Source organism: Ranitomeya imitator, chromosome 2 (assembly GCF_032444005.1).
Source record: "Ranitomeya imitator isolate aRanImi1 chromosome 2, aRanImi1.pri, whole genome shotgun sequence".
Lineage (NCBI taxonomy): Eukaryota > Metazoa > Chordata > Amphibia > Anura > Dendrobatidae > Ranitomeya > Ranitomeya imitator.
Window position 1 is genome coordinate 279,937,314 of NC_091283.1, and position 144,179 is coordinate 280,081,492.

A 144,179-nucleotide genomic window follows, 5' to 3' on the forward strand; every position below is an offset into this window, starting at 1 on the left:
GGTTATCAAAAGGTTTCACCGCATCAAGCAAGAGATCTGCCCTCCCCCTACATTGTGCGACTGTGCCTGTAGATTAGTAAAGAGACGTCACAAATTTACGCCTCGTACACACGGCTCTGCTCCATAAAACCAGTACACACGGTTCCTCTCCACACACACGTGGCACTGCTCCGTACACATCATACACACACAGCTCCGCTTCACATACGCGGCTCCGCTCCATACACCTCATTACACACAGCTCCACTTTGTACACCTCGTACACTTACTGCTCTGCTTCGTACACCTTCTAAACACGCGGCTCCGCTCCGTACACCTCGTACACACACGGCTCTGCTACATCCACACTGTAGACCCCTCCTGACCCCACACAGAAACTTCCCCTCATCCAGCACCATGACAACCAGCACAGCAGAGTCCTGCATACACTGAGGCCCCTGATCATGTGACCCCTGACTCCTCCCCTCCTGTGACCTCATCACAGGTCCTGTGCACACAAAACAGCCATATATATGCTGTGTGACTCTGCAGGTGGAGGTCGGTGCTGGTGGCTCCATTATTCTCTATGTGGAGTGCGGCTCTGCGGGTGGAGGTCGGTGCTGGAGGCTCCATTATTCTCTATGTGGAGTGCGGCTCTGCGGGTGGAGGTCGGTGCTGGAGGCTCCATTATTCTCTATGTGGAGTGCGGCTCTGCGGGTGGAGGTCGGTGCTGGAGGCTCCATTCTCTATGAGGAGTGCGGCTCTGTGGGTGGAGGTCGGTGCTGGAGGCTCCATTATTCTCTATGTGGAGTGTGGCTCTGCGGGTGGAGGTCGGTGCTGGAGGCTCCATTATTCTCTATGTGGAGTGCGGCTCTGCGGGTGGAGGTCGGTGCTGGAGGCTCCATTATTCTCTATGTGGAGTGTGGCTCTGCGGGTGGAGGTCAGTGCTGGAGGCCCCATTATTCTCTATGTGGAGTGCGGCTCTGCGGGTGGAGGTAGGTGCTGGAGGCTCCATTATTCTCTATGTGGAGTGCGGCTCTGTGGGTTGAGGTCGGTGCTGGAGGCTCCATTATTCTCTATGTGGAGTGTGGCTCTGCGGGTGGAGGTCGGTGCTGGAGGCCCCATTATTCTCTATGTGGAGTGCGGCTCTGCGGGTGGAGGTCGGTGCTGGAGGCTCCATTATTCTCTATGTAGAGTGCGGCTCTGCGGGTGGAGGTCGGTGCTGGAGGCTCCATTATTCTCTATGTGGAGTGCGGCTCTGCGGGTGGAGGTCGGTGCTGGAGGCTCCATTATTCTCTATGTAGAGTGTGGCTCTGCGGGTGGAGGTCGGTGCTGGAGGCTCCATTATTCTCTATGTGGAGTGCGGCTCTGCGGGTGGAGGTCGGTGCTGGAGGCTCCATTATTCTCTATGTGGAGTGCGGCTCTGCGGGTGGAGGTCGGTGCTGGAGGCTCCATTATTCTCTGTGTGGAGTGCGGCTCTGTGGGTGGAGGTAGGTGCTGGAGGTTCCATTTTTCCTATCGCCACGACAGCACCCACTACGAGAGAGGGGATCTGCCCCACCATCAGGACAGGAACCTACAGGTTAAAAAGGGGTGGTCCCCCTCGCCCTCCAGTTTGGGTTCCTGTCCGGACGATGGGAGCCTGCAGGTCAACTTACCCTTTTCCACCAAGCCTCTGCGCGGTTTCCGGAGAGAACGGCAGAATCGGGGGCACTGGAAGCAGCGTCGGGGGTGTACTGATCGCAGACCCATCCCCCCCCTCGTCTGGCCGGAGTGAGATGCATTCCCAGGGGCCGGGGAATGTCGCCCTGGGTCGCAGATGCGCAACGCTGAGTGATGTCGACGCTTGTGACTCGGAAGTGATTATTCTACTTCCGGGGAGGCCGGGAGGATGCGCGCGGCAGGTACAAAATGCAGAGCCGCGGAGGGTGACTGTGTGCGGCAACATGTCCTCGATTGGGGACGCCGAACACTTGCAGCTGACAGAGCAGCAAAGGAAGAGCAGCAGTCGGTCACGCAGCAGTGACATGGTACGCGGGCAGCAGGAGTCTGGCAACCCGACGTCACGTGGCACCTCACCTCCTCAGAGACTGGTACTCCATCATCAGCTGTGGGTGAGTGTTTAATTCCAGCCCAGTAGCTGATTATGCTGTTTTGTGCTATGGTTTGTTATAGGGTAAAAAGGTTACAAAATCAAAGCATAAACAGTGCGCTTTGTGCAAGGAACCATTGCCAGACAGCTATATAAAGAAACTGTGTCAGGCTTGTATCTGCCGTACTTTGGAAGAAGAAGCCCCTCTACGTACATCGAATTTGAGGGAGGTCATTAGGGAAGAAATAAGATGTTCCTTTAAATCAAAGCGGCATGAAAAAATCAGGATGGATGTAATGTCTGATTCAAGCCCTTCCCTACATGAAGGCGAATGTTCAGAAAGCTCCTTGCCATCCTCCTCGGATGAGGAGGGAAGGCCTTGTTTTTCTATGGAAAATATGGAAACCCTAGACAAAGCAGTTCGAGCAACTATGGGTGTCGCAGAAAATGAAGAAGAATTATGTTTGCGGGGCTGTGCCAGAGAAATCGTAAAACTTTCCTGGTGGTGGACACGATTAAAGATCTGGTCAGACGGGAGTGGGATAAGCAGGATAAAGGGTTCTTACCATCTGCTGCAAAGAGAAGATACACCTTTGATGACGACCTCTTATCTCAATGGATAAAGATCCCTAAAGTAGACGCAGCAGTGGCCTCCAACTCAAAATCAGCCTCACTACCACTGGAAGATGTGGGACTCCTTAAGGACCCATCAGATGGAAAGGCGGACATGTTCCTGAAAAAAGTATGGGAATCGAATCGTCTTCGGGAGCCTTTAAACCCGCGATCACTGGTACTTGTACTGCTAGATCAGTTATGGTCTGTGTTATGACCTGGTGGTTAGGAGCACCCGGAATGACCTGATAGTTAAACCTCATACAGGACGAGCTCTGGGATCTGGGAGCTCTGCTGACCGCAAGCCCTAATCCTATCACACATACTAGAAATAGCCGTGGAGCGCTCCTGACCAGACCTAGGCGCCTCGTCACAGCCTAAGAACTATCTAGCCCTAGAGATAGAAAATAAAGCCTACCTTGCCTCAGAGAAATTCCCCAAAGGTAAAGGAAGCCCCCCACATATATTGACTGTGAGAAAAGATGAAAGTCACAAACGCAGAAATGAAACAGGTTTCAGCAAAGGGAGGCCAGACTTACTAAATAGACAGAGGATAGGAAAGGTAACTTTGCGATCAGCACAAAAACCTACAAAAGACCACGCAGAGTGTGCAAAAAGACCTCCGCACCGACTCACAGTGCGGAGGGGCCACTCTGCATCCCAGAGCTTCCAGCTAGCAAGACAAAATCATGAAAACCAGCTGGACAAGAAAACAATGAACAAATAATGACTATCAGGAACTTAGCTTCTGCAGGAGAAGGCAGGTCACCAGAGAGATCCAGGAGCGAACTGAATCAATGCAAAAACATTGACAGCTGGCATGGAGTAACGATCTGAGAGGAGTTAAATAGAGCAGTCAACCAAAGGATAAACCACGTCACCTGTGTAAGGAACCTCAGAAGCAGCAGCTTCACTCACAGCCACCAGAGGGAGCCCATAGACAGAACTCGCCGAAGTACCATTCACGACCACAGGAGGGAGCTCGACAACAGAATTCACAACAGGTCTGGGTGAGCCAGCTAGAAGAGCAACTTAAGGCGAAAGTACCTAGAGACAAGTTGTTGGATTCTCTGTCCCAGATCAGAGAGGGAGTAGCCTATTTAGCGTATGCTTCAATTGACTCTTTGAAATTAGCGGCAAGATCAGCTGGTCTTTCACATGCTGCTCGGCGGGCACTTTGGCTTAAGGCACCATTCCATGTAGGGGTGAGTACCTATTTGGCCCAGTGCTGAATGATATCCTTGCGAAGGCAAAGGATAGGAAGAAGTGGTTTCCTAAAGTGTTTAATCCCACTTTTAGGAACGCCTTCAGAAGACGCATACCATTCGGAAGATTTCAATCAGACCAGCAAGGATATAGTCGCGATTGGGAACCAGCGGAACAAAAGAAAAAAGGTGGATACTATGGAAACCCCTCATCTTCTTCAAGACACAGACGCAACTATAGATAGAGCAAGTCTACCAGTGGGGGGTAGATTGAAATTCTTCCTCAATAAATGGACAAAAATAAGTTCTAGTAACTGGATATTGGGGGTAGTTGCGTCGGGGTTGAAGTTGGAATTTCTGAAGATTCCCCCAGATCATTTTGTATTAACTTCGCTTGATTCTCCGGCTCAACAACAGGCCCTAGAAATAGAGATTCAACAGTTACTTAAAAAGCGGGTTTTTGAAGAGGCTCCAAAACATCAGGGAAGACAGGATTTTATTCTCCACTATTTTTGATTTCTAAACCCAACGAGTCCTTTAGGACTATCATAAATTTGCGTAAATTAAATAAATTTCTTCAATATCACGCTTTTAAGATGGAATCGATTAAATCAACAACTAAACTTTTGTTTCCCAGGTGCTACATGTCGGTACTGGATCTAAAAGATGCACACTACCATCTGCCAGTTCACAAAGATCACCAACAGTTCCTCAGGATGGCAGTACGAGTAAACCAGCAGGTTAGGCATTTTCAATTTCTGCCAATGCCCTTCGGCCTGTCCATGGCACCTAGGATATTTACTAAAATTATTTCAGAAGTAATGGCCCATGTCAGGGAGAAGGATACCCTTGTGATACCCTATTTAGATGATTTTTTGATAGTCGGAAATTCGATTTGTCAATGTAAGGCCCAAGTAAACGCCATAATATCGTCCTTACAGGAACTCGGTTGGATGATCAACCTAGAGAAATCAAGGCTAGAACCTGCCAGGTGTCAGATTTTTCTAGGGATTCTTCTAAGCTCAGAAGATCAGTCATCTTTTCTATCAGAGGACAAAAAGCAGAAGATTGCAAAGTCACGGCTGTAAGAAAGGATCCGAATTTAAAATTTAGAGACGCAATGTCCCTGCTAGGGTCACTGACAGCGTGTATACCAGCCGTGAGATGGGCTCAAGCTCATACTTGTATGCTACAGTTCGAAATCCTTCAGGCAGAAAGAACTTCAGGGTTCTCTAAATGGGAAACTCAGATTATCACCAGCCACTTTTCACGATCTAAAATGGTGGCTCAGCCTGCTTCATCTGTCAAGAGGAGTTCAGTGGAGTATCACACCTGACAGGATAGTTACGACCGATGCCAGTCCATTTGGTTGCGGAACCCTCATGGGGGACGTTCTGACCCAAGGACGGTGGTCGGGTCTAGAATCCCAAAGCTCGTCAAATTTAAAAGAACTCTCAGCAGTCAAACATGCTCTCCTTCACTTGTTACCATCCCTGAAGGGTTCGCATGAATGGGTACAGACCGACAATATGACTGTAGTAGCCTACCTCAATCATCAAGGAGGGACAAGATCGCAATCTCTGATGTCCACTACAGCACAGATACTGTCCTTGGCAGAGAGTCACTTTCGTTCCCTGTCGGCAATTCACATAAAAGGAGAGCTCAATATAGAGGCAGACTATCTCAGTCGCCATTCCCTTCGGCTAGGGGAATGGTCTCTAGCCAATCGGATATTCAAACAGATAGTCAGGCTCTGGGCTGGGGGTTACCAGTCATAGATCTGTTTGCCACAAAAGAAAAAAGAAAGGTCAGGAATTTTGCATCTCTCTAGATAACAGGCCAACCGTTCATAGTAGATTCCCTTCGGGTCCGTTGGGACTTTCCGCTAGCTTATGCATTTCCCCAATGTGCTTGATTCCGATAGTTCTCAGGAAGATCAGAGAAGAGAGAGCGAGAATAATTCTAATTGCCCCCTTCTGGCCCAGGAGGCCTTGGTTCTCTCTCCTCAGAGCAATGTCAGTGACTGATCCTTGGGTGTTGCCAGTGGTTCCGGAGCTCCTTTCTCAAGGTCCATTTCATCATCCCAATTTGGAGACTCTTCTTTTAAACGGCGTGGAACTTGAGAGGGAACTTTTGAGGGAAAGAGGTTTTTCCAAGGCTTTGATATCTACCTTGTTAAAAAGCCGGAAGGTGGTCACTACAAGGATTTATTCTAGGGTTTGGAAGAAATTCCTTACATTCCATCAGCAACCCCTAGCAGACAAAGTTCCCATTCCGGCCATTCTGGAATTCCTACAGAAGGGCTGGGAATTGGGTTTGGCAGTTAACACGCTGAGAGTCCATGTTTCAGCCTTAGGGGCTGTATATAACAGTGATGTAGCTGGGAATAGATGGGTTGCTAGATTTATTAAAGCATGTCAGCATTGTAACCCGGTCCATATTGCAAGATTGCCCACTTGGGATCTAAATTTAGTGCTTGAGGCGTTAACTGAACCTCCTTTTGAACCATTGGATTCTATTCCAATTAAGATTTTGACTTTAAAGACAGCTCTACTTTTTTTTAACATCTGCTAGGAGGGTCAGTGATATTCAAGCGTTATCAGTTGATCCTACCTATCTAATAATCCTCCAGGACAAAATTGTCTTAAAACCAGATCCTGCATATTTGCCAAAGGTAGCATCTAGGTTTCATTAAAGCCAGGAGATATACCTACCATCCTTTTATGAAAATCCAGCTTCAGAACAGGAGAAAAAATGTCATACCCTAGATGTTAAAAGGGCAGTGTTAGAGTATTTGAATAGGACACAAAGCTGGAGGCAGAGTAGGGCTTTGTTTGTTTCTTTCCAGAATCGCTGAAAAGGTTCAAGTGTCACAAAGAGTTCTATCGCTAGATGGATTAGGGATGCGATATGTCTTGCTTATTCCGCCAAAGGGGAGACACCACCAGACTCCCAGTTAAATAGTCTTTGAAAGTCTCTTGTAGTGGATGCTGTCGTGGCAATTGGAAAACCGGTTTTTACTTACCGGTAATAAGATTTTACAGAGTCCACGACAGCACCCGTACATTCCCCCCTGTATTGAATTACTTATTCTTGCACTCTATTGGAAGGTGTGCTGTTAGAGATCACTCTATAGAGGTGATGGTATTTAGTATTGTTTAGGATATTATCATGTACTGATTCATTGGCGGTATCCCTTGATACTCTGGAACACAAACTGGAGGGCGAGGGGGACCCCCCTTTTTAACCTGTAGGTTCCTGTCCTGATGGTGGGTGGATCCCCTCTCTCGTAGTGGGTGCTGTCGTGGACTCTGTAAAATCCTATTACCGGTAAGTAAAAACCGGTATTCTCTATGTGGAGTGCGGCTCTGCAGGTGAAGGTCGGTGCTGGAGGCTCCATTATTCTCTGTGGAGTGCGGCTCTGCGGGTGGAGGTTGGTGCTGGAGGCTCCATTATTCTCTATGTGGAGTGCGGTTCTGTGGGTGGAGGTCAGTGCTGGAGGCCCCATTATTCTCTATGTGGAGTGCGGCTCTGCAGGTGGAGGTCGGTGCTGGAGACTCCATTATTCTCTATGTGGAGTGTGGCTCTGGGTGGAGGTTGGTGCTGGAGGCTCTATTATTCTCTGTGGAGTGCGGCTCTGTGGGTGGAGGTCGGTGCTGGAGGCTTCATTATTCTCTATATGGTGTGCGGCTCTGCCGGTGGAGGTCGGTGCTGGAGGCTCCATTATTCTCTGTCAGGATTAGCCGATATTCACATACATTTTTCCTTGTTTTTTTTCATCTATTTTTTCTATGTCTGATCCCGTGTTATTTTCACCCTTTACTCTCTACTTCCCCCTGTATATAGATGAGTTCTTATCCATAGGATAGGAAAAAAAACTGCTGGATTCATGTGGAACCTCAGGCCATTTCCTGTTCGTAGATCTGTATCCCCGAGGCGCGTCCTCTTCAGTTCTGTCCTTATGTCTTTTGCTCGGCCTTAGCTCTGTTTATTGTCCATCAGACTGTAGTAAATGGCCAATTGCTGCAGAATCCGCTGTGTTTGAATCATTACCGCGATAACAAACATAACTTTTTTAAATATATTTTAGTGGTTAAAAAAAATTATCTTGTTTCTAGCTAGGTTCTCTTTCTGGCACGTCCCCATCTTGTGGAATAACCCATTTTTCGGACCATTAGACACGCCCCAAATTTTCAGGGGGGAAAATGTGTAATGCGTAAAATGAGGGTCCATCTTATAGTCCAAATTTAGGTTACCTGCGTGGGGGGGGGGGGGTGCAGTGGTGGAGGGGTGTCGCAGGATTTGTTTGGAGGTGTGAAACTGTGGGGTGATGCTTTGAGTCCCATCCCAGGCTGGCAGAAGGGGAGTGTTCAGTGGCGCGATGGCTCCGAGATCATTATGTGAAATCCCAGAGCCCCCACACTTCCATGGTTTCAATGCAGTGGACTCTGCAACTTCCCTGATTTATGTCTTGTTCGTTGAGCTGTAGTTTCTGTTGATGAGATTTTGGGTTGAAAATGACTTTTTGTTTGTTTTTTCGTAATGACTTTTTTTCCCATTTGGTTTGACAGTTGATAATATTGTATTATTTTACGTACATCGGAATAAATATTAGTTTCTTTATTTATTACATCTTGCCATTTACATTGATGAGCAACTCTTTTGAAAGTTGAATTTGCCAGCTGTGATGATTTTGCCCCCCAAATTTTAATTTTTGTAAAATCTCAAAACCAGGGCTGTGGTGTCAATTTTGGTGGAGTGGGTATAAAATGGACTGATTCCGACTCCTAAAATACATAATAAATTGGGTTCAGTAGTTCAGTGCAGGATGTGCTGTAAATGTTTTCATAATAATTTGGGGAAGTTATAAAATGTTATACAAATGTCCGTTTTGTTCCTGGTATAAGGATCTCTGCTTTTAGTTGAGATGAATCTGTGCTGCACTTCATGTACCTGCTCAGTAGTGAAGCTCCTCCTCTACAGATCAGAGGAAAATGACACTGGGAAGGAATGCCTGCAGCCCTGCACTAATCTCAGAACTGCTAGAGTGAAGAGGAAATGGCTTGATCATGGGCCATGTATGAGGGAGTCGAAATCAGGGAAATTGAGCAGTCGGAGTGGGAGGTTTGACTTACTGACTCCACAGTCCTGCTCAATACTGTAAACCTCTAACTTTCCAACAATGATGTGTGTACCACTCTGAAGTCTCCTAGGACTGCATTGAAACATTTTTGAGCATTTAAACGTTAACACAGTGGGCACTCCTTTCTGAGGGAAGTAATGGTGACTGGGTGTCTTCCAGCTAGGCTGAGCGCATGTCATCGTTTTTTAAAATGTACCAAGGAGCTAGGGAGCAAAAGAAATGCACAATAGGGTTTTATCCGGTGGTGACAATGTATTAGTGAAGAGTACTTGGTTATCTGATGAGGTTGTGGATACATAACTATCTCTAGGCATCAATACCATCTGCTGCAAGCCCATGGGTCACAAAACCAGAAGAAATGCTGTTGTGGAAAATGAGTGGTTTTTGTGTGCTGATGGTGACATTCCACGGAAAGGACCCAGGACACACAGGATGAAAAATGTTGCTGTTTTAATATCTACGTGTTTCGAAGTTATCCAACTTCTTACTCCGGCTACACAAAGCATTTACAAGTTTGGATTTTAGGACTGCCGTGTGGTTCCTTGATTCTCTACAACCAGGATGCTTCTTCCTGAGGAAGAAGTTGGATAACTTAGAAATGTGTAGATATTAAAACCACAAAATCTTTGATCGTGTGTGTCCTGGGTCCTTTCTGTAGAACGTCACCAGCAGCGCAGAAAAAAACAATAATTTTCCGCATCAGCATCATTTCTTGAAAGGCAGCCAACGCTACAAGTTGGTACATCAGCACCTGCACCACCACACATTAATTTGGCAAGAATTTAATAGGCACAAAAGTGGATGACTGGGAACGTTTGCCAGTTTCCTTTAAAGAAGTAGACCACTACTTGGACAACACCTTCTCATGCTAATAAAATAGAAAAGGTTTTTACTCGCCTCCAGTGCCGGCGCCGTTACCGCAGTGTCAGCACTTGCACTCCCAGGGCTCTTGTTCGGTTGTTGTTACACGTGAGCCTGAAGCCCACTCGGCTCTGGCATCTATGTCCCCACCTTCATATGGTTAAGTAATTAACAAGAAGTGAGAGCTGCGGCTGCCTATTACTTAACCGTGCAAAAGCGGGGACAGTGACACCAGATCTCAACTTGGAAATCAGCAAATCACCGTGGCGCACAGTGCGTGCACTAGGGGGATCCATAAGTCACACAGAGTGACTTCAGACTTATCGACTTAGACTGGATAACCCCTTTAATACCAAACATCTTTTAATCCTCAGAATGCAAATTCGCTCGGTAATTCTATTTTTTTTTTGTCCCACCAGAAATGAGACACTTGATGATTCACACCAGGCTTGCAGGATACAACTGTGCAGGGTTTGTTTTACAGCACTGTAAAATGCAAACTGCAGAACAAAGGTCATTATTGGCCCCAAAAACTCACATATTAACAGAATTTGGGGATTGTAACTCGCTCAATAGACTATCAGAATCACAGTTGATACAAGTTTTAGGATAATGTCCAAGTGTTTTCACTCTCTAGCTTTGTCAGGGGTTAAACGTAAAATCCACATTCTAAAGAATAAGGAAAATTTGGCCTGAATCATGCACCCGTAGCTTATAGCTATCAAGACGGAAAAAAGTTTTTTCTTCCCAGAACTTACTGCGGAGTGATGAGATGTATACAAAGTTAACGTTACGATATGTTATTGACTCTGTGAAGACTCTTGTACTTAGTAGTAATTTACATAGTTAAATATCTCTACAATTATCTGAATTTATATATAACTTGCTTTCTAACCTCTCAACGTATGAAGTGCTCTACGAAATTATTGTATGTTTTACGTTTTTTCTGTGTTTTTACACTGGATTATCTTTTTTCCAATTAGGTTCCTTCAATATCAGATAACTGATCAACATCATTTTTCTGACCCACTGAAGATGGATTGGGACAGAGACAAGATGGTGGAGAGGATATTACATCTCACTCTAGAGATCCTCTTCCGGCTTACTGGAGAGGTGAGAGATTCTGATGACGTCACATTACATCATTCTTATCTATGGGAATAACAGATGGACAGAACTGGAGAGGTGAGGACTGAGAAATGTCTGTAGTGCGATATATTCATGTGTCTCTCCATAACCAGGATTACACAGTAGTGAAGAAGACCTCTAGTGAGCGCTGTCAGGACATGGTGTCAGAGAGATGGGGAAGACCCCTGAGCCCAGTCATGGAGACCCCACCTCACCCCCTGATGTATGAGGACATCAATGACCAGAAGATCCTAGAACTCACCTATAAGATAATTGAGCTGCTGACTGGAGAGGTGACAGTGCTGGGAATGCTGGGATATTATACAGTAACGCTATGAAGGGAACAGGGGGGGTGACTGTATAATTGTATGTGTCAGGTTCCTATAAGGTGTCAGGATATCTCCATCTATTTCTCCATGGAGGAGTGGGAGTATTTAGAAGGACATAAAGATGTGTACAAGGACGTCATGATGGAGGTTACCCAGCCCCTCACATCACCAGGTAATAGACAGGACTAAATCCACTTGGCCTATAATTATCTGTATGTAAAGAATGAATTCAGTCCCTGTATGTGTTTCCTCCAGATCTATCCAGTAAGAGGACAACACCAGAGAGATGTCCTCATCCTCTTCTTCCACAGGACTGTAAACCAGAAGATCTCAATGTTCCTCAGGATCATCAGGTAGATGGAGAGAAGGTGTCATGAGATCTCCCCTATGATGTGTAGACTGCTGTGAAGGTCTTGTGCTCAGTCTTATTTTATCCCCCAGTATTATATGTTTTATACTTGTGTAATGAGAACGGTGGAGATGGCAGGATTAGAGCTGATCATAGATGTGACTTCTACATCTGTCGGTGACATTTACAATATTTGTTTCAGGGTGAAGATCTGACCCATATTAATACTACAGAGACATATGTGAGGGGTGATGAGTGGCGTAAAGAGGAGATTCCTACAGATACCCGCCCAGGTGAGTAGTGACCACTAAATCCCCAGAAGTCACTGATTCTTGTCATGGAAATATATGTACAGTATGTCCTGTGTCTTAACTAATGTTTTAGTAATAAAGAAAAGCTTGGGTGACTCAATACTCTCTAACACAGTGTTCTCCAACTCCAGTCCTCAAGGCGTACCGACAGGTCATGTTTTCAGGATTTCCTTTGTATTGTACAGGTGATGGAATTATTGCCTGTGCAGGTGATGCAATTATCATCTAGGCAATACTAAGGAAATCCTGAAAACATGACTTGTTGGTGGGCCTTGAGGACTGGAGTTGGGAAACACTGGTCTAACGGGTAGATTGGAGCTCCACCTACGATTGGTAGTCTGTCAAATGCGGCTGTCAATCTGTTACAGGGGCATTTACATTTCAACAAAAGGGGGGGTTCTCTTTGTTCTATGCGCTCATTAGGATGGACAGCCAGTGGTTGCTGAAGACACTTTGGCCTGTCAAAATGGTACTCCTGTGAAAGCCAGAAACATGAGTTTTGTATACAGTAGAAGAGATCGGATTAAAGTCTCCTATGGGGACTAACAAATACAGTGGGAAGTGAAATTTTCTTTTATAAGAAAAAAAAATACACATTTGGTATCTCTGCGTTTATAAAAGTCCGATCTATCAAAATATAAAATAAATGAATCCAATATGTAAACAGTGTACAAAGAAAACTATATCAAAATGCCACAATTGCAGGTTTTCAGCTGTCACAGCAACACAAAAAAATGTAATAAGGGATAAGAACAACATATCTACCCCAAATTTATATCAATGAAAACATGAAAACGTTACAACCCTCATAAAATGGTGTCATAAGCAAAAAATTTTTTTTTAAAAATTTCTGTATTTGTTTCGACTACTTAACCCCTTAGTGACAGAGCCAATTTGGTACTTAATGACCAGGCCAATTTTTGCAATTCTGACCACTGTCACTTTATGAGGTTATAACTCTGGAACGCTTCAACGGATCCCAGTGATTCTGAGATTGTTTTTTCGTGACATATTGTACTTCATGTTAGTGGTAACATTTCTTCGATATTACTTGCGATTATTTATGAAAAAACGGAAATATGGCGAAAATTTTTAAAAATTTTGCAATTTTCAAACTTTGTATTTTTATGCCCTTAAATCAGAGAGATATGTCACGAAAAATAGTTAATAAATAACATTTCCCACATGTCTACTTTACATCAGCACAATTTTGGAAACAAATTTTTTTTTTATTAGGGAGTTATAAGGGTTAAAAGTTGACCAGCAATTTCTCATTTTTACAACACCATTTTTTATTAGGGACCACATCACATTTGAAGTCATTTTGAGGGGTCTATATGATAGAAAATAATGAAGTGTGACACCATTCTAAAAACTACACCCCTCAAGGTGCTCAAAACCACATTCAAGAAGTTTATTAACCCTTTACGTGCTTCACAGGAACTGAAACAATGTGGAAGGAAAAAATGAACATTTAACTTTTTTTTTGCAAACATCTTAATTCAGAACCATTTTTTTTATTTTCACAAGTGTAAAAACAGAAATGTAACCATAAATTTTGTTATGCAATTTCTCCTGAATACGCCAATACCCCATATGTGGGGGTAAACCATTTTTTGGGCGCACCGCAGAACTTAGAAGTGAAGGAGCGCCGTTTGACTTTTTCAATGCAGAATTGGCTGGAATTGAAATCGGACGCCATGTCACGTTTAGAGAGCCCTTGATGTGCCTAAACAGTGGAAACTCCCCACAAGTGACACCATTTTGGAAACTAGACCCCTTAAGGAACTTATCTAGATGTGTGGTGAGCACTTTGAACCCCCAAGTGCTTCACAGAAGTTTATAACGTAGAGCCGTGAAAATAAAAAATCGCTTTTGTTTACACAAAAATGATCTTTTCGCCCACAAATTCTTATTTTCACAAGGGTAACAGGAGAAATTAGACCACAAAAGTTGTTGTGCGATTTCTCCTGAATACGTCGATACCCCATATGTGAGGGTAAACCACTGTTAGGGCGCACCGCAGAGCTTGGAAGTGAAGGAGCGCCGTTTTACTTTTTCAATGTAGAATTGGCTGGAATTGAGATTGGACGCCATGTCGCGTTTGGAGAGCCTCTGATGTGCCTAAACAGTGGAAACCTCCCACAATCGACCCCATTTTGGAAACTAGACCCCTTAAGGAACATATCTAGATGTGTGGTGAGCACTTTGAACCCCCATGTGCTTCACAGAAGTTTATAATGTAGAGCCGTGAAAAAAAAAATCACATTTTTTCTACAAAAATGATCTTTTTGCCCACAAATTTTTATTTTCACAAGGGTAACAGGAGAAATTAGACCACAAAAGTTGTTGTGCAATTTCTCCTGAGTACGCTGATACCCAATATGTGGGGGTAAACCACTGTTTGGGTGCACGGCAGAGCTCGGAAGGAAGGAGCGCCGTTTTGGAATGCAGACTTTGATAGAATGGTCTGCGGGTATTATGTTGCGTTTGCAGAGCCCCTGATGTACCTAACCAGTAGAAACCCTCCACAAGTGACCCCATTTTGGAAACTAGACCCCCCAAGGAACTTATCTAGATGTGTGGTGAGAACTTTGAATGCCCAAGTGCTTCACAGAAGTTTAGAATGCAGAGTCGTGAAAATAAAAAATATTATTTTTTTTTCACAAAAAAGATTTTGTAGCCCCCAAGTTTTTATTTTCACAAGGGTAACAAGAGAAATTGGACCCCAGAAGTTGTTGTCCAATTTATCCCGAGTACGCTGATGCCCCATATGTGGGGGTAACCCACTGTTTGGGCGCACGGCAGAGCTCAGAAGGGAGGGAGCACCATTTGACTTTTTGAGCGCAAAATTGGCTGTCGTGTTTGGAGACCCCCTGATGTACCTAAACAGTGGAAACCCCCCAATTCTAGCTCCAACCCTAACCCCAACACACCCCTAACCCTAATCCCAACCTGATCCATAATCCTAATCACTAACCCTAACCATAATCACAACCCTTACCCCAAAACAACCCTAATGTCAACCCTAACCATAACCCTAATCAAAACCCTAAATCCAACACACCCCTAATCCTAATCTCAACCCTAACCTCAAACCTAACCCTAATCTCAATACACCCCTAATCACAACCCTAACCTTAACCCTAATCCCAAACCTAACCCTAATCCCAAGCGTAACCCTAATGCCAACCCTAACCCTAATACCAACCCTAATCCTAACCCTAACCCTAATCCCAGCTCTAACCCTAACTTTAGCCCCAACCCTAGCCCTAACTTTAGCCCCAACCCTAACCCTAGCCCTAAGGCTACTTTCACACTTGCGTCGTTTGGCATTCCGTCGCAATCCGTCGTTTTGGACAAGAAACGGATCCTGCAAATGTGCCCGCAGGATGCGTTTTTTGCCCATAGACTTGTATTGCCGACGGATCGTGACGGATGGCCACACGTCGCGTCCGTCGTGCACTGGATCAGTTGTGTTTTGGCGGACTGTTGTGAATTCTGTGGCTGAGTTCACTTCTGTGGTCACAAGTGGTATTGCAGTCTCTGGGCTTCCTCCCTCAGGTGTTTTGGTGAGCTCGTTGGCTGCCTTGCTATTTAGCTCCACCTGAGTCTGTCTTCCTTGCTCCTTGTCAATGTTCCAGTGTTGGATCTGAGCTACTGCATCTTTCCTTGGGCCTGCTGCTCTGCTAGATAAGTGCTTCTAGTTTGTTTTCTGTTTTTTCTGTCCAGCTTGCTATTAACTTTTGCTGGAAGCTCTGAGAAGCATAGGGGTGCACCGCCGTGCTGTTAGTTCGGCACGGTGGGTCTTTTTGCCCCTTTGCGTGGTTTTCGTTTTAGGGTTTTTTGTAGACTGCATAGTTCTCTTTGCTATCCTCGCTCTGTCTAGAATATCGGGCCTCACTTTGCTGAATCTATTTCATTCCTACGTTTGTCTTTTCATCTTGCTAACAGTCATTATATGTGGGGGGCTGCCTATTCCTTTGGGGTATTTCTCTGAGGTAAGTCAGGCTTGTATTTCTATCTTCAGGCTAGTCAGCTCCTCAGGCAGTGCCGAGTTGCATAGGTAGTGATAGGCGCAATCCACTGCTGCTTATAGTTGTGTGAGGATAGATCAGGTACTGCAGTCTACAGAGATTCCACGTCTCAGAGCTCGTCCTATTGTTTTTGGTTATTGCCAGATCTCTGTATGTGCGCTGATTACTGCACGCTGTGTTGCCTGATTGCCAGCCATAACAGTACAAGGAGCCACACCAATGATTCCCAATAGAGGGAAAAAAGAAATCCTGACATCATTTTTTTTTCTTAGCTCTGTCTTCAGTCTTTTTTTTCCCCTAGACATTAGAGTGCTTCAGGACACAGCTGTGGACATGGATATTCAGGCTCTGTGCTCCTCAATGGATAATCTCGTTGTAAATGTACAAAAGATTCAAGATACTATTGATCAGAAATCGATGCTAGAACCAAGAATTCCGATTCCTGATTTGTTTTTTGGTGACAGAACTAAGTTCCTGAGCTTCAGAAATAATTGTAAGCTATTTTTGGCCTTGAAACCTCATTCTTCTGGTAATCCTATTCAACAGGTTTTGATTATTATTTCTTTTTTGCGCGGCGACCCACAGGACTGGGCGTTTTCTCTTGCACCAGGAGATTCTGCATTGAGTAATGTTGATGCATTTTTCCAGGCGCTGGGATTGCTTTACGATGAGCCTAATTCAGTGGATCAGGCTGAGAAAAATCTGCTGGCTTTATGCCAGGGTCAGGATGATGTAGAAGTATATTGTCAGAAATTTAGGAAGTGGTCAGTACTCACTCTGTGGAATGAATCTGCACTAGCGGCTTTGTTCAGAAAGGGTCTCTCTGAAGCTCTTAAGGATGTAATGGTGGGATTTCCTATGCCTGCTGGTTTGAATGAGTCTATGTCCTTGGCCATTCAGATCGGTCGTCGCTTGCGCGAGCGTAAATCTGTGCACCATCTGGCGGTATTGTCTGAGAGTAAACCTGAGCCTATGCAGTGCGACAGGACTATGACTAAAGTAGAACGGCAAGAACACAGACGTCTGAACAGACTGTGTTTCTATTGTGGTGATTCTACTCATGCTATTTCTAATTGTCCTAAACGCACTAGGCGGTTCGATAGCTCTGCCGTTATTGGTACTGTACAGTCCAAATTCCTTTTGTCCATTACCTTAATGTGCTCTTTGTCATCGTATTCTGTCATGGCGTTTGTGGATTCAGGCGCTGCCCTGAATCTGATGGATTTGGATTATGCTAAACGTTGTGGATTTTTCTTGGAGCCTTTGCGGTGTCCTATTCCGTTGAGAGGAATTGATGCTACACCTTTGGCCAAGAATAAGCCTCAGTACTGGGCCCAGCTGACCATGTGCATGGCTCCTGCACATCAGGAAGTTATTCGCTTTCTGGTACTGCATAATTTGCATGATGTGGTCGTATTGGGGTTGCCATGGCTACAAACCCATAATCCAGTATTGGATTGGAACTCTATGTCGGTGACCAGCTGGGGTTGTCGGGGAGTACATGGTGATGTTCCATTTTTGTCTATTTCGTCATCCATTCCTTCTGACATCCCAGAGTTCTTGTCTGACTTTCAGGATGTATTTGAAGAGTCCAAGTCTGATGCCCTACCTCCGCATAGGAATTGTGATTGTGCTATCGATTTGATTCCTGGTAGTAAATTCCCTAAAGGTCGTTTATTTAATTTGTCCGTACCTGAACACACCGCTATGCGCAGTTATGTGAAGGAGTCCCTGGAGAAGGGACATATTCGCCCATCGTCGTCACCATTGGGAGCAGGGTTCTTTTTTGTAGCCAAGAAGGATGGTTCGCTAAGACCGTGTATTGATTACCGCCTTCTTAATAAGATCACTGTTAAGTTTCAGTATCCCTTGCCATTGATTTCTGACTTGTTTGCTCGGATTAAGGGGGCTAGTTGGTTTACTAAGATTGATCTTCGTGGTGCGTATAATCTGGTGAGAATCAGGCAGGGAGATGAATGGAAAACGGCATTTAATACGCCCGAGGGTCATTTTGAGTATCTGGTGATGCCGTTCGGACTTGCCAATGCTCCATCTGTTTTTCAGTCTTTTATGCATGACATTTTCCGTGAGTATCTGGATAAATTCTTGATTGTTTACTTGGATGACATTTTGATCTTCTCAGATGATTGGGAGTCTCATGTGAAGCAAGTCAGAATGGTTTTCCAGGTACTGCGTGCTAATTCCTTGTTCGTGAAGGGATCAAAGTGTCTCTTTGGTGTGCAGAAAGTTTCATTTTTGGGGTTCATCTTTTCCCCTTCTACTATCGAGATGGATCCGGTTAAGGTTCAGACCATCCAGGATTGGACTCAGCCGACATCTCTAAAAAGTCTGCAGAAATTCCTGGGCTTTGCTAATTTTTATCGTCGCTTCATCTGTAATTTTTCTAGCATTGCCAGACCATTGACCGATTTGACCAAGAAGGGTGCTGATTTGGTTAATTGGTCTTCTGCTGCCGTGGAAGCTTTTCAGGAGTTGAAGCGTCGTTTTTGCTGTGCCCCTGTGTTGTGTCAACCTGATGTTTCTCTTCCGTTCCAGGTCGAGGTTGATGCTTCTGAGATTGGTGCAGGGGCGGTTTTGTCACAGAGAGGTTCTTGTTGCTCAGTGTTCAAACCATGTGCTTTCTTTTCCAGGAAATTTTCTGCTGCTGAGCGTAATTATGATGTGGGCAACCGAGAGTTGCTGGCCATGAAGTGGGCATTCGAGGAGTGGCGTCATTGGCTTGAGGGTGCTAAGCATCGCGTGGTGGTATTGACTGATCATAAGAACCTTACTTATCTTGAGTCTGCCAAGCGCTTGAATCCTAGACAGGCCCGTTGGTCGTTATTTTTTGCTCGTTTTGATTTTGTGATTTCATACCTTCCGGGCTCTAAAAATGTGAAGGCGGATGCTCTGTCTAGGAGTTTTGTGCCCGACTCTCCGGGGTTATCTGAGCCGGCGAGTATCCTCAAGGAAGGAGTCATTGTGTCTGCCATCTCCCCTGATTTGCGGAGAGTGTTGCAGAAATTTCAGGCTAATAAACCTGATCGTTGTCCGGCCGAGAAACTGTTCGTCCCTGATAGGTGGACTAGTAAAGTTATTTCTGAACTTCATTGTTCGGTGCTGGCCGGTCATCCAGGAATCTTTGGTACCAGGGAGTTGGTTGCTAGATCCTTCTGGTGGCCATCTCTGTCACGGGATGTGCGTGCTTTTGTGCAGTCCTGTGGAATTTGTGCTATGGCTAAGCCCTGCTGTTCACGTGCCAGTGGGTTGCTTTTGCCCTTGCCGGTCCCGAAGAGGCCTTGGACACATATTTCGATGGATTTCATTTCTGACCTTCCCGTTTCTCAAAAGATGTCGGTCATTTGGGTGGTCTGTGATCGCTTTTCTAAAATGGTCCATCTGGTGCCCTTGGTTAAATTGCCTTCCTCCTCTGATTTGGTGCCTTTGTTCTTCCAGCATGTGGTTCGTTTACATGGCATTCCTGAGAATATTGTTTCTGACAGAGGTTCCCAGTTTGTCTCGAGGTTCTGGCGAGCCTTTTGTGGTAGGATGGGCATTGACCTATCTTTCTCCTCGGCCTTCCATCCTCAGACTAATGGCCAGACCGAACGAACCAATCAGACCTTGGAAACATATCTGAGATGTTTTGTTTCCGCTGACCAGGATGATTGGGTGTCATTTTTGCCGTTGGCTGAGTTCGCCCTTAATAATCGGGCCAGCTCGGCTACCTTGGTCTCTCCATTTTTCTGCAATTCTGGGTTCCATCCTCGTTTCTCTTCAGGACAGGTTGAGTCTTCGGACTGTCCTGGTGTGGATTCTGTGGTGGACAGGTTGCAGCAGATCTGGACTCAGGTAGTGGACAATTTGACCTTGTCCCAGGAGAAGGCTCAGCTTTTCGCTAATCGCAGACGCCGTGTGGGACCCCGACTTCGTGTTGGGGATCTGGTTTGGTTATCTTCTCGTCATATTCCTATGAAGGTTTCCTCTCCTAAATTTAAACCTCGTTTTATTGGTCCGTATAGGATTTCTGAGATTCTCAATCCGGTGTCTTTTCGTCTGACCCTCCCAGACTCCTTTTCCATACATAATGTATTCCATAGGTCGTTGTTGAGGAGATACGTGGCACCTATGGTTCCATCTGTGGAGCCTCCTGCCCCTGTTTTGGTGGAGGGGGAATTGGAGTATATTGTGGAGAAGATTTTGGATTCTCGTGTCTCTAGACGGAAACTCCAGTATCTGGTCAAATGGAAGGGTTATGCTCAGGAAGATAATTCCTGGGTTTTTGCCTCTGATGTCCATGCCCCAGATCTTGTTCGTGCCTTTCATGTGGCTCATCCTGGTCGGCCTGGGGGTTCTGGTGAGGGTTCGGTGACCCCTCCTCAAGGGGGGGGTACTGTTGTGAATTCTGTGGCTGAGTTCACTTCTGTGGTCACAAGTGGTATTGCAGTCTCTGGGCTTCCTCCCTCAGGTGTTTTGGTGAGCTCGTTGGCTGCCTTGCTATTTAGCTCCACCTGAGTCTGTCTTCCTTGCTCCTTGTCAATGTTCCAGTGTTGGATCTGAGCTACTGCATCTTTCCTGGGGCCTGCTGCTCTGCTAGATAAGTGCTTCTAGTTTGTTTTCTGTTTTTTCTGTCCAGCTTGCTATTAACTTTTGCTGGAAGCTCTGAGAAGCATAGGGGTGCACCGCCGTGCTGTTAGTTCGGCACGGTGGGTCTTTTTGCCCCTTTGCGTGGTTTTCGTTTTAGGGTTTTTTGTAGACTGCATAGTTCTCTTTGCTATCCTCGCTCTGTCTAGAATATCGGGCCTCACTTTGCTGAATCTATTTCATTCCTACGTTTGTCTTTTCATCTTGCTAACAGTCATTATATGTGGGGGGCTGCCTATTCCTTTGGGGTATTTCTCTGAGGTAAGTCAGGCTTGTATTTCTATCTTCAGGCTAGTCAGCTCCTCAGGCAGTGCCGAGTTGCATAGGTAGTGATAGGCGCAATCCACTGCTGCTTATAGTTGTGTGAGGATAGATCAGGTACTGCAGTCTACAGAGATTCCACGTCTCAGAGCTCGTCCTATTGTTTTTGGTTATTGCCAGATCTCTGTATGTGCGCTGATTACTGCACGCTGTGTTGCCTGATTGCCAGCCATAACAGCGGACCGTCGGCACAAAAAAACGTTCAATGAAACGTTTTTTTGTACGTTGCATCCGCCATTTCTGACCGCGCATGCGTGGCCGTAACTCCGCCCCCTCCTCCCCAGGACATAGATTGGGCAGCGGATGCGTTGAAAAACTACAGCTGCTGCCCACGTTGTGCACAATTTTTACAACGTGCGTCGGTATGTCGGGCCGACGCATTGCGACGGCCCCGTACCGACGTAAGTGTGAAAGAAGCCTAACCCTAAATTTAGCCCCAACCCTAACCCTAAATTTAGCCCCAACCCTAACCCTAAATTTAGCCCCAACCCTAGCCCTAACCCTAGCCCTAACCCTAGCCCTAACCCTAGCCCTACCCCTAACCCTAACCCTAATTTTAGCCCCAACTGATGTTCTTCTGCCGGCCGGCAGATGGAGACAGATGGCGTGCGCACTGCGCATGCGCCCGCCATTTTCTTCTGCCGGCGGCCAGGAGGAGCAGCAAGAGGATCCAGGGACACAGGTGAGTATGATAGGGTCCCCGAATCCCCCTATTTCTCTGTCCTCTGATGTGCGATCACATCAGAGGACAGAGAATTACACTTTACTTTTTTTTTTTTTGCGGTCGCTGGTAAACAGTTAATTACCGGCGATCGCAAAACAGGGGTCGGTAAAACCGACCCCGATCATGCTCTTTGGGGTCTCGGCTACCCCCGGCAGCCGAGACCCCAAAGATTCTCGCGGGGCCGGCCGGCGGGCGCACTGCGCATGCGCCCGCCATTTTGAAGATGGCGGCGCCCACCGGGAGACACGAGGAGCATCGGGGGAGATAGGTGAGTATTGGGGGGCTACCTGGGACCCCTTTTCTCTGTCCTCCGATGTGCGATCACATCGGAGGACAGAGAAATTAAAAAGAGATTGCGGTTTTGTTTTTTTTTGCGATCGCCGGTAAACGGTTAATTACCAGCGATCGCAAATGCGGGGTGGGTAAAAAACCCCCCGAATCATGTTCTCTAGGGTCTCGGCTACCCCCGGCAGCCGAGACACCGGAGAAAATCCGACTCTGGGGGGCGCTATTCACTTTTTCCACAGCGCCGTTAATTAACGGCGCTGTGGTTTAAGTACCCTTAGCGGCCGCCGTTAAAAGGCGTATCGGCGGTCGCGAAGGTTTTAAGTAAAACAAAAACTATACATGTTTGGTATCATTGTAATTGTCCTGACATGGAGAATCATATTGCTAGGTCACTTTTACTGTAAAATGAACGGTGTAAATAAACAATTGCAGAATTGTGCTAGTTTGCCACACTTGGAATTTTTTTCCCTGTTTTCTGGTACATCACATGATAAAATGGATGGTGTCAATCATGAGTAAAATTTGTCCCGCAAGATAACAAGCTATGTCGAAGGAAAAATAAAAGTTATTGTTCTTGGAATAACGGGAGGAAATCCCGAAGATGCAAAAATGATAAATTGCCCCGTCCTCAAGGGGTCAAAAAGAGCGGCGGACACAAACAAAAACGCATAGTAAATAGATTAGGACACCGCGCTAACTAGATGAAAAAGCACACAATGAGCATAAAAAGAACAAGTAAATGTCTAGCTAAACAAGACCTATAACACAATGAGAGTATAGCTGATATTAGTGGACAGCTGACCGAGTGTTAAAGCAAAATGAAAGGCAAGTGAAAGTCTGCAGAGAATGCCTGCACTATCACATAAAAAACTAGGAGGTGTGTGGCAAATGTATATATAAATAAAGAACGCACACTTACTACATGTAACTGCTAAGAAGGTGCTGGCGATTGCCCAACACAAGCTGGCGCCGTCCCAGAGGGTATAGGAGCGGGATCACCAGTGGTCCGGGTGTCTCGTAGTGCAGAATCCAAAGCGGCAGCGGGGGGCGGCAAAAAACACCTGGTGGTATGGGGAGCGTCCTCCCTGGTGAGTGTGTGGCCGCCGCGCGCCAGGAGCGCCGCTGGCCGGCACACGTGGGCCAGAAAGATGCCGCTGCAAGGAGCGGTGAGAAAAGAGGGGCGTGGTTTGGGTGACGTCACCAAAACAAAGGAATAAGGAGCAGAGGACGGGTGCCGCACGGGACCACAATTGCCTACGCGTTTTGAAGGTCACCGGACCTTCTTCGTCAGGGCTGAAGGTGCCGGCGGTCTCATGTTCCTTATAAAGCCCCAGAGTGCGCCCGCATTTGGAACACTGCAATACCACTGAGACACTAATAAAGTGAAAAGGGGAAGTAATGGGGTAATAAAAAGTGCAATATGCAGATTATGAACAAGGTGTGCCCCCAACTAAAATGACCTTTTTGTAAAATATAAAACGCATAACAAGCACATGAAGAGCCTGTATTTAAATATATAAAAATGCATCAAATGCAATAAAAAACGAGGAAAGGGACCACCCTACATATTAGGAAAATAGAACAATAAATAATGTAAAGTAATGTAAAGTATAAAATATGTAGAATATAAAATATGCTAATATATAATAGATAATATGATACATGAATATAAATATGCATATATATACATATATATATTACATAAAGCATATAAAAATACAAAAGTGTATATATATATATATATATATATATATATATATATATATATATAAAATGTCCCATATACAACATATGGAACCCAATAAACGGGTGGGGGAGAAGGGGGAAGAGAACAAACAAATATGAAGGAGGGGGCTAATAAAAAACACTATATATCAAGAATTACCTAAAAGCATATAGCTCAACTTCACAATTCAAGCCTCTAGGAGCTAAACTGTCTAACATAAAAATCCACTTAGATTCAGTGCGTGACATTAACTTTAATGTAATCGCCACCCCTCCAATTCTTAAGGACCCTCTGAATACCACAAAAACTTAATCCTCTAGTTGACCTCCCATGGTGTTCATTAAAGTGTCTCGACAGAGGGTGGCCTACAAAGCCTTTCACAATATTGTTAAAATGTTCCTTAAGCCGGTCCATAAGTCTACGTTTAGTCCGGCCTACGTAGATTTTATCGCATGGACATTTAATCAAATAAATCACTCCCGTAGACCAGCATGATATGCTGTCCTTAATAAAAAATTCTCGAGAGCCATCTGAATTAAAAAATTTTAGTTGTTTACCCTTCTTAAAATTTGTGCGCACACAACAAGAGCAGGTGCCACAAGGTGTAAAACACGGATTTTTTAGGGGTGTTTTCCAAGTGGGACCCTTTCTAGTTGTTGGAGCTATAATGTTCCCAATTGTTTGTGATTTCCTAAAAATAAACAAAAAAGCATTTAAAGATGTTCTTTTCTTACCGTTTGACGGTATTGTGCTCTTCTAGTAAAGAAGACTGGGATCGCTCGTCCTCCAGTCCAAGTAATTTATGTCCCGATTAATTATTGCATTTGCTTTTTCTCTAATTGTTCCAGTCCTGGTATTGGCTTACAAGTAGAGATGTGCGAATATGTTTGGAAACAATCTCCGAATCCGATTTTGCCATATTTTTACCATATTCATGCCGAATTTTATGTTTGATGATTGTTTTCGAACACATTCGCTCATCTGTACTTCCATTGACTCCAGTGGCATTCGGCAAATATTGCAAATACGGCGATCATAATTAGAACCAAATATTGGAATATTCTCTCATCTCTACTCATAAGTACTGATGCAAAATACTGAACAAATACTGAATGTGTGAACATGACTTTAGATTGTGATCTGCATTGAATAAATGGTGCTATAATAACAATAATCTACTTTGCATCACTGTGTTATTTAAAAAGAGAATTTTATCACATGCAATGTAATTTGTACGGACACTTTTATAATGGTTATAGAATATCATTGTAAATGTTAGGTGCTAATATTCAAAGATAATCAATCAATCTTTATTCTTGTCAGATGCCTGGATCAGGAGCTCTGAGGAACATTGGATAGCTTTAGATTGTAAAGTAGATAATCGTGGTATCACACAAGAGACAGTTGAAGAACATGTCTTAATTCCAAATATTTCCCTTCATAGAAAAGATGTATCACTTGATCCGTTTGAACAGGTCCTATCTTCTGATTCATCACAGAATATTAAGAAAGATAACCATCATAGAAGAGGTCACATAGGGAAGAAGACATTTTCATGTTCTGAATGTGGAAAATGTTTTAACTGGAAATCAAAACTTACTCAACATAAGAGCATTCACATACGGGAGAAGCCATATTCTTGTCAAGAATGTGGGAAGTGTTGCAGAGATAAATCAGATCTTATTCGACATCAGAGAATTCACACGGGCGCAAAGCCATATTCATGTACAGAATGTGGAAAATGTTTCAAGCAGAAATGGGGCCTTGTGATTCATAAGAGAAGTCACACAGGAGCAAAACCGTATTTGTGTTCAGAATGTGGGAAACATTTTACCACTAAATCATCTCTTGTTAAACATCAAACTATTCACACTGGAGTGAAACCATTTTCATGTTCAGAATGTAAAAAATGTTTTAACCGGAATTCAAGTCTTATTAAACATAGGAAAACTCACAAAGGAGAAAAGCCATTTTGTTGTGAAGAATGTGGGAAAAGTTTTAATGAGAAATCAGATTTTTTTAGACATCAGAGAATTCACACAGGGGAGAAACCGTTTTCATGTTCAGAATGTGGGAAACTTTTTACCGCTAAGTCATCTCTTATTACACATCAAAATATTCACACAGGAGAGAAGCCATTTTTGTGTTCAGAATGTGGAAAATGTTTTAAACAGAAGTGGGGTCTTGTTACACATCAGAGAATTCACACAGGGGTGAAGCCCTTTTCATGTTCGGAATGTGGAAAATGTTTTAGCCAGAATTCAGATCTTGTCAAACATCAAAGAATTCACACAGGGGTGAAACCATTTTTGTGTCCAGTATGTCTGAAATGTTTTATGCACAAATCACAACTTCTTAGACATGAAAGTACTCACACAGGGAGATAGCATCTTTTTTTTCCTACACTTGTACTAACAAAAAGTTCAATGTTATAATCCTCCAAAGCTTTTAAAAGCTCTACCAAATAGCCACTTATCTAAAAACGTGCAATTTCGAGAGGCAAAAAGACACTTTTTAACGATTGAGAATACTTTTATTAACTTGGTTTCTTGTACTTTATACATCAAAAAAATCAGTTATCCTTCCATATAAAGCACCTTCACTCGTACCTACTCAAATACTAACTAAAATCAAATTGATGGAAGATGTAGATCATATTATGGATGGTCACTGGAGCACATTGTTATAATTACCAACCACCAAAATTATCTCTATGCAAAGCGCAGTGACTATTACAACTTTTCCTTTTACATGAAAAACAGAAGACGCCCAACTTTTTTAATTACATATGGATTCGCTCTGCCCCCTGATTGCTCATACACAGTGAAGCAGAACAATGCATATGTGACATGAACTTTTCTGGACTCTTTCTTTTTTTATTATTATTTTATTTTATTTTTTTCTTGATGGGTTGTGAGGGACAAGGGCTTCTTTTGTTTTGTTTCTGTATATTTATGGAAATCTTAATGGTGCAAATGGTTAATAAAAAAAAGTCTGACTTAAGCAAGAACAAAGCGCATGATAACAATATAACTGTCATAGTCACCATAAAGTCATATTTCATTGAAGCGAAATAACAAATAGTTGATTAAAAACTTAAAGTAGAACTGTGCTTTCAGCAAACTATCACAAGTGTGTCATGTACTCCTAGGAGATGTGGGTTTAGGCAAACTTTACGTACTGTGAATCCCAGGACTTTATTTCCTTTGGCGCTGAAGAGGTTGTCGACTTTGTATGCTGGTTAGAGACATGCAGTGCCATCTCACAGCTGCTCCTGACCAACTCATTCTCTCTCTATGTAATATAAAATAGGACAAAATAGGAGTAAGAAACGTCCAAATTGAAACAAGGTAAATTTATTAATACATAAACAAAAACATAATATAACGGACTGGGATCAAATAGTGACGGCTACCAATGTCCGGACACACAGGAAACATAAATGGGCAAGTACATAAAGTGCTTAGTGCATACTGTAAGTAAGGGAATACAGGGCTTAAACCGTATAACACCGCAGCAGCGGTGGAACCAAATGTGCGCACAATCAATGGAGCCCCCGTTCCCTCCTCTCAACCTTGCTTACCCATAATGTGACTGAGGCCGGACATGCGCCACGCCAGCACCGACGCGTGTTTCGCTCAGCTTTTTCAAGGTGCGGTAGTGTGCTATAGAATGGGCCACGTATAAATACCTCCTTTTCAGGTGTCCATGATTGCGGCGCATGTGACCGGAAACCCGCGCCGGGTATTGCATCACTTCCGGCAGGGCCAGATGACGACTGCGTGTCAGCTGGACCGTCGCCCACAAAAGTGCTGACACGCACGCGTCACCGCCCAGCGCCTTCAGCGATGCCCCGGACCACGCAATCCGGAGACATGCGCACACAGGACTACAAAGAAATAAAGCCGGGTACGTGTACCCCGGAAATAAAGTGAATACAGTGCAATAAAGTGCCAATGGATCAGAGAATATACCGATAAATGACATCACAAATATATACAACGGACAATAAGTGCAAAATTATATATGAAACAACAATTACAGTAACGTAACACTGATGATATTACATAACATATTATAATATAAAGTAGTGCACAGTATGTGATTCCCAATCTTGGCCGGGTGATAAAATACATTGGAGGCAGAGATGGTTTCAACATTGGCCCAAGGCAGAATTCAATTGCTTCACACATGATGGTATAATAAACTTGATCACTAAAAAACTAAAAAAACAAAGATACAAGAAAAAATAATAAATAAATAAATAAATAGAAGCAACACAGAAAAAATTATAAAAACACACAAACATGCAAAACGGTAAATCGGGATACATTCTTCACAAAAAAGAACTAAAACTAATTTGCTCATTGAGACCTGCAGGCGTGACCGTGTCTAATATAGCGATCCACATGCATTCCCTCTGAGCAAGCACACGCTTCATGTCACCACCCCTAATGCCAGACTGTACTCGGTCAATCCCCCATGCTTGAAAGCCAGCTGAATTGCATTTATGTTTGAGACGAAAATGCTTAGGAATCGTTTTAAGGGAATTGACATCAGCCACATCACGAGCCGCCTCGATGTCCCTCACGTGCTCGCGAATGCGAACACGCAATTCACGTGACGTTAGGCCCACGTATATGAGTCCACACGGACAAACCGCATAGTAGACCACATACGTGGTACTGCAAGTGATGTGGTCTCTGATGTCGTATTCCCTAAGCCCGTCTGATGACTTAAACAGTCTAGCACGCTTGAGATTCCTGCACGCTAAACAGTCTCCGCATGGAAAGAACCCTGTTCTAATTGTGCCCGTCCCAAATGGTCTAGGGGTTCTTGCCACATAGTGGCTTTTAACAAGCATGTCTTTAAGGTTATTACTTTTCCTGGCAGTCATAAGGGGACGTTGTGGAAGACATCTCCTCAAAATAGGATCGGTGGTAAGAACCGACCAGTGTTTGTTCAGTATTGACCTCATCAGATCCCATTTATGATTATATGTAGAGATAAATCTCAGTTCTCCATCAGTACCATCCCTTCCCATAGTGTCTTTCCTTCTCCTATTCACCAGCAGATCATCCCTCAAAGACCGCTTAGCTCTCATATATCCCCTCTTGATAATACGTTTACTATACCCCCTTTCCACGAATCTCTCCCCAAGGTCCACAGCCTGTCTCTCAAAAAGCGTGTCCGTAGTACAAATCCTCCTAGCTCTGAGGAATTGCCCCACGGGAATGGACCTAAGTGTGGAACGCGGATGTGAGGAGGAGGCATGCAAGAGGGCATTCACAGATGTCTCCTTGCGATATAGGTCCGTATGTATAAGACCATCCTCCTGTACCTTAAGGGTAATGTCCAAGAATGAGATTTCCTTATGATGGTAGACATACGTGAGTCGTATGTTGGAGTCGTTGTGGTTTAGCTCCGCCATAAAATTAAGTAAATCACTAATGGGGCCCTGCCATATAAACAGCACATCATCGATGTATCTATACCACCCCACAATTTGGGGGGCGGCATGTGTATCTATACCACCCCCCAAATTGTGGGGTGGTATAGATACATCGATGATGTGCTGTTTATATGGCAGGGCCCCATTAGTGATTTACGTAATTTTATGGCGGAGCTAAACCACAACGACTCCAACATACGATTCACGTATGTCTACCATCATAAGGAAATCTCATTCTTGGACATTACCCTTAAGGTACAGGAGGATGGTCTTTTACATACGGACCTATATCGCAAGGAGACATCTGTGAATGCCCTCTTGCATGCTTCCTCCTCACATCCGCGTTCCACACTTAGGTCCATTCCCGTGGGGCAATTCCTCAGAGCTAGGAGGATTTGTACTACGGACACGCTTTTTGAGAGACAGGCTGTGGACCTTGGGGAGAGATTCGTGGAAAGGGGGTATAGTAAACGTATTATCAAGAGGGGATATATGAGAGCTAAGCGGTCTTTGAAGGATGATCTGCTGGTGAATAGGAGAAGGAAAGACACTATGGGAAGGGATGGTACTGATGGAGAACTGAGATTTATCTCTACATATAATCATAAATGGGATCTGATGAGGTCAATACTGAACAAACACTGGTCGGTTCTTAACACCGATCCTATTTTGAGGAGATGTCTTCCACAACGTCCCCTTATGACTGCCAGGAAAAGTAATAACCTTAAAGACATGCTTGTTAAAAGCCACTATGTGGCAAGAACCCCTAGACCATTTGGGACGGGCACAATTAGAACAGGGTTCTTTCCATGCGGAGACTGTTTAGCGTGCAGGAATCTCAAGCGTGCTAGACTGTTTAAGTCATCAGACGGGCTTAGGGAATACGACATCAGAGACCACATCACTTGCAGTACCACGTATGTGGTCTACTATGCGGTTTGTCCGTGTGGACTCATATACGTGGGCCTAACGTCACGTGAATTGCGTGTTCGCATTCGCGAGCACGTGAGGGACATCGAGGCGGCTCGTGATGTGGCTGATGTCAATTCCCTTAAAACGATTCCTAAGCATTTTCGTCTCAAACATAAATGCAATTCAGCTGGCTTTCAAGCATGGGGGATTGACCGAGTACAGTCTGGCATTAGGGGTGGTGACATGATGCGTGTGCTTGCTCAGAGGGAATGCAGGTGGATCGCTATATTAGACACGGTCACGCCTGCAGGTCTCAATGAGCAAATTAGTTTTAGTTCTTTTTTGTGAAGAATGTATCCCGATTTACCGTTTTGCATGTTTGTGTGTTTTTATAATTTTTTCTGTGTTGCTTCTATTTATTTATTTATTATTTTTTCTTGTATCTTTGTTTTTTTAGTTTTTTAGTGATCAAGTTTATTATACCATCATGTGTGAAGCAATTGAATTCTGCCTTGGGCCAATGTTGAAACCATCTCTGCCTCCAATGTATTTTATCACCCGGCCAAGATTGGGAATCACATACTGTGCACTACTTTATATTATAAAATGTTATGTAATATCATCAGTGTTACGTTACTGTAATTGTTGTTTCATATATAATTTTGCACTTATTGTCCGTTGTATATATTTGTGATGTCATTTATCGGTATATTCTCTGATCCATTGGCACTTTATTGCACTGTATTCACTTTATTTCCGGGGTACACGTACCCGGCTTTATTACTTTGTAGTCCTGTGTGCGCATGTCTCCGGATTGCGTGGTCCGGGGCATCGCTGAAGGCGCTGGGCGGTGACGCGTGCGTGTCAGCACTTTTGTGGGCGACGGTCCAGCTGACACGCAGTCGTCATCTGGCCCTGCCGGAAGTGATGCAATACCCGGCGCGGGTTTCCGGTCACATGCGCCGCAATCATGGACACCTGAAGAGGAGGTATTTATACGTGGCCCATTCTATAGCACACTACCACACCTTGAAAAAGCTGAGCGAAACGCGCGTCGGTGCTGGCGTGGCGCATGTCCGGCCTCAGTCACATTATGGGTAAGCAAGGTTGAGAGGAGGGAACGGGGGCTCCATTGATTGTGCGCACATTTGGTTCCACCGCTGCTGCGGTGTTATACGGTTTAAGCCCTGTATTCCCTTACTTACAGTATGCACTAAGCACTTTATGTACTTGCCCATTTATGTTTCCTGTGTGTCCGGACATTGGTAGCCGTCACTATTTGATCCCAGTCCGTTATATTATGTTTTTGTTTATGTATTAATAAATTTACCTTGTTTCAATTTGGAGGTTTCTTACTCCTATTTTGTCCTATTTTGTTTATAGTCATTTATTAGGAGTGTCCTTGAGGTACACTTATATTTGGACATCCACATGGGGATTAGTCTTTGTAGTACCTTATTGTATATTTGGCCCTTGGTGGTCTTGTTTTCATCTCTCTATGTAATACCTGGCCAGACTTTCTCATACCTACATGTGAAAGTTTTACTTCTTGGCTTGCTGGAGTTGGTGTGCTGAAGTTGAAGTTCGTAGATGCTGCTGGAGATTGTTGTTCTTTGCTTTGTTTTGGGGTGTATGCTTTCTCTATTATCTCTTTTCCCATTTGGTTTGTACCTTCCTATCCTTCCCTTTAGGCTATGTGCACACGTTGCGGATTAGGCTTAGGAATTTCTGGTGTGGATTCTGCCTCTCCTGGCAGAAAACGCACCTGCGGATTTGTCGCGTTTTTTTGTGCGGTTCTGCAGCATTTTTTGTGCGTTTTTGCTGCGGTTTTCTTGCAATTTTGTTGTGTTTTTTACCCCTGTGGTTTTCGATAATGGAATGAGTACAAAAACGCTGCAGAGTCACAAAAAAGTGACATGCTACTTCTTTTAAACCGCAGCGTTTCCCCAGCAGATTTTCCGCAAAGTGTGCACAGCATTTTTTTTTTCTCATTGATTTACATTGTGCTGAAAATCAATTGCGGATCTGCAGCGTTTCTGCACTGCAAAAAACGCTGCGGATCCGCAGAGAATCCGCAACGTGTGCACATACCCTTATTCCTCTCTACCATTGTGAGTGTTTTTGTATGTAATTTGCTTTTCATTATCCTTTTTTGTCTTGCATGTATATACTCTAACATATCAGTCCTAAGCTTCCTGGGGGAGGGGACAGCTTAGGACATTAACGGGACCTTAGTAAGGTTGGAGACTCGAGCCTCTCTACCACTTTAAGAGTAGTCCCAGGGACAGGAATAGTTAGGGTCTCACTTCCAGGGACAGGAATAGTTAGGGTCTCACTTCCAGGGACAGTTTGAGGCCCCCTCACCTTACCAAAGAGCATCTGTGGAGACACGCTCTCCCTTTTAACGGCTTAACGCTACTCAGATAACAGAGGGTGAGGGTAAAACAGTGTGGCAATGTTTATTGAACCACAAAATAGGCAGATAACAAATAGAACAGTCCCAGCACAGTACCCAAGATGGTGCACATTACAGAGACTCACCCCTCCGCTGACCCACCGGAATAATGGCAGATGTTACGTCAGAGCTCCCAGGGTCACTACTCCACCTGTGGGACACACAGAGAGGAGGTAACAACAAGCGTAGGAAGATGACAGTCCATTGAGTCCATACAAGGTACAAGGCCAGTTGACATGGGAGTCACAAACTGGCTTATCCACACATCTCCGTGGAGCCAGGACACCAGCGGTTTCCAATTCTGGCTTTCTCCAAACGTATCCATGTTCCAGAGCTGGTCAATGGAGCATTCTTCCAACTGGAGCCGAAAACCCCTTGGTTGTTTCCTGTAGAATTATAGATTTGTGTCCCTAGTGATGGTACCATGATATTGGCTGATGTCCAGTCTCTGGTCCTTTGGATGTAAATGTCTTGGCAGAATTTCTGGCTGTCTCTCTCTGTCTCTCAGTCTCTTTATACAGAGGCATGTAACATATTTTTAAATTTACCCTGTCCTTCAATCCACCCTCACAGATAAGGGAAAAAATGGTGACCAAGTCTCCTTGAGTATGTAATCTATTTGCATAGATTTTCCACCTCTCTTTTAAAAATCAACAAAGTATCTGGGTTAGACAATGTATAATTAACATATCAGTAAACCTCACTGTTCATCAAGGATAAGAGCACAATATGTTATATGAAATATCAGCTTACAAGTCAATGTTCCAGGCTTACATAAACAAAAGTCTGTTTTCTTGCCAACCAGAAATCAACACTTAATTCCAAAAGCCAACATACAGATAAAAAGTAAATTCTTCTTGGTTTGCCAAACATAGGCGTCTGAGTAATGAAGATATAATCCAGTTTCTCCCCAGCATCATAGCATTACATTTTCACAGGCCCCGCATTTTATTTTTTTTATAAAACTGTCCTTATTAAACAATAAATAAAGGGTACATAGATTATTCAGCAGCATTAGAAAAGATTTGACAAATAGTTTTATAGTACTTTGAACATTAGACAGTGTATTATAACTATAACCAACTCCTCCCCCCTCCCAGGCACACATACACACCTTCATAGCACAATATCATTCGAGCCAAACAGTAGTTCTGCCGTCCATTTGCTCTCTCATGTACCAGTCTGTAAATTGGAAGGAACCATGAATCACCTGGCGTATAGATAATTTCTGGGTATTAATAAAAGAAGACCATGTAAGGAAAAACCGTTCAGTGTATTTTACTTTATTCAGTATGGATTCTATCCAGTCCATCTTTAAGAGATAGGCTACCTTCAAAGTAATTAAGCTCAAAGAAGGAGTATTATTTTGTGCCCATAAATGAAGAATACTTTTGCGGGTGGCTGCCGCCCAGATGAATAAAATGTGGCGCTGTTGAACAGAAAGCCTCCCCAACTGATCTTGTGGGAGAATGTTGAATATTGTCCACTCCGGAGAAAGATAAATATACACCAAAAGTATTAGTGAGATGGTGCAAGAGTGTATCCCAAACCTCCCGTATTTTTGGAGAGTCCCAGAAGCAATGAAAAATATCAGCTGGAGAATGTAAGCATTTAGGGCAGGGAAAATCACCTGAGGGGAACATTTTAGATTTAACCTCTGGGGAGATATATGCTCTATGGAATATCATGACTCATGGTTGTGTAACTATCATATGGTGAGGCCGCCGTCACACTTGCGAGTTTTACGGACGTAAGAGCGCAGAAAATACGTCCGTAAAACTCGCAAAACAAACGGCACAATTATTCTCTATGCCCCTGCTCCTATCTGCCGTATTTTACTGATCAGTATTATACGGCTTTCTACGGCCGTAGAAAATCGCAGCATGCTGCGTTTGTCACCGTATTGCGCAAAAAAAATCGCCAATGAAAGTCTATGGAAGCCCCAAAAATACGGATTACACACTGACCAGCAGTGTGACTTGCGAGAAATACGCAGCGGTGTTAGAGAGAAAAGCCAGTAATTCATTGCGGTGTACAGTAAAATCACACTGACAGCTTACAGTAGAATAGGTAGAATAAATGTGTACACATAGAATAGGTATATATATATATATATATATATAATCAGTGAGACACATATATGTATACATATTATTACTTCATACAGCGCTAGATAGCTTTAAAGCCGGTAATTCAATTACCGGCTTTTGCTATCTCCTTCCTAAACCCGACATGATATGAGACATGGTTTACATACAGTAAACCATCTCATATCCCCTTTTTTTTGCATATTCCGCACTACTAATGTTAGTAGTGTGTATATGCAAAATTTGGCCGTTCTAGCTATTAAAGGGTTAAATTGCGGAAAAAATTGGCGTGGGCTCCCGCGCAATTTTCTCCGCCAGAGTAGTAAAGCCAGTGACTGAGGGCAGATATTAATAGCCTGGAGAGGGTCCATGGTTATTGGCCCCCCCCCTGGCTAAAAACATCTGCCCCCAGCCACCCCAGAAAAGGCACATCTGGAAGATGCGCCTATTCTGGCACTTGGCCACTCTCTTCCCATTCCCGTATAGCGGTGGGATATGGGGTAATGAAGGGTTAATGCCACCTTGCTATTGTAAGGTGACATTAAGCCAAATTAATAATGGAGAGGCGTCAATTATGACACCTATCCATTATTAATCCAATACTAGTAAAGGGTTAAAAAAACACAAACACATTATTAAAAATTATTTTAATGAAATAAACACAAAGGTTGTTGTAATATTTTATTCAATGCCCAATCCAGTCACTGAAGACCCTCGTTCTGTAACAAAAAAAAAAAAAAACAACAATATCCTTACCTTCCGAAGATCTGTAATGTCCAACGATGTAAATCCATCTGAAGGGGTTAAAATATTTTGCAGCCACGAGCTTTGCTAATGCATTGTTGTTTGTGGCTGCAAAACCCCGGAGAATGAAGGTAAAGTAGGTCAATGACCTATATTTACATTCATTTGCGGTGAGGCGCCCTCTGCTGGTTGTTCCTAGATCGTGGGAACTTTCCTAGAAAGCTCCCAGGCTCGAGTTCATAAGAGGCGCCCTCTGCTGGTTGTCCTCATGCCATACGGATTACATACGGAGGATGCCATGCGCAAAATACGCTGACTGTTATGTTTGCTAATGACAGGTGTTATGAAGGCAATCCAGAAACACAGTGTGCTTAGCGATCAGAGCGCACACAGTGATCTGACAAATACCCAAAAATACAAGAACGAGCTCTGAGACGTGGAAACTCTGTAGACTGCACACCTGATCCTATCCTAAACACAACTAAAAGCGGCTGTGGATAGCGCCTAACAACTACCTAGGCAACTCGGCACAGCCTAAGAAACTAGCTAGCCTGAAGATAGAAAAATAGGCCTGACTTGCCCCAGAGAAATTCCCCAAAGGAAAAGGCAGCCCCCCACATATAATGACTGTGAGTAAGATGAAAAGACAAAACGTAGGGATGAAATAGATTCAGCAAAGTGGGGCCCGATATTCTAGGACAGAGCGAGGACAGTAAAGCGAACTTTGCAGTCTACAAAAAACCCTAAAGCAAAACCACGCAAAGGGTGCAAAAAAAAAACCCACCGTGCCGAACTAACGGCACGGTGGTACACCCTTTGCGTCTCAGAGCTTCCAGCAAAACAAAAGACAAGCTGGACAGAAAAAAAGCAACAAAAAAGCAAAAAGCACTTAGCTATACAGAGCAGCAGGTCACAGGAACAATCAGGAGAAGCTCAGATCCAACACTGAAACATTGACAAGGAGCAAGGATAGCAGCATCAGGCGGAGTTAAGTAATGAAGCAGTTAACGAGCTCACCAGAACACCTGAGGGAGGAGCTCAGAAGCTGCAGTACCACTTGTGACCACAGGAGTGAATTCAGCCACAGAATTCACAACAGTACCCCCCCCTTGAAGAGGGGTCACCGAACCCTCACCAGAGCCCCCAGGCCGACCAGGATGAGCCGCATGAAAGGCACGAACAAGATCGGAAGCATGAACATCAGAGGCAAAAACCCAGGAATTATCTTCCTGAGCATAACCCTTCCATTTAACCAGATACTGGAGTTTCCGTCTAGAAACACGAGAATCCAAAATCTTCTCCACAATATACTCCAATTCCCCCTCCACCAAAACCGGGGCAGGAGGCTCAACAGATGGAACCATAGGTGCCACGTATCTCCGCAACAACGACCTATGGAATACATTATGTATGGAAAAGGAGTCTGGGAGGGTGAAACGAAAAGACACAGGATTGAGAACCTCAGAAATCCTATACGGACCAATAAAACAAGGTTTAAATTTAGGAGAGGAAACCTTCATAGGAATATGACGAGAAGATAACCAAACCAGATCCCCAACACGAAGTCGGGGACCCACACGGCGTCTGCGATTAGCGAAAAGTTGAGCTTTCTCCTAGGACAAGATCAAATTGTCCACTACCTGAGTCCAGATCTGCTGCAACCTATCCACCACAGAATCCACACCAGGACAGTCCGAAGACTCAACCTGTCCTGAAGAGAAACGAGGATGGAACCCAGAATTGCAAAAAAATGGAGAAACCAAGGTAGCCGAGCTGGCCCGATTATTAAGGGCGAACTCAGCCAACGGCAAAAAGGACACCCAATCATCCTGGTCTGCAGAAACAAAACATCTCAGATATGTTTCCAAGGTCTGATTGGTTCGTTCGGTCTGGCCATTAGTCTGAGGATGGAAAGCCGAGGAAAAGGATAGGTCAATGCCCATCCTACCACAAAAGGCTCGCCAAAACCTTGAAACAAACTGGGAACCTCTGTCAGAAACAATATTCTCAGGAATGCCATGCAACCGAACCACATGCTGAAAGAACAAAGGTACCAAATCAGAGGAGGAAGGCAATTTAGCCAAGGGCACCAGATGGACCATTTTAGAAAAGCGATCACAGACCACCCAAATGACTGACATCTTTTGAGAAACGGGAAGGTCAGAAATGAAATCCATCGAAATATGTGTCCAAGGCCTCTTTGGGACCGGCAAGGGCAAAAGCAACCCACTGGCACGAGAACAGCAGGGCTTAGCCCTAGCACAAATCCCACAGGACTGCACAAAAGTACGTACATCCCGTGACAGAGATGGCCACCAGAAGGATCTAGCCACTAACTCTCTGGTACCAAAGATTCCAGGATGACCAGCCAACACCGAACAATGAAGTTCAGAGATAAGTCTATTAGTCCACCTATCAGGGACGAACAGTTTCTCTGCTGGACAACGATCAGGTTTATTCGCCTGAAATTTTTGCAGCACCCGCCGCAAATCAGGGGAGATGGCAGACACAATGACTCCTTCCTTGAGGATACCCGCTGGCTCAGATAAACCCGGAGAGTCGGGCACAAAACTCCTAGACAGAGCATCAGCCTTCACATTTTTAGAGCCCGGAAGGTACGAAATCACAAAGTCGAAGCGGGCAAAAAATAACGACCAACGGGCCTGTCTAGGATTCAAGCGCTTGGCAGACTCGAGATAAGTCAAGTTCTTATGATCAGTCAATACCACCACGCGATGCTTAGCTCCTTCAAGCCAATGACGCCACTCCTCGAATGCCCACTTCATGGCCAGCAACTCTCGATTGCCCACATCATAATTACGCTCAGCGGGCGAAAACTTCCTGGAAAAGAAAGCACATGGTTTCATCACTGAGCAATCAGAACCTCTCTGTGACAAAACCGCCCCTGCTCCAATCTCAGAAGCATCAACCTCGACCTGGAACGGAAGAGAAACATCTGGCTGACACAACACAGGGGCAGAACAAAAACGACGCTTCAACTCCTGAAAAGCTTCCACAGCAGCAGAAGACCAATTAACCAAATCAGCACCCTTCTTGGTCAAATCGGTCAATGGTTTGGCAATGCTAGAAAATTACAGATGAAGCGACGATAAAAATTAGCAAAGCCCAGGAACTTTTGCAGACTTTTCAGAGATGTCGGCTGAATCCAATCCTGGATGGCTTGGACCTTAACTGGATCCATCTCGATAGTAGAAGGGGTAAAGATGAACCCCAAAAATGAAACTTTCTGCACACCGAAGAGACACTTTGATCCCTTCACAAACAAAGAGTTAGCACGCAGGACCTGAAAAACCATTCTGACCTGCTTCACATGAGACTCCCAATCATCTGAGAAGATCAAATGTCATCCAAGTAAACAATCAGGAATTTATCCAGATACTCACGGAAGATGTCATGCATAAAAGACTGAAACACAGATGGAGCATTGGCAAGTCCGAACGGCATCACTAGATACTCAAAATGACCCTCGGGCGTATTGAATGCAGTTTTCCATTCATCTCCTTGCCTGATTCTCACCAGATTATACGCACCACGAAGATCTATCTTAGTGAACCAACTAGCCCCCTTAATCCGAGCAAACAAGTCAGATAACAATGGCAAGGGATACTGAAATTTAACAGTGATCTTATTAAGAAGGCGGTAATCAATACACGGTCTCAGCGAACCATCCTTCTTGGCTACAAAGAAGAACCCTGCTCCCAGTGGTGATGACGATGGGCGAATATGTCCCTTCTCCAGGGATTCCTTCACATAACTGCGCATAGCGGCGTGTTCGGGCACGGATAAATTAAATAATCGACCTTTAGGGAATTTACTACCAGGAATCAAATTGATAGCACAATCACAATCCCTATGCGGAGGTAGAGCATCGGACTTGGGCTCTTCAAATACATCCTGATAATCAGACAAGAACTCTGGGACCTCAGAAGGGGTGGATGACGAAATCGACAAAAATGGAACATCACCATGTACCCCCTGACAACCCCAGCTGGATACCGACATGGAATTCCAATCCAATACTGGATTATGGGTTTGTAGCCATGGCAACCCCAACACGACCACATCATGCAGATTATGCAACACCAGAAAGCGAATAACTTCCTGATGTGCAGGAGCCATGCACATGGTCAGCTGGGCCCAGTATTGAGGTTTATTCTTGGCCAAAGGTGTAGCATCAATTCCTCTCAATGGAATAGGACACCGCAAAGGCTCCAAGAAAAACCCACAACGTTTAGCATAATCCAAATCCATCAGATTCAGGGCAGCGCCCGAATCCACAAACGCCATGACAGAAAACGACGACAAAGAGCATATCAAGGTAATGGACAGAAGGAATTTGGACTGTACAGTACCAATGACGGCAGACCTAGCGGACCGCTTAGTGCGCTTAGGACAATCAGAAATAGCATGAGTGGAATCACCACAGTAGAAACACAGACCATTCAGACGTCTGTATTCCTGCCGTTCAACTCTAGTCATAGTCCTATCGCACTGCATAGGCTCAGGTTTAACCTCAGGCAGTACCGCCAAATGGTGCACAGATTTACGCTCGCGCAAGCGTCGACCGATCTGAATGGCCAAAGACAAAGACTCATTCAAACCAGCAGGCATAGGAAATCCCACCATGACATCCTTAAGAGCCTCAGAGAGACCCTTTCTGAACAAAGCTGCCAGCGCAGATTCATTCCACTGAGTGATTACTGACCATTTCCTAAATTTCTGACAATATACTTCTATATCATCCTGACCCTGGCACAAAGCCAGCAAATTTTTCTCAGCCTGATCCACTGAATTAGGCTCATCGTACAGCAATCCGAGCGCCAGGAAAAACGCATCGACACTACTCAATGCAGGGTCTCCTGGCGCAAGAGAAAATGCCCAGTCTTGAGGGTCGCCGCGCAAAAAAGAAATAATAATCAAAACCTGTTGAATAGGATTACCAGAAGAATGAGGTTTCAAGGCCAGAAATAGCTTACAATTATTTTTGAAACTTAGAAACTTAGTTCTATCTCCAAAAAACAAATCAGGAATAGGAATTCTTGGTTCTAACATAGATTTCTGATCAATAGTATCTTGAATTTTTTGTACATTTATAACGAGATTATCCATTGAAGAGCACAGACCCTGAATATCCATGTCCACACCTGTGTCCAGAATCACCCAAATGTCTAGGGGAAAAAAAAAAAGTGAACACAGAGCTGAGAAAAAAAAAAAAAATGATGTCAGAACTTTTTCTTTCCCTCTATTGAGAATCATTAGTTAGGGCTCCTTGTACTGTTATGTTTGCTAATGACAGGTGTTATGAAGGCAATCCAGAAACACAGTGTGCTTAGCGATCAGAGCGCACACAGTGATCTGACAAATACCCAAAAATACAAGAACGAGCTCTGAGACGTGGAAACTCTGTAGACTGCACACCTGATCCTATCCTAAACACAACTAAAAGCGGCTGTGGATAGCGCCTAACAACTACCTAGGCAACTCGGCACAGCCTAAGAAACTAGCTAGCCTGAAGATAGAAAAATAGGCCTGACTTGCCCCAGAGAAATTCCCCAAAGGAAAAGGCAGCCCCCCACATATAATGACTGTGAGTAAGATGAAAAGACAAAACGTAGGGATGAAATAGATTCAGCAAAATGGGGCCCGATATTCTAGGACAGAGCGAGGACAGTAAAGCGAACTTTGCAGTCTACAAAAAACCCTAAAGCAAAACCACGCAAAGGGGGCAAAAAAAAAAAACCCACCGTGCCGAACTAACGGCACGGCGGTACACCCTTTGCGTCTCAGAGCTTCCAGCAAAACAAAAGACAAGCTGGACAGAAAAAAAGCAACAAAAAAGCAAAAAGCACTTAGCTATACAGAGCAGCAGGTCACAGGAACAATCAGGAGAAGCTCAGATCCAACACTGAAACATTGACAAGGAGCAAGGATAGCAGCATCAGGCGGAGTTAAGTAATGAAGCAGTTAACGAGCTCACCAGAACACCTGAGGGAGGAGCTCAGAAGCTGCAGTACCACTTGTGACCACAGGAGTGAATTCAGCCACAGAATTCACAACAGCTGACACACCCTGCCTACGGAGGAGCTACGGACCACTTTTTGGGGGACTTTTCAGCGTATTATGGCCGTAATATACGGACAGTATTGTCTTACGCCATGTGTGACGCTGGCCTGACAGAGTTAATACGTAATGTGGCTTTCAAGAGGTCTTTTACCTGACAGTTGGTTGAGATACCCATCTCCCTGGGCCCAGTGAAGAGTTTGACCACTGTATGGAAAGTTTCAATGACTTGTATACAAAACTCAGAGTAATTCGCCACATGGGCTTTAATGAAGATTAAGTTTAGAACTTTAACGTCATCCAGTATATTACGCAGTACCGAGCCTACATAATGTCTAGCTTGAGTAATAGTACAGTTATCTCCCGCCAGGATTGGGTACTTTAAAGACAGTGTCTTCCAAAGTAAGAGGACATTTATTGTCCACCAACCAGTCACAAACCAGTCTACATCCATTATTCTCAAGCACACGATAGATGGGAGGTGGCCTGTTATGATTAGGCAATTCAGTACCACAGTGGACATAGAGGTCAGAGCACATACAGTGACCTGACAATAACCCAAAAACATAGAACGAGCTCTGAGACGTGGGAACTCTGTTGACCGCAATCCCTAATCCTCTCCAACAAACACTAGAGGCAGCCGTGGATTGCGCCTAACGCTCCCTATGCAACTCGGCACAGCCTGAGAAACTAGCTAGCCTGAAGATAGAAAAAAAAGCCTACCTTGCCTCAGAGAAAACCCCAAAGGAAAAGGCAGCCCCCCACATATAATGACTGTGAGTTAAGATGAAAAGACAAACGTAGAGATGAAATAGATTTAGCAAAGTGAGGCCCGACTTTCTGAACAGAGCGAGGATAGGAAAGGAAACTATGCGGTCAACACAAAACCCTAAAAACCACACAAAGGGGGCAAAAAGACCCTCCGTACCGAAGTAGCGGCACGGAGGTACACCCTCTGCGTCCCAGAGCTTCCAGCAAACAAATAGATAAGCTGGACAGAAAAAAACAAACAAAATAGCAAAGGAAAACTTAGCTATGCAGAGCAGCAGGCCACAGGAACGATCCAGGAGGAAAACAAGTCCAATACTGGAACATTGACAGGAAGCCAGGATCAAAGCACCAGGTGGAGTTAAGTAGAGCAGCACCCAACGACCTCACCACATCACCTGAGGGAGGAAACTTAGAAGCCGCAGTACCACTTCCCTCCACCAACGGAAGCTCACAGAGAGAATCAGCAGAAGTACCACTTGTGACCACAGGAGGGAGCTCTGCCACAGAATTCACAACAGTACCCTCCCCTTGAGGAGGGGTCACCGAACCCTCACCAGAGCCCCCAGGCCGACCAGGATGAGCCACATGAAAGGCACGAACAAGATCGGGAGCATGGACATCAGAGGCAAAGACCCAGGAATTATCTTCCTGAGCATAACCCTTCCACTTAACCAGATACTGGAGTTTCCGTCTTGAAACACGAGAATCCAAAATCTTCTCCACAATATACTCCAACTCCCCCTCCACCAAAACCGGGGCAGGAGGGTCAACAGATGGAACCATAGGTGCCACGTATCTCCGCAACAATGACCTATGGAATACGTTATGTATGAAAAAAGAATCTGGAAGGGTCAGACGAAAAGACACAGGATTAAGAACCTCAGAAATCCTATACGGACCAATGAAACGAGGTTTAAACTTAGGAGAGGAAACCTTCATAGGAATATGACGAGAAGATAACCAAACCAGATCCCCAACACGAAGTCGGGGACCCACACAGCGTCTGCGATTAGCAAAACGTTGAGCCTTCTCCTGGGACAAGGTCAAATTGTCCACTACATGAGTCCAAATCTGCTGCAACCTGTCCACCACAGTATCCACACCAGGACAGTCCGAAGACTCAACCTGTCCTGACGAGAAACGAGGATGGAACCCAGAGTTGCAGAAAAATGGCGAAACCAAGGTAGCCGAGCTGGCCCGATTATTAAGGGCGAACTCAGCCAAAGGCAAAAAGGACACCCAGTCATCCTGATCAGCAGAAACAAAACATCTCAGATATGTTTCCAAGGTCTGATTGGTTCGTTCGGTCTGGCCATTAGTCTGAGGATGGAAAGCCAAGGAAAAAGACAAGTCAATGCCCATCCTACCACAAAAAGCTCGCCAAAACCTCGAAACAAACTGGGAACCTCTGTCAGAAACGATATTCTCTGGAATGCCATGTAAACGAACCACATGCTGGAAGAACAATGGCACCAAATCAGAGGAGGAAGGCAATTTAGACAAGGGTACCAAATGGACCATCTTAGAGAAGCGATCACAGACCACCCAAATGACTGACATCTTTTGAGAGACGGGGAGATCTGAAATAAAATCCATAGAGATATGTGTCCAAGGCCTCTTCGGGACCGGCAAGGGCAAAAGCAACCCACTGGCACGAGAACAGCAGGGCTTAGCCCGAGCACAAATCCCACAGGACTGCACAAAAGTACGCACATCCCGCGACAGGGATGGCCACCAAAAGGATCTAGCCACTAACTCTCTGGTACCAAAGATTCCAGGATGACCAGCCAAGACCGAACAATGAACCTCAGAGATAACTTTATTCGTCCACCTATCAGGGACAAACCGTTTCTCCGCTGGACAACGATCAGGTTTATTAGCCTGAAATTTTTGCAGCACTCGCCGCAAATCAGGGGAGATGGCAGACAGAATTACTCCTTCCTTGAGGATACCCGCCGGCTCAGACAAACCCGGAGAGTCGGGCACAAAACTCCTAGACAGAGCATCCGCCTTCACATTTTTAGAGCCCGGAAGGTACGAAATCACAAAGTCAAAACGGGCAAAAAACAGCGACCAACGAGCCTGTCTAGGATTCAACCGCTTGGCAGACTCGAGATAAGTCAAGTTCTTATGATCAGTCAATACCACCACGCGATGCTTAGCTCCTTCAAGCCAATGACGCCACTCCTCGAATGCCCACTTCATGGCCAGCAACTCTCGGTTGCCCACATCATAATTTCGCTCAGCAGGCGAAAACTTCCTGGAAAAGAAGGCGCACGGTTTCATCACTGAGCAATCAGAACCTCTCTGCGACAAAACAGCCCCTGCTCCAATCTCAGAAGCATCAACCTCGACCTGAAATGGAAGCGAAACATCTGGTTGACACAACACAGGGGCAGAAGAAAAACGACGCTTCAACTCTTGAAAAGCTTCCACAGCAGCAGAAGACCAATTGACCACATCAGCACCCTTCTTGGTCAAATCGGTCAATGGTTTAGCAATACTAGAAAAATTGCAGATGAAGCGACGATAAAAATTAGCAAAGCCCAGGAACTTTTGCAGACTTTTCAGAGATGTCAGCTGAGTCCAATCATGGATGGCTTGGACCTTAACAGGATCCATCTCGATAGTAGATGGGGAAAAGATGAACCCCAAAAATGAAACCTTCTGGACACCAAAGAGACACTTTGATCCCTTCACAAACAAAGAATTAGCACGCAGGACCTGAAAAACCGTTCTGACCTGCTTCACATGAGACTCCCAATCATCCGAGAAGATCAAAATGTCATCCAAATACACAATCAGGAATTTATCCAGGTACTCTCGGAAGATGTCATGCATAAAGGACTGAAACACTGATGGAGCATTGGCAAGTCCGAATGGCATTACTAGATACTCAAAATGGCCCTCGGGCGTATTAAATGCAGTTTTCCATTCATCGCCTCGCTTAATACGCACAAGATTATACGCCCCACGAAGATCTATCTCGGTGAACCAACTAGCCTCCTTAATCCGAGCAAACAAATCAGATAACAACGGCAAGGGGTACTGAAATTTGACCGTGATCTTATTAAGAAGGCGGTAATCTATACAAGGTCTCAGCGAACCATCCTTCTTGGCTACAAAAAAGAACCCTGCTCCTAATGGCGATGATGACGGGCGAATATGCCCCTTCTCCAGGGACTCCTTCACATAACTGCGCATAGCGGCGTGCTCAGGCACAGATAAATTAAACAATCGGCCTTTTGGGAACTTACTACCAGGAATCAAATTGATAGCACAATCACAATCCCTATGCGGAGGTAGGGCATCGGACTTGGGCTCATCAAATACATCCCGGTAATCAGACAAGAACTCTGGAACCTCAGAAGGGGTGGATGACGAAATTGACAGAAATGGAACATCACCATGTACCCCCTGACAACCCCAGCTGGACACCGACATGGATTTCCAATCTAATACTGGATTATGGACTTGTAGCCATGGCAACCTCAACACGACCACATCATGCAGATTATGCAACACCAGAAAGCGAATAACCTCCTGATGTGCAGGAGCCATGCACATGGTCAGCTGGGTCCAGTACTGAGGCTTATTCTTGGCCAAAGGCGTAGCATCAATTCCTCTCAATGGAATAGGACACTGCAAGGGCTCCAAGAAAAACCCACAACGCTTAGCATACTCCAAGTCCATCAAATTCAGGGCAGCGCCTGAATCCACAAATGCCATGACAGAATACGATGACAAAGAGCAGATCAAGGTAACGGACAGAAGAAATTTTGACTGTACCGTACCAATGGTGGCAGACCTAGCGAACCGCTTAGTGCGCTTAGGACAATCAGAGATAGCATGAGTGGAATCACCACAATAGAAACACAGCCCATTCAGACGTCTGTGTTCTTGCCGTTCAATTCTGGTCAAAGTCCTATCGCACTGCATAGGCTCAGGTTTAAGCTCAGGTAATACCGCCAAATGGTGCACAGATTTACGCTCACGCAAGCGTCGACCAATCTGAATGGCCAAAGACATAGACTCATTCAAACCAGCAGGCATAGGAAATCCCACCATGACATCCTCAAGGGCTTCAGAGAGACCCTTTCTGAACATAGCTGCCAGCGCAGATTCATTCCATAGAGTGAGCACGGACCACTTTCTAAATTTCTGACAATATAACTCTATCTCATCCTGACCCTGACAAAGAGCCAGCAAAATTTTTTTCTGCCTGATCCACTGAATTAGGTTCATCGTACAGCAATCCGAGCGCCAGGAAAAACGCATCGATATTACTTAATGCAGGATCTCCTGGCGCAAGAGAAAATGCCCAGTCCTGAGGGTCGCCACGCAAAAAAGAAATAATGATCAAAACCTGTTGAACTGGATCACCAGAGGAGCGAGGTTTCAAGGCCAGAAATAGTTTACAATTATTTTTGAAACTCAGAAACTTAGTTCTATCTCCAAAAAACAAATCAGGAATAGGAATTCTTGGTTCTAACATAGATTTCTGATCAATAGTGTCTTGAATCTTTTGTACTCTTGCCGAGAGCTGATCCACACATGAAGACAGACTTCTAATGTCCATTGCTACACCTGTGTCCTGAACCACCCAAATGTCTAGGGGGAAAAAAAGGCAAAACACAGTGCAGAGAAAAAAAAAATGGTCTCAGAACTTCTTTTTTCCCTCTATTGAGAATCATTAGTACTTTTGGCTTCCTGTACTGTTATGATTAGGCAATTCAGTACCACAGTGGACATAGAGGCCAGAGCACATACAGTGACCTGACAATAACCCAAAAACATAGAACGAGCTCTGAGACGTGGGAACTCTGTTGACCGCAATCCCTAATCCTCTCCAACAAACACTAGAGGCAGCCGTGGATTGCGCCTAACGCTCCCTATGCAACTCGGCACAGCCTGAGAAACTAGCTAGCCTGAAGATAGAAAAAAAAGCCTACCTTGTCTCAGAGAAAACCCCAAAGGAAAAGGCAGCCCCCCACATATAATGACTGTGAGTTAAGATGAAAAGACAAACGTAGAGATGAAATAGATTTAGCAAAGTGAGGCCCGACTTTCTGAACAGAGCGAGGATAGGAAAGGAAACTATGCGGTCAACACAAAACCCTAAAAACCACGCAAAGGGGGCAAAAAGACCCTCCGTACCGAACTAACAGCACGGAGGTACACCCTCTGCGTCCCAGAGCTTCCAGCAAACAAATAGATAAGCTGGACAGAAAAAAACAAACAAAATAGCAAAGGAAAACTTAGCTATGCAGAGCAGCAGGCCACAGGAACGATCCAGGAGGAAAACAAGTCCAATACTGGAACATTGACAGGAAGCCAGGATCAAAGCACCAGGTGGAGTTAAGTAGAGCAGCACCCAACGACCTCACCACATCACCTGAGGGAGGAAACTCAGAAGCCGCAGTACCACTTCCCTCCACCAACGGAAGCTCACAGAGAGAATCAGCAGAAGTACCACTTGTGACCACAGGAGGGAGCTCTGCCACAGAATTCACAACAGTGGCCTGCCCTGCAGAAAGGAGGGATTGCCACGGAAGGGAAGAAACACCAAAATATGGGGGTCAAGCCCACTAATTCGTCTAGAATGGCTCCATCACAGGATTACTGACCACAGTACGGGGTTATCTCTAACCTCCACTGGGACCTCGGCTTGCGGGTTGTAGGTGGAGCAGAGCAGGGAGACTGTTATGATCCGGTGACCTTGGAACTGTATGAGAACTTTCACTGGAGAAGGTGGCCACTATACTGACCGCAATCCTGAACTTAACACAGCAACTAGAAGTAGCCGTGGAGTGTACCTAACACACCTAGACACCTCGTCACAGCCGGAGGACTAAATACCCCTAAAGATGGAAATTGGATTACTATCTTGCCTCAGAGAAAATCCCCAAAGGATAGACAGCCCCCCACAAATATTGGCGGTGAGTCGGAGAGGAAAAAACATACACAGGCAGAAAAACAGGATTTAGCACAGGAGGCCACTCTAGCTAGATAGGACAGGATAGGACAGAGATCTGTGCGGTCAGTATTAAAACCCTTCAAATACATCCACAGCAGAATATACAAAAAAAACTTCCTACATCCAACTAAAAGATGTAGGAGCGTAAATCTGCAACTCCAGTGAATCCTACAATCAGAGCAGGAATAAAACTGAAACAAGCACACAGCAGTGTGCCACAGATACAAAAACCAAACACTTATCTTTGCTGAATTTGGCAGCAAGCAGGAGAAGCCAGAAAGTGATCCAACACTTCACAAGAAACATTGACAACTGGAAAGGGCTAAAGGATCCTGCACACCTAAATATCCCAGTCAGAATTGTAATCATCCGATACACCTGGCCAGGACTGCGAGTCAGAGACAACTGCATTCCCACCTACAACCACTGGAGGGAACCCAAGAGCAGAATTCACAACAGGAGACTATACAAGGTCTCCACATTGCCTCATCTATTGGAGTATTAGTGAAGTGGGTGAAGGCATAGATCCAGTCCAGGGAGTGGCGGAAGACAGCCGCTATACTGTATATACATATATTAGGGAGATTAAGGCCACCTAAGGATTTAGTTTGTTGCAACTTAAAAATACAAATTCTAGAGCCCCAATTTGAGTCCCAAATAAATTGATGGAAGACTTTTGTTAAAAACCTGTCATCAGCTTTAGATAATGGATCTGGCAGCGTATGTAAGGGAAAAAGTATTTTAGGGAAAGAGATCATTTTAATTAGATGGGCCTTGGCTGCAAAGGACAGTTGAAGGGATTTTCAGGATTGTATATCATGTGCAACCACAGAAATGAGGGTTTGAACATTCAATTTATAAATATCATGGGGCTTTGAGGATAGGTAGACCCCAAGATAATTGAGGAAGTCCCTCCTCCACTGAAAGGGGAAAGGGATTGGCACCGATTTGTCATAATTTTTGCGAAATCCCGAAGCTGCTCCAAACTGCATCCATTATAGAAGGAATGGATTAATTAGGGTTGGATATGATGAGTAAAATATCAGCAAATGCCAATGTTTTAAGCATATGGTGACTGATCCCAAGGGAAGGGATCAGCTCCAGGTATCTCAGCAAAGGGTCCAGGGCAATATTAAATAACAGAGGTGACAGGAGACATCCCTGCCTCGTACCCCCGAATGGAAAAAGAGGTTGAAGGCGGAGTGCTCAGTCAGAAGGCTAATGAATACAAACTTAAAAAACTGACCATCACATCCAAACATAGCCTTCTAGCCACAGGAGTTTTTAATCCCAGCAGGGCCACTACCCCTCCACAGAGAGAGAGAGATATTTTAGTCTAAGAGAGGACACACATTAGGCTCCCATTCAGATGAAGACTTTATTCTCAGAGAGGAAATGCATTGTTTAGGCCCTGGAAGCGAGAAATGCCTTATTGTGGCTTCCAGGTATAAATGAATTGGCCAATTAATGCACTAAACTTTCTCAATTTTTCATATTTCATTTTTCATATTTTTCAAATTTTTCATATTTTTAATGCAGTAATGCAATTTAATTTTAATATTTGCATGCTACGGTGATACAGTGTGCTGCCTTTTTGTTTGAGAGTATATGAGTTGGTGACTCTAGGTTCAGCATCTGTTTACACTTAGTCTATGTTTGGATGTGACGGTCAGTTTTTTTTAGTTTGTATTCATTAGCCTTCTGACTGAGCACTCCGCCTTCTAGCCACAGGTGTTTTTAATCCTAGCAGGGCCACCACCCCTCCACAGAGAGAGAGATATTGTAGTCTAAGAGAGGACACACATTAGGCTCCTATTCAGACGAAGACTTTATTCTCAGAGAGGAAAGGCATTGTTTAGGCCCTGGAAACGAGAAATGCCGTATCGTGGCTTCCAGGTACACATGAATTGGCCAATTTATGCGCTAAACTTTCTCTATTGTTCATATTTCATTTTTCATATTTTTCATATTTCTAATGCAGTAATGCAATTAAATTTTCTTATTTGTATGCTATGGCAATACAGTGTGCTGCTTTTTGTTTGAGAGCATATGAGTTGGTGACTCTAGGTTCAGCACCTGTTCACACTTAGTCTGTGTTTGGATGTGACGGTCAGTTTTTTTAAGTTTGTGTGCATTTTAAGACCATGCATACTCATCTGTTTGGGGCTCTTTTACCATTCACCATTCCTGACTGACCATGGACTCATTTATCCATGGATTTCATCACAGATCTCCCTTCGTCCTCTGGCACAACGGTTATCTTAGTTGTGGTGGATAGGTTTAGTAAAATCGCAAAGTTTATTGCTTTACCTGCTCTCCCTAATACCAATACACTGGCTCAGGTGTCTGTCACTGAGATTGTTAAGCTTCACGGGGTTCCCACCGATGTGGTGTCAGATTGGGGTCCTAGTTTGCATCTAAATTTTGAGGGTGTTTTGTTCCATTTAGGGATGCATTTATCTGTTTCCTCAGCATTCTACCCTCAAATTAATGGTCGGACTGAATGCCTAAACCAAAGTTTAGAGACATACCTCAGATATTTTGTGTCAGATATCCAGGAGGATCGGTCTCCTTTATTGCCACTGGCTGAGTTTGGTTTCAACAATTGTCATAGTGAGTCCACTGGTACATCGCCATTTTTTTGATGCATATGGCTTCCATCCTCAGTTCCGTACCTTCAGTAAAGGTGAGTCTTTAGGGGTTCCTGGAGAGGAACAATTCTCGTCTTCCCTCTCATCTGTGTGGGAAGAGGTTCAGAATAATTTAAGGATCATGGGAGACAAATTCAAACGTATGGCTAATAATAAACAAATGGCTGTCCACCAAACTATTAAACTGAAAGTTCCTTCTTGGAAATTAGGTTCCAGGTTTATTGGTCAGGTTTATTGGTCCTTATATGGTGGTCATCTTAATCATATGATGAATGATAATGCTTCTTTCCCCACTTACAGATTCTTAAAGTATTAATACTCTGCAAGCTTTCAACATTTTTTTTCATATCACACCTACAAACTTGAAATAATAATAATAATAATCTTTATATAGCGCCAACATATTCTGCAGCGCTTTACAGCTTAACAGTTTCAAACACAACAGTCATAAGTAATAACGTTAACAATACAATAATTAAAGCAAAATAAGACAACCCTGCTCATGAGAGCTGACAATCTACAATGAGGTGGGGGAGATACAAAGTACAGATGTGTATTTACAATGATCCAGCCATCTTCAGGAGGTGGGGGATAGATGGAGATAGTGAATGGGCTACACACATAAACATAAAATGACTTTGATTAGTGAACGTGATAGGCCGCTCCGAACAAATGTGTTTTGAGGGAGCGCCTAAAACTATGCAAATTGTGGATGGTCCTAATATCTTGGGGCAGAGCATTCCAGAGGATTGGTGCAGCACGGGAGAAGTCTTGGATTTGGGAGTGGGAGGTACGAGTTAGTGCAGAGGTTAGTCGAAAGTCGTTTGCAGAGCGCAGTGGTCGGTTAGGCCGATAGCCCGAAATAATGGAGATGTAAGGGGGTGCCGCACTCTGGAGAGCTTTGTGGGTGAGAACAAGTACTTTGAATTGGGTTCTATAATGAATGATCAGCCAGTGTAACGACTGGCGAAGAGCGGACACGTCTGAATACCGATTAACTAGATGGACAACCCTGGCTGCTGCATTAAGGATAGACTGGAGAGGGGAAAATCGAGTAAGGGGAAAGCCAATTAATAGAGCGTTACAGTAATCCAGGGGGGAGTGGATCAAAGCGACAGTGAGGGTTTTAGTTGTTTCCATGGTGAAAAAAGGGCGGATTCTAGAGATGTTCTTTAGGTGTAAGTGGCACGAGCGGGCAAGAGATTGTATATGGGATGCGAAGGAGAGATTGGAGTCAAACATAACACCCAGCCAGCGCACCTGCTGCCGGGGTGTTATTATGATGCCAACTACAGAGAGAGAAATTTCAGATTTAGGGAGGTTAGTAGATGGCGGGAGCAGAAGAAGTTCAGTTTTGGAGAGGTTGAGTTTCAGATAAAGAGCGAACATGATGTTGGAGACTGCGGACAGACAGTCACTGGCGTTCTGTAGTACAATGGGGGTAATATCAGGGGATGACGTGTATAGTTGTGTGTCATCAGCATAAAGATGGTACTGAAAGCCAAATCTGCTGATGGCCGTGTAGAGGGAGAAGAGATGGGGGCCAAGGACTGAGCCCTGAGGTACCCAAAAGTGAGAGAAAGAGGAGATGAAGTGGAGCCAGCAAACCTAACACTGAAGGAGCGGTCAGAAAGATAGGAAGAGAACCAGGAGAGAGCAGTGTCCTTAATGCCCAGAGAGTAGGAAATGGTGGTCAACAGTGTCGAAAGCTGCAAAAAGGTCGAGAACAATGAGCAGAGAGTGGTTACAGTTACATTTTGCTGTCAGAAGTTCATTGGTCACCTTGATGAGTGCAGTTTCTGATGAATGTTGGGGGCGGAAACCGCACTGTGAAGGGTCTAAAAGGCAATGAGTGGAGAGGTAATGGGTAAGGCAGGAGTAAATCAGGTGCTCCAAGAGTATAGAGATAAAGAGGAGATTGGAGGTTGGTCTGTAGTTGTTTGTGCAGGATGGGTCGAGGGCGGGCTTCTTTAGTAATGGAGTAATGATAAAGTGTTTGAAAGAGGAGGGGAAAATACCAGAGGAGAGGGAGAGATTAAAGATTGTAGTTAGGTGAGTTGTGACTACTGGAGAAAGAGACTGCAGGAGATGAGAGGGAATGGGGTCGGTAGTGCATGTAGTCAGACAAGAAGAAGAGAGGAACTTGGAGACTTCTTCTGTGATGGGATCGAATGTGGAGAGTGAGCCAGGGTAAATGCAGGGAGGAAAGGGAGTCACTGCACTTGGTGCCTGGCAGCGGATTTCCTGATGGATATTATCTATTTTCTCTATAAAGTGGGAGGCCAGGTCATCAGCACAAATGTCTGTGATAGGGGCTTATGCTTTTGGCCTGAGGAGGGAGTGAAAGGTGTCAAAATGTTTCTTGGGGTTGTTGGATAGTGAGGCGATCAGGGTGGTGAAGTAGGTCTGTTTAGCGAGGTGATGGGCAGAATTATAGGATCTTAACATAAATTTAAAGTGTATGAAGTCTTCTGGTGTGCGACTTTTCCTCCATAAGCGTTCAGCACACCTAGAGCATCGCTGGAGAAATCGGGTTTGTGATGTGAGCCAGGGCTGTTTTACTCTGTGTTTGGAGGTTCTGAGGGTGAGGGGAGCTACTTGGTCAAGGGTGCTTCTAGAGCAGGGGTCTCAAGCTGCATTTCTCGAGGGCCTCAAACCATGCGTGTTTTCAAGATTTCCTTAGCATTGCACAAGGTGCTGGAATCATTCTGTGCAGGTGATTAAATTATCACCTGTGCAATACAAGGAAATCCTGAAAACATGACCTGTTTGCAGCCCTTGAGGAATGCAGTTTGAGACCTCTGTTCTAGAGTGTCTTTGTAGTGATGTACAGTCAGATCAGGACAGGAAAAAGACTGGGGACAATGATGAGTGTAGGGAGTCTGAAAGTGTATGAGGGTTAATAGCATGTAGATTTCTGAATGTGTGGTAGGTAGGAGTGTGCTGGGGTTGGCGAGGATTTGTGAGCGTGAAGGAGAGAATGTTGTGGTCAAAGAGGGGAAGCGGTGAGTTATCTAGGCAGGAGATTGAACAGAGCCTCACAAAGACCAGGTCAAGGGTTTTACTGTCTGTGTGTTATAGAGGTTGAGAGCTGTGAGAGGCCTAGAGAAGTGGTTAGTGATAGAAGCTGGGATGCAGATGTGGAAGTGGGGGTGATAATGGGGATGTTGAAGTCTCCCAGGATAAGGGTTGGTAGTTCTGAGGACATGAAGTGCGGCAGCCAGGCATAGAAATGTTCCAGGAAGTGGGTGGGTGGGTGAGTCTGGGGGCCGGTATATGACCGCTACTGTGAGGGAGAGGGGACGAAAGAGCCTGATGGTGTGACCTCAAAAGAAGGGAATGAGAGTGATGGAACTGTGGGGATGACCTGGAAAGTGCATTGTGGGGACAGGAGTATGCAGACTCCACCATCATGTCTGTTTGTGGGTCTCGTGGAATGTGAGAATTGTAAGCCACCATTGGAAATGGCATCAAGAGAGACAGTGTCAGAATCCCGAATCCAGGTTTCCATGAGGGCCAACAGATTAAGAGAGTTTTTCAGAAAGTAATTGTGTAGGAAAGTAGGCTTCTTACATACAGACCGTGGATTCCAAATGGAACAATTAAAAGAAGGAGATGAAGGAGTGCAACTAATATTAGTAAGGTTTTGATGTGAGGTAGGGTAAGTGTTGAGGTTGGGGGATATGTCTCCCTGAAATCAGTAGGAGTAGGAAGATAAAGAGCAAGTAGTTTTGGGAATTGTACAAAGTCAGGAAGGTGAGAAGTGCATGGGAGCTGTACATGGGAGAAGGAAGGAGAGAGGAGCTGATGTATATGAGTTGAGATGGAGGGGGGACGGCGTGGTGAAGGTGGATGGCAAGGGAATATAGGAGGATAGGAATAAAGCACATGGATAGAGGGGAGTGCAGAGTGTGGGTTACCTGACTCCTGCCCTGACTAACTGCCATGAAATGTATTTTGTTGGGATTTTACATAATACCAACACAAAGAAGCAAGTATTTGGTACGTGGAAAGTTAATGATACAGATTCTTCTAATTATTTAAAAAATAAAAATCTGAAAACTGTGACGTGCATTTGTAATCAGCTCCTTTGAGTTAATACTTTGTAGGACCATTTTTGTTGCAATTATTTCTGAAACTTTTTGGTGGTGTGTCTTTGTTAGCTTTGCACATCTAGAGGCTGACATTTTTGCCCATTTTTCTTTGCAAAATTGCTCTAACTATAGGAGACGTCTGGGAACACAAATTTTTAAGTCTTGTCACAGATTCTCAATGGGATTTGGGTCTGGACTATGACTAGGCCGTTCACACACATGAATATGCTTTGAATTAAACCATACCTTGTAGCTCTGGCAGTATTTAGGGTTGTTATTCTGTTGAAAGGTGAACCTATGCCCTACAAATCTTGAGAAGAGAAAAACGAAGGCACTCACCAGTCTTCCAAATAGTTTCTTTATTGATACCAACTCCAGATAAAATTCATGGCCGGGGGAGAAGGAGCCGAAGCTCGTGTGAGCAGAGGGTCCCCTTTTTTCTGAGGAACACCCAAAGTCTCATTTTATAGCGGTGTGTGAGAGTGACATCTAGCAACATGTTTTAAACACCTGAATACGGTCTAGAAGATACCTTAATATTAGGGGCTGTGCCGCTCATTTCTTTTCTCTTTTTGAACCTATGCCCTAGTTTCAATTTTTTACAGCCCCTAACAGGTGTTCCTCTAGGATTGCATCCTCGTGTATTTAGCACTATCCATCTTCCTATCAACTCTGACCAGCTTCCCTGCCTTTGTTGAACAAAGCCTCCATACAGCTTGATGCTGCTACCACCATGTGTGACTGTGCGGATGATGTTTTCAAGGTGCAGTGCAGTGTAAGGCTGCCTTCACACTAGCAGTAGTTGGTCAGTATTTTACATCAGTATTTGCAAGACAAAACCAGGAGTGGGTGATAAATGCAGAAGTGGTGCATTTGTTTCTATTATACTTTTCCTCTAATTGTTCCACTCCTGGTTTTGGCTTACAAATACTGATGTAAAATACTGACCAAATACTGCTAGTGTGACGGCAGCCTTAGAGTTTTGTCACACATAGTTTTTAGCATTTAGCCCAAAATGTTCTACTTTGGTCTCATCTGCCACTTCTTCCACATGCTCGCTGTGTCCCTACAGTGCTTTTTGTAAACTGCAAACCACCCTTCTTATGGCTTGCCTTAAAAAATGTCTCTCTTCCTGCCAGTCTTCCATAAAGGCCAGATTTGTGGAGTCTATGACTAACAGTCATCCTGTGGACAGATTTTCCCACCTGAGCTATGGATCTCTGCAGCTCCCCCCTAGAGATTGACCATGTGAATCTTGGCTGCTTCTCTAATTAGTGCTCTCCTTCATTGGGATGTCAGTGTGGGTGGACAGCCATTTCTTGGTAGGTTTGCAGTTGTGCCATACTACCTCCATTTTTGGATGTTAGATTGAACAGTGCTCCATGAGATGCTCAGAACTTGGGATATTTTTTTTATAACCTAACCCTGCTTTACTCATCTTCACTTTATCCCTGACCTGCCTGGCTGGCTCCTTGTTTTTCATGATGCTGTTTGATTCCTTAAGTTTTCAAACAAATCTCTGAGGCCTTTACAGAACAGCTGTAGTTATATTGAGAAGAAATTACACACAGGTGGACTCAATTTACAAATTATGTGACTGAAGGCAATAGGACACTCAGCATTTTATTTAGGGGTGTTAACAGGGCCGCATTTAGAGTTTCTGCTGCCCTAGGCACTTTTAGTGCTGCCTCCCCCTTTGGTGAGTATGACACTATTGGCAGTGAATTTGGCAAGAATTGCTGATGTGAAAGTAGCCTTTTGCAGCATATCCGGCAGTTTTTCTGCATCTGCCGCATAACGGATCACTTACAGCAACACTGTGTTTGGCCTCATTCATTCCCTATGGGATTTGCGGCACTTGCCATGATCTGGCAGATGCGGTACCATACCTCCCAACTTTTGAAGAAGGGAAAGAGGTATAAAGTTTGCGGTGCACGTAGTGCGTCGCGGTAAATTTTAGGCCACGCCTCTGGCCACACCCATTTCACAACTAGTCACACCCATATCCACGCCCAACCACACCCATTTAGCACTGCTGATCACACTGTTTCATATACAATAATTATAACTAAAAGAAAATATGACCGCACAGTGCTCCATACTATATAATGGCCACACATGATACTCAATACTGTATAATGGCCACACATGATCCTCCATACTGAATAATAGCCACACATGATGCTCCATACTGTATAATAGCCACACATGATGCTCAATACTGTATAATAGCCACACATGATGCTCCATACTGTATAATGGCCACATATGATGCTCCATACTGTATAATGGCCACATATGATGCTCCATACTGTATAATGGCCACACAGTGATCCATAGTGTATAAAGGCTCTACATGATGCTCCATACTGTATAATGGCTCTACATGATGTTCCATACTGTATAATGGGTGGCCACACATGATGCTTAATACTGTATAATGGCCACATGTGATGCTCCACGCATACTGTATAGTGGCCCACCCTCCCTCCAATCCTGTATGCATGGCTCATCTCCCCCCCATGCATGGCTCATCGGCTCCCCGCTCCCATCATGCATGGCTCATCTCTCCCCCCCTCCCTGTATGCATGGCTCATCTCCCCCCCTCCCATCCTGTATAGATGGCTCATCTCCCCCTTCTCCCTGTATGCATGGCTCATCGGCTCCCCGCTCCCATCATGCATGGCTCATCTCCCCCCCTCCTGAATGCATGGCTCATCTCACCCCTCCTGTATGCATGGGTGGCTCATCTCCCCCCCGGTATGCGTGGCTCATCTCCCCCTCCCTGTATGCATGGGTGGTTCTGGCTCATCTCCCATCCCCCCCGTATGCGTGGCTCATGTCCCCCTCCCTGTATGCATGGGTGGCTCTGGCTCATCTCCCATCCCCCCTGTATGCCTGGCTCATCTCCCCCTCCCTGTATGCATGGGTGGCTCTGGCTCATCTCCCATCCCCCCTGTATGCGTGGCTCTATCCCCCTCCCTGTATGCATGGGTGGCTCTGGCTCATCTCCCATCCCCCCCTGTATGCGTGGCTCATGTCCCCCTCCCTGTATGCATGGGTGGCTCTGGATCGTCTCACATCCCCCCCTGTATCCCCCTCCCTGTATGCATGGGTGGCTCTGGCTCATCTCCCATCCCCCCTGTATGCCTGGCTCATCTCCCCCTCCCTGTATGCATGGGTGGCTCTGGCTCATCTCCCATCCCCCCTGTATGCGTGCCTCATGTCCCCCTCCCTGTATGCATGGGTGGCTCAGCCTCTGGCTCATCTCCCATCCCCCCAAATGCATGGCTCATCGCCGGCTCCCATCTTGTATGGCTCGTCATCTCTCCCCCCTGGCCAGCTGCCCCCTCCATGCATGGCTCATCGTCATCGGCTCCCCGCCGGCGCCGCTCCCATTTTGTATGGCTTGGCTCCCCGTCCACGGTCCTCCTTCATCCTTCCCCCGTCCTCCCTGGCTGTCATCATACTTACCACGCACGGCGCGCAGAACGGAATCCTCCACCTCTGTCCCAGCGCAGCACCCTCGTCCTGTGTGAGCGATCAGGTGATACCGCTCATTAAGGTCATGAATATGCGGCATATTCATGACCTTAATGAGCGGTACCACCTGACCGCTCACACAGGACGATCTGCCGTCGCTGAGACCAGACCAGGCATCGCTGGAGTAGCTAGGTATGTATGACTCATACTGTATGATATCAAGGGGGGCAACGACTCGGAGGCAGGCGGGCGGGCAGGGGGGGGGGAATTAAGGTGACCCCGACCCGTACTCTCTAAAAAAAAAAACCTTGCTCAGGTGCTGCCCCCCAGATCGTACCCGCCCTAGGCACGTGCCCTCAAGTGCCTAGTGGCAAATACGGCCCTGGGTGTTAAGGAATGAACAGGTGGAATCACACAGATCTCCTGGCTTTTACCAATTTGTCAATGAACAATTCTCCACTGCCTCCTATAGTAAGGACAATTACGCAATTGACTGACGAGTTATGGACAAGGCTGCATCTGTTTTCACTACTAGGCAGGTTATTTGGGAACTCACAGTGAGTATATAGCATACACACATCTGATTCCAAGGCGTGGAATTGATATATACAGTGGCATGTAAAAGTTTTGGCACCCCTGGTTACAATTACTGTTATTTTTCAACAGTTAAGCACGTTGAAAATTAAATAATTTCTAAAAGGCCTAAACTTAAAGATTACACATTTCTTTGTGTTTTAGGCAAAAGCAATATTTTCATCTTTTCCATTTTAAAAATCACAAAAAGGAAAATAAACAAACATTTGGGCACTCTGCATGGTTAGTACCTAGAAAAACCTAGAAAAGAACCGCACTACAAGAACCAACTAAAAATAGCAAAATCTTTATTAAATAACCAGTAAAAAACACATCATGCATATATAAGGGATGACAAAAGATGACAAAGATCACCAAACAGAAGGCAGTACAGAATCCAACTGGTAAATAGTGTTAAAACAGTGTGTACCAGTCATATTACCTGAGGAAACCGCACTGGGCTCGAGGCAGTGCGGTTTCCTCAGGTAATATGACTGGTTAGCCTACAGCTACTCACTCACCAATGATCCTGGCTATGATATGCATGTCTGGGTAACATATTGCACTTATGCTCTTTGATTTATACGATATATCCCTATGCATCATAATGGGCCAATGTGATTAGTATGCTATTTTGCACAAGGCACTTGCACTTTCTGAAGTGAATATGGGGCAATATCTTGGTACACACTGTTTTAACATTATTTACCAGTTGGATTCTGTACTGCCTTCTGTTTGGTGATCTTTGTCATCCCTTATATATGCATGATGTGTTTTTTACTGGTTATTTAATAAAGATTTTGCTATTATTATTTGGTTCTTGTAGTGCGGTTGTTTTCTAGGTTTTTCTGTCTGCTTGCTTTGCACTGAACCTTTAACATATATCCGAGCATCCCTATTATATTGGTTGGTGGTGCATGTGTGGTCTGGTATATATGATTAATGGTTAGCCCCTTTTGAAAGTATCACAACTTGTAAACGCTTCTTGTAGCCAGACAAGAGTCTTTCAAATCTTGTTTGAGGGAGTTTCATCTATTCTTCCTTGGAAACTTCTTCCTGTTTTGTGAGATTCCAGGGTCGTCTTGCATCCTCTGCTATTTTGAGGTCTAGTCATAGATTTTCAATGATGTTTAGATCAGGGGACTGTGAAGGCCATTGTAAAACCTTCAGCTTATGCCTTTTGAGGTAGTTTATTGTGGATTTTGCCATGTGTTTACGGTCATTACGCATTTTTAGAAGCCATCCGCCTTTCAAAGTCAACTTTTTTATAGATCAAGAATTTGTTGAAATTTCATTGAATCCATTTTTCCTTCTACCCGTCAAATGTTCCCTGTGCTATTGTATGCAACACAACCCAAAAGCATGATTGATCTACCCCCATGCTTAATGGTTGGTGAGCTGTTCTTTTCCTGAAATTCTGTGCCCTTTTTTCTACACACATTCCTTTGATCATTCTGGCCAAAAAGTTCTATTTTAACCTCATCGATCCACAGCACTTGTTTCCAAAATACATCAGGCTTATTTAGATGTTCTTTTGCATACTTTTGAAACTGAATTTTATAGCAATGACGCAGGAGAGGTTTTCTTCTGATGACTCTTCCATGAAGGCCATATTTGTGATTTGTGGAGGTGTCTCTGAACAGTAAAACAATGTGCCACAACTCCAGAGTCTGCTTGATCTTTCCTAAAGTCTTTTGCAGTCCAGCGGTTGATCTGATTTGCCTCTCTAGCAATCCTATGAGCAGCTCTCACTCAGCTTCTTATAGCCTTCTCTTGCTTTGGGGACCTCCACCATTTGCAGAGTCCTAGGCAGCAGCTTAGGAGAGCCCATGACTGCTGTTTCTTGGCACAAGGTTAGAGGAGGCTGGGTTTTTACAAAAAGCTGTAAAAATTTGCATCACCTGGCCTTTCCTAACAAGGACAGTGAACAAACCATAACCCTAACAGGCGAAGTAAAGTCTTAAACCTGGGTCAAAGTTATCTGAGCACACAAATCTCCAAGGGTGTCCAATTTTTTTCATCAATTTATTCTCCTTGTTTTAATTTTTAAAACATAAAAATATGACATACGCGTTTTATTTGTTTTGCCTAAAATACAAAGGAAATATGTCATCTTTAACCTTTAAGCCTTTCATCTTCAACTTGCTTAACTGTTCACAATAACAGTAATTTTGATCAGGAGTGCCCAATCATTTACATGCCACATTATACCCCAGCGCGGTCACTGTCAAACTTCACAATAACAAAAAGAACTAGCTTCCACCAGCAATCCTTTCATATAATCCAATTGTACACTTATTACAGTTGACGTATTGCTTCAGTGGTGCGGTTTATAGAGCAAGAGGAACGGAGCAATTGAATTTGTATATATTTAATCCAAAAAGTAGGAAGTGTTTTTAAAAATATATAAAGATGTTTCAAAATGGACAAAATAATACAGTATATACAATCAAAAAAAGGATAGCAGAAGAAACGTACTAAACCTGATGTCACAAGGCAGGCTCTGACTCTTCTGAAGGGACAGCACGGTGGCGCAGTGGTTAGCACTGCAGCTTTGCAGTGCTGGAGTCTTGGGTTCAAATTGCACCAAGGACAACATCTGCAATGAGTTTGTATGTTCTCACTGTGTTTGCGTGGGTTTTCTCCGGGTTCTCCGGTTTCCTCCCACATTCCAAAGACATACTGATAGGGAATTTAGATTGTGTGCCTCTTTGGGGACAACAATGATAATGTATGTAAAGCGCTGTGGAATATGTTGGCGCTATATAAATAAAGAGATTATTATTAAGGAGCGCTTTTAGTTTACAGTGCACTGAATCTCCCAGGACTAACACTGAGCATAGCTCAGTATTTTCTTTTATGAACACAAGTAATGCCCACATATTTCCCTTCCGGTGACTCATAGCAGGGCTGGTCATGGAATGTAGCTGGTCTTCAGAAAATTATGGGCTCAACTTCCTCGATTTCTTTGCCCCTGGAGGTCCCAGGTGGGTGATATCAAAGTCCTATTTCCTGTCATGATTTTATCTTTATATATAGAAAACCGTGGATATTTTGAACCATCTGACTGGTATCAATTTGGGAGGTACTGCCTCAACTGTCCAGTGACGCAAGACAAAACATTACGTTCATCACAACTCTGAAAATGTCTTTATCTGTCATATCTTTGCCATTCATAAAAACCTAAATTCTTAACTTGCAAAAGAGTACAAAAGATTTTAAAGTAATCCACTTGCTTTCCTGCTCAAGCTGAGGCTAGAGGTGATAGGTCATCTCAATTAGAGATAAGCAAAACTTTTAAGATTCAGTTCGGGTTGGCAAAATTCCCAATGTTCGCCGAACTTATCCGAACCCCATTGAATTGAATTGGAGGCAAAACCATATGCATGGACAACACCTTTTGGGGGGGGGGGGGGGGGCAAAAGCTGCCAAAACATCTCAAATTTGGGGAAGACACCAAGAAATGTAGCATGAATTGACCCAGGGTACAAATAGTATAATTGCATAGAATGGATGCATGGGACAGGGCTTAAACCAGCATTTCTATCCGAAACATTGATCAGTAACAGGTTATTGACTGACGGTTGTAGGCCTGGTGCTCTGAGAGCCCTGCCAAGTTCAGGCAACTCGCGTGAAGGAGACCCAACCTGGAGCCCAAACATTTTCAAAAATTATAGGCAGACACCAGGAAAAGTGGCATCAATTGACCCACAGTAGAAATTTGATAATGGCACAGCAGCAGCCAGCCATGGCCATGCATGATGTACCAGGGACTGGGCCAGTATTTACAGCTTGTAATTTAAGTTGAAATTAAGCTGTGGGTGAGGGACTGATGTAGACCTGCTGTGCTGAGAGCCCTGCCAAATTCAGGCAACTCACATGATGTTATGACCTGGTGGTCAGGACAATAATGGACCTGGTGGTTAAGAGCACACGGAATGACCTGATAGTTACTGATAATAAGGACGAGCTCTGGGACGTGGGAACTCTGCTGACCACAATCACTAAACCTATCAAACACACTAGAAATAGCCGTGGATTGCGCCTAACGCTCCCTATGCAACTCAGCACAGCCTAAGAAACTAGCTAGCCCTGAAGATAGAAAAATAAAGCCTACCTTGCCTCAGAGAAATTCCCCAAAGGAAAAGGCAGCCCCCCACATATAATGACTGTGAGTAAAGATGAAAATACAAACACAGAGATGAAATAGATTTAGCAAAGTGAGGCCCGACTTACTGAACAGACCGAGGATAGGAAAGGTTACTTTGCGGTCAGCACAAAAACCTACAAAAAGACCACGCAGAGGGCGCAAAAAGACCCTCCGCACCGACTCACGGTGCCGAGGCGCTCCCTCTGCGTCCTAGAGCTTCCAGCAAGCAAGACAACAAATTAAATAGCAAGCTGGACAGAAAAATAGCAAACCAAAGAAATACAAGCTGGAACTTAGCTTCTGATGGGAAGACAGGTCACAAGAACGATCCAGGAGTGAACAGACCAATACTGGAACATTGACAGGTGGCATGGAGCAAAGATCTAAGTGGAGTTAAATAGAGCAGCAGCTAACGAGTTAACCTCGTCACCTGTGAAACTCAGAAACACCCACCAGAGGAAGTCCATGGACAGAACCAGCCGAAGTACCATTCATGACCACAGGAGGGAGCCCGACAACAGAATTCACAACAGTACCCCCTCCTTGAGGAGGGATCACCGAACCCTCACCAGAGCCCCCAGGCCGACCAGGATGAGCCAAATGAAAGGCACGAACCAGATCGGCAGCATGAACATCAGAGGCAAAAACCCAGGAATTATCTTCCTGACCATAACCCTTCCACTTGACCAGGTACTAGAGTTTCCGTCTCGAAACACGAGAATCCAAAATCTTCTCCACCACATACTCCAACTCCCCCTCAACTAACACCGGGGCAGGAGGATCAACGGATGGAACCACAGGCGCCACGTATCTCCGCAACAACGACCTATGGAACACATTATGGATGGCAAAAGAAGCAGGAAGGGCCAAACGAAATGACACAGGATTGATAACCTCAGAAATCTTATACGGACCAATGAAACGAGGCTTAAACTTAGGAGAGGAAACCTTCATAGGAACATAACGAGACGACAACCAAACCAAATCCCCAACACGAAGTCAGGGACCCACACAGCGCCGGCGGTTAGCGAAACGTTGAGCCTTCTCCTGGGACAATGTCAAATTGTCCACCACATGAGTCCAAATCTGCTGCAACCTATCCACCACAGTATCTACACCAGGACAGTCTGAAGACTCAACCTGCCCTGAAGAGAAACGAGGATGGAAACCAGAATTGCAGAAAAACGGCAAAACCAAAGTAGCCGAGCTGGCCCGATTATTAAGGGCGAACTCAGCCAACGGCAAAAAGGACACCCAATCATCCTGATCAGCAGAAACAAAGCATCTCAGATATGTTTCCAAAGTTTGATTAGTTCATTCGGTTTGGCCATTTGTCTGAGGATGGAAAGCCGAGGAAAAAGACAAATCAATGCCCATCCTAGCACAAAAGGATCGCCAAAACCTTGAAACAAACTGGGAACCTCTGTCAGAAACGATGTTCTCCGGGATACCATGTAAACGAACCACATGCTGGAAAAGTAATGGCACCAAATCAGAGGAGGAAGGCAATTTAGACAAAGGTACCAAATGGACCATCTTAGAAAAGCGATCACAAACCACCCAAATGACCGACATCTTTGGAGAGACGGGGAGATCCGAAATAAAATCCATAGAAATATGCGTCCAGGGCCTCTTCGGGACCGGCAAGGGCAAAAGCAACCCACTGGCACGAGAACAGCAGGGCTTAGCCCGAGCACAAGTCCCACAGGACTGCACAAAAGAACGCACATCCCGCGACAAAGACGGCCACCAGAAGGATCTAGCCACCAAATCTCTGGTACCAAAGATTCCAGGATGCCCAGCCAACACTGAACAATGAATCTCAGAGATAACTCTACTAGTCCATCTATCAGGGACAAACAGTTTCTCTGCTGGGCAACGGTCAGGTCTATCAGCCTGAAATTTTTGCAGCACCCGCCGCAAATCAGGGGAGATGGCAGACAAAATTACCCCCTCTTTGAGAATACCCGCCGGCTCAGGAACACCCGGAGAGTCAGGCACAAAACTCCTTGACAGGGCATCAGCCTTCACATTCTTAGAGCCCGGAAGGTACAAAACCACAAAATCAAAACGGGAGAAAAATAATGACCATCGAGCCTGTCTCGGATTCAACCGTTTGGCAGACTCAAGATAAGTCTCATTCTTGTGATCTGTCAAGACCACCACGCGATGCTTGGCTCCTTCCAGCCAATGACGCCACTCCTCGAATGCCCACTTCATGGCCAACAATTCACGATTACCAACATCATAGTTACGCTCAGCAGGCGAAAACTTTCTAGAAAAGAAAGCACATGGCTTCATCACCGAGCCCTCAGAACTTCTTTGCGACAAAACAGTCCCTGCTCCAATCTCAGAAGCATCAACCTCAACCTGAAATGGAAGCGAAACATCTGGCTGGCACAACACAGGGGCAGAAGAAAAACGACGCTTCAACTCCTGAAAAGCCTCTACAGCCGCAGAAGACCAATTGACCACATCAGCAACCTTCTTGGTCAAATCAGTCAACGGTTTAGCAACAGTAGAAAAATTAGCGATGAAGCGCCGATAAAAATTAGCAAAGCCCAGGAACTTTTGCAGGCTCTTCACAGATGTCGGCTGAGTCCAATCGTAAATGGCCTGGACTTTAACAGGGTCCATCTCGATAGTAGAAGGGGAAAAATGAACCCCAAAAATGAAACCTTCTGAACTCCAAAGAGACACTTTGACCCCTTCACAAACAAGGAATTCGCACGAAGGACCTGGAACACCATTCTGACCTGCTTCACATGAGACTCCCAATCATCCGAAAAGGCCAAAATATCATCCAAATACACAATCAGGAATTTATCCAGGTACTCTCGGAAGATGTCATGCATAAAGGACTGAAATACTGATGGAGCATTGGAAAGCCCGAATGGCATAACCAGGTACTCAAAATGGCCCTCGGGCATATTAAATGCTGTTTTCCATTCATCGCCTTGTTTAATACGCACAAGATTATACGCCCCTCGAAGATCTATCTTGGTGAACCAACTAGCCCCTTTAATACGAGCAAACAAATCAGACAGCAACGGCAAAGGATACTGAAATTTGACTGTAATTTTATTAAGAAGGCGGTAATCAATACAAGGTCTCAAAGAACCATCCTTCTTGGCCACAAAAAAGAACCCTACTCCTAACGGTGATGACGACGGGCGAATATGGCCTTTCTCCAAAGATTCCTTTATATAACTCCGCATAGCGGCGTGTTCTGGCACAGATAAATTGAACAATCGGCCCTTAGGAAACTTACTACCAGGAATCGAATTAATTGCACAATCGCAATCCCTATGAGGAGGTAGGGCACTGGCTTTGGGCTCATCAAATACATCCCGATAATCCGACAAAAACTCTGGAACTTCAGAAGGAGTGGAAGACAAAATAGACAAAAATGGAACATCACCATGTACCCCCTGGCAACCCCAGCTGGACACAGACATAGATTTCCAGTCCAATACTGGATTATGAACCTGTAGCCATTGCAACCCCAAAACGACCACATCATGCAGATTATGCAACACCAGAAAGCGGATATCCTCCTGATGTGCAGGAGCCATGCACATGGTCAATTGGGCCCAATACTGAGGCTTATTCTTGGCCAAAGGCATAGCATCAATTCCTCCCAATGGAATAGGATACTGCAAGGGCTCCAAGAAAAAACCACAGCGCCTAGCATACTCCAAGTCCATCAAATTCAGGGCAGCGCCTGAATCCACAAATGCCATAACAGAATAGGATGACAAAGAGCAAATCAGAGTAACAGACAATAGAAATTTAGACTGTACCGTACCAATGGTGGCAGACCTAGCGAAACGCTTAGGACAATCGGAGATAGCATGAGTGGAATCACCACAGTAAAAACACAGCCCATTCCGACGTCTGTGTTCTTGCCGTTTAGCTCTGGTCAAAGTCCTATCACATTGCATAGGCTCAGGCCCATGCTCAGATAGTACCGCCAAATGGTGCACCGCTTTACGCTCATGCAAGCGTCGATCGATCTGAATGGCCAAGGACATAGACTCATTCAGACCAGCAGGCATGGGAAACCCCACCATGACATCCTTAAGGGCTTCAGAGAGACCCTTTCTGAAGATTGCTGCCAGGGCACATTCATTCCACTGAGTGAGCACAGACCACTTTCTAAACTTCTGACAATATATCTCCGCTTCATCCTGACCAGAGCCAGCAAGATTTTCTCTGCCTGATCCACTGAATTAGGTTCGTCATAAAGCAATCCAAGCGCCAGGAAAAACGCATCAACATCACGCAATGCCGGATCTCCTGGTGCAAGGGAAAATGTCCAGTCTTGAGGTTCACCATGTAACAAAGAAATAATGATCTTTACTTGTTGAACAGGGTCACCTGAGGAGCGAGGTTTCAAGGCAAGAAACAATTTACAATTATTTTTGAAATTCAAGAACTTAGATCTATCACCAAAAAACAAATCAGGAATTGGAATCCTAGGCTCTGACATCGGATTCTGAACCACAAAATCTTGAATGTTTTGTATCCTTGTAGTGAGATTATCCATCCAAGAGGACAGACCTTGAATGTCCATGTTTACACCAGTGTCCTGAACCACCCAGAGGTAAAGGGGAAAATAGAGACAAAACACACTGCAAAGAAAAAAAAAATGGTCTCAGAACTTCTCTTATCCCTCTATTGAGATGCATTAGTACTTTGGGCCACCTGTACTGTTATGACCTGGTGGTCAGGACAATAATGGACCTGGTGGTTAAGAGCACACGGAATGACCTGATAGTTACTGATAATAAGGACGAGCTCTGGGACGTGGGAACTCTGCTGACCGCAATCCCTAAACCTATCAAACACACTAGAAATAGCCGTGGATTGCGCCTAACGCTCCCTATGCAACTCGGCACAGCCTAAGAAACTAGCTAGCCCTGAAGATAGAAAAATAAAGCCTACCTTGCCTCAGAGAAATTCCCCAAAGGAAAAGGCAGCCCCCCACATATAATGACTGTGAGTAAAGATGAAAATACAAACACAGAGATTAAATAGATTTAGCAAAGTGAGGCCCGACTTACTGAACAGACCGAGGATAGGAAAGGTTACTTTGCGGTCAGCACAAAAACCTACAAAAAGACCACGCAGAGGGCGCAAAAAGACCCTCCGCACCGACTCACGGTGCGCAGGCGCTCCCTCTGCGTCCCAGAGCTTCCAGCAAGCAAGACAACAAATTAAATAGCAAGCTGGACAGAAAAATAGCAAACCAAAGAAATACAAGCTGGAACTTAGCTTCTGATGGGAAGACAGGTCACAAGAACGATCCAGGAGTGAACAGACCAATACTGGAACATTGACAGGTGGCATGGAGCAAAGATCTAAGTGGAGTTAAATAGAGCAGCAGCTAACGAATTAACCTCGTCACCTGTGAAACTCAGAAACACCCACCAGAGGAAGTCCATGGACAGAACCAGCCGAAGTACCATTCATGACCACAGGAGGGAGCCCGACAACAGAATTCACAACACTTGAAGGAGACTCAACTTGGAGTGAAAACATTTCCAAAAATTAGGGGCAGACACGAGGAAATTTTATAATGCCACAGCACGGATGGATGGGACAGGGCCTGACCCAGTATTCCTAGCTTACAAATTGATCAATAAGAGGTGGATGAGTGACAGGTGTAGGCCTAGTGGTCTGAGACCCCTTGCACTACATGCAATCCACCAAAAGGTGACCCAACTTAGTATTTTCACATTTCAAAAAATTATTGGCACACACCACTAAAGTGACAGCAATTTCCCCAAACTAGTATAATGGTGAGACCCCTGCCACTATAGGCAACACACAACGAAGAGACCTGAATAAGAGTCTCCAGTTACCAAAAATGTGGCTAGTCATGACTCAGTAGGAAGCAAAAGGAGGAGGAATATTAGGTTGTTTTTAAAAAACATGATGAAGGAAACCGAAGCATTTCCGAAACGCGTTGGTTTTGGCTCCCACAGCGCACCTTAGCACAACTAGGGGCACCACGTAACGAACGAGCACGTGACCCGAACGTCACCGCAGGTCCTGCACAGCATCGCATAGGATTCAACACAGGCCGCGCAAGCGTCCGTCACCGGCCGGGACGGCGCCTGCACTAGCCGCCTGAGGACTTCCAAAGACAGCGCTTACCTAAGCTAAGTACAACGACTTTGTCTGCCAGTATTGCTAAGAGTGTACGGACATTCTAAGTACAACTCCACCTGGTTTCTTTCCATGATTAGTTACATGACAGGTACCGGATCCCCACTTGTTTTGTATCTAGTGCACTAACTGGAGACACAGACATATATTAGTGACCTTTTTTCTTCCGTCAGGTTATGCACTTCCCAGGGTGTTAGTTCACTAGCCCCACGTTTTATAGCTCTACATAAGTGATTCACTATATAGGTACTTAATAGTCCCGTATAGTTCACTTTATTTTGCTTTTGCTTTTATTGATATTATCATATTTCTAGTGGCTCAGTACTTGTGATCTTATCTATATATTTTGATATTGTTATTTATTTGTGTACCGCTTCCCATTCCAGTCCCTTCACACAAGCAATCCCAGATTTGCCATACACGCCCATAGACGGACTCACCACTACCCTTCTACCAACCAGGTAACCACCCATCGTGTATGTCTACTATAGTATTCTGTTAGGCTAAGCGCAGGTACAAATATTGTAAAACATGTTTTTAAAAAAAGTAAATTGCAAAAGTAACAGCGGCAGACATACCCTCTGATTTTTGTGTCACCAAGACACAACATCAGGATTTGTAGCAACAGCAGCCATAGAAAGGTATCACAGACTGTAATAATGCAGGATCAATGCAGCACTCTGAAAACTACACCATCACCTAGTTTGCCCAATCTGCGACTGGAGTGCAAAAGTCATTGGCGATTCATGACTTGGTCATGTTGTTGGAAGTTTGGCGGTCTACAGTTTCAGGGGACGGCCCGATGTGCTTGTCTGTCAGGACACCACCAGCAGCGCTGAAGACATGTTCTGAGAGAATGCTGATGGCCGGGCATAACAAAACCTTAAAGGCATGACAGGCGAGCTCAGGCCACTCTTCCATTTTTAAAGACCAAAATGCAAAAGGGTCCAAACCTCCCCCTGATGGCATTGATATTGAGCTCGAGATACTCCTGCACCATCCTCTACAGTCATTCACTATGTGTCAGACATGCACTCTGTTCTGCTCGTGCCTGGGATGGTCTAAATAATGTGTGAAATGACTCACAGAAATTGCTTATGCCACTTACGATGCTGCTGCTAATGCTTTTGCATTGAAGTCTCAATGTTCCCTAGGTTGAAAGTCTAGAGCTGCCATGCTCTCTGTGTGCCTCACTGCTGTCTTGGGGAAAATCAGTTTTAAGATTGTCTACAAGCGTGGTTCGATATTCCAGCATGCGTGTGTCCCTTTTGAGAGGGAAAAGCATCTGGCAAAATTTACTCTTGTAACGCGGACCTAACAGAGTGGTAACCCAGTAGTCCGTACTATTTCTAATCCTAACAATATGGCATCATGTTGCAGATAGTGCACCAAGAAAGGGCTTGTGTGTCGGACACTTCTATGAGATCAAAATCCACGGTGAACCCCAATGTAAGAGAATGGTCAGCTATAGCATACTGAGCAGCCATGATGAACTAGGCAGCCATCTTGTGCAAAGTTAGGAACCAACTGATTCAGCCTCTAAAAAAAGCTAATAAGATGTTCTTTGGAAAGCTCCAGGCAGATTAGAGAAGTACAATGAGATCATAGCCATTAGTAGGTGTAGCGGACATTACACACAGGTTAATTGCATCAGCGGCAGGCTGATGAGCTGATAACAAAACTAGAAAAATGGCAAATAAGTGTATTTGTGGTAGTGATAGTGGAAAACAGACTTGTACAGTTGTCAAAATGTACGGATTTATGGGATTAGCCTAAAAGCTGTGATTAGATTAATGACAACAGGAAAAAGAAACATTGAGATTAATGAGTTCTAACAAAGTTTGGGGTACAAAAAGCTTTAACGTCATTATATTTAACTGTTGCATGCTTCGATGTTGAGTATTGAATATATGCCTATATCTGTAATATGAGGTTATCGTGTATGTGCCCTCTTGTGGCAATGTACTTTCTTTGTCTGTATCATGTATAAAAGGGCACCTATGATATAATTTGGGGCCAAACCATTACCAGACATCCCAGCATTACTCTGCCTGTCTAGACCCGTTTGTGCCTGCATGCTTTATTTCTCTAACTTCTATGAAACAGTTCTGCTTTGAAATCTCCGAATACACTTCAGTCTCAGCTTGATAAGAGGATTGTCTACATATTTTTCCTGACTCTTCCAGCTCTCAGTAAGGACTTCTTACATCCACAAGCCTAAACGGCAACATTTCCAGTGCAAGCAGTTTGACAATGTGACAGTTTAGTGTTTGAGCTTGTGAGTGGGTGGCTGTGTACAGTCATGGCCAAAAGTTTTGAGAATGAGACAAATATTAATTTTTCCAAAGTCTACTGCTTCATTTTTTCTAATGGCAATTTGCATATACTCCTGAATGTCAGAGTGATCAGCTTAACAGCAATTACTGTACTTACAAAGTCAATATTTGCCTAGAAAATGAACTTTAACCCCCAAAACACATTTCAACATCATTGCAGTCCTGCCTTAAAAGGAGCAGCTAACATCGTTTTAGTGATTGATCCATTAACACAGGTGTGGGTGTTGATGAGGACAGGGCTGGCGATTAATTAGTCATGAATAAGTAAGACTGACATCACTGGACACTTTAAAAGGAGGCTGGTGCTTGGTATTATTGTTTCTCTTCAGTTAACCATGGTTATCTCTAAAGAAACACGTGCAGCCATCATTGCACTGCACAAAAATGGCCTAACAGGGAAGAGTATCACAGCTACAAAGATTGCACCTCAGTCAACAATCTATCGCATCATCAAGAACTTCAAGGAGAGAGCTTCCATTGTTGTCAAAAAGGCACCAGGGTGCCCAAGAAAGACCAGCAAGTGCCAGGACCGTATCTTAAAACTGTTTCAGCTGCGGGATCGGACTACCAGCAGTGCCGAGCTTGCTCAGGAATGGCAGCAGGTTGGTGTGAGTGCTTCTGCACGCACTGTGAGGCGGAGACTCTTTGAGCAAGGCCTGGTTTCAAGGAGGGCATCAAAGAAGTCACATCTCTCCAGAAAAAACATCAAGGACCGACTGATATTCTGCAAAAGGAACAGGGAGTGGACTGCTGAGGACTGGGGCAAAGTCATTTTCTCTGATGAATCCCCTTTTCGATTGTTTGGGACATCTGGAAAACAGCTTATTCGGAGAAGAAGAGGTGAGCGATACCACCAGTCTTGTCTCATGCCAACTGTAAAGCATCCTGAAACCATTCATGTGTGGGGTTGCTTCTCAGCCAAGGGAATTGGCTCACTCACAGTCTTGCCTAAAAACACAGCCATGAATAAAGAATGGTACCAGTATGTTCTCCAAGAGCAACTTCTCCCAACCGTCCAAGAGCAGTTTGGCGCCCAACCATGCCTTTTCCAGCATGATGGAGCACCTTGCCATAAAGCAAAGGTGATAACTAAATGGCTCATGGAACAAAACAGAGATTTTGGGTCCATGGCCTGGAAACTCCCCAGATCTTAATCCCATTGAGAACTTGTGGTCAATCATCAAGAGACGGGTGGACAAACAAAAACCAACAAATTCTGGCAAAATGCAAGCATTGATTATGCAAGAATGGACTGCTATCAGTCAGGATTTGGTCCAGAAGTTGATTGAGAGCATGCCAGGGAGAATTGCAGAGGTCTTGAAGAAGAAGGGTCAACACTGCAAATATTGACTTGCTGCATTAACTCATTCTAACTGTCAATATAACCTATTGGTACTCATAATATGATTGCAATTATATTTCTGTATGTGATATAAACATCAGACAAACACTAATAAAAACCAGAGGGCAGCAGATCATGTGAAAATATAATTTTGGTGTCATTCTCAAAACTTCTGGCCATGACTGTACATTCTATTCCATTTCAAGGCCTGGAGTAGGGACTGCTGAACACTGTGCTGGGAAAAGGAATTGGACATTGTTGCTGATAGTGCTTGCGAATGTGCAACAATAAGTGCATGGCGGGAAGAATCACGGCAGCGTTCTGGATAAGTGAATGAAAGCAGGTAACACAGGGGAAGAGGCAGTGGTGTCACCTACATACACTGTGTACTAATGCATTTGGCCCACATAGCTGCTTTGAGGACGTGCCTGAGCATGCTGGTGGTGGTTATCGTCCTCGCTTTCTTTAAAGAAGCACCAGACTAACCTAGAACACCTAACCCATGGCTTGGGAAGTTGCCACTTGTAAGTACTCTGGGAAACAGTTGCCCGCCATCTCCCTCTGGCCACTCCAGTGCCTCTGCCTGCCTTATGCAGTGCTGCTGATCCATCCACCTCTGCACTTTCCAGGCTGGGTCAGTGACTTCATCGTTCACCACCTCATCTTGCACTTCCGCATCCCGGTCCTCCTCCTGACTTGTTGACCTAACATCACTTGTTGGCAACTGTGTCTCATCATCATCTACGTCTTGAGAGACTAATTGCGGTTCTCCACTGTCAGTCTTCTACAGACCATGGCTGCTCAAATATTTGGGCATCACTAAATACGATGATCTCATATTCCTCTTGAAACGTGCAGGGTGAGAGGCGAGAATCAATAAATGGAAATGTAAAGCGCTCCTTGAAATGTCTGCGTTTGGGATCACTTGTCTCCTGGGACTTGTCATGGTGGGAGGAAGGAGGTTCATGGGGTGACGATTATGTGATCCACAGTTTTGGCTAGTGAGACTGGACCATGTGGAAGACAGGGTGGTGCTGGGAAACATACTGGATAGCCTGTTTATTGCAACTGTCAAACCATGCAAGCGCCGGGGAATAAGATATATTTTTTAGCACGCTGAAGTCACTTGGCTAGCACCCGAGCATGCTCCGATAACCTTACCCCAGGACGTTCATTCATCTCTAATAGTTGTATTAAGGTGCAGCAAGAGGTTCAATGGGCTGCGCACAATAGACATTTAGCAATTTTGCACAGGATAGTTGATAAATGTCTGTGGACTCCAACTCTGAGAAGAAATCCCCAGCAAAAAGTGACTGGCTGCAAACTTAAAATAGTCTGTGGACTAAAGTTCGTTAGTGAACATCATAAAAACACATATTAGCTAGAGATGAATAATTTGGTTCATGTTGCCATGATCTGACAATCAGTCCAGTCTTCTATGACAGTCACTCTTACATGGGAGGCTGTCACGGGTTTACCTCATAAGCACGCAGCTCTGCTCCGTACACCTCATACACACACGGCTCTGCTCCATAAGCCTCCTACACATGCGGCTCAGCTCCGTCCACCTCGTACACACGCGGCTCTGCTCCATACACCTCATACACACACGGCTCTGCTCCATAAGCCTCCTACACATGCGGCTCAGCTCCGTCCACCTCGTACACACGCGACTCTGCTCCGTACACCTCATACACACACGGCTCTGCTGCATCCACACTGTAGACCCCTCCTGACCCCACACAGAAACTTCCCCTCATCCAGCACCATGACAACCAGCACAGCAGAGTCCTGCATACACTGAAGCCCCTGATCATGTGACCCCTGACTCCTCCCCTCCTGTGACTTCATCACAGGTCCTGTGCGCACAGAGCAGCCATATATGTGGAGTGCGGCTCTGCGGGTGGAGGTAGGTGCTGGAGGCTCCATTATTATTTACATGGAGTGCGGCTCTGCGGGTGGAGGTTGGTGCTGGAGGCTCCATTATTCTCTATGTGGAGTGCGGCTCTGCGGGTGGAGGTTGGTGCTGGAGGCTCCATTATTCTCTATGTGGAGTGCGGCTCTGCGGGTGGAGGTCGGTGCTGGAGGCTCCATTATTCTCTATGTGCAGTGCGGCTCTGCGGGTGGAGGTCGGTGCTGGAGGCTCCATTATTCTCTATGTGGACTGCGGCTCTGCGGGTGGAGGTCGGTGCTGGAGGCTCCATTATTCTCTATGTGGAGTGCGGCTCTGCGGGTGGAGGTCGGTGCTGGAGGCGCCATTATTCTCTATGTGGAGGGTGGCTCTGCGGGTGGAGGTCGGTGCTGGAGGCCCCATTATTCTCTATGTGGAGTGCCGCTCTGCGGGTGGAGGTCGGTGCTGGAGGCTCCATTATTCTCTATGTGGAGTGCGGCTCTGCGGGTGGAGGTCGGTGCTTGAGGTTCCATTGTTCTCTATGTGGAGTGCGGCTCTGCGGGTGGAGGTCGGTGCTGGAGGCTCCATTGTTCTCTATGTGGAGTGCGGCTCTGCGGGTGGAGGTCGGTGCTGGAGGCCCCATTATTCTCTATGTGGAGTGCGGCTCTGCGGGTGGAGGTCGGTGCTGTAGGCTCCATTATTCTCTATGTGGAGTGCGGCTCTGCGGGTGGAGGTCGGTACTGGAAGCTCCATTATTCTCTATGTGGAGTGCGGCTCTGCGGGTGGAGGTCGGTGCTGGAGGCTCCATTATTCTCTATGTGGAGTGCGGCTCTGCGGGTGGAGGTCGGTGCTGGAGGCTCCATTATTCTCTATGTGGAGTGTGGCTCTGCGGGTGGAGGTCGGTGCTGGAGGCTCCATTATTCTCTATGTGGAGTACGGCTCTGTGGGTGGAGGTCGGTGCTGGAGGCTCCATTATTCTCTATGTGGAGTGCGGCTCTGCGGGTGAAGGTCGGTGCTGGAGGCTCCATTATTCTCTATGTGGAGTGCGGCTCTGCGGGTGGAGGTCGGTGCTGGAGGCTCCATTATTCTCTATGTGGAGTGCGGCTCTGCGGGTGAAGGTTGGTGCTGGAGGCTCCATTATTCTCTATGTGGAGTGCGGCTCTGCGGGTGGAGGTCGGTGCTGGAGGCTCCATTATTCTCTATCTGGAGTGCGGCTCTGCGGGTGGAGAGGCTCCATTATTTTGTGTGGACTGTTTTTTTAATTATGCAATTTTGGTACAGATACGATCTTTTGATAGCTCGTTATTGCATTTTAATGCAATGTTGCGATGACCAAAAAAATGTAATTCTGGCTTTTTTTTCTTGTTACGCCGTTTAGCGACAGGGTTAATTCTTTTTTTATATTGATAGATCAAGCGATTATTGAACGCGGCGATAGCAAATATGTAAATATGTGTTTGTTTGTTTTGTTTTTATTTTTTGAATGGAGCGAAAGGGAGGTGAATTGAATATATATATATTCGCGGCCAGACTGCGCCTGTTGCTGATTGGTCGCTGCTGGCCGGGCACGACCAATCAAAGAAGCGGTGTTTAAATCCCGCGCCAATATCACTGAATGGTCACGGCCGGCCGGGCGCGACCCATCAGCGAAGCGTGGTTTAAATCTCACGCCAATTCATGGCCGGACTGCGCCTGTCGCTGATTAGTCGCAGGATTTCGGGGGTTGGGGGCACTGGATGTCGGGGGCTCGGGGCGTAGGATATAGCACAGCCACGTAGTATATAGCACAGCTCACGTAGTATATAGCACAGCCACGTAGTATATAACAGCCTACGTAGTATATAGCACAGCTACTTAGTATATTACACAGCCCACATAGTATATAGAACTGCCACGTAGTACATAGCAGCCACATAGTACATAGCAGCCACGTAGTATATAGCAGTCATGTAGTATATAACACAGCCCACGTAGTACATAGCAGCCACGTAGTATATAACACAGCCCACGTAGTATATAGCACAACCATGTAGTACATTGCAGCTACGTAGCATATAGCACAGCCACGTAGTATATAACACAGCCACATAGTATATAACACAGACAGCCATGTAGTATATAGCACAGTCCACGCAGTATATAGCACAGCCCAAGCAGTATATAACACAGTCCACATAGTATATAACAGCCCACGTAGTATATAGCAGTGTGGGCACCATATCACTGTTAAAAAAAAAGAATGAAAATAAAAAATAGTTATATACTCACCTTCTGGCGTCCACCGAAGCTGTCCCTCTCTTCGCGATGCGGCCGGCAGCTTCCATTCCCAGTGATGCATTGCGAAATTACCCAGATGAGACCGCTAAGTCACCTGGGAATTTCGCAATGCATCACTGGGAACGGAAGCTGCTGGCCGCATCGCGAAGAGCGGGACTGCTTCGGTGGACGCCAGAAGGTGAGCTTAGCACAATTTTATAATTTTTTTAATTATTTTTAACATTATATCTTTTTTTTTTTATTGATGCTGCATAGGCAGCATGAATAGTAAAAAGTTGGTCCGGGATGGGGCGACACACTGGCACTGACTGGAGGGGAGTAGGGAGGGGGCGCTGACTGGAGGAGAGTAGGGAGGGGCCAATTCGCGGCCGAACTAAGCCTGTGGCTGATTGGTCGCGGCCGCCCGTCAGTGACCAATCAGCGACACGGGATTTCCGTGACAGACAAACAGATGGAAGTGGACCTTAGACAATAATATATATATATATATATATATATATATATATATATATATTAGTACAGACCAAAAGTATGGACACACCTTCTCAGTTAAAGATTTTTCTGTATTTTCATGACTATGAAAATTGTACATTCACACTGAAGGCATCAAAACTATGAATTAACACATGTGGAATTATATACTTAACAGAAAAGTGTGAAACAGCTGAAATTATGTCTTATATTCTAGGTTCTTCAAAGTGGCCACCGTTTGCTTTGATGCCAGCTTTTCCTATCTCCTTCTCAAACCCGACATGATATGAGACATGGTTTACATACAGTGAACCGTCTCCTATCCCTTTTTTTGTCATATTCCACACTACTAATGTTAGTAGTGTGTGTGCAAAATTTGGGCGCTCTAGCTATTAAATTAAAGGGTTAAATCGCGAAAAAAATTGGTGTGGGTTCCCGCGCAATTTTCTCCGCCAGAATGGTAAAGCCAGTGACTGAGGGCAGATATTAATAGCCTGGAGAGGGTCCATGGTTATTGGCTCCCCCCTGGCTAAAAACATCTGCCCCCAGCCACCCCAGAAAAGGCACATCTGGAAGATGCGCCTATTCTGGCACTTGGCCACTCTCTTCCCACTCCCCTGTGGCTGGGCAATATACTACGTGGCTGGGCAATATACTATGTTGCTGGGCAATATACTACGTCACTGGGCAATATACTACTTAGGCTGTGCAATATACTACGTCGCTGTCCAATATACTACCACCCCAGAAAAGGCACATCTGGAAGATGCGCCTATTCTGGCACTTGGCCACTCTCTTCCCACTCCCCTGTAGTGGTGGGATATGGGGTAATGAAGGGTTAATATCACCTTGCTATTGTAAGGGGACATTAAGCCAGATTAATAATGGAGAGGCGTCCACTATGACACCTATCCATTATTAATCCAATAGTATGAAATGGTTAAAAAACACACACACATTATTACAAAGTATTTTAATGAAATAAATACACAGGTTTTTGTAATATTTTATTATACTGGTAATCCACCTGAAGACCCTCGTTCTTTAAAAAAAAGGTAGAATAAAAAAACAACAATATCCCATACCTTCGGATGATCAGTCTCATCCCACGCTGTAAATCCATCTGAAGGGGTTAACTAATTTTACAAGCCGAAGCTCTGCTAATGCAGCTGTGCTTCTGCCTGTAAAACCCCGGGGAATGAATGGAAAGTAGGTCAATGACCTGTAGTTACCTTCAGTTGCGGTGATGCACCCTCTGCTGGATGACCTCATATGAACTCGAGCCTCAGAACTTTTCAGAATATTTTCCCAGGCTCGAGTTCATATGAGGACATCCAGGACAGGGCGCATCACCGCAACTCGAGGTAACTACAGGTCATGCACCTACATTCCATTCATTCGCTGGGTTTTTACAGGCAGAGTATGCTGCATTAGCAGGCTTCTGCTTGTAAAATTAGTTAACCCTTTCAGATGGATTTACAGCATGGGACGAGACTGATCGTCGGTATGGAATATTGTTGTTTGTTTTGTTTACATTTGTTTCAGGTGACAAGGGTCTTCAGGTGGATTACCAGTATAATAAAATATTACAACAACCTGTGTTTTTATTTCATTAAAATACTTTGTAATAATGTGTGTGTGTGTTTTTTTAACCATTTCATACTATTGGATTAATAATGGATAGGTGTCATAACTGACGCCTCTCCATTATTAATCTGGCTTAATGTCCCCTTACAATAGCAAGGTGACATTAACCCTTCATTACCCCATATCCCACCACTACAGGGGAGTGGGAAGAGAGTGGCCAAGTGCCAGAATAGGCGCATCTTCCAGATGTGCCTTTTCTGGGGTGGTAGTATATTGGACAGCGACGTAGTATATTGCACAGCCTACGTAGTATATTGCCCAGTGACGTAGTATATTGCCCAGCCACGTAGTATATTGCCCAGCCACATGGTATATAGCACAGCTCACGTAGTATGGTATATTGCCCAGTTACGTAGTATATTGCCCAGCCACATAGTATATAGCAGAGCCACGTAGTATATTGCCCAGCCACATAGTTTATTGCCCAGCCACGTAGTATATTGCCCAGCCACGTAGTATATTGCCCAGCCACGTAGTATATTGCCCAGCGACGGAGTATATTGCACAGTCACGTAGTATATAGCAGAGCCACGTAGTATAGAGACTTTAAAAAAAAAAAAAACATATACTCACCTATAGGCCGTTGAAGTCCTGCTATACTTACCATCCGCCGCCTTTGCCCGCTCCATTGCAAGCGGCAGCTTGCGGTCCCAGGGCTGGTGTGAGCAGGACCTATGATGACGTCGCGGTCACATGACCGTGACGTCACGGCAGGTCCTTGTCGCACACCAGCCCTGGGACGGGACCGGAAGCTGCCGCTTGCAATGGAGCGGTCCCGAGAGCGTGGCGAGGAGCTAGAAAGGCGGCGGAGGGTGAGTATAGCAGGTTTTTTTTTTTTATTATTATTTTTAACATGACGTATTTTTACTATTGATGCTGCATAGGCAGCATCAATAGTAAATAGTTGGGGACACACAGGGTTAATAGCAGCGGTAACGGGGTGTGTTACACCGCGGGCCGTTACCGCTGCTATTAACCCTGTGTGAGTGGAGGGGATTACGGAGCGGGCGGCAGGCAGTGAGTGCAGGGGAGTAGGGGATGGACTAATCGGACTGTGGCCGTCGCTGATTGGTCGCGGCAGCCATGACAGGCAGCTGCCGAGACCAATCAGCGAACGAATAACCGTGACAGAAGGACAGACAGATGTACCCCTTAGACAATTATGTATATGTGTATATATATATATATATATATATATATATACACACCCCTATACTCTGTGTAGACATTTATCTTAGCTATTCTATTCTAACCTGTCAGTGTGATTTTACTATACACCGCACTGAATTGTCGGCTTTTCTATAGAATACCGCTGCATATTGCTCACAAGTCACACTGTTGGTCCGTGTGTAATCCGTATTTTTCTGGCCCACATAGACTTTCATTGGCGTATTTTTTGCGCAGTATGGTGACAAATGCAGCATGCTATGTTTTTCTACGGCTGTAGAAGACCATATAATACGAATCAGTAAAATATGGCTGATAGGAGCTGGGGCATAGAGAATCATTGTACCGTATGCAATCCGTATTTTCAGCACCTCTTATGTCCGTAAAACACGCTAGTGTGAGGCCGGCCTAATAAGGCGGCAGATGGTCTCCTGAGGGATCTCCTCCCAGACCTGGACTAAAGCATCCGCCAACTCCTGGACAGTCTGTGGTGCAACGTGACATTGGTGGATGGTGCGAGACATGATGTCCCAGATGTGTTCAATCGGATTTAGGTCTGAGGAACGGGAGGGCCAGTCCATAGCTTCAATTCCTTCATCTTGCCGGAACTGCTGACACACTCCAGCCACATGAGGTCTGGCATTGGCCTGCATTAAGAGGAACCCAGGGCACCAGCATATGGTCTCACAAGGGGTCTGAGGATCTCATCTCGGTACCTAATCAGTCAGGCTACCTCTGTCAAGCACATGGAGGGCTGTGCGGTCCTCCAAAGAAATGCCACCCCACACCATTACTGACCCTCTGCCAAACGGGTCATGCTGATGGAAGTGGTAGACAGCAGATCACTCTCCATGGTGTCTCCAGACTCTGTCACATGTGCTGAGTGTGAACCTGCTTTCAACTGTGAAGAGCACAGGGCGCCAGTGGCGAATTTGCCAATCATGTGTTCTGTGGCAAATGCCAACCGTCCTGCATGATATTTGGATGTGAGCACAACCCCCATCTGTGGACGTCGGGCACTCAGACCATCCTCATGGAGACGGTTTCTAACCGTTTGTGCAGACGCATGCACATTTGTGGTCTGCTGGAGGTAATTTTGCAGTGCTCTGGCAGTGCTCCTCCTGTTCCTCCTTGCACAAAGGCTGAGGTAGCGGTCCTTCTGCTGGGTTGTTGCCACCCCTGCGGCCCCCTCCACATTTCCTGGGGTACTGGCCTGCGTCCTGGTAGCGCCTTCAGCCTCTGGACACTACACTGACAGACACAGCAAACCTTCTTGCCACAGCTCGCATTGATGTGCCATCCTGGATGAGCTGCACTACCAGAGTCATTGTGTGGGTTGTAGAGTCCGTCTCATGCTACCACGAGTGTGAAAGCACAACCAACATTCAAAAGTGACCAAAACATCAGCCAGAAAGCATTGGTACTGAGATGTGGTCTCTGGTCCCCACCTGCAGAACCACTCCTTTATTGAGTGTGTCTTGATTATTGCCAATAATTTCCATCTGTTTTCTATTCAATTTGCACAACAGCATGTGAAATTTATTGTCAAACAGTGTTGCTTCCTAAGTGGACAGTTTGATTTCACAGAAGTTTGATTTACTTGGAGTTATATTCTGTTGTGTGTTTCCTTTATTTGTTTGAGCAGTGTATAAAGTGCAAGTTCATAAAACACTTTTTTTGTGTATAAATATGCACAATAACAAACCACTTATATTAAATAATTAATATGAGATGCATTGCTATAAAGTCATCCCAGATAAATCAAAACATTCTGGGTACCCCTCAAGGAAGAAGGTTCCATGAAACACGCGTCAGAGGGATCTTGTGTGCATCTGACCATTATTCTTGATAGCTGGTAATATTTATTTGTGGACTTATTTCAGTATGGATTACATACAATATGTTTTGCTTTATCTGGAACGACTTTATAGCAATGTATTTCATATTAATTATTTAAAAAAATTTTGGTATGAATATACTCAGTAACAAACCACTTATATTAAATAAATACAATGTTTCTTTGCTATAAAGTGATTCTGGATAAACCAACATACTGCATGTAATCTTTATTGAAATAAGTCCCCATATAAAGATTACCAGCTATAAAAAAAATAGATCAGATGCACACAAGATCCCTCTGACACGCGTTTCGTGTACGCATCTACCAGATTTTTGCTTTGCACTGGTATTATAAATCTAGTAATTTTAAGTATTCTTTCAATTCATTCAGGTTCTTACTAAGATCTTAGTTGATATCTGCTGCACAGTTTTCCCAATTTACTCTTCAATGATGGATATGGACAGGGACAAGTTGGCGGAGAGAATATTACACCTCACCCTAGAGATCCTCTTCCGGATTACTGGAGAGGTGAGAGATTCTGATGACGTCACATTACATCATTCTTATCTATGGAAATAACAGATGGACAGAACTGGAGAGGTGAGGACTCTGGAAATGTCTGTACTGAGATTTATTAATGTGTCTCTCCATATCCAGGATTACACAGTAGTGAAGAAGACCTCTAGTGAACGCTGCCAGGACCCTGTGTCTGAGGGATGGGGAAGACCCCTGAGCCCAATCACAGGGCCTCCACCTCACCCCCTGATACATGAGGACATCATTGACCAGAAGATCCTAGAGCTCGCCTACAAGATGGTTGAGCTGCTGACTGGAGAGGTGAGAATGCTGGGACATTATACAGTAACGCTATGAAGGGATCGGGGAATGATGGTATCATTGTATGTGTCAGGTTCCTATAAGGTGTCAGGATGTCGCTGTCTATTTCTCCATGGAGGAGTGGGAGTATTTAGAAGGACACAAAGATCTGTACAAGGACGTCATGATGGAGGTTCCCCAGCCCCTCACATCACCAGGTAATAGACAGGACTAAATACACACGCCCTATAATTATCTGTATATAAAGAATGAATTCAGTCCTTGTATGCTTTTCTTACAGATCTATCCAGTAAGAGGACAACAACAGAGAGATGTCCTCATCCTCCTCTTCTTCCACAGGATTGTAAGCCTGAAGATCCCCATCTTCCTCAGGATTATCAGGTAGATGGAGAGAAGGTGTCATGAGATCTCCCCTATGATGTGTAGACGGCTGTGGAGGTCTTGTGCTCAGTCTTGTTTTATCCACCAGTATTATATGTTTTATACTTGTGTAATGAGAACGGTGGAGATGGCAGGATAAGAATTGATCATAGATGTGACTTCTCCGTCTGTCTGTGACTTCTACAATATCTGTTTTAGGGTGAAGATCTGACCCATACTACAGAGACATATGTGTGGGGTGAAGAGTGGTGTAAAAATGAGATTCCTACTTATGACTACATAGGTGAGTAGTGACCACTAAATACAGAGAAGTCACAGATTCTTCTCAGTCACCAGCTAATACAGTTTATGTTACATTTTTAGCTGTATATTTATGGTTTTCAAAAGCAGTTTTCCATTTATTTTCATTTATATTTACGTCATCAGCCGTGTCCCTAACTCTGATGTGGGCTCCGGTGCTGAACCCATGTCTTTCCCTATCGGAGCTCAACCCATAGCTGTTAACCAACTAAATCCTAGATATGCCAGCCAGGAGCGTGTCACAAATCCTGCCCATCAGCGCCCTGTCACATGTTCAGGGGGTGCCCATAGGTTGTCAAGACAGCTAGAGGTCTGCAGAAGACCCTGTGCCTGTCATGGTGAATCTCCTGTGAACACCAGGTTGGGCGGTCATTCAGAGCTGCCACCAGGAATTTCGGGGCTCCACCATGTCCTCACCAATTACACATTAACAGTTCCTATCGAACACCATACCACATAAATAGCCAGCAGCTTTTGTTTTGGCCAAAAGATTTTTTTAAGCAGCCACCACGACAAGGTAAACTCTTTTGCCTGGGCCTTACTCTACTCTAACCTATGTAAACATTTCTTAAAATATCTAATACTCTGTTTAGGTATATTTGTATTTATTTTTCTTTAGGATGTGTCAAATACATTTTTTAAAATGACTAATGATACAACATAAAAGGGACAAATACTATCACACCATGGTCATACCACATATTACCACCACATAGTGACTGAATGATCCACATACAAGGAGCAAATACTGCCAAACCATGACCAGATCACATATTACCACCACATAGTGACGGAATAATGCCACATACAAGGAATAAATACAGCCACACCATAACCAGATCACATATTACCATCACATAATAACTGAATAATGCCACATACAAGGAATAAATACCATCATGTAATGCCCAAACCACATATTACCATCAAATAGTGACCGGATACTACAATTCTATAGTATATAGAATAATAGTGATCACCAGTGACATTATACATAGGAGCTCTGTATATAGTGTACAGATAATACAGGGATCACCAGTGACATTATACAAGGGAGCTCTGTATATAGTGTCTGTACAGATAATATAGCGATCACTGACACTATATAAGGAGCTACTGTGTATAATGTCACCAGAGTTCAGTTAATACAGAGATCACCAGTGAATTTATACACAGGAGCACTGTATATAGTGTACAGGTAATACAGTGACCACCAGTGACATTATTCAAAGGAGACCTGTACACTGACACTATATACAGAGAATACAGTGATCACCAGTGACTTTATGCACATGAAGTCTGTATATATTGTCAGTGTACAGGTAATACAGAGATCACCAGTGACTTTATGCACATGAACTCTGTATATAGTATATGTATAGGAAATACAGAGATCGCCAGTGACTTTATACACAGGAGCTCTGTATATAGTGTGCAGGTAATGCAGTGATCACCAGGGACATTATACACAGAAGCTCTGTATATAGTGTACAGGTAATACAGTGATCACCAGTGACATTATTCAAATGAGACCTGTACACTGACACTATATACAGAGAATATAGTGATCACCAGTGACTTTATGCACATGAACTCTGTATATAGTGTCATTGTACAGGTAATACAGAGATCGCCAGTGACTTTATACACAGGAACTCTGTATATAGTGTATAAGTAATACAGGGATCATCAGTGATGTTATACACAGGGGCTCTGTACGCAGTATACAGTGTATCTTGTCAGTGTACAGATATACACTGACTCTCCGGTGACGCCTCTAGTTGAAGTCTTTCATCTTTGCTTTTCTTCAACCAGCACAGACCGCAAATCGCTTCTTCCAGCCAGGCCTCGTCTCTGTAGAAAATAACATACAGTTACCTAGAGCACCAATTCCAGAGCACATTCCCCACTTTTTTCCTCAACTTCTAAACTTTGCAGCTGAATACAGACTTTTTTCAAAGTTTATTAAAAAATTGTGCCATTTTCCTAGACCTGTAGCATCTCCATTTTTCGTGATCTGGGGCTGGTGAGGGCTAATTTTTTGCTTGCTGAGCTGAAGGTTTTTTTTTTTATACAATTGTGGTGTATATACAATGTTTTGATTGCCTGTTATTGCATTTTATGAAAATGTAGCAGCGACCCAAAAACCTAATTCTGGCATTTTGAATTTTTTTTCTTGTTTTGCTGTTTTAGTTATTGGATTCATTCTTTTTTTTTATATTGATAGATCGGGCAATTCTGAACTCGACGATACCAAATATGTGTATATTTATTTAATTTTTAGGTTTTTTAATTATTGTGAATGGCGCAAAACGTGTGTGTATAGATAGATATTTTTAAATCTTTTTTTTTTTTTGCATGCTTCAATAGTCTCCATGGGAGCTGCAGTACTTTGATCACCTCTGCTACACACAGACGATTATCAGATCGCCTGTGTGTAGCAAAAATGCTCACTTGATTTGTGCGCCAACCACGGGGTGGCGCTTATAGCAATCTGGCAATGACAACTACAGAGGTCTGCAGCAGACCTTTGGTTGTCATGCTGACTCATCGGTGACCCGCGACTATGTGACGGGGTCACCGATGGGCGGGATTAGTGACGCGCTTCCTGTAAGCGCAAGTTAAATGCTGCTGTCAGAGATTGACAGCGACACTTAATTAGTTAACAGCCGTGGGTGGATCGCGATTCCATTCGTGGCTGTTGCGGGCACATGTCAGCTGTATCGATCAGTTGTCATGTGCCCAGAAAGGTGTGGGCTCAGCGCCAGAGCCTGCAACAAGCATGGAGAGTCCGACGTGCGTATTATTACATCATATGTCAGAAAGGGGTTAATATATAATTAGTTATTATACAACCCACCATTCCAAATATAAATTGTAATCCTTCACTGTGCCCCCCAACTATAAATAGCCATTTTCCCCACCTAATAAATGTATAAATTAATTAGCAGCTAAACCCCCCCCCCCCCACACACACACACACACACACACACACACACACACACACACACACACACACACACACACACACACACACACACACACACACACACACACACTCTCAGTTCATTATCACTTTTTGTACCCCACCCTCAAGTCATTATTATTTTCTTTGCCCATTTTTCAAGTTTAGACTACCCCTTTAATGCCAAGGTATCTGTTTCTTACCATTGTGTTTCTCCCCTGTGGTCAGCACTGTGCTAAAGTGTATTTAGGTGTCCCTAATGAAAGCGGAAAACTGCTAGAAAACCGCCTGGTGTCCTAATATCATTGTCTACCCATTCTTGCTCAATTGAGAAATTGAGATCTTTTTTTCCCATCACAGGTTTAGTCAATTACTTAATTTTGCTATTTTAAATAGAAATGTTATAAAATGACAATAGCCTTAAAGGGAACCTGTCACCCCGAAAATCGCGGGTGAGGTAAGCCCACCGGCATCAGGGGCTTATCTACAGAATTCTGTAATGCTGTAGATAAGCCCCCAATGTTACCTGAAAGAGGAGAAAAAGACGTTAGATTATACTCACCCAGGGGCGATCCCGCTGCTGGTCCGGTCGGATGGGTGTCTCTGGTCCGCTGCGGCGCCTCCCATCTTCATTCCAAGACATCCTCTTCTGATCTTCAGCTCCGGCGCAGGCGTACTTTGTCTGCCCTGTTGAGGGCAGAGCAAAGTACTGCAGTGCGCAGGCGCCAGGCCTCTCTGACCTTTCCGGCGCCTGCGCACTGCAGTACTTTGTTCTGATGCCGGTTGGCTTACCTCACCCGTGATTTTGGGGTGACAGGTTCCCTTTAACAACATAAAATAACTTATTTTATTGCAAATAAATTTATTTTATTCTTGGCAGGTTTCTTTAACAGAAACTCGGAGGACTATCTGATATCCTCAGATTGTAAATCAGAAGATCATGCTATCACACCAGATATATATGAGGAGCATGTCATTGTTTCAGATGTACCCTCAGCCCTTCACAGCATTGACTTATCATTTGGGCAACAGATGCTATCTTCAGATCTATCAAAGAATGTTAAGCAAAGTAAAAGTTACAGAAGTGGTGGTAAAGAGCAAAGAGCTTCCACAGGGGAGAAGCCTTTTTCATGTTCACAATGCTGGAAATATTTTAACTATAAATCAGATCTTGCTATACATCAGAGAATTCACACAGGGGAGAAGCCATACTCATGTTCAGAATGTGGGAAAAATTTTAATCGGAAATCAAATCTGCTTGAGCATCAAAGAATTCATACAGGGGAGAAGCCATATTCATGTTTAGATTGTGGAAAATGTTTTACATGGAAGTCAACTCTTGCTGTACATCAAAGAATTCACACTGGGGAGAAGCCATTTTCATGCTCAGAGTGTGGAAAACTTTTCAACCAGAAATCAGATCTTATTAGACATCATCGAATTCACACAAGGAAGAAGCCCTTTTCAGTTTCATGTTCAGAATGTGGGGTATCTTTTAAACGGAAATCAGATCTTGTTACACATCAGAGAATTCACACAGGAGAGAAACCATTTTTATGCCCTGTGTGTGGGAAATGCTTTAACCACAAATCTAATCTTGTTACACATCAGAGAACCCATACAGAAGAGAAGCCCTTTTCATGCTCGGAATGTGGGAAATGCTTTAAGGCTAAATTTGATGTAATTAAACATCAAAGAAGTCACACAGGGGAGAAACCATTTTCATGCCCAGAATGTGGAAAATGTTTTAATCGAAGATCAAATCTTGTTGAACATCAAAAAACTCACACAGGGGAGAAGCCACATTCATGTTTGGATTGCGGAAAATGTTTTAAACAGAAATCAACTCTTGCAATACATCAGAGAATTCACACGGGGGAGAAACCATTTTCATGTTCAGAATGTGGAAAGTGCTTTAGCCATAAATCAGCCTTTGTTATACATCAGAGAAGCCACACAGGGGAGAAGCCATATTCATGCTCAGAATGTGGGAAATGTTACAGGGGTAAAGTAGATCTCGTTAGACATCAAAGAAGTCATACAGGAGAGAAACCATATTCATGCCCAGAATGTGAGAAATGTTTTAATAGGAGATCAAGTCTTTTTGAACATCAAAAAAACTCACATACAAGCTAAGTCATAATTATTTTCTGTATGTTCAAAATATTTTACCAACACATCACCACTTTATAACCCTCAATTAGCGCACACTGGGTGGTAGACATTTTTTTTTAAAAAAACTTAAATTTAATACATGGATTATACCAAATATATAAGTTAACATCAAAATGATATGTCATCAAAAGTAAGGGAATGCTCTTCAGTGAATGATGATGATAACAATTCATGTACTATCGTGTGCAAATGTAAAAAGAAATAAACTAAAAAGGCAAAAAGTGGAAAAAAGAAACAATGTTCTCATTGGTTTTGTGATAAAATAACATTATTCCGCAGGTGATTGAGATTAAGAGGATGCCAAATTTCAACATGGGATTTCTACTCTTCTGTTATCTCCTATACAGCATCTGTACTATGTAGCTATGTATTATGCCAGGAATTCAGGCAAAAGGGGATAAAATGTTTCAGAAAACCTCTGTACTCCAAGCACTTTGTTTTAAAAATCAACAAACTGAGCTTTACTTGCCCTCCCCGGTCCACCTCTGAATATTTTTTTTTTTATAATTGTGTTTTATTTAATTTTTCAAATCTAAAGTTACCGAAAGACAACATAAAGAAATAGAAAATACTCAAAGTATTCTGAAACATTGAAAGAAGAAATATAAGCCGGCTTACCCGTGATGCATAAACCAAACTTCAGGAGCCCGGACCCACTGTGTCCAGGGGTATAAAGTCTAAAAAAGAAGAGAATGTCCAGCTTCACCGAATCCGTAAAAAAGAGTTTTCTTTAGGCTACTTTCACACTAGCGTTTTTTTTAATACGTCGCAATGCGTCGTTTAGGGGAAAAAACGCATCCTGCAAAGTTGTTTGCAGAATGCGTTTTTGCCCCATAGAGTAACATTACCGACTCATTGCGACATATTGACACACGTCGCAACCGTCGTGCGACGGTTGCGCCGTGTTGTGGCGGACTGCCGGGAGCAAAAAACGTTGAATGTAACGTTTTTTGCTGCCGACGGACCGCTTTTTCCGACCCCGCATGCGCGGCCGGAACTCCGCCCCCACCTCCCCTTCTTCTTATTCTGAAACATTACATCTTAGTTTGACGTGGTAATCTATCAATAACAGAAAATGAACTCAACACTGAAGAACCCTTATCCTGCAGCAGGCATTATACCTTGACAATGACAAGACCAGACACTGACACATAAGGGGAGGGAAAAAGGAAGAGGTAAATCTATTTCAGCCTCTAATACCAGGACTACCTTTCAGAAATGTTGAACTTGATGGACCTAGGTCTTTTTTCAACCTATGTAACATTAATGGTTCCTTTGTACTCACTATGTGTCCAATGGAGTACAGACCGCTTCCAAACATTCGATTGTGTTATTCAATAGAGCCGTGTATTCTATACTTGGATACGCTCTTGCAACTAATTATTTGAAGGGAGCCACCTCTGAATCTTTAACATTGCACCCTGAGTCCGTTATTATCTCCAGAGCTGATGTCACGTCAACAGAGCTGCTAATAATCAGTGAGGTCCGCGGCTCGAGCCATCAACTGAAGCAGAGTGACTTATCTGATCCCTTGAACTAAGGGGCACCCTAGTCTATCCCTGTCCCCCAGACTACTCTGGAAAATGGATACACCGGGGTCATGTACCTTGCTATGTTCCTACTCCCCCACACAGGAAGGTGTAAGGCTCAAGTGTTGTAGGATGACACTATCCACATGGACAGACAAGGGTAGACAGACTGTATTGAAAGAAAACTGCAAAAGTACTCTAAAATTAACAGAGTGGACATAGGGGAGGGATATGTAGGAGAGGCCAAATATGAGATCAGGATAAACGTACAAACCAGCTCTACACAACAATCTCCTGAGCAACTCTCCAAACACTGAATTTCTTTTCTAACACCTAACTAGGAAGTAGAACTATCTCTGACATCTCCCAAATGCCAGTGGTGAGCTTATAAACCAGAGGGGAGAGGCCAACACTCAACAGCTGAGGCAATTCAGAATGGACAGCTCCATAAGATGGTGAAACAGTTCTAATCAGTGCCGGATTTCGCGTGACCAGATGATGTGATCTTGCCCCTCTTTCTCGTGGTAAGCTGTCAATATCACGTCAAGGCGGCAGACATTAACAGAAACTGGGAGCAATGGTAGAGACTCAGCCCTGGGACAAGGATTTTTTCAAACAAACTACTGCCAGGGGTTTTTCAAAACCAGGAAACTCCTTTTAATATTAAGGCAGTACAAACAGTGTTTTCTATACCAAACTGAATTTTGATTTTGGCCTTCTAAACAATACAATGATCCCAAGCATAATTCAAAATCTAACAACACTTGGTTTCAGAAAAAGTCCAGGAAGATTCTTTCGCTATGAAGAAGGCAGTGGAAAAGTGTAACATTATAGCTTATGTTTACTAGAACCTATGACTGGCCTACCGCCTCAATGCATTAACCTAACGATCCCTGTGTGGCCTATTTATATAAAAAAAAAAAATCAGGTTCCTCGCATCATGTTCTCATTCACTTTATGCAGTTAATAGCCCTCTGTGTCTGTACTGCTACATACTTAGGCAGTTAACTGGTTCATGCAGCTTTACATGAACACCCGAGCCTTACACTATGGCCGGTCCGAATAACTAAAGCAATTGTTACCATCCACCTCTCGTGTCTCCCCTTTTCCTCATAGTTTGTAAGCTTGCGAGCAGGGCCCTCATTCCTCCTGGTATCTGTTTTGAACTGTATTTCTGTTATGCTGTAATGTCTATTGTCTGTACAAGTCCCCTCTATAATTTGTAAAGCGCTGCGGAATATGTTGGCGCTATATAAATAAAAATTATTATTATTATTATGATTGGACCTTGACACGAGGAACTAACTCTGTTTGCTGTATTTGTAGTTTGGATTTTATTTTTCTCCTAATATGGTGCAATTTGCATCTCCCTGATGATTTTTCCTTCCTCTACATGTAAACCCTAGGCCTATAGGTTTAATTCAAGGGATTTGTGTCTTCTTTCAACTTTAAAACTATATGACTAAGGAACCCAAGAGTATTCGAAAACCTGAAGGCCAATCAATGCGTATGAGAACTGGTCAAAGACTCCTCAGGAATGTTGCCAGATGTCTGCTATCTGGCTGTGCATCGTGTTTGCAGAAGATCATAACAGCAATAAGATTCTCTACTAAGCACAAGTGTCATGAAGGGGTTGAATAATGCTGACTGCAGTTGTCAATAAAAGTGGTACATTGTGTTGAATTTCAAGAAACTACTTTGTATACAGTCCTGTAGTTGGTTGCCACCATTGTAAAAAGTCAGTTTGTGAAATTTATTCATTAATCATCTGTAAGTTGTATTTTTGAAAAGTGGAGCTTTTATCAACCATGATAACTTGGCCACCAAATGTTGGACAACATACAGTTACAGAACAGTAGTCACGGAAGTGCTGAGGTGCACAGTGTAAAAATGTCACCAAAGCTCTGCTGACTCAATAATTACAGAGTTTCAAATAAAAACAAAAATTGCATCAAGAATATCCTGACATGGGTTTCTGTATGAGCATGGCATGGATGAGTAGTTCCATGCAAGCCTTGCATCACCAAGCATACTGCATTACTGCACTAGAAATATGAAAAAATTAGAGCGTTTAGCGCATAATTTGGCCAATTCATGTGTAGGTCCATTACCCCTACACACAGAGAGAGAAATTTAGTCTAAGAAGAGGTTTCACAGGTACCCATTCAGATGAAAACGTTTATTCTCAGCGAGGAAAGGAAAGTTTAGGACCTGGTATACGAGAGATGCCCTAATGTGGCTACCAGGTACACATGAATTGGCCAATTTATGCGCTAAACGCTCTCATTTTTTCATATTTCTAGTGCAGTAATCCAGTTCAATTTTCACGTTTGCATGTTTTAGCGCCGCAGTGTGCTGCCTTATTTATTTGACTGTATACGAGTTGGTGACTCTAGGTACAGCACCTGTTCACACTTAGTCTATATTTGGATATGACGGTCAGTTTTTTGAAATTTGTATGCACTGCCTGCAGGTAACACCACTGCTTCTTCCACTGTTTTGCGTAAAAGCCAATTCCCAGTACACTGTGCATGTGAAGATGCCTCTAGCCCTGCACCTGTTGTGGCCCACAGTCAAGCAGCATCATCAGCAAGCCCGTCCACGTCCTTGTCCCAGCACAGCCTTCAGTTGTCTATAACCCAGTCTTTGGAACGCAAGCGGAAATACCCAGTCAACGCCCCACAGGCCACAGTCCTCAATTCTAATATTTATCCTCTGCTTGCGCTAGAAATGCTGCCTTTTAGGCTTGTTGAGACGAAAGCTTTCTGCAACCTGATGGCGGTGGCCGTCCCAAGGTACTCGATCCCGAGTCGCAACTATTTCTATCGGTGTGCCGTACCAGCATTACACCAGCGTGTGTCCCACAACATTACTCGTGCCCTCAACAATGCTGTTACAGGGAAAGACCAACTAACCATGGACACACAGACAAGTGCTTGTGGGCAGGGACGGTACATTTCACTGACGGCACACTGGGTTAACATAGTGGAAGCCGGGACCCAGTCGGACCTTGGGATGAAACACATCTTCCCCATGCCGAGGATTGCTGGCCCTACGTCAATCAGGGTTGTCTCCACAGTCTACAGCTCCTGCACCACCTCCTCCTCTTCATCCTCATCTCTAAAATCAACACATCAGTCAGAAGCTGGAAACACTGTAGCACTGCCTCAGCCAAGCGGCAACAGACTGTGCTGAAGCTAATCTGCATAGGTGACAAACCACACAATGCAGAAGAGTTGTGGACAGCACTGAAAGAGCAGTCAGATGTTTGGATGACACCGCTGAACCTACAGCCAGGCATGGTCGTGTGTGACAATTGCCATAACCTGGTGGCAGCTCTGAGGCAAGGTGAGCTCACACACGTACCTTGCTTGGCACATGTGCTTAACCTCGTGGTTCAATGTTTTCTGAAAAGCTACCCCGAACTGCTTGATCTGCTAGTGAAAGTACGCCGTCTGTCTGTCCATTTTAGAAAGTCAGCTACGGCTTCAGCTGCCCTTGCTGTGGTTCAGCAGCTTTTGCAGCTTCCAGCTCACTGGATGGTGTGTGATGTCCCCACGTGCTGGAACTCTACGCTGCTTATGTTGGAAAGGCTTTGCGAGCAGAAGAGAGCAGTTGTTGACTACCAACACCAACAAGGCGTCGATATTCAGTTTTTTAGACTCCACACATAAAACCTCAGGAGTGGACATGGATGTCCGACATATGTACCATCCTCCAAAACTTTGAGGACTGCACCAAGATGGTGAGCGGCGATGATGCCATAATTAGCATCACCATCCCACTTCTCAGCATTCTGAAAACCTCTCTTCTCACAATTAAAGAGGATGCATTGCAGGCAGAGCACGAGGACATGGAGCAAGGAACCATACAGGGGGATTACACTCAGCCCAGCCTCATGTCTTCTCATCGTGGATTGGTAGTCAATGAGGAGGAGGAGGAAGAACAGAAGCTACTTTCATGCACTATAGATGTTACTACAAACACAGCTGTCATATCGTCTGTTCAGTGGGGAAGGCCTGAGGACAGGGAGGAGGAGGATGAGGAACAGGAAGACAGTCAGTCGTCCTGTTGGTGAGGACACAGAAGTCTTGCCCGTTAGCAGTCTGGCACGCATGGCTGACTTTATGTTGCGCTGCGTTTCACGTGACCCTCGCATTATACAAATATTGGGTGACACTTATTACTGGTTGGTGACACTTCTAGACCCACACTACAAGGAGAACTTTCAATCTCTTCTACCAGAGGCAGAGAGGTGTACTAAAATGTTGCAGTACCAGAGGGCCCTTGTAGCGGAATTACTTAGAAAATTCCAATGTGAGAACGCTGGCGGCAGATGTCAGAGTTTGTTGTACAACCAAGGTGTCCAAGCGAGAGACAGAAGTGCAATCCAGCTCAGGCAGGGGAACAATGGCAAAGTTCTGGGACCGTTTTCTCAGATTCTCCCATCGTGACAGCACAGAGGCAAGGGGTGATGTCACAAGAAGTGCAATGTTTGGGAAGATGCTGAGGAAGTACCTTGCAGATCATACAAATGTCTTCCGTGATTCCTCTGTGCCTTTTAATTATTTTGTATCCAAATTGGACAAGTGGCATGAACTAGCTCTATGCCTTGGAGGTCCTGGCCTGCCTTGCTGCAAGTATTCTGTCAGAGCGGGTTTTTAGTGCCGCTGGTGGAATTATAACAGATAATCGCATCTGCTTGTCAACTGAAAATGCTGACAGGATGACTGTTATAAAAATGAACAAGGGCTGGATTGGGAAAGACTTCTGTACACCACCAAGTGAAAACAGCAAAACATAACCTCAAATACATTCTCTCTATTGGGGAGGTGTATTCTCATGCACCACTTCACAACCACACATGGGTATACGCTTCCACATTTGGTCTGTTTGTTGTTATCATCATCCACAACCACTAGATGACCAGGGTGAATGTGCTCTGTACTGTTATAGGCAGATGAAGTTTGGTCACGGGGCTGTGAAGGCACTATTTTATTTTGTAAACAGGACCACACATTGGGAAATTGAGTATTACATTACATTGGGCCTACTTCTTAAGTCTGTCTCCTGCAATGTGTCCTGTTGTGAGTTCTGTTGTCGGGCTCCCTCCTGTGGTCATGAATGGTACTTCGGCTGGTTCTGTCCATGGACTTTCTCTGGTGGCTGTGGGTATTTCTGAGTTTCCTTCCTCAGGTGACGAGGTTAATTCGTTAGCTGGCTGCTCTATTTAACTCCACTTAGATCTTTGCTCCAGGCCACCTGTCAATGTTCCAGTATTGGTCTAGTTCACTCCTGGATCGTTCTTGTGACCTGTCTTCCCAGTAGAAGCTAAGTGACTGCTTGTTTTTCTCTGGTTTGCTATTTTTCTGTCCAGCTTGCTATTTCTATTGTTCTTGCTTGCTGGAAGCTCTGGGACGCAGAGGGAGCGCCTCCGCACCGTGAGTCGGTGTGGAGGGTCTTTTTGCGCCCTCTGCGTGGTCTTTTTGTAGGTTTTTGTGCTGACCGCAAAGTAACCTTTCCTATCCTCGGTCTGTTCAGTAAGTCGGGCCTCACTTTGCTAAATCTATTTCATCTCTGTGTTTGTATTTTCATCTTTACTCACAGTCATTATATGTGGGGGGCTGCCTTTTCCTTTGGGGAATTTCTCTGAGGCAAGGTAGACTTAATTTTTCTATCTTCAGGGCTAGCTAGTTTCTTAGGCTGTGCCGAGTTGCATAGGGAGCGTTAAGCGCAATCCACGGCTATTTCTAGTGTGGTTGATAGGATTAGGGATTGCGGTCAGCAGAGTTCCCACGTCCCAGAGCTCGTCCTATATTATCAGTAACTATCAGGTCATTCCGTGTGCTCTTATCCACCAGGTCCATTATTGTCCTGACCACCAGGTCATAACAGTGTCCTTCACCTGCCACTAGATCACTAGGGTGAACGTGCTCTGTACGGCGCATTTTGGGCAAGGGGGCTGTGATGGCAATAGTCTATTTTTAAAATAGGTACCCCCATTGGGGAATTGTTTGGCAGCTCATGCACTGCATTGCAAGTTTCACAGACACACACCACTACATTGGGCCTACTTCTTAACTCTGTCTCCTGCAGTGTGTCCTTCACCTGCCACTAGATCATCAGGGTGAACGTGCTCTGTATGGTGCATTTTGGGCAAGGGGGCTGTGATGGAATTAGTCTGTTTTTAAAATAGGTTCCCCCATTGGGGAATTGTTTGGCAGCTCATGCACTGCATTACAAGTTTCAGAGACACACACTACTACATTGGGCCTAATTCTTAACTCTGTCTCCTGCAGTGTGTACTTTACCTGCTATTAGATCACCAGGGTGAACGTCCTCTGCACGGTGCATTTTGGGCAAGGAGGCTGTGATGGCACTCTTTTATTTTGAAAGAAAAGGATCCTACATTGGGGAATTGGGCATGACATTACATTGGGCCTACTTCTTCATTCTGTCTCCTGCAATGTGTCCTTTAACTGCCACTAGATCACCAGAGTGAATGTGCTCTGTGCAGTGCATTTTGGGCAAGAGGGCTGTGATGGCACTAGTCTATTTTTAAAAAAGGTACCCCCGTTGGGGAATTGTTTGGCAGCTCATGCACTACATTACAAGTCTCAGTGACCCACACCACTACATTAGGCTTACTTCTTAACTCTGTTTCTTGCAATGTCTCTTGTTAAACTGCCACTAGATCACCAGGGTGAACGTGCTTTGCACTGTTATAGGACGGTGAATTTTGGGCCAGGGGCCTGTGATGGTTCTAGTATATTTTTAAAAAAGGTATCCCACGTTGGTGAAACCACATCCTTGTTGGCAAAGACTTCATAACATTTGTGTACCTTAAAGAGCTCCCTAAAAAGCTCCTTTTTGTGTTGCCTGGTTGCTCACATTGGACACAATACACTTTATATAAATTTGAGAAAGCAATGCTGCTAGTATGGCTCAGTAGTTCATTCAAAATATAGCTTTGTCCACTATATTAGTTTCTCTCCTTGAGAGCCATAACTTTGGCTGCGTCAAATGTACAAATGGTAAATATACAAATGGAGATTTGTAACCAAGATTAAAATACTGTATACTGAATGCATTCAGACAATCACATAGACAGATGATCATAGTGACACAATCTTGATAAATGTTTGTTTATTCACTTCACAAACAGTTCTAAGCCTCTGTTTGCTGTTTCTCATTGTAAAACATTAAGGTTTACTGAAACTCTGCCTGTGGTGGTTTGACCTAAATCCTTGTGGCTTTTATATTCTAGGGGTTTATGGCCCCTCGTCTGGTGACTCCATGATATCTCAGTTTCATCCAATCTTGAAAAGTGGCCGCTTGAAGGTCTGGGTGAAACTAAAGTTACTACATAGTGTAAATCACTATATAAGACCAGAGAAACATGACTAAGACAGATGCCAAAACTGGGCTACCTGTACATGTACAGTGTGCTGATACCTGAATAATTGGGGATGACCATGCAGTGTAGGTAATCTCCCAGGGGTTCTCTGTCTTGGTGTTGCTTCTCTGATATTCCAGATGGATGATGTTTAAAAGCCTCTTGGTGATGATCTAAGTATACTGTATGTAGTTAATCTTCATATATACGTAATCACTATATTTATTTAATCCTTAAATGTACTTATTAACTTGTGTATGTTAACATATGCAAAAGTGTACGCACTCACACTATTCAATCATACTATTCCTTGAATTTTGTAGTTTGCAATAAAATTGCGTTGTATTGCAAGTAATAGACTTTTACAAAGCCGTATGTGAACCTTAGTGTTAAAAACATGGCAAATAAAATTGCCAATTTCTCCTGTAAATAATTGTGCAAAAAAGGAACCAACATATCATCAACATAAAAAATACGAGTGGATTTTCATGGGCCCATCCAGTATGTGGGTTCAAAGGCGTAATGGGGTGCATATGACTGACTATGCAGCAGAGCTGGCCTTGCTGCCAATGTGTAAAACAAAGGAGTATGGAGCACAAAATGTATATTGTGAAGTGGATTTTCATGGGTCCATCCAGTATGTGGGTTCCAAGGCGACATGGGGTGCATATGACTGACTATGCAGCAGGGCTGGCCTTGCTGCCATTGTGTAAAACAAAGGACTATGGAGCACAAAATGCATATTGTGAAGAGGGTTTTCATGGGCCCATCCAGTATGTGGGTTCAAAGGCGTAATGGGGTGCACATGACTGACTATGCAGCAGGACTGGCCTTGCTGCCAATGGGTAAAACAAAGGAGTACGGGAGTACAAAATGCGTATTGTGAGGTGGATTTTCATGGGCCCATCCAGTATGTGGGTTCAAAGGCTTATTGGGGTGCATATGAATTGGTAGCAGGGCAGGCCTTGAATTCAATGCAACACTTTTTCAGGAGTTCCCCCTGGACATCTTATGACAGGGGTATTGTGGTGCGTCGTAAGTCTTGGCAGTCCATCCACTCACAGCATAGGCTACAACAGCTTAGGAGACCCACTGTTTCTTAGTGACCCTTCAAGAAGATTAATGCCGCCTAATGCCCCAGTAAAAATAGGCTCTGTGACTATGAGTCCCTCCTTCGTAAATGGAACAAGATGGGTCTGTTTATGTGTCAGACACCATATGGCCTGCTAGGGTTGTTAAATGTTTCAATGACATTTCCCAGTGAATGCATTTCTAGTGGTTGAAAGCAATGTTAAAGTTGAAAGTTACAAATCTCGTTACATCACCTATATTTGATTTTTTTGGTGTCTTATTATACAGTAGGTTATTGCGATTAGAGTGCTTCACGTGATGGTATGCTCGCTTAACACTCCGACCACTATACCCCCTTAAAAGAAACCGTGATTTCAACTCCTCCGCCTTAGTCTCAAAATCCGCATCTGTAGAGCAGATCCAGTGGAGGCAGAGGAATTGACCCACTGGGATGGCTTGAATCATGTGGTGCGGATGGCATGAAGAGGCATGTAACAGAGTATTGGTAGCCATCTGTTTCCTAAAAATATCAGTCTGAATTAGACCAGATCTATCCTTGCGAATGGTAACATCTAAGAAGTCAATTCGTTCTGAATCCCACACCGGATGTGTATTAAGATCATTGTTATTCAGAGATGATATAAACTGCACAAGGTCGACGGCAGTGCCCTGCCAGACAAAGAAGATATCGTCAATGTAGTGCTTCCATAAAAGGACACGATCCATTGACCCCTGTTTGTCAGACAGGAACAGATCCCTCTCCCACAGCCCCAGGATAGGACGGCGCAAAGGCCACACCCATGGCTGTACCGTGGAGCTGTAGGTAGAAAGACCCTTTAAAGACAAAAAAATTATGAGTGAGGGTGAACTCTAATAGCTGATGAGGTCCCTCATGGATGTAGGAAGATTGGACATACCCAGAAAAAACCGGACCGCACAAAGGCCGTCCGAATGGCGAATGTTGGTATAGAGGGACTCGACATCAACTGAAGCCAGAAGAGTATCACCCTCCAAACACAAACCGTCGACCTTCCACAGTAGATCCCCAGTGTTCTTGAGGAACGAAGGAAGATTATGTACCAGTGGTTGGAGATAATAGTCAATCCACCTGTTGACGTTTTCAAGAAAATTACCCCTCCCAGACACGTTGGGTCTGCCGGGTGGTCGACGATTTGTGGTTGGAGGGTGATACTCTTCTGGCTTCAGATGATGTCGAGTCCCTCTATACCAACATTCGACATTCGGACGGCCTTCGTGCGGTCCAGTTTTTTCTTGGTATGTCCAATCTCCCTACATCCATGAGGGACCTCATCCTGGAGCTATTAGAGTTCACCCTCACTCATAATTTTTTTGTCTTTGAAGGATCCTTCTACCTACAGCTCCAGGGTACAGCCATGGGTGCGGCCTTTGCGCCGTTCTATGCTAACCTGTTCCTGGGGCTGTGGGAGAGGGATCTGTTCCTGTCTGACAAACAGGGGTCAATGGATCGTGTCTTTTTATGGACGCGCTACATTGACGATATCTTCTTTGTCTGGCGGGGCACTGCCGTTGACCTTGTGCAGTTTATATCATCTCTGAATAACAAAGATCTTAATATAGGTCTCACCCCGGTGTGGTATTCAGAAAGAATTGACTTCTTAGATGTTACCATTCGCAAGGATAGATCTGGTCTAATTCAGACTGATATTTTAGGAAACAGATGGCTACCAATACTCTGTTACATGCCTCTTCATGCCATCCGCACCACATGATTCAAGCCATCCCAGTGGGTCAATTCCTCCACCGGATCTGCTCTACAGATGCGGATTTTGAGACTAGGGCAGAGGAGTTGAAATCACGGTTTCTTTCAAGGGGGTATAGTGGTCGGAGTGTTAAGCGAGCATGCCATCGCGCGAAGCACTCTAATCGCAATAACCTACTGTATAATAAGACACCAAAACAATCGAATGTAGGTGATGTAACGAGATTTATAACATCATACAATCCCCAATATGAGAAAGTGCATGCAGCAATTAAGAGGGCTTGGCCCATTTTAAAAGTTGATCCAATAATTAAAAAATTACTTCCTGACAATCCTTCGATTACATTTAGACAAGCTAAAAATCTTTGCGACCGGCTGACACGGAGTCACTATGTTGGCCAGCCAGTGTCGACATTTCTTGATAAGATGTGGCTGTGTACCGTGCGGTAGTTGTGTTGCCTTCCCTAATATAGAGAGGTGTAGGGGGCACTAAATCTTATGTGATTAAACAGAGTATATCGTGTATCTCTCGATACATGATATACTATGCAACGTGTCCGTGTGGTTTGATTTATATAGGGTTGACCACAAGGCAACTTAAAGTTCGTGTTAGAGAACACGTATTGGGGATACAGGCGTCGGCCACATGCACGGACACGGCCACCCTTAAGACATTACCGCGACACTTCAGAGAGTTCCATCAATGTGATGCCACAGGACTGAAAGTTCGCGGTATTGAATATTAATATCAGGGGGGGTAACTTTACTTAACGTCTGGCCCAAGCAGAGACCAGATGGATCTGGACATTGCAGACCATCCATCCGAATGGGTTAAACGAAAATATATCTTTTGCGCCTTTTCTGTGACTCAATTTTGCTGTGCACAAGGGTGGTGAATACTTGTGGCAAGTACATTGTTTTTAATTGTGTTTATTTTATGTTTTTACTCATTTTGTTATTTGTATATGATATCTATAGATGCATCGGTTATTTGAAGTTCTGGCTGGATGATGAAGTTTCGTTTGGAGACAGCTACCAGCATTACCGGCTACCTATTCTTCTATGAACATTTCAGCCTATATGAGAATTTTTTATGTATGGACTGTGTTTCTCTATAGATAGATATATATATGGTACATCGAGGGTTTGGTAGTTATTTATTATGAATAGTGTGATGCACTTTATCTATGGTTTCTTATGTTATCATTTATCTGCAAATTGTCTTTTTGATCAATGTTTAATGTTATTCTATTATTGTATTTTATTATCTATGTTGGTAAATCTTAGATGAAGGCACTATTGTATGGATATATATTTATATATATGGGCGTACCTTTGTTGTTGCGTATTTTGTATATATTGTTTCTTTATGTGTGTTTTCACCTATATTTATGTCTTGTTGTTGATGGACAAGGATTGTATTATGTTTTTCCATCTGCAATATAGATATTATGGTGGGCAGTGGTATTGCCCTTTTCTTTGCCCTCCTCTGGTATGGCCGTTTCTATACTATTATGCCACGCATGTGCAATGCCCACATCCTGCCTGTTCTGGCGTTCCCGCGGCCGCCTGATGTAGGATCACGTGGGGCCCCACGTTTCCTGTCTCGGCTAGCGATGTGGACGCTGAGCGTGGCGGGTACAGCGGGCGGTGCATCATGTGAGAGTGGGAATTTCCAGTACTGCGGGATAAATAGATGCCTATGGCATTATTTTCCAGTGCTCCCTGAGGAAGGAGCTCTATGCTCCGAAACGTGCATCGGGATGGACTCCTGGCTTCCCACTGCTGCACATACAAGGTATTATTGCTGTATACTCATGTGACTTGGCCATGATTGGTGCGGTGTTATTTAGTTGCAGTATATAGGGATACTGATCCTTCGATTTATATGGCTATTTGTCTTCTATATATTATATCAATGGTATTCTTGTGCAGTGATGTGGCCTTGGAGTCTTTGGGCAACTTGTACCGCCACATAGTGCTTTACCTTCCCCAATTGTTGTCCATTTAGCTGTTCCTTTTTTGACTAGTTTTACTGGATATTGAATAAATTTATACATTTTATGGGATTATTTGACTGCGTGCTTGTGATGATTTGTACATTTAGTTTTGGCAGTTATCCCTATTAGGGTCCTGGCATACATGCAGGTGACACTTATAATGAGTTTGCTGTGGATGAAAGACCGAATTAATGTTCCGTGCATGCAAAATGTATGTGACAACTCTATTATTCCTCCTGTACGTTGCACTAAAGTTGTTAAGGATGACAGTGATAACAACATCTGTCACTACTTTATCAAGCAATGCCACCACCTGAACCTTCTCCAGTTTTGTGAATGCTCGTTTCCTGATAATCTAGCAGTTTAAACAGGCTGCCCTGTTGTGAATTCTGTGGCAGACCTCCCTCCTGTGGTCACAAGTGGTACTTCGGCTGATTCTCTCTGGGAGCTTCCGTTTGTGGAGGAAAGTGGTACTGCGGCTTCTGAGTTTCCTCCCTCAGGTGATCTGGTGAGGTCGTTAGGTGCTTCTCTACTTAACTCCACCTAATGCTTTGATCCTGGCTTCCTGTCAATGTTCCAGTGTTGGACTTGTTTTTCCCTGGATCATTCCTGTGGCCTGCTGCTCTGCATAGCTAAGTGCTTCTTTGCTATTTGTTTGCTATTTTTTCTGTCCAGCTTGTCTATTTGTTTTGCTGGAAGCTCTGGGACGCAAAGGGTGTACCTCCGTGCCGTTAGTTCGGTACGGAGGGTCTTTTTGCCCCCTTTGCGTGGTTTTCTTTAGGGTTTTGTGTAGACCGCATAGTTATCTTTCCTATCCTCGCTCTGTTAAGAAAGTCGGGCCTCACTTTGCTGAATCTATTTCATCCCTACGTTTGTCTTTTCATCTTACTCACAGTCATTACATGTGGGGGGCTGCCTTTTCCTTTGGGGTATTTCTCTGAGGCAAGGTAGGCTTATTTTCTATCTTCAGGCTAGTTAGTTTCTCAGGCTGTGCCGAGTTGCATAGGCAGAGTTAGGCGCAATCCACGGCTGCCTCTAGTGTTGTTTGGAGAGGATTAGGGATTGCGGTCTGCAGAGTTCCCAAGTCTCAGAGCTCGTTCTATTATTTTGGGTTATTGTCAGATCACTGTATGTGCTCTGACCGCTATGTCCATTGTGATACTGAATTGCCTATCACAACAGTACAGGAAGCCAAAAGTGCTAATGATTCTCAATAGAGGGAAAAAAGAACTTCTGAGACCATTTTTTTTTCTTTGCACTGTGTTTTGCCTTTTTTTCCCCCTAGACATTTGGGTGGTTCAGGACACAGGTGTAGCAATGGACATTAAAGGTCTGTCTTCATGTGTGGATCAGCTCACGGCAAGAGTTCAAAATATTCAAGATTTTGTGGTTCAGAATTCTTTGTTAGAACCGAGAATTCCTATTCCAGATTTTTTTTTTGGAGATAGAACTAAATTTCTGAGTTTCAAAAATAATTGTAAACTATTTCTGGCTTTGAAACCTCGCTCCTCTGGTGACCCAGTTCAACAGGTTAGGATCGTCATTTCTTTTTTGCGTGGCGACCCTCAGGACTGGGCATTTTCTCTTGCGTCAGGAGATCCTGCATTAAGTAATATCGATGCGTTTTTCCTGGCGCTTGGATTGCTGTACGATGAGCCTAATTCAGTGGATCAGGCAGAAAAAAATTTGCTGGCTCTTTGTCAGGCTCAGGATGAGATAGAGGTATATTGTCAGAAATTTAGAAAGTGGTCCGTGCTCACTCAATGGAATGAATCTGCGCTGGCAGCTATATTCAGAAAGGGTCTCTCTGAAGCCCTTAAGGATGTCATGGTGGGATTTCCTATGTCTGCTGGTTTGAATGAGTCTATGTCTTTGGCCATTCAGATCGGTCGACGCTTGCGTGAGCGTAAATCTGTGCACCATTTGGCGGTATTACCTGAGCTTAAACCTGAGCCTATGCAGTGCGATAGGACTTTGACCAGAGTTGAACGGCAAGAACACAGACGTCTGAATGGGCTGTGTTTCTACTGTGGTGATTCCACTCATGCTATCTCTGATTGTCCTAAGCGCGCTAAGCGGTTCGCTAGGTCTGCCACCATTGGTACAGTACAGTCAAAATTTCTTCTGTCCGTTACCTTGATCTGCTCTTTGTCATCGTATTCTGTCATGGCGTTTGTGGATTCAGGCGCTGCCCTGAATTTGATGGACTTGGAATATGCTAAGCGTTGTGGGTTTTTCTTGGAGTCCTTGCAGTGTCCTATTCCATTGAGAGGAATTGATGCTACGCCTTTGGCCAAGAATAAGCCTCAATACTGGACCCAGCTGACCATGTGCATGGCTCCTGCACATCAGGAGGTTATTCGCTTTCTGGTGTTGCATAATCTGCATGATGTGGTCGTGTTGGGGTTGCCATGGCTACAAGCCCATAATCCAGTATTGAATTGGAAATCCATGTCGGTGTCCAGCTGGGGTTGTCAGGGGGTACATGGTGATGTTCCATTTCTGTCAATTTTGTCATCCACCCCTTCTGAGGTTCCAGAGTTCTTGTCTGATTACCGGGATGTATTTGATGAGCCCAAGTCCGATACCCTACCTCCGCATAGGGATTGTGATTGTGCTATCAATTTGATTCCTGGTAGTAAATTCCCAAAAGGTCGACTGTTTAATTTATCCGTGCCTGAGCACACCGCTATGCGCAGTTATGTGAAGGAATCCCTGGAGAAGGGGCATATTCGCCCGTCATCGTCGCCATTAGGAGCAGGGTTCCTTTTTGTAGCCAAGAAGGATGGTTCGCTGAGACCTTGTATAGATTACCGCCTTCTTAATAAGATCACGGTTAAATTTCAGTACCCCTTGCCATTGTTATCTGATTTGTTTGCTCGGATTAAGGGGGCTAGTTGGTACACCAAGATAGATCTTCGTGGTGCGTATAATCTGGTGCGAATCAGGCGAGGCGATGAATGGAAAACTGCATTTAATACGCCCGAGGGTCATTTTGAGTATCTAGTGATGCCATTCGGACTTGCCAATGCTCCATCAGTGTTTCAGTCCTTTATGCATGACATCTTCCGAGAGTACCTGGATAAATTCCTGATTGTGTACTTGGATGACATTTTGATCTTCTCGGATGATTGGGAGTCTCATGTGAAGCAGGTCAGAACGGTTTTTCAGGTCCTGCGTGCTAATTCTTTGTTTGTGAAGGGATCAAAGTGTCTCTTTGGTGTGCAGAAGGTTTCATTTTTGGGGTTCATCTTTTCCCCTTCTACTATCGAGATGGATCCTGTTAAGGTCCAAGCCATCCATGATTGGACTCAGCTGACATCTCTGAAAAGTCTGCAAAAGTTCCTGGGCTTTGCTAATTTTTATCGTCGCTTCATCTGCAATTTTTCTAGTATTGCCAAACCATTGACCGATTTGACCAAGAAGGGTGCTGATGTGGTCAATTGGTCTTCTGCTGCTGTGGAGGCTTTTCAGGAGTTGAAGCGTCGTTTCTCTTCCGTTCCAGGTCGAGGTTGATGCTTCTGAGATTGGAGCAGGGGCTGTTTTGTCGCAGAGAGGTTCTGATTGCTCAGCGATGAAACCATGCGCTTTTTTTTCCAGGAAGTTTTCGCCTGCTGAGCGAAATTATGATGTGGGCAACCGAGAGTTGCTGGCCATGAAGTGGGCATTCGAGGAGTGGCGTCATTGGCTTGAAGGAGCTAAGCATCGCGTGGTGGTATTGACTGATCATAAGAACTTGACTTATCTCAAGTCTGCTAAGCGGTTGAATCCTAGACAGGCTCGTTGGTCGCTGTTTTTTGCCCGTTTTGACTTTGTGATTTCGTACCTTCCGGGCTCTAAAAATGTGAAGGCGGATGCTCTGTCTAGGAGTTTTGTGCCCGACTCTCCGGGTTTGTCTGAGCCGGCGGGTATCCTCAAGGAAGGAGTAATTGTGTCTGCCATCTCCCCTGATTTGCGGCGGGTGCTGCAAAAATTTCAGGCGAATAAACCTGATCGTTGTCCTGCGGAGAAACTGTTTGTCCCTGATAGGTGGACGAATAAAGTTATCTCTGAGGTTCATTGTTCGGTGTTGGCTGGTCATCCTGGAATCTTTGGTACTAGAGAGTTAGTGGCTAGATCCTTTTGGTGGCCATCTCTGTCGCGGGATGTGCATACTTTTGTGCAGTCCTGTGGGATTTGTGCTCGGGCTAAGCCCTGCTGTTCTCGTGCCAGTGGGTTGCTTTTGCCCTTGCCGGTCCCGAAGAGGCCTTGGACACATATCTCTATGGATTTTATTTCGGATCTTCCCGTTTCTCAAAAGATGTCGGTCATTTGGGTGGTCTGTGATCGCTTTTCTAAGATGGTCCATCTGGTACCCTTGTCTAAATTGCCTTCCTCCTCTGATTTGGTGCCATTGTTCTTCCAGCATGTGGTTCGTTTACATGGCATTCCAGAGAATATCGTTTCTGACAGAGGTTCCCAGTTTGTTTCGAGGTTTTGTCGAGCCTTTTGTGGTAGGATGGGCATTGACTTGTCTTTTTCCTCGGCTTTCCATCCTCAGACTAATGGCCAGACCGAACAAACCATTCAGACCTTAGAAACATATCTGAGATGCTTTGTTTCTGCCGATCAGGATGACTGGGTGTCCTTTTTGCCTTTGGCTGAGTTCGCCCTTAATAATCGGGCCAGCTCGGCTACCTTGGTTTCGCCATTTTTCTGCAATTCTGGGTTCCATCCTCGTTTCTCTTCAGGACAGGTTGAGTCTTCGGACTGTCCTGGTGTAGATACTGTGGTGGACAGGTTGCAGCAGATTTGGACTCATGTAGTGGACAATTTGACCTTGTCCCAGGAGAAGGCTCAACGTTTCGCTAATCGCAGACGCTGTGTGGGTCCCCGACTTCGTGTTGGGGATTTGGTTTGGTTGTCATCTCGTCATATTCCTATGAAGGTTTCCTCTCCTAAGTTTAAGCCTCGTTTCATTGGTCCGTATAGGATTTCTGAGGCTTCTTAATCCTGTGTCTTTTCGTCTGACCCTTCCAGATTCTTTTTCCATAAATAACGTATTCCATAGGTCATTGTTGCGGAGATACGTGGCACCTATGGTTCCATCTGTTGACCCTCCTGCCCCGGTTTTGGTGGAGGGGGAGTTGGAGTATATTGTGGAGAAGATTTTGGATTCTCGTGTTTCAAGACGGAAACTCCAGTATTTGGTTAAATGGAAGGGTTATGCTCAGGAAGATAATTCCTGGGTTTTTGCCTCTGATGTCCATGCTCCCGATCTTGTTCGTGCCTTTCATGTGGCTCATCCTGGTCGGCCTGGGGGCTCTGGTGAGGGTTCGGTGACCCCTCCTCAAGGGGGGGTACTGTTGTGAATTCTGTGGCAGAGCTCCCTCCTGTGGTCACAAGTGGTACTTCGGCTGATTCTCTCTGGGAGCTTCCGTTTGTGGAGGAAAGTGGTACTGCGGCTTCTGAGTTTCCTCCCTCAGGTGATCTGGTGAGGTCGTTAGGTGCTTCTCTACTTAACTCCACCTAATGCTTTGATCCTGGCTTCCTGTCAATGTTCCAGTGTTGGACTTGTTTTTCCCTGGATCATTCCTGTGGCCTGCTGCTCTGCATAGCTAAGTGCTTCTTTGCTATTTGTTTGCTATTTTTTCTGTCCAGCTTGTCTAATTGTTTTGCTGGAAGCTCTGGGACGCAAAGGGTGTACGTCAGTGCCGTTAGTTCGGTACGGAGGGTCTTTTTGCCCCCTTTGCGTGGTTTTCTTTAGGGTTTTGTGTAGACCGCATAGTTATCTTTCCTATCCTCGCTCTGTTAAGAAAGTCGGGCCTCACTTTGCTGAATCTATTTCATCACTACGTTTGTCTTTTCATCTTACTCACAGTCATTATATGTGGGGGGCTGCCTTTTCCTTTGGGGTATTTCTCTGAGGCAAGGTAGGCTTATTTTCTATCTTCAGGCTAGTTTGTTTCTCAGGCTGTGCCGAGTTGCATAGGCAGAGTTAGGCGCAATCCACGGCTGCCTCTAGTGTTGTTTGGAGAGGATTAGGGATTGCGGTCTGCAGAGTTCCCAAGTCTCAGAGCTCGTTCTATTATTTTGGGTTATTGTCAGATCACTGTATGTGCTCTGACCGCTATGTCCATTGTGATACTGAATTGCCTATCACAACACTGCCCATTCCCATTTGGACAAGAAAAATGCTTGTTTGTTAGGTATAATTTTTAAGCTCTCGTTCTTGGCAGCATATCTATGCTTCTGTGTGCACAGAACAATCTACTACTTCGTCTTCTATCTGCTTGGTTGACCTGTCTAAACAGGACATTAAAAGACTGATATGCTTATGTCATGAGGTCAATTTACAAGATTATCGTGAATAAGTGTTCATAGAAATGCTCACTTCACCATAATCTTGCACCCTAAACAGGCTGCCGCTCACTCGATGAACAAGCAACACTTGTTAATTGGGTGAAATTACCATATGTTTTGTGCTGCACAAAAGAACTCTCTTGGCAGCACATCATCCTGTGTAAACAGGAATCGCAATACCAAGAAGGTTTACAAGCCTTAAGGTACCGTCACACTCAGCGACGCTGCAGCGATATAGACAACGAGCCGATCGCTGCAGCATGGCTGTTTAGGTCACTGTAGAGACGTCAAACACAGCAACACCAGAACGATGCAGGAGCGATCCAGTGACGTAACGGCGACTCACTTAATGTTCTCGCTGGTTGTTAGCTCCATGTAAAAACATTGCTGACATCGTTGCTTTTGCTGTCAAACATGCCGCATCACGCCGACCTGACAACGAAATAAAGTTCTGGACTTCTAGCTCCGACCAGCGATGGCACAGCGGGATCGAGATCGCTGCTGTGTGTCAAACACAACGAGATCGCTATCCAGGACGCTGCAACGTCACGGATCGTTGTCGTTCTCGTTGTAAAGTTTCTGAGTTTGAAGGTACCTTTAGTGTATGTGCACTAAACGATCTATCACAGATTGTTCAGTGTGCATCTAAAGAGCGGGTAGCCTATGTAAACAAGCTGTTTAATGACCACCGATCAGCGAACAAGTGGCTGATTAGCTGTTGTTTAGTATACCTGGTTGGTTTATGAAAATGGACCAATATTCAAAAGCAGTCATGATTTGCCCCATTTTTTTTTTTGCGAGTTTTAGGCACTTTCTGCTACTGGTCCAACAAGTGGGTGTGGCTGTGCTGAAAAGGGTGGTAGCCTTTAGCAATTAAAAGTTTGCCCACAAATACAGCTGGCACAAATTAAGTTAACCATTGTGTAACCTTAGATGGTCTAAAAATGCTGTACATTTTTCAAACAGCATGAGACCGTTTTATAAAGCATTAGACAGTATTAATACATCTGATTCACAATTTGCTTGTTTTTTAAGTCACTTTCCATTTTTGTCTTGTATTAAATGCCTAATTGAATTCCCATCCCGCATCTTTGGCACCTGGTCCTCAGCCAATAAGCATGCGGGATTGTCTGTGAGTCACTGTAATACCGTAGCCATCTTGGTAGTGCCATTACTGTGATTGGCTGGCTGTATGACATAATCGGGGATTAGAAAAGAACAGGTGCCGCCTGGCTAGGCACACTGGTGCTATTGCACAGCTCTGTGACTGTGTCATTGTATGACTGTGGGATAGCAAGTGGGACCCTAGTTTTACTCTAAGGCTAGTGGTCCTAATATATCCCTATACCCAAGATTACTACTGAAGGTGGAGATGCTTGAGCCTTGTTCCATACTGTGCTCTTCTGCAGCCCTAGTCTGTATGGATAAATACAGAACAAGACAGGGCGGAACTTAAACACCATCACACTGCACGCTCTCAGGGAAATACACAAAGGGACAAAGTGTAAAGCTTTAGAGGCAACAAGGTAATATAGTGACACTTAGGGGAATAGGGATAGGAAAAGCTAGACCGTGTCCACCTCTCCTAGATCAGTATAGGGAAACTATTGCTGCCATCACCTGATCCTTGGAGCCAGCTTAAATAGGGAAAGAGCAGACATGGCTGGTTCTTCTGCAGCATGTGACCACAGCCAATCAACAAGCTAAGTTCACCAAAGATATAACTCCTTCTAACCTGCCTAGGAGCTGCAGCTCTAGAAGGTGACGCTCGAGTCACTCTGTGCCGACCATAGCTCTCTATGGAGTCTCAAGCAGGATTGCCTAAATCTGTGGAATCCACAGACTCTGACGCTGCCATGACAATTGAAGGTGTTTGACAGGCTTGTGAACATACCCCTTCCTCTAAGAGGGGCCCAATTTATCTGGATGAAGGTGATGAAAGGACCTAACCAGACATTGAGCATGAATATCAGAGTCTGGTACCCAAGTCCTTTCCTCAGGACCATAACCTTGCCAATGAGCCAAATATTGCAATGAGCGATGGATGGGACAGGAATCGATCATTTTGGAAACTTGAAACTGTAATTACCCATCAACTAGGAGCAGAGGTGATGGTAAGTGAGGAGAGGTTTCAGAAATCAAATATTTATTTAACAGAGTCCTGTGAAAAACGTTATGAATTTTAAATGATGTAGGTAATGCCAGACGGAAAGCAACGGAACTAATGGCCACTGTAATTTTATATGGACAAATAAACAGGTCCTAACTTCAACGAAAATACTTTGAATTTAATTTTCTTGGTAGACAACCACACCTGATCACCCAAACACAGGTCTGGACCTGGCACACGTTTACAATCAGCCAAACATTTATATATGGAACTCGTGTCATGCAAATGTCACTGAAAGCACTCCCATGTAGATCCCAATAAAGAAACAAACTGATCCTCCCCAGGTATCCCCAACGAGATCCCTTTCTGCATTGTACAGAATTGAGGACGCCGACCATAAACATACAGCTGAAAATAAAGATTAAACAACCACAAGATGGATTTCATCAACCATGGTATCATTTTAATAAACATAACGGCACCGACCTGACACTGTCTGCAGGTTACTGTGCACAATCCTGCGGACTGGTGTCACTTTTTTCCTTAAGGAATATAGAAGTACCGCAACTCCACTTTTTTATAATTTTTTTTTATTACTTACTACAGTTGGTGCCTTTTTAAGGTGTATGATGACCCTGCTTGTAATGTTTGGCAGGCTTTGCACTTAGTGCATAGCCTTTATGTGTCAAGGAGTTCCACTACATGACAATGTGAACAGAATGTGTAAGAGACCCTCCTTTATGTTTAATTTAGGTTGTATCTGAGTCCCTTATTTTTGGCAGTTCTTACTTCCTTCATGAATTACACTGAAATTTCAATTTTTTTTACTAAAAATGTCAATTTTAGTTTACTTAAATCATTTTTTAATCACTTTAAAATTTTGCCTTAAATACAAGCCATTATACAGGAAAAAATATTCTTGACATTTTTTTACTGTAAAATGCAATTTCTCATAGGTTTGGAATGTTTTATTGTAGAGTAAAAGTGTGACCCCATTGTTCTCAGCAGCGATCTGGGAGTCAGAGAAGCTTCCCCATGCTATTCTCTTTCCATTCAGCACTTTTCCCATGCATTTGAACATTTTCATTGCCCACCAGACCTCTTTATAAGGTCTGCAGGAAAAAAGCTTGGATTTCCCATCGAATCCCATTATACTCCGAATCCCATTATACTCCTTACTCGAAACTAACATTCGAGTATTAGTAATTGCTCAGTTCAAGCAACGAGCAGCTACACTCATCAGGAGGGCGTTAAACTAGAAGAAGAGGGGACGGGAAGAAAAACATTAGACTCGAACAAAGAAGACCCAGGAAAACATACTCAGAAGGGAGGTAAGAACATTTCTAAAACAATCCACAGCGAGGAGATTGGAACAAAACAAAATCCTCTAAACTGCATGCTCTCAAACGCCAGAAGCCTGACAAACAAGATGGAAGAACTAGAAGCAGAAATATCTACAGGTAACTTTGACATAGTGGGAATAACCGAGACATGGTTAGATGAAAGCTATGACTGGGCAGTTAACTTACAGGGTTACAGTCTGTTTAGAAAGGATCGTAAAAATCGCAGAGGAGGAGGGGTTTGTCTCTATGTAAAGTCTTGTCTAAAGTCCACTTTAAGGGAGGATATTAGCGAAGGGAATGAAGATGTCGAGTCCATATGGGTCGAAATTCATGGAGGGAAAAATGGTAACAAAATTCTCATTGGGGTCTGTTACAAACCCCCAAATATAACAGAAACCATGGAAAGTCTACTTCTAAAGCAGATAGATGAAGCTGCAACCCATAATGAGGTCCTGGTTATGGGGGACTTTAACTACCCGGATATTAACTGGGAAACAGAAACCTGTGAAACCCATAAAGGCAACAGGTTTCTGCTAATAACCAAGAAAAATTATCTTTCACAATTGGTGCAGAATCCAACCAGAGGAGCAGCACTTTTAGACCTAATACTATCTAATAGACCTGACAGAATAACAAACCTGCAGGTGGTCGGGCATCTAGGAAATAGCGACCACAATATTGTACAGTTTCACCTGTCTTTCACTAGGGGGACTTGTCAGGGAGTCACAAAAACACTGAACTTTAGGAAGGCAAAGTTTGACCAGCTTAGAGATGCCCTTAATCTGGTAGACTGGGACAATATCCTCAGAAATAAGAATACAGATAATAAATGGAACATGTTTAAGAACATCCTAAATAGGCACTGTAAGCGGTTTATACCTTGTGGGAATAAAAGGACTAGAAATAGGAAAAACCCAATGTGGCTAAACAAAGAAGTAAGACAGGCAATTAACAGTAAAAAGAAAGCATTTGCACTACTAAAGCAGGATGGCACCATTGAAGCTCTAAAAAACTATAGGGAGAAAAATACTTTATCTAAAAAACTAATTAAAGCTGCCAAAAAGGAAACAGAGAAGCACATTGCTAATGAGAGTAAAACTAATCCCAAACTGTTCTTCAACTATATCAATAGTAAAAGAATAAAAACTGAAAGTGTAGGCCCCTTAAAAAATAGTGAGGAAAGAATGGTTGTAGATGACGAGGAAAAAGCTAACATATTAAACACCTTCTTCTCCACGGTATTCACGGTGGAAAATGAAATGCTAGGTGAAATCCCAAGAAACAATGAAAACACTATATTAAGAGTCACCAATCTAACCCAAGAAGAGGTGCGAAACCGGCTAAATCAGATTAAAATAGATAAATCTCCGGGTCCGGATGGCATACACCCACGAGTACTAAGAGAACTAAGTAATGTAATAGATAAACCATTATTTCTTATTTTTAGGGACTCTATAGCGACGGGGTCTGTTCCGCAGGACTGGCGCATAGCAAATGTGGTGCCAATATTCAAAAAGGGCTCTAAAAGTGAACCTGGAAATTATAGGCCAGTAAGTCTAACCTCTATTGTTGGTAAAATATTTGAAGGGTTTCTGAGGGATGTTATTCTGGATTATCTCAATGAGAATAACTGTTTAACTCCATATCAGCATGGGGTTATGAGAAATCGCTCCTGTCAAACCAATCTAATCAGTTTTTATGAAGAGCTAAGCTATAGGCTGGACCACGGTGAGTCATTGGACGTGGTATATCTCGATTTTTCCAAAGCGTTTGATACCGTGCCGCACAAGAGGTTGGTACACAAAATGAGAATGCTTGGTCTGGGAGAAAATGTGTGTAAATGGGTTAGTAACTGGCTTAGTGATAGAAAGCAGAGGGTGGTTATAAATAGTATAGTCTCTAACTGGGTCGCTGTGACCAGTGGGGTACCGCAGGGGTCAGTATTGGGACCTGTTCTCTTCAACATATTCATTAATGATCTGGTAGAAGGTTTACACAGTAAAATATCGATATTTACAGATGATACAAAACTATGTAAAGCAGTTAATACAAGAGAAGATAGTATTCTGCTACAGATGGATCTGGATAAGTTGGAAACTTGGGCTGAAAGGTAGCAGATGAGGTTTAACAATGATAAATGTAAGGTTATACACATGGGAAGAAGGAATCAATATCACCATTACACACTGAACGGGAAACCACTGGGTAATTCTGACAGGGAGAAGGACTTGGGGATCCTAGTTAATGATAAACTTACCTGGAGCAGCCAGTGCCAGGCAGCAGCTGCCAAGGCAAACAGGATCATGGGGTGCATTAAAAGAGGTCTGGATACACATGATGAGAGCATTATACTGCCTCTGTACAAATCCCTAGTTAGACCGCACATGGAGTACTGTGTTCAGTTTTGGGCATCGGTGCTCAGGAAGGATATAATGGAACTAGAGAGAGTACAAAGGAGGGCAACAAAATTAATAAAGGGGATGGGAGAACTACAATACCCAGATAGATTAGCGAAATTAGGATTATTTAGTCTAGAAAAAAGACGACTGAGGGGCGATCTAATAACCATGTATAAGTATATAAGGGGACAATACAAATATCTTGCTGAGGATCTGTTTATACCAAGGAAGGTGACGGGCACAAGGGGGCATTCTTTGCGTCTGGAGGAGAGAAGGTTTTTCCACCAACATAGAAGAGGATTGTTTACTGTTAGGGCAGTGAGAATCTGGAATTGCTTGCCTGAGGAGGTGGTGATGGCGAACTCAGTCGAGGGGTTCAAGAGAGGCCTGGATGTCTTCCTGGAGCAGAACAATATTGTATCATACAATTATTAGGTTCTGTAGAAGGACGTAGATCTGGGGATTTATTATGATGGAATATAGGCTGAACTGGATGGACAAAAGTCTTTATTCGGCCTTACTAACTATGTTACTATGTTACTATGTATGTATTTTAGTGCTCGCTCATCTCTAGCTGTCAATTTTGTATCATCTGCGTATTTAAGATTGTTGATGATTTGTCCAGCAATTTTGATTCCTTCTTTTTCGGCAAGACTAGCTTTCTATCCCTTTCCCTCAGCTAAATTAAAAATACTCCTTACCTGTCTGCCTCATATAAATTTAGTATGCCCTATATATGACACTCAGTAAGACTACTATCGTGGATTCTCCCATAATGTTCTTGACAGGACTAACGTCTATCATGTTTCCTCTTTTCGTCATTTCTCTAGTTTCTTCTTATCTCGGTCCTGGCCATTAATGGGAGATGTAGTTCTGTTCCCTGCATACTTATGACAGGACTCCGGTCAGTTATGGTGTCTTGATATACCAGGCGCAGTGCTATTATATATACTCCCTGATCACATCACTGTGACCTCATCACTAGGGTTGAGCGAAACGGGTCGAACATTTTCAAAAGTCGCCGACTTTTGGCGAAGTCGAGTTTCATGAAACCCGATCCGACCCCTGTGCGTGGTCGGCCATGCGGTACGTGACTTTCGTGCCAAAGTCACGTTTCAATGACGCGAAAAGCGCCATTTCTCAGCCAATGAAGGTAAACGCAGAGTGTGGGCAGCGTGATGACATAGGTCCTGGTCCCCACCATCTTAGAGAAGGGCATTGCAGTGATTGGCTTGCTGTCTGCGGCGTCACAGGGGCTATAAAGGGGAGTTCCCGCCGACCGCCATGTTACTGCTGCTGATCTGAGCTTAGGGAGAGGTTGCTGCCGCTTCGTCAGAAGCAGGGATAGCGTTAGGCAGGGTCCATTAACCACAAAACCGCTTGTGCTGTAGCGATTTCCACTGCCCAACACCACCTTCGGTGTGCAGGGACAGTGGAAGCTCCTTTTTTTTTTTTTTTCCTCAGCGCTGTAGCTCATTGGGCTGCCCTAGAAGGTTCCCTGATAGCTGCATTGCTGTGTGTACGCCGCTGTGCAAACCAACTGCTTTTTTCAAAGCACAAATCCTCTTGTTCCTTCCTTCCTGCACAGCTATCTTGTTTGTTTGTCCACACTTTTTATTTAATTTGTGCATCAGTCCACTCCTTATTGCTGCCTGCCATACCTGGCTGAGATTACTGCAGGGAGATAGTAATTGAAGGACAGTTCCTTTTTTTTTTTTTTGTGGGAGATTAAGATTGACATTTCTGCTAGAGTGCCATCTCTGTCTGTGTCATCTCTCACTCAGTGGGCCATAGAAAGCCTATTTATTTTTTTGCTTGATTTGGGTTCCAAAATCTACCAGAAAAAATCACAACATCAATCAGTGGGAGAAAAATATTGGCCTCAGGGCTTGTGTGCCACTCCTTACTCCTGTGTGTGCCATCTCTCACTCAGTGGGCCATAGAAAGCCTATTAATTTTTTTGCTTGATTTGGGTTCTAAATTCTACCTGAAAAAATCAATAAATCAATCAGTGGGAGATTAATATTGGCCTTTGGGCTTGTGTGCCAGTCCTGAGCGTGCCATCTCTCTCACAAATAGTGGGCCATAGAAAGCCTATTTATTTTTTTGGTTGATTTGGGTTCATAATTCTACCTGAAAAAAATCAATCAATCAGTGGGAGATTAATATTGGCCTTTGGGCTTGTGTGCCAGTCCTAAGCGTGCCATCTCTCTCTCTCAGATAGTGGGCCATAGAAAGCCTATTTATTATTATTTTTTTTATTGGGTTTATAAATTTTCCCTGGAAAAAAAAAAATGGGAGATTAATATTGGCCTCTGGGCTTGTGTGCCAGTCCTGAGCGTGCCATCTCTCTCACAAATAGTGGGCCATAGAAAGCCTATTTATTTTTTGGGTTGATTTGGGTTCCTAATTCTACCTGAAAAAATCAATCAATCAATCAGTGGGAGAAAAATATTGGCCTCAGGGCTTGTGTGCCACTCCTTACTCCTGTGTGTGCCATCTCTCACTCAGTGGGCCATAGAAAGCCTATTAATTTTTTTGCTTGATTTGGGTTCTAAATTCTACCTGAAAAAATCATTAAATCAATCAGTGGGAGATTAATATTGGGCTTTGGGCTTGTGTGCCAGTCCTAAGCGTGCCATCTCTCTCTCTCAGATAGTGGGCCATAGAAAACCTATTTATTATTATTTTTTTTATTGGGTTTATAAATTTTCCCTGGAAAAAAAAAAATGGGAGATTAATATTGGCCTCTGGGCTTGTGTGCCAGTCCTGAGCGTGCCATCTCTCTCACAAATAGTGGGCCATAGAAAGCCTATTAATTTTTTTGCTTGATTTGGGTTCCAAAATCTACCAAAAAAAATCACTAAATCAATCAGTGGGAGATTAATATTGGCCTCTGGGCTTGTGTGCCACTCCTGACTCCTGTGTGCGTCATCTGTCACTCAGTGGGCCCTAGAAAGCCTATTTTTTGTTTTATTTGTTTTCTAAATTCTCCCTGAAACAATCATTTTATTTTCTTTGGTTTCTAAATTATTCCTGAAAAAAATCATTTTTTTTGTATTTTTTTCTCTCAAGTCTCCCTGAAAAAAAAAAAAAAAAAAAATCTGTGGGAGATTCATATTGCCCCTTCTGCTTGTGTGCCAGTCTTGACTCCTGGGTGTGCCATCTCTCTCTCTCTCCCCAATTGTGGGCCATAGAAAGCCTATAAATTTTTTTGCTTGATTTGGGTTCCAAAATCTACCAAAAAAAATCACTAAATCAATCAGTGGGAGATTAATATTGGCCTCTGGGCTTGTGTGCCACTCCTGACTCCTGTGTGCGTCATCTGTCACTCAGTGGGCCCTAGAAAGCCTATTTTTTGTTTTATTTGTTTTCTAAATTCTCCCTGAAACAATCATTTTATTTTGTTTGGTTTCTAAATTATTCCTGAAAAAAATCATTTTTTTTGTATTTTTTTCTCTCAAGTCTCCCTGAAAAAAAAAAAAAAAATCTGTGGGAGATTCATATTGCCCCTTCTGCTTGTGTGCCAGACTTGACTCCTGGGTGTGCCATCTCTCTCTCTCTCCCCAATTGTGGGCCATAGAAAGCCTATTAATTTTTTTGCTTGATTTGGGTTCCAAAATCTACCAAAAAAAATCACTAAATCAATCAGTGGGAGATTAATATTGGCCTCTGGGCTTGTGTGCCACTCCTGACTCCTGTGTGCGTCATCTGTCACTCAGTGGGCCCTAGAAAGCCTATTTTTTGTTTTATTTGTTTTCTAAATTCTCCCTGAAACAATCATTTTATTTTCTTTGGTTTCTAAATTATTCCTGAAAAAAATCATTTTTTTTGTATTTTTTTTTCTCTCAAGTCTCCCTGAAAAAAAAAAAAAATCTGTGGGAGATTCATATTGCCCCTTCTGCTTGTGTGCCAGTCTTGACTCCTGGGTGTGCCATCTCTCTCTCTCTCCCCAATTGTGGGCCATAGAAAGCCTATTAATTTTTTTGCTTGATTTGGGTTCCAAAATCTACCAAAAAAAATCACTAAATCAATCAGTGGGAGATTAATATTGGCCTCTGGGCTTGTGTGCCACTCCTGACTCCTGTGTGCGTCATCTGTCACTCAGTGGGCCCTAGAAAGCCTATTTTTTGTTTTATTTGTTTTCTAAATTCTCCCTGAAACAATCTTTTTATTTTCTTTGGTTTCTAAATTATTCCTGAAAAAAAACATTTTTTTTGTATTTTTTTTTCTCTCAAGTCTCCCTGAAAAAAAAAAAAAAAAAAAAAAATCTGTGGGAGATTCATATTGCCCCTTCTGCTTGTGTGCCAGTCTTGAATCCTGGGTGTGCCATCTCTCTCTCCCCAATTGTGGGCCATAGAAAGCCTATTAATTTTTTTGCTTGATTTGGGTTCCAAAATCTACCAAAAAAAATAACTAAATCAATCGGTGGGAGATTAATATTGGCCTCTGGGCTTGTGTGCCACTCCTGACTCCTGTGTGCGTCCTCTCTCACTCAGTGGGCCCTACAAAGCCTTTTTTTTTTTTTTTTTCCTAAATTCTCCCTGAAACAATCATTTCATTTTATTTGTTTTATAAATTCTTCTGTAAAAAATAATTTTTTTTTAATTTTTTTTTTTTCTGAAGTCTCCCTTTTAAAAAAAACAAACACAAATCAGTGGGAGATAAATATTTACATTTGCGCTTCAGTGACAGTCCTGCGTGTGTGCCATCTCATTTGTTGCCAACAACAACAGAGTGTGTAACATTGTGGCTGATTTTCGTTGTGGTCTCACCCACCTGTAAAGGGGTAGCTAAATCATACTGAAGTTATAGCTCACCGTGTAAGTTGTGTGACAGCAACAAATACCGTTCGTTTGGTAACGTTTTTAAAACAATGAGGAAGTCTGGTGGAAGAGGTCGTGGCCGGGGGCGTTCATTGTCAGCTGGTAATGAGGGTAGTGGTAGTGGTGGAGCATCAGCTGGTCGTGGGAAAAAAAATATTGCACCTAAGTCTGGAGCTGTGGAGCCAGGTTCGTCGTCTGGCTACACAAGGCCTCGAACGCTCCCTTTTCTGGGAGTAGGAAAACCGCTTTTAAAGCCGGAGCAGCAAGAGCAAGTTTTGGCTTATCTTGCTGACTCAGCCTCTAGCTCTTTTGCCTCCTCTCGTGAAACTGGTAAATGTCAAAGCAGCGCGTCGTTAGTGGATGTTCACGGTCAGGGACAAGTCGCTTCCTTGTCCTCTTCAGCAAAAACAACAACAGAGAAGAATGCAGCAGGCGACACAACGGGTTACTCCATGGAGCTCTTTACACATACTGTCCCTGGCTTAGAAAGTGAAGCAGTTAACAGTCCATGCCCATTACAAGTTGAATCTGACATGGAGTGCACTGATGCACAGCCACAGCCAGACTACTATCCTGGTCCTTTGACTCAGACCACAACATTGCCATCGCAGGGTGCTGATCAAGAATCAGACCCTGATGAGACTATGTTGCCCCATCACGAACGCTATACCACCGACCGACACGGTGACACAGACGAAGTTGCACACGAGCTACAAGAAGAGGTAATAGATGACCCAGTTCTTGACCCCGATTGGCAGCCATTGGGGGAACAGGGTGCAGGCGGCAGCAGTTCTGAAGCGGAGGAGGAGGGGCCGCAGCAGGAATCAACATCGCAACAGGTTCCATCTGCCGGGCCCGTATCTTGCCCAAAACGCGTGGCAAAGCTAAAACCTGTTGGAGGACAGCGTGGCCATCCGGTTAAAGCTCAGTCTGCAATGCCTGAAAAGGTATCCGATGCTAGAAAGAGTGCAGTCTGGCATTTTTTTAAACAACATCCAATTGATCAGCGCAAAGTCATCTGTCAAAAATGTTCAACTACCTTAAGCAGAGGACAGAATCTGAAAAGTCTCAATACAAGTTGCATGCATAGACATTTAACCACCATGCATTTGCAAGCCTGGACTAACTACCAAACGTCCCTTAAGGTTGTAGCACCCTCGGCCAATGAAGCTAGTCAGCAACGCAACATCCCTTCCGGCAGTGTAGGGCCACCATTTTCCGCACCACTTGCAGTATCTGTGCAGGTTTCTTTGCCAGGCCAAAGCCGTCAGGGTCAGGGAATCACCAGTTTCGTAGTAGGAAACACTGCATCTAGGGCACCGGTGGCAACAATACCATCTCCCACCGTCTCTCAGTCTGCCATGTCCACCGGCACCCCCGCTAGTTCCACGATCTCCAGCTCTCTAGTCCAGCTCACCCTACATGAGACTATGGTTAGAAAAAGGAAGTACTTAGCCTCGCATCCGCGTACACAGGGTTTGAACGCACACATAGCTAGACTAATCTCGTTAGAGATGATGCCCTACCGGTTAGTTGAAAGCGAAGCTTTCAAAGCCCTGATGGACTACGCTGTACCACGCTACGAGCTACCCAGTCGACACTTTTTTTCCAGAAAAGCCATCCCAGCCCTCCACCAGCATGTTAAAGAGCGCATCGTCCATGCACTCAGGCAATCTGTGAGCACAAAGGTGCACCTGACAACAGATGCATGGACCAGTAGGCATGGCCAGGGACGTTACGTGTCCATCACGGCACACTGGGTAAATGTGGTGGATGCAGGGTCCACAGGGGACAGCAAGTTTGGGACAGTTCTGCCTAGCCCACGGTCTAGGAAACAATTGGCTGTAGCCGTTCGCACCCCCTCCTCCTCCTCTTCGTCCTCCTGCAGAAGCGAGAGCTCGTCCACAGACCGTAGTCGCACAACCACTCCATCCGCAGCTGCCACTGTTGCACACCAGGTCTCCCATTATGGGGCAGCTACTGGCAAACGTCAGCAGGCTGTATTGGCTATGAAGTGTTTGGGCGACAACAGACACACCGCGGAAGTTCTGTCCGAGTTCTTGCAGAAAGAAACGCAGTCGTGGCTGGGCACTGTAGATCTTGAGGCAGGCAAGGTAGTGAGTGATAACGGAAGGAATTTCATGGCTGCCATCTCCCTTTCCCAACTGAAACACATTCCTTGCCTGGCTCACACCTTAAACCTGGTGGTGCAGTGCTTCCTGAAAAGTTATCCGGGGTTATCCGACCTGCTCCTCAAAGTGCGTGGACTTTGCTCACATATCCGCCGTTCGCCCGTACACTCCAGCCGTATGCAGACCTATCAGCGTTCTTTGAACCTTCCCCAGCATCGCCTAATCATAGACGTTGCAACAAGGTGGAACTCAACACTGCACATGCTTCAGAGACTGTGTGAACAGAGGCGGGCTGTTATGTTTTTGTGGGAGGATACACATACACGGGCAGGCAGTAGGATGGCAGACATGGAGTTGTCAGGTGTGCAGTGGTCAAAGATTCAAGACATGTGTCAAGTCCTTCAGTGTTTTGAGGAATGCACACGGCTGGTTAGTGCAGACAACGCCATAATAAGCATGAGCATCCCCCTAATGCGTCTGCTGATGCAAAGTTTGACACACATAAAGGATCAGGCGTCTGCAGCTGAGGAAGAGGAAAGCCTTGATGACAGTCAGCCATTGTCTGGCCAGGGCAGTGTACAGGACGAGGTAGCGGGCGAAGAGGAGGAGGAGGACGAGGAGGATGATGGGGATGATTATATTTTTAATGAGGAAGCTTTTCCGGGGCCACTGGAAATTGGTGGCGCGGCAAGGCCGGGTTCTGGTTTTTTGAGGGACACAAGTGACGTGGATTTGCCTGAAACTGCCCCTCAACCAAGCACAACCGCAGATTTGAGAACTGGAACTTTGGCCCACATGGCGGATTATGCCTTACGTATCCTCAAAAGGGACACACGCATAACTAAAATGATGAATGATGACGATTACTGGTTGGCCTGCCTCCTTGATCCTCGCTATAAAGGCAAATTGCAAAATATAATGCCACATGAGAACTTGGAACTAATATTAGCAACCAAACAATCAACTCTTGTTGACCGTTTGCTTCTGGCATTCCCTGCACACAGCGCCCGTGATCGTTCTCACACGAGCTGCAGGGGCCAGCAGACCAGAGGAGTTAGAGGGGCAGAAATCAGAAGTGGCGTTGGCCAGAGGGGTTTTCTGACCAGGTTGTGGAGTGATTTTGCTATGACCGCAGACAGGACAGGTACTGCAGCATCAATTCAAAGTGACAGGAGACAACATTTGTCCAGTATGGTTACAAACTATTTTTCATCCCTTATCGATGTTCTCCCTCAACCGTCATTCCCATTTGATTACTGGGCATCACAATTAGACACCTGGCCAGAATTGGCAGAATATGCATTGCAGGAGCTTGCTTGCCCGGCAGCTAGTGTCCTATCAGAAAGAGTATTCAGTGCTGCAGGTTCAATACTAACAGAAAAAAGGACTCGTCTGGCTACCCAAAATGTAGATGATCTAACCTTCATTAAAATGAACCACAACTGGATTTCAAAATCTTTTGCCCCACCTTGCCCGGCTGACACCTAGCTTTCCTATGAAAAGGTCTTGCCTGTGGACTATTCTGAATGCCTTTTCCAATCTCGTAATTTTCTGCACCTGATTGTCCAGCATACGACATGTTTACACCTCACTAAATGGCCAAACTCCCCACACGGGGCCGTGGTATCGACACTTGGCGACAGCACCCGTGAGAGTGCAGTTTGTCTGAAGAGGTGGGTGAGCCCGCTTTTGGTCGACGGCACTGCCACTGGGTCCCTCCTAGTACAATAAAGTGTCTCTGGCGGTGGTGGTGCGCACCCAACGTCAGACACACCGTTGTAATATGAGGGGCCCTGGGCCTGTACCGCCGGCCACAAGACAGTTTCCCCCCACCCCAGCTCAAACAGTGCTCTACCACTTGCAAAATTATCTCACAGCTCCACCAATGTTTAGTCTATGCGCTGACATCCTTCAATGCCTGCCACTGACAATACCATTGTATTGACATTTTTGTTATGTTAGGCCTTCGATGCCTGTCTGTGGTCACTCCTTCCACTAGGCCTCCACTGACCACACCACTGCTGCCCGTGTACCCCTGGAACCAATTTAAAATTGCCTACAGCCATGTGTTATTATTTTAGGCCTTCGATGCCTGTCTGCGGTCACTCCTTCCACTAGGCCTCCACTGACCACACCACTGCTGCCCGTGTACCCCTGGAACCAATTTAAAATTGCCTACAGCCATGTGTTATTATTTTAGGCCTTCGATGCCTGTCTGCGGTCACTCCTTCCACTAGGCCTCCACTGACCACACCACTGCTGCCCGTGTACCCCTGGAACCAATTTAAAATTGCCTACAGCCAGCCCAATTTTTTTATTTTAGGCCTTCGATGCCTGTCTGCGGTCCATTCTTTCAACTACTACTACACTGACCAGGGCACTGCTGCCCGTGTACCCCTGGAACCAATTTAAAATTGCCTACAGCCATGTGTTATTATTTTAGGCCTTCGATGCCTGTCTGCGGTCACTCCTTCCACTAGGCCTCCACTGACCACACCACTGCTGCCCGTGTACCCCTGGAACCAATTTAAAATTGCCTACAGCCAGCCCAATTTTTTTATTTTAGGCCTTCGATGCCTGTCTGCGGTCCATTCTTTCAACTACTACTACACTGACCAGGGCACTGCTGCCCGTGTACCCATGGAACCAATTTAAAATTGCCTACAGCCATGTGTTATTATTTTAGGCCTTCGATGCCTGTCTGCGGTCACTCCTTCCACTAGGCCTCTACTGACCACACCACTGCTGCCAGTGTACCCCTGGAACCAATTTAAAATTGCCTACAGCCAGCCCAATTTTTTTATTTTAGGCCTTCGATGCCTGTCTGCGGTCCATTCTTTCAACTACTACTACACTGACCAGGGCACTGCTGCCCGTGTACCCCTGGAACCAATTTAAAATTGCCTACAGCCATGTGTTATTATTTTAGGCCTTCGATGCCTGTCTGCGGTCACTCCTTCCACTAGGCCTCCACTGACCACACCACTGCTGCCCGTGTACCCCTGGAACCAATTTAAAATTGCCTACAGCCAGCCCAATTTTTTTATTTTAGGCCTTCGATGCCTGTCTGCGGTCCATTCTTTCAACTACTACTACACTGACCAGGGCACTGCTGCCCGTGTACCCCTGGAACCAATTTAAAATTGCCTACAGCCATGTGTTATTATTTTAGGCCTTCGATGCCTGTCTGCGGTCACTCCTTCCACTAGGCCTCCACTGACCACACCACTGCTGCCCGTGTACCCCTGGAACCAATTTAAAATTGCCTACAGCCATGTGTTATTATTTTAGTCCTTCGATGCCTGTCTGCGGTCACTCCTTCCACTAGGCCTCCACTGACCACACCACTGCTGCCCGTGTACCCCTGGAACCAATTTAAAATTGCCTACAGCCAGCCCAATTTTTTTATTTTAGGCCTTCGATGCCTGTCTGCGGTCGATTCTTTCAACTACTACTACACTGACCAGGGCACTGCTGCCCGTGTACCCCTGGAACCAATTTAAAATTGCCTACAGCCATGTGTTATTATTTTAGGCCTTCGATGCCTGTCTGCGGTCACTCCTTCCACTAGGCCTCCACTGACCACACCACTGCTGCCCGTGTACCCCTGGAACCAATTTAAAATTGCCTACAGCCAGCCCAATTTTTTTATTTTAGGCCTTCGATGCCTGTCTGCGGTCCATTCTTTCAACTACTACTACACTGACCAGGGCACTGCTGCCCGTGTACCCCTGGAACCAATTTAAAATTGCCTACAGCCATGTGTTATTATTTTAGGCCTTCGATGCCTGTCTGCGGTCACTCCTTCCACTAGGCCTCCACTGACCACACCACTGCTGCCCGTGTACCCCTGGAACCAATTTAAAATTGCCTACAGCCATGTGTTATTATTTTAGGCCTTCGATGCCTGTCTGCGGTCACTCCTTCCACTAGGCCTCCACTGACCACACCACTGCTGCCCGTGTACCCCTGGAACCAATTTAAAATTGCCTACAGCCAGCCCAATTTTTTTATTTTAGGCCTTCGATGCCTGTCTGCGGTCCATTCTTTCAACTACTACTACACTGACCAGGGCACTGCTGCCCGTGTACCCCTGGAACCAATTTAAAATTGCCTACAGCCATGTGTTATTATTTTAGGCCTTCGATGCCTGTCTGCGGTCACTCCTTCCACTAGGCCTCCACTGACCACACCACTGCTGCCCGTGTACCCCTGGAACCAATTTAAAATTGCCTACAGCCATGTGTTATTATTTTAGGCCTTCGATGCCTGTCTGCGGTCACTCCTTCCACTAGGCCTCCACTGACCACACCACTGCTGCCCGTGTACCCCTGGAACCAATTTAAAATTGCCTACAGCCAGCCCAACTTTTTTATTTTAGGCCTTCGATGCCTGTCTGCGGTCCATTCTTTCAACTACTACTACACTGACCAGGGCACTGCTGCCCGTGTACCCCTGGAACCAACATCAGAAAATATAAAAATAAGTATTTTGCTTATAAAAAAGAAAATACTGGAGAGATATCACATGCAGACATTTTAACATTAAAAACAAACACACAACTAAAATCTGGTACAGTACTAAAAATGGCCACCAGCTACAATTACTTTCTCCTGCAAGTAGTTAACTGAAAGGTTTTTTAAATTGAAAACACACATATGGCATCCACCGAGTGTTGTCCTGTCGCGTCTTCTTTATATTATTGCCGAGAAGATGCAAAACAATGAAAATAATAAAATCATTAATTACCAAAATAATAGAGAAAGTCAACACCACATTGCAAATAAACATTCATTCCAAATAAAGAAGCAGGGCGCGTCCGAGGGTGAGTATATACCTAATAAGAATATAATCACCCTCGGACGCGCAATGCTTATTTCCAACAGCCTTCCTTCCTAAGAATCAGCCCTTCCGTGGTGTAGAGAGACGTTGTGTTACACTCCAAGGTGTTCCCCAGGTTGCCTTTCCTGAGCTTCGATCTTCCGGCTCTCGTTTAGTAGTTGTTGGAAACTACGCTGCATTAGGCCTTCAAATTGGGTATGGGGTGTAGAGAGAGGGTGTGTTACACTCCAAGGTGTTCCCCAGGTTGCCTTTCCTGAGCTTCGATCTTCCGGCTCTCGTTTAGTAGTTCTTGGAAACTACACTGCATTAGGCCTTCAAATTGGGTATGGGGTGTAGAGAGAGGGTGTGTTACACTCCAAGGTGTTCCCCAGGTTGCCTTTCCTGAGCTTCGATCTTCATGCTCTCGTTTAGTAGTTGTCGGAAACTACGCTGCATTAGGCCTACAAATTGGGTATGGGGTGTAGAGAGAGGGTTTGTTACACTCCAAGGTGTTCCCCATGTTGCCTTTCCTGAGCTTCGATCTTCCGGCTCTCGTTTAGTAGTTGTTGGAAACTACGCTGCATTAGGCCTTCAAATTGGGTATGGGGTGTAGAGAGAGGGTGTGTTACACTCCAAGGTGTTCCCCAGGTTGCCTTTCCTGAGCTGCGATCTTCCGGCTCTCGCTTAGTAGTTCTTGGAAACTACACTGCATTAGGCCTTCAAATTGGGTATGGGGTGTAGAGAGAGGGTGTGTTACACTCCAAGGTGTTCCCCAGGTTGCCTTTCCTGAGCTTCGATCTTCATGCTCTCGTTTAGTAGTTGTCGGAAACTACGCTGCATTAGGCCTACAAATTGGGTATGGGGTGTAGAGAGAGGGTTTGTTACACTCCAAGGTGTTCCCCAGGTTGCCTTTCCTGAGCTTCGATCTTCCGGCTCTCGTTTAGTAGTTGTTGGAAACTACGCTGCATTAGGCCTTCAAATTGGGTATGGGGTGTAGAGAGAGGGTGTGTTACACTCCAAGGTGTTCCCCAGGTTGCCTTTCCTGAGCTTCGATCTTCCGGCTCTCGTTTAGTAGTTGTTGGAAACTACACTGCATTAGGCCTTCAAATTGGGTATGGGGTGTAGAGAGAGGGTGTGTTACACTCCAAGGTGTTCCCCAGGTTGCCTTTCCTGAGCTTCGATCTTCCGGCTCTCGTTTAGTAGTTCTTGGAAACTACACTGCATTAGGCCTACAAATTGGGTATGGGGTGGAGAGAGATGGTGTGTTCCACTCCAAGGTGTTCCCCAGGTTGCCTTTCCTGAGCTTCGATCTTCCGGCTCTCGTTTAGTAGTTCTTGGAAACTACACTGCATTAGGCCTTCAAATTGGGTATGGGGTGTAGAGAGAGGGTGTGTTACACTCCAAGGTGTTCCCCAGGTTGCCTTTCCTGAGCTTCGATCTTCCGGCTCTCGTTTAGTAGTTCTTGGAAACTACACTGCATTAGGCCTACAAATTGGGTATGGGGTGGAGAGAGATGGTGTGTTACACTCCAAGGTGTTCCCCAGGTTTCCTTGCCATTGCTTCGGTCTTCCGACTCTCGTTTAGTGGTTGTAGAAAAGTACACTGCATTAGGCCTACAAAATGGGTATGGGGTGGAGAGAGATGGTGTGTTACACTCCAAGGTGTTCCCCAGGTTGCCTTTCCTGAGCTTCTATCTTCAGGCTCTCATTAAATTGTGGTTAAATGGAACAACTGCATTTGGCGTACTAGTTGGTTTGGGGCCTACTATCGGTGTCTGCCACTCCTTGCTGTTCTCCTGGTTTCCTGTCCTGAAATTCCATTTTCAGGCTCTCGTTAAGTAGTTGTTAATGTTAGACTGCATTTGGCCTACTAGTTGGGTTGGGGCCTACTATCGGTGTCTGCCACTCCTTGCTGTTCTCCTCCACTGAACAAAGCTGTGCCGCCTGTTTACTACGGTTGCCAATTTTGAACTGCATTTCGACTACTTACTGATTTGGCCCTACTCTCTGTGTCAGCCTCTCATTCCAGTTGTCCTCCACTGCAATGCCCCCTGGTTATTCCTGTGTTACCAATTTTGAACTGCATTTAGCCCACTTTATTCTTTGGGCCTATATCTGTGTTTCCACTTCATCGTGCCCATTGCCCAGCCAGTGATAGATGAGTCTGCTGGTACATTGACCCATAACGCAACATTCCCCGTGCATGCTACACAACAACATTGTGACCCTGCTGAAAGTCAGGTTGCTCTTCCCGCATACCATACCACCTTACACGGGGACAAAGAGGAAGGTGCAGATGAAAGTGCAGATTCCTTCATCAGGTGGGGGGAGGAATACTAGTTGGCGACGTCACTGGCACAGGGCCTCTCATAGTACGCAAAAGTGTTGCTGCCGGTGGGAGGCGCCCCCGCCGTGCAAACACACCGCTGTACTTTGAGGGGCCCTGTGCCAGTGCCAATGCCAACAAGTGGGCCCCCCCTGCTTGCTCAGGATCACAGCACTTGCAAAGTTGAAATACTTACCTCTCCCTGCTCCACTGCCGTGACGTGGTCCAGATTTCCTGGGCCCACTAATTACTTGAACCAGCCCTACCCCACACAACTTTAGCCAAATGACCCCCAATTTCAAATGCCTTCCAATTATTATAAGGTAAATTACGCTTGACAAGCTTCATTAAGAAGAATGGATGGTTTTGACATTAAAATGGGCACTCTAGGTGTTTTCCTGGCCCCCACTCACTGCCGACTATGCTGCCCCATTGACTTGCATTGGGTTTCGTGTTTCGGTCGATCCCGACTTTACGTCATAATCGGCCGATTTCACTCGACCCGACTTTTGAGATAGTCGGGTTTCGCGAAACCCGGCTCGACTCTAAAAAGGTCAAGGTCGCTCAACTCTACTCATCACAGGTCCTGTGTGCACAAGAGAACAGCCATATATGTGGTGTCTGTGCAGTTCTGCAGGTGGAGGTAAGTGGAGATTCCCTGCTACCGGGTGCACGGGACATTAACGCCTTCAGTAGCGAGCATTGCCTTTCTCTTTTGATGTAGCTGTATGAGGTTCTGTTTTCCACAGCGCGAGTTGTATTATTCAATGTTGACACTTATAATTTACAAAGTTTCTTTAATACTTTTTTTTTCAAGTGAACGAGAGAGAAAATGCAGAAATCGGCAAGTTTGCTGTGTTAATCTCTGCTTACTTCTGACTAGACCCATGAAGGATGGATATGGACAGAGACAAGATGGCGGAGAGGATATTACACCTCACCCTAGAGATCCTCTTCCGGCTTACTGGAGAGGTGAGAGATTCTGGTGATGTCACATTACATCATTCCTATCTATGGGAATAACAGATGGACAGAACTGGAGAGGTGAGGATTCTGGAAATGTCTGTAGTGAGATTTATTCATGTGTCTCTCCATAACCAGGATTACATGGCAGTGAAGAAGACCTCTAGTGAGCGCTGTCAGGACCCTGTGTCTGAGGGATGGGGAAGACCCCTGAGCCCAATCACAGGGCCTCCACCTCACCCCCTGATACATGAGGACATCAATGAACAGAAGATCATAGAACTCGACCAAGAAGATGATTGAGCTGCTGACTGGAGAGGTGACACTGCTGAGAATGCTGGGACATTATAGAGTAACGCTATGAAGAGATCGGGGGGGGGGGGATGTCGGCGTCATTGTATGTGTCAGGTTTCTATAAGGTGCCAGGATGTGAGCAGCCAGGGCCTGAACACTGTCCCTCGGTCAGTGTGCGGCCAAACCCTGATCCAGTATCCTAGAATGGCGTGTCTGAACAGAGCCCAAATCCATGTCATTAACCATTCTGTAGATGTGCCAGTATTTACAAGTCTGAACAGAGACACAGCCTTAATCGGTGTCAGCGAACCTGATCCCTGCAGTACCAGGTTCTGCCCAGGAGTGGTACTTGGCGGGTACCTGCAACTCAGTCTGTCTCCACCATCATGAACTCTAGTGAATATCACTTAGCTAGGTTATATACAGCCCTGTGACACACTGGGTCCACAAATCCACATGTGCCACCGTTGGGCGTAACTGTTTGCTTGGCCATGGCCTCAACAATGCCCATTTTATGTGGTTGACACATTCCTTTTTCACAACTGTAGCTTTATCTTCATATGAATTCCCATTTAAAATTCCACGAAACATTTTGCTGTCCCCATCTTCAATATACTTTTCATAAAGAACTCCGCAGTTTTCCTCTGATCTCAAAAACATTTCAGTGACAGTGTCGATATTCTTCACTTTACCCGCGCTGCCTTTATCATTTATGATGCACGTTTATTCTTGTGTTTTATACCATTCATTGTATTCCTCAGCAGTGTCGTCCTTTTTTTTGGTTCCACAAACTAAAGGCTTGAAACGACCTACTTTTAACCATAGCAGTGACTACTACTTTTTTTCTAATGTTTTCCGATTAGAGTAGACACACCAAATAATGATGAGAAACCTCTTTTTTTCCATGTTCCATAGCCAGAAAATGTAAAAGTGTTGAAACCTTTCCAACTTCTTCATTCTTCATTTATCGTCACCTGCTTGCGTTGAAATGCACTGCAATGTACACTGCAGATGCAGCTATATATATATTTTCAAGGCAAGCGTAATGAGTGTTTGTGGCCATGCCATGGCAAATATCATTCGAGCCGCAAAATAAATGTAGGCCTTCTTGTCCAAAACCTACAGGTTGAAAAACAAACACAATGTGAATGGTTGATTTCAAATAACTTGTCAATTGGCGAGGAATCGATATAACCATCGTTTCAGCAGCACTCAACGATAATTTTAATTCCTACACCTTGATGTGAGAATTTTACATTCTTATCACAAGTTTTGCATATTACGAGTGATACAATTGTTGAAAACACTGATAAAATTCACAATGCAGTAACCAAATTTTCTCAAAGCGGTCATAGTAACATAGTTAGTAAGGCCGAAAAAAGACATTTGTCCATCCAGTTCAGCCTATATTCCATCATAATAAATCTCCAGATCTACGTCCTTCTACAGAACCTAATAATTGTATGTTACAATATTGTTCTGCTCCAGGAAGACATCCACATCCAGGAAGACTCGATAATTTCTTCGTTTTCTTGCTGTCGTGCTCACAAACTGTGAATCCTGTTCACTCGTGTTGGTTACCTCAAAATATCCTTTTTTTGTTTTAATGATGTGGACACGCTTTCTAATATCTCAACCCTTTTTTCATCCACTTCCACAAATTTTTTACATTTTTAAAATTCACGAATAACTTTGTTAGCATCCACTTGCCTCGACGTTCAACACAGATCGTCTATAGCAACCTGAGTTCAGCTTTCAGCATTGAAGCTGCTGAGGTAAAGTGAAAGCTGAGCTCTGATTGGTTGCTATGGACAACTAGAACAGTCTGACTGTGAGGCAGTCACACATTTTCTGCTTTATTTATAGATTCATCTATTAGATCTCTGATCACTGTGAGGTGATTACTAAGGGTCACAATACTAAGGACTGTGTTTTAAAATGCTGCCCAAAAATGATCATCTATTGGGCAAGTTAATCCAAAGCTAAGCAAGCACCGAGCACATGCTGGAGATCGCTCCCTATATGATGCTATAACTTTTTTAATATCGCAAAATAAGCTAAACCGTTTTGCAGATCTATTTTCCACACTAAATACTGTACATTGCACAATAGAGGTCGGGTCCGAGATCGTACTGACTGACGTCTTTTCTCACTGGCCCGAGAGCTGGAAGCTTCAACCTCTGAAACCCCCTGTGGCTCATCAAGTCTCTCCTGAATTCTTCAATCCATTTGAATGGCCTGAGTCATGGCCTCCCCCAAGGAACAAGGTGGAGTATGCAGATCCAGAGCTTCCTTGAGAGTAACTGAGAAGCCTCTGCGGAAGGAGCACCTGTGATCTGCATCATTCCACAGCACTTCAGTGGATTATTGCTGGAACATGAAACTAAGAGTCCTCAGCGGCGTGGCCCCACTGTGTCAGGTTCATGATGTTTGCAAATGTATCAGTTAAACATAGATCATCCCTATGGCCTCAAAAAAGGCATCAACAGAAGACCGTTCTGGGGCTTGTGGGAGACAAAGAAAATGTCCAAGTCTGAAGGCCCCCAGGGACATGATTATTTCTACCTGCTGGGATTCATCCCCAAAAAGCTGAGATCGTAAGTTAAAAAAATAGTATACAGGTCTCCCTGAATACCCTTAATTAGACTTTCTTTCCAGAAAAGTATCAGGAAGTGCCACGACTCGTTTAGGAGAGATCAACTGCACATCAGAAGGTACAGAATAACTACAGTCGGTAGCGCTGTGCTTTGGGAAGCACCCATAGTACATAGAAAACTGACCCTCGACCAGGGACTGTGAAGATTCTAGCTTCTGGTGCTCCCTTGCCAGATCCTGAACCATTTGGGTCAGATTTCCACCTGATCACAGAGTGTACAAATGTAATCCATTGGTGGGGGAAAAAAGTATAGGCCAAATGTAAAGTGACTCTAGTCACTACTCACAGACAAATCGTGGGACAGGGTAGTCAAACGTTCCAGGGTCAGCGGCCAAGAAAGCATGTAACCAACGAAAGGGGGAAGACAAAGGCGAAATTAGGTCACGGTCCGAGGTCAGAATCTTGTTTGCATTTGCGGCTGCTGCCTAACATTGAGGACTGCTGCTCAGCTTACTTGTAACCAGAATAAACAAGTCCTTCTCCTGTTCTGTAGTCCCGAGTATACTGCCATTTAATGTATATGCAGCAATCGGATTACTCTTTCCTAGGTGCATTACTTTACAGTTATCTACAATAAATCTTATTTGCCAAGTGTTTGCCCATTCAGTCATCTTATGCAGATCGTGTTGCAATATTTTAATGTCAAGGTCAGCTTTTAATATCCTACATAGTTTGGTGTCGTCAGCAAAGACTGACACTTTACTCTCAATCCCATCCACAAGGTCATTAATAAAGAGGTTAAAAAGAATCGGTCCTAGCACAGATCCCTGTGGTCCCCACTGCTCCCGATACAGATCCACGCGGTCCCCACTACTCCCGGGACAGATCCCTGAGGTCCACACTGCTCCCAGTACACATCCCTGCGGTCCCCACTGCTGACTATATCTCATTTAGAGAACGTACCATTTATGACAACTCTTTGTTTCCTCTCATTTAGCCAATTCCTTACCCATCTGCATATAGTTTCCCCCAGTCCTTGCTTCTGTAGCTTCAGTATAAGGCTGCCGTCACACTAGCAGTATTTGGTCACCATTTTACTTCAGTATTTGTAAGCCAAAACCAGGAGTGGAACTATTAGAGGAAAAGTATAATAGAAACATATGCACAACTTCTGCATTTATCACCCACTCCTGGTTTTGGCTTACAAATACTGATGTAAAATACTGACCAAATACTGCTAGTGTGACGGCAGCCTAAGGCTGCTATGTGGAACTGTATCAAATGCCTTTGCAAAGTCCAGATAAATCACATCAGCCGCATTACCAACATCCAGATTTGCACTCACCTCCTCATAGAAACCCAACATGTTAGTTAGACACGACTTATTCTTCATGAATCCATGCTAGTTGTCAGTTATTATATTATTCTCTGCAATATATTTCTGCAGGTCATCTCTTATAATGCCCTCCAAAATTTTGCATACTACTGATGTCAGGCTTACCGGACGGTAATTGCCTGGATCCATCTTCTTACCTTTCTTAAATATTGACACCATGTCAGCCATCCTCCAAGCCTGTGGCATCACACCTGTTGCAAGAGAGTCTAATAAGATGAGATACAGCAGTCTGTCAATTATTGAGCTTAATTCCCTCAGTATCTGTGAATGAATGTCATCTGTACCCGAGGATTTGTCAATGTTTAAAGGGAACCTGTCACCCCGAAAATCGCGGGTGAGGTAATCCCACCGGCATCAGGGGCTTATCTACAGCATTCTGTAATGCTGTAGATAAGCCCCCGATGTTACCTGAAAAAGGAGAAAAAGACGTTATATTATACTCACCCAGGGGCGGTCCCGCTGCTGGTCAGGTCAGATGGGCGTCTCCGGTCCGCTGCGGCACCTCCTATCTTCTTTCCATGACGTCCTCTTCTGATCTTCAGCCACGGCTCCAGCGCAGGCGTACTTTGCTCTGCCCTGTTGAGGGCAGGCAAAGTACTGCAGTGCGCAGGTTCCGGGCCTCTGACCTTTCCGGCGCCTGCGCACTGCAGTACTATCCTCTGCCCTCAACAGGGCAGAGCAAAGTACGCCTGCGCCGGAGCCGTGGCTGAAGATCAGAAGAGGACGTCATGGAAAGAAGATAGGAGGCGCCGCAGCGGACCGGAGACGCCCATCCGACCTGACCAGCAGCGGGACCGCCCCTGGGTGAGTATGATATAACGTCTTTTTCTCCTTTTTCAGGTAACATCGGGGGCTTATCTACAGCATTACAGAATGCTGCAGATAAGCCCCTGATGCCGGTGGGATTACCTCACCCGCGATTTTCGGGGTGACAGGTTCCCTTTAAAATGCTCAGATGCAGATGTACTTTTTTTGTGTTAAACTAGTTATATCAGTTGGTGAATTTTGATTTTTGCCTTGTTGAATGATCCCTGTAACAGACAGTTCATTGGTGAACATGGATGAAAAGTGCCTGTTTAATATCTCAACCTTTTCTTTGTCCTCTATAATTATCTTGTTATTGTTGTCCTTTAATGGGACGATACCATCTATTTTTTTCTTTTTGGGATTGATGATTTTATAAAAATGTTTGGGATTTATTTTAATATCGTTGGCTTTTTGTTTCTCTGTAGATAACTTTGCTAGCTTGATTTCCTTTTTACATGTCTTATTAACAGTATTTAGTTATACTCCTGAAATGCTATTTCGGTATTCTCGGCTTTAAAGATTTAGAACGCCTTTTGTTTTAGTCTTATTAAACTTTGTACTGTCTTATTTATCCATAAATGTTTCTTTTTATTCCTTGTCATTTTATTTCCTGAGGGTAGATATTTTCTGCAAGATTCTAGTAATATTTCCTTAAAAATGCCCCATTTATGTTTGGTATCCCCAGTTACCATGAGATGATCCCAGGGTATACGATTAAGCTTTTCCCTTAATTTGTTGAAATCGGCTTTCCTAAAGTTCCAGGTTATGGCATTTCCTCTTTTGAATGTTTGATTGAAAATTACATTGAAACTTATCATGTTATAGTCACTGCTGCCCAAATGCTCCCAAACCTGTAGATCGGAAATTGTTAAGGGGCCATTTAGGGCATTTGTTTTTCAAAGGCGCCACACACGGCTCTGCTCCGTACTGTGATGCTGCGATCACTAGTGGATTGGGAAATACTCCCTTGGCAGCGATATAACACACAGCAAGACCGTATTTTCTTTAACAAAGGTCCATGCCTGGCTTATTATAACTCCATAAACCATGGTAGGGCATTTGAACATCACAGGACCGACATATAATCTATTTCAGCTGCGGTTACGTTCATACAGTTCATTATACGAATCAACGGAACATAACAACCACAGACCTGCCTGTCAGGCACACATCAGTCAGTTCCAATAGCAGATACTTCTCTGCTGATATAACCCACTTGCTAGAGTTACCTTCCTGGAGCTCTTGCTCCACACACTGACTTCCTGTCAGTCCTGTCTCCTGGGGAAGCTGTCTTACTGGGATCACCGTGCTTGTGACCAGGACACTCACGAAAGTCCAGACCCAGAGAAGGAACAGTAGCTCCCCAAAGGCAGTGCCATCACAGACTCTGCGTACATGGCCTCTCCATGTGCTCTTCAGGATGTCCGTCCCCACCTTGGACCATCCAACACACAAGCCTCCACGTCCAAGGCCTCAAGGTGTGCTCTTCAGGAAGTCCATCCCCACCTGGGACCTTCCAACATATAGACCTTCCAAGCAGAAAGAGACAGACCATGTGAGCACACAATGGTCACATTATATACTTGTAACCACTCCAAAGGTGGGAGGTGTGTGAGGTTAGTCAGACCCATCCAGCTCTCTGACTGTTAGGAGTCGAGTTTCCTCTGCTGCACAGGGGGAATCTCGATCCCTGTCTGCTGCGGTCTCCCATTCTGTACCGGCCGTAGTGGGGCCTGCTCAGTGGAGGCATCGCTCACAGCGTCTTGCTGGGACTGATCCTGTGCAAAGGGTTACTGTTGCCTTTTCTGGCTCTCCTGTTGTACCCTGCACTGATCTGCGGCGAGCGGGCTTCTCTGGGACTAAGTCCTTATTTGCACACACTGAGCATGCCCAGGGCAAGATCTCCCGTTGGAGATCGAGGGTCACATGATCAGGTACTGCAGCACATTCCATTGGTCCTCCAGGAAGGTCCTGAAAGGGCAAAACTTCAGTAGCAGCTTCCTGTGCTGCAACTATATAAACTGCGCATGACCGCACGGCCATGCGCTAGTATTGTCTTGATAATATGTGTGTGTGTTGTGTGTGAAAGTCGCTCTTTAAAATACCCTCCCTATTGGATGACTGTTCGCGGAAGGTGTATGTTTGCTATCTAGCGCCCGACTTATCCAACAGCACGTTACACACATAACAGCGTCTAGTTGCTGTGACCGCCTGTACGGCGCCGTGCGCTTCCTCTGCGCTTTCCTTACCCAAGCCTGGGTGGTTAGTGGCGTTCGTCAGTGCGGCACTGCATGCACTCTCGTGCCTTTACATACTATTTTAATAGTTTCCTTACACACCCAGTTGTGGTGTTGTGCCAGCAAGTGGTCTAATCGGACTTCAATCCTGTGTTGGGGTTGTGTTCGCTGACTTCTTGTTCGCGCTCTATGTGCGGTACCGCGGTCCTGTGACTCAACAGGATCGCTTCCTTCACGCAGGGTGAAGTTAACCCGTGCATGTATACTTTTAGTACAGCCATATAGTCCGTCTTACTAGCGGCAGGTTCTTCCTGCACGGTGGACCACGGGCTGCGATCGCACCATCTAATATATAAAGCTGAATGTGTGTGTGTGTATGTGTGTATGTCCGGGATTGGCATCTGCACCGTCGCAGCAACAGCAACAAAATTTTGCACAGTCACTTGTCTGGACCCTGAGAGCGTCATAGGCTACGTTGTGAGGTGAAATTTTAACCCCGCGCTTTCCAATTCACCAAACAATTTTGCCCCTATCTACATAATTGGGAAAAAAGTTAAAGGAAAAGTGTTGGAGGCGTCGCAGCTACAGAAACAAAATTTTGCACAGTCACACGTCTGGACCCTGAGAGCGTCATAGGCTATGTTGTGAGGTGAAATTTTAACCCCACGCTTTCCAATTCACCAAACCATTTTTCCCCTATCTACATAATGGGGAAAAAGTGAAAGGAAAAGTGTTGGAGGCGTCGCAGCTACAGCCACAAAATTTTGCACCGTCACACGTCTGGACCCTGAGAGCGTCATAGGCTATGTTGTGAGGTGAAATTTTAACTCCGCGCTTTCCAATTCACCAAACTATTTTTCCCCTATCTACATAATGGGGAAAAGTGAAAGGAAAAGTGTAGGAGGCAAATTGACAGCTGCCAGATGTGAACAAGGGGGACTTAAAGAGTGAGAGCGATGGCGCCAAAGAGTATATACCGTACAGTTGCTAAGGTGGGGCCCCGACATGAGATACTCACCACACACGGGGATATGAACACACACACAAAATGCGCCACACACTACCACGTGCTTGAACACATATACCACCCTCAGCACACATTTCACCACACATACACCAACCTCGCCACATAAAAGTCAAAACACAAAAGTCGCCGCTCAAAACTCACCACGCGCAAAACTCGCCACATGCAAAAACTAGGCTCACGCAAAACTCGCCACAAGTGCAAAACTCACCTCATGGAAAACTCGCCACACGCAAAACTTGCACACAACGGAAAAATTGCCACATGCACAAAATTTGCAACACATGCAAAAGTTGCCTCACACAAAACTTGCACATACTCAAAATGCACCAGACATAAAACTCACCACGCGCAAAACTCGCCATGCGCAAAACTTGCTGCACACAACTTGCTACACTAACCTGTCACATGCAACTCGACACACAAAAAGTTGCTACACGCATGTTGCCACACAAAACTCATCTCACAAAAGTCGCTACATGCATGTCGCCACACACAACTCAACACACACAACTTGACAAACGAAACTCGCCCTAAAACACACACAGGTCTGGTATTAGCCTTCAAAAATAAAAATCTGATTAATAAGCAGACAAACTACAAGAGCAACAAATGTACCATATAGGAAATACGGCAGCTGTCAGTCACATGACCTGTCTATTATCAGTATGTGTGAGCTAATATATACTGCCAGGGGGGAGGGCTTCCTGTTGGCTGGGGATCAGGCTGCCAATTTATCTTACAAATACTGATGTAAAAATACTGAGCAAATAACGTGTGAACGAGGTCTAATACAGGAGATCACACAGGTATATACTATATACAGGGGAGATGACACACAGATATATACTATATACAGGAGAGATGACACACAGGTATATACTATATAGAGGAGGAGATGACATACAGGTACATACTATATACAGGAGGAGATGACATACAGGTATATACTATATACAGAAGGAGATGACACAGGTATATACTATATACAGGAGCAGATTACCTACAGGTATATACTATATACAGGAGGAGATGACATACAGGTATATGCTATATATAGAAGATGACATACAGGTGTATACTATATACAGGAGGAGATGACACACAGATATATACTATATACAGGGGAGATGACACACAGGTATATACTATAAACAGGAGGAGATGACATACAGGTATATACTATATATAGAAGGAGATGACATACAGGTATATACTATATATAGGAGGAGATGACATACAGGTATATACTATATATAGGAGGAGATGACATACAGGTATATACTATATATAGGAGGAGATGACATACAGGTATATACTATATACAGGGGAGATGACACACAGCAGGTATATACTATATACAGGGGAGATGACATACAGGTATATACTATATACAGGAGATGACATACAGGTGTATACTATATATAAGGGAGATGACAAACATATATATACTGAGGTGAAAATGAGAGGTGTGAGGTGAAAATGAAAAGGTGTGAGTGCAAAATGAGAGGAGTGAGGGAAAATAGTGTAGTGATCGGAAAATGACAGATGTGAGGTCGAAATGACAAGTGTTAGGTGGGAATGAGAGGAGTGAGGGAGAAAATGAGAGATGTGAGGGGGAAAATTAAATATGTGATTGGGAAAATGAGAGGCGTGATGGGAAAATAAGAGAAGTGACGTGCTATAACTAACCACAGATATTTACTATGCCCAGGCAACGCCGGGCTCTTCAGCTAGTTTATAATAAATGTCTATTTCTACTCGGTGCGTTCCGCTAGCCCTAACATAATACTAGCGCCAGGGTCTGGCTAGTAAATGGCGGACGGTCAGCGTCTACAGTGGTACATCCAGCAGTTGGAGGGTAGGTTGGCGGCTCTAGAGCGTGCAACCTCAGCTGTGGACGTTACTGCTGTCGCTGTTCAGGCTGCAAGTGCAGCTGCAGCCAGTTTGTCCGCTGCCACCCCTGCTCCGACCTTATCCCGTCTCCCGCTTCCAGACAAGCTTGCTGGTGACAGTAAGCTATGTCGGGGATTCGTGAGCCAGTGCTCCATACATCTCGAGCTGCTGGCTGCACGTTTTCCTACGGAACGGGCGAAAGTGGGATTCATTTTATCTCTTTTGTCGGGCAGGGCGTTGGCGTGGGCAACGCCGCTTTGGGAACGTGGTGATCGTGTGGTACAGAGTGCTCCTATCTTCCTGGACGCTCTGAGGCAGGTCTTTTTGGGACCCCGTGTCACCCACGATACCGCGCTCCAATTGGCAATTACTCAGGCTTCGTCCATGGTCAGCCAGTTCGCCATCCTATTCCGGACTCTAGCTTCTGAGCTGGAATGGCCGGATAAAGTCCTTATTCCGGTGTTCTGGAAAGGACTAGCAGATCATGTAAAGGACGCCTTGGCCACCAGGGAGATTCCCGCCACACTGGAGGAGCTTATTACTATAGCTACCCGCATCGATCTCCGTTTTAACGAGCGGAGGTTGGAGCGGACCCAGTGTAGGCAGAGGTTTCGGCTGGCTCCCACCTTTGCCAAACCGCTAGAATCTCCTGTTATGGCGTCCGACTCACATGAGGCCATGGAGGTTTCTCGAGCGGGACCTAGGTCTCAGACCGCTCGAGTACCTGTGGTGTGTAAGAATTGCCAGCAACCGGGACATTACGCTAATAAATGTCCACGGCGGTCGGGAAAACGATCGCGTCTAGTGACCATTGGAGGAGGTTCACTGGACACAGCGGCATTTTCCTCCAAATTGTCCTTTAAAGGGACAATCCTGTTAGGCACATCCACTCTTACAGTAGAGCTTTGTGTGGATTCAGGAGCAGAGGGAAATTTTATGTCTTCTGCTTTTGCTCTGCGCCACGCAATACCTCTGGTTATGCTTGCCAAACCAGTCACCGTTAGAGTGGTGAATGGGTCGACACTTCCGTTACAGATCACACATCAGACTCTCCCTTTCACGTTAGCCATGTCCCCATCCCACCAGGAGATTATTTCCCTTCTTGTCCTTCCCGAGGGAATGGATGAGATTCTGCTGGGAATACCCTGGCTCCGTTTCCACTCCCCACATATTGAGTGGACCTCTGGGAGGATATTTGGTTGGAGTGAATCCTGCAAGGGCAGATGTGTGAAAGAGTGCGTTCAGGTTTCCACCACTGAGATACCCGCAGATCTCTCTACTCTCCCCAAATACTATTGGTCCTATGCAGACGTCTTCTCCAAAAAGGCCGCGGAGATCCTTCCGCCTCACCGTCCCTATGACTGTCCTATAGATCTCTTGCCTGGAGCAGAACCTCCTCGGGGACGTGTCTATCCCCTCTCTCTCCCGGAAACGGAGGCTATGTCCCAATACATCCAGGAGAATTTGGCAAGAGGGTTTATTAGGAAGTCAGTGTCACCAGCAGGGGCAGGGTTCTTCTTCGTACAGAAGAAGAATGGAGAGTTGCGTCCGTGCATAGACTACAGGGGTCTTAACGCCATCACCGTTAAGAATAAGTACCCGCTGCCCCTGATTTCTGAGCTTTTTGATAGGCTACGGGGAGCTAAGGTATTTACCAAATTAGACCTGCGGGGAGCATATAACCTGATTCGCATCCGTGAGTGGGACGAATGGAAGACAGCGTTTAACACCAGAGATGGGCACTATGAGTATCTGGTGATGCCCTTCGGGCTCTGTAATGCCCCAGCCGTTTTCCAAGACTTTGTCAACGACATCTTCCGGGATATGCTTTCCACCTCGGTCGTAGTCTATCTGGATGATATTCTCATCTTCTCTCCAGATATTGACTCCCACCGGAGAGATGTTGGCAGAGTCTTCGACCTCTTACGGGCAAACTCTCTTTACGCAAAGTTGGAGAAGTGTGTGTTTGAGCAGGAGTCTTTACCTTTCCTGGGCTATATCATCTCTGCCCAGGGATTGGCTATGGATCCTGCCAAACTACAGGCTGTGATGGACTGGCAAGAACCCCATTCACTTAAAGCGGTGCAGCGCTTTATGGGGTTCATTAATTATTACCGCCAGTTCATTCCCCATTTCTCAACTTTGGTAGCTCCCTTGGTAGCCCTCACCAAGAAGGGAGCAAATCCCAAAGTGTGGTCTGAAGAGGTCTCCAGGGCCTTTTCTTCTACTAAATCTCATTTTGCTAGCGCTCCCATCCTACATCGTCCCGATGTCGACAAGCCGTTTATAATGGAGGTGGATGCCTCTTCCGTTGGTGCTGGAGCAGTCCTCTTCCAAAAGGATGCTCAAGGTCGGAAGCATCCGTGCTTCTTCTTCTCCAAGACCTTCACACCAGCAGAGAGGAATTATTCCATCGGGGACAGGGAGTTGCTAGCGATGAAATTGGCTTTCTCAGAGTGGAGACATCTCTTGGAGGGGGCTCGTTTTCCCTTTCAAGTTTTTACAGACCACAAAAATTTGCTATATTTGCAAACAGCCCAGCGGCTAAATTCTCGCCAGGCCAGATGGTCCTTATTCTTCTCCCGATTCCACTTCACCCTCCATTATCTCGCTGGGGAGAAGAACATTCGAGCTGATGCTCTTTCTCGCTCTGTTGTGTCATCTGAGGAGGAGGAAGGAGAGCCTCGGCTTATTGTTCCTTCAGAGAGCTTGAGAACCCTGGCTCTGGTGTCGCTTCAGTCTGTGCCTCCGGGCAAGACTTTTGTGCCCATAAATTTGCGACCGGAGGTTCTCTCTTGGGCTCATTCCTCCAGGGTGGGTGGACACTTTGGGACAAAAAGGACATCTGAGCTGCTGGCGAGGACGTACTGGTGGCCGCATATGCTCCGAGATGTCAGAGATTACGTTCTGTCTCATGCGCCAAAAATAAGTCTCCTCGACAACGGCCGTCTGGGTTACTCTATCCCTTGCCGGTGGCAGACAGGCCCTGGGAGATGGTCGGGATGGACTTTGTAGTGGGTTTGCCCAAGTCTCGCGGCTGTACCATCATTTGGGTTATTACCGATCATTTCTCGAAAATGGTGCATTTGGTGCCGCTCCCACAGTTACCTTCTGCACGGGCCTTGGCAGCGTTGTTCATAAGACACATCTTCCGCCTACATGGCATGCCAGACAAAATTGTCAGTGACCGGGGTCCCCAGTTTGCGTCTCGGTTCTGGAGAGAGCTTTGTCGTCTTCTCAGCATTGAGTTAAAACTCTCTTCCGCATATCATCCCGAGACGAATGGGTTGGTAGAGAGGGCCAATCAGACTCTGGTCACATATCTACGACATTTTGTTTCTGCCAGGCAGGATGACTGGGCATCTTTATTACCATGGACAGAGTTCACCCTTAATAACGCTGTAGCCGACTCCACCGGTCAGACTCCTTTCCTCCTTAATTACGGCCAGCATCCGCGGGTTCCTGTGCCTATGCCCGTGTCCTCTGCTGACTCCAGGGTGGCAGACTGGGCAGTGGAGGCACGGGACATTTGGGACCGCACTCAGGATGCCATTCGGGCCTCTAAGGAGAGAATGAGGTCCTCTGCCGATGCTCATCGGCGCCCCGCTCCGACCTTTGCTCCTAGCGACTTGGTGTGGCTCTCCGCCCGTAACATCAGGCTGCGAGTTGAGTCCACTAAGTTTGCTCCTCGCTACTTGGGTCCCTTCAAAGTGCTCGAACAGGTTAATCCTGTGGTTTATCGCTTGGCTCTTCCGCCACGCCTGGGTATCACCGACACCTTTCATGTGTCCCTCCTGAAACCCGTGTACATGTCCCGGTTTTCCGAGTCATCTGCTGGGACATCGGGTTCGTCTTCGGACGATTATGAGGTGAATGCTATTTTGGGGTGCAAGGTGGTACGTGGCAAAAATTTTTTTTGGGTGGACTGGAAGGGTTATGGTCCTGAGGA

General features: G+C 44.8%; 2 protein-coding genes across 2 annotated transcripts; both read left to right on the forward strand.

Annotated features, from left to right (window-relative positions):
• The first annotated feature begins 9,680 nt into the window (after nt 1-9,680).
• LOC138663166 (zinc finger protein 271-like) lies at nt 9,681-92,138 on the forward strand. Its single transcript, XM_069749315.1, has 7 exons — nt 9,681-11,005; nt 11,134-11,313; nt 11,398-11,521; nt 11,605-11,702; nt 11,901-11,991; nt 25,073-26,026; nt 87,988-92,138. Exons 1-7 carry the CDS (start codon nt 10,823-10,825, stop codon nt 88,941-88,943), a joined length of 2,586 nt encoding a protein of 861 aa, XP_069605416.1. The 5' UTR covers nt 9,681-10,822; the 3' UTR covers nt 88,944-92,138.
• LOC138667863 (gastrula zinc finger protein XlCGF53.1-like) lies at nt 70,725-84,039 on the forward strand. Its single transcript, XM_069755944.1, has 7 exons — nt 70,725-70,802; nt 82,715-82,852; nt 82,982-83,161; nt 83,235-83,358; nt 83,442-83,542; nt 83,741-83,825; nt 83,969-84,039. The coding sequence occupies exons 1-7, from the start codon at nt 70,725-70,727 to the stop codon at nt 84,037-84,039; spliced, it is 777 nt and encodes a 258-aa protein (XP_069612045.1).
• Nucleotides 92,139-144,179: the final 52,041 nt, after the last annotated feature.

Excerpts from the sequence above, each read along its gene's own strand:
- LOC138663166 (XM_069749315.1), top strand. The coding sequence starts at position 10,823 with ATGTTTTACGTTTTTTCTGTGTTTTTACACTGGATTATCTTTTTTCCA. Across the intron at positions 11,006-11,133 it reads TCTTCCGGCTTACTGGAGAG|GATTACACAGTAGTGAAGAA; the intron begins GTGAGAGATTCT and ends CTCCATAACCAG. Across the intron at positions 26,027-87,987 it reads GAATTCAGATCTTGTCAAAC|ATCAGAGAATTCACACAGGG; the intron begins ATCAAAGAATTC and ends ATCTTGCTATAC.
- LOC138667863 (XM_069755944.1), top strand. The coding sequence starts at position 70,725 with ATGTTGCAGATAGTGCACCAAGAAAGGGCTTGTGTGTCGGACACTTCT. Across the intron at positions 70,803-82,714 it reads AATCCACGGTGAACCCCAAT|GTTCTTACTAAGATCTTAGT; the intron begins GTAAGAGAATGG and ends CAATTCATTCAG. Across the intron at positions 82,853-82,981 it reads TCTTCCGGATTACTGGAGAG|GATTACACAGTAGTGAAGAA; the intron begins GTGAGAGATTCT and ends CTCCATATCCAG.